The 144,179-nt window shown below is 42.1% G+C and overlaps 2 protein-coding genes across 2 annotated transcripts; one reads left to right on the top strand and one right to left on the bottom strand.

Moving 5' to 3' along the window:
• Positions 1 to 41,323: 41,323 nt before the first annotated feature.
• On the top strand, positions 41,324 to 56,675 carry NEMP2 (nuclear envelope integral membrane protein 2; the record flags this gene model as incomplete). Its single annotated transcript, XM_080932847.1, has 9 exons — positions 41,324 to 41,417; positions 47,702 to 47,817; positions 50,168 to 50,399; positions 50,522 to 50,594; positions 51,651 to 51,744; positions 52,553 to 52,667; positions 54,145 to 54,370; positions 55,898 to 56,074; positions 56,537 to 56,675. 9 exons carry the CDS (start codon positions 41,324 to 41,326, stop codon positions 56,673 to 56,675), a joined length of 1,266 nt encoding a protein of 421 aa, XP_080788973.1.
• Positions 56,676 to 62,142: 5,467 nt separating this feature from the next.
• Positions 62,143 to 122,831, bottom strand: MFSD6 (major facilitator superfamily domain containing 6). The gene is made up of 7 exons (XM_080933425.1): positions 122,572 to 122,831; positions 102,014 to 103,605; positions 80,610 to 80,707; positions 68,450 to 68,611; positions 67,790 to 67,888; positions 66,411 to 66,691; positions 62,143 to 64,046 (listed from the first exon to the last, which is right to left on the bottom strand). The coding sequence occupies exons 2-7, from the start codon at positions 103,552 to 103,554 to the stop codon at positions 63,843 to 63,845; spliced, it is 2,385 nt and encodes a 794-aa protein (XP_080789551.1). The 5' UTR covers positions 103,555 to 103,605; positions 122,572 to 122,831; the 3' UTR covers positions 62,143 to 63,842.
• Between the last annotated feature and the right edge of the window lie 21,348 nt (positions 122,832 to 144,179).

The following is a 144,179-nucleotide window of genomic DNA, read 5'->3' as shown; positions in this document are numbered from 1 at the left end:
TATCTTTTAGGCTAATAGAGGTGTTTTAATCTGACTCTGCTGCCACCCAGCTAGAGAGCACAGCCAGCTCAAAGCCATGCCTGTAGCTACTGAGTCGGGTAACTAAGGTCCACTTCATGAATCTTAGTAAAAACCAAATGGTGCTCACAGGAAGTCTCTCTAAAATGAAAATACAATCTTTGCTTCTTAATTCTGTTGCTTGAGGCAAGAGCATACTGGCCTGTGCTTCCCAAGGATACCTCATACCTGAGCAATGGGCGAAAAACAGAGTCCAGAACCTCTGACAAAGATAAGGCTACTTGTTGCTTAGATTTCTCCAAACGTATTCATAAACCTAATGTTACATAATTCCCATTTAGACTTGGAAAGTCAGGGCCCTGGTACAAATTCAGCTATAGTCATCTTTCTCTTCTCAAGGGATTTGTTTCAAGACACATTTGCTTCCTAAACTCCTCCCTGCCCCATGGACATCAACATCCACAGATTTCCTAGTTTTCTTATATAAAACAGCATAGTATATGAATATAACTTATGTACATCTTTCCATATATTTTAAACCATCTCTAGATTACTATAATACCCAAAAAATGAAAATGCCCTGTGTTGTTTAGTGATCAGTGCTCAGAATAATTGGTTACATTTGGAAGAATTCCAAGGTATACGCTCTCCATTGTTGATTGAATCTGTGTACAAAGAGGTATAACTACACTTCTTTTAAAATTTCATAGTTGGAGCCTAGAGAAATAGTTCAGTTGGTAAAGTAATTGCTGCATAAGTATTCGGACCTGAGTGAGGGTCCCTGTACCCATGTAGAAAACCAGTCATGATGTGTGCTTATAATCCTGGCACTAGTCTGGCAGACACAGGCACATTCCTAGATCTGGCCAGCTCATCGAGCCCCTTCAGTGAGCTCCAGGTTCAGACAGTGTGCTGGTTCTTTTTTGTCAAGTTGACACAAACTATAGGTACTTGGTTAGAAGAACCTCAGCTAAGGAATTGCCCTGTGGACACATCTGTAAGGCATTGCTCGGTTAATGACTGATATGAGAAGGCTCAGCCTACTGTGAGTGGTACTATCCCTAGGAAGATGGTCCTGGGAGATACATGAAAGTAAGCCGAGGGAGGCCGGAGAAATGGCTCAGTGATTAAAGAACACAATAGTCTTTCAGAAGACTTGGGTCCAATTCGAAACACCTACATGTCCTCTCACAAATATCTGTAACTCCAACCCAAGGAGTATAGCATTCTCTTCTGACCTTCGTGGATACTAGGGATGCACGTGGTGGACTACATACATGTAAGAAAAGAAAAAAGAAAAAAGAAAACCAAAAAACCCCATGCACATAAAACAATAAAATAATCTTAATAATAGTAAAAAAAAAATGCAACTAAGAGTTTCTGCATTGTCTCTGCTCCTCTCCCCCTCTAGGCCCCTGCCTGGTCTTCTGCTCTGGCTTCTTTTAATGACAGAATATAACCTACAACATAAAGTGAGCCCTTTCTTCCCCAAACTGGTTTTGCTCAGTGTTTTGTCATAATAAGAGAAAAGTAACCTAAAACAGACATTGGTATCAGGAATGTGGAGCTCTATTGTGATAGCTCTACATTGTCCTAAGGAAGATTATGGAAGCACTGTGACCTTGGGCTGAAAAATGTCAGTGAATGTTGGGGTTTCATGGGCTGTAAGAACGATGGAGATAATACTTACAGCAGTGCAGATAATGGATGACTGGCTTGCGACATCTCAGAAGGAAGTAGAGACTATCAGAGCCATTTGTGTAATAGTTTTATTTTTGAAACTGGGAGTGTGGACTATCAGTGATGGTAATAAGAGACCAGCATCACTGAGACAAAAGCCTCTTGGAAAGTATTTTCTCAGAATCAGCACACAGTAGCTGTGGTTCCATGGGACCAAGGCTATATCAAGCTGGCAGCTGAACTTGGCAATGTGGAAGAGTTTCCTGCATGACATTGGTGTTGAATTCATGACAGGCTGATGGAGAGCAGCTAAGGCTTGGTGTACAGGGAAGAGACTGGGTCCCTGAAGAAGCCAAAAATGTCCATTGATGAGTAAATCTCACTTATAATAAAAATTTCAACATAATGAAGATTTCAGGACAGGGGGGTGACCACCAAGGACAGTAGCAGCATAAAGTCCAGCTTGTTTGATCCTGTAAAACAAGCTGTGTGTTGTGGATAGCAGATCCAGAGAAATGGTGCTATCCACACCTGCTGGTACCCAGAAGATAGTGAGTGAATTCTAGATGTCAGACAGTGAGCTACAGGACTTGAGCTCACTGCTCACTTTGATTTTAAGTACTGCTAGACTTTGATTTTACTCTTTCTACCCCAGTTCTTCCTTTTTAGAGTAAGAAGGTATTTAATTTGTTTTTGCTTTGTTTTTAAAATTTATTGATTTAACAGGAATCTATTGTTAAGAGACTATGGATGTTTTTAAAAGACTTTGAAGTTTTTAAATGTTTTTAAATTTTAAATATAATAGTGCCTTCAAAGCTGACATGGTTTGAATATGCTTGGCCAAAAGGGTGGCACTACTTAGAGGTGTGGCCTTGTTGGAGTAGGTGTGTCACTGTGGGTGTGGGCTTTAAGACCCTCATCCTAACTGCCTGGAAGTCAGTCTTCCACTAGCAACCTTCAGATAAAGATGTTGAACTCTCAGCTCCACCATGCCTTTCTATATGCTGCCACGTTTCTGCCTTGATGATAATGGAATGAACTTCTCAACCTGTAAGCCAGTTCCAATTGTCCTTTATAAGAACTGCCTAGGTCATGGTGTCTGTTCACAGCAGTAAAACCCTAAGGCAGAAATCATAATATTTTATATGTGATAGTAACATGAAATCTTGGGGATAAATAAGAAAGATTGTGGTTTTATGGTGATGTGTTTGTGTGATAGACTGGCAGAAAGGACAGCCATGTTGGTTATTTTTTGTAAAGTTGGCACAAACTAGGGTCAGCTGGGAAGAAGGTACCTCTGTTGATGAGTTGCTTCCTTCATCTTGGCCTGTGAGCAACTCTGTTGGGCATTTTTGTTTTTGTTTTTGTTTTATTTATGATTGATGTGGGAAAGCTCAACCTACTGTGGGCAGTGGATCTGGCTTGTAGAAGAAAACATGCTGAGAAAGCCATGTAAAGAAAGCCAGTAAGTAATATTCCTCCATGGTCTCAGCCTCCAGATTCTGCCATGAGCTCCTGCTCTGGCTGTTTTTTCTGATGAATTTCATATTTCATAAAGTAAATATGAAATAAACTCTTTCTCCCAGATTGGCTGTGGTCACAGTTTTCTCATAGAAACAGAAAACAAACTAGGTGGGACACTTCTGTTCTGAACTTAAGCCCTGAGCAGACCTTGAGAGCTGGTTCCACACCCAATCCCACAACACCCAGAGGAAGACTGTCATCCAGGTGCTCAAACACACCCAAGATCACAGGAACACAGGTGTGCTAACAGGCCCATGGTCACAGGATTACAGACGAAGCTTGACTCCCAGAAGATTGGATACACCTAGGAGCACTGGAACTCTGACACACTCAAGGACATCAGGAGCTTGGTCACACCAGGACTTCAGTATCTCAGAGCCAGCTTGACTCCCAGGAGCTCTGAAATAATCAGGATCCCAGGACCACAGGATCTCAGAATCACAGGATCTCAGAAACACCTGGACTCTGAGAAGATCTGACACAATCAGAAGCTCAAGAAGGACAGGCCCCAGTCAGAGACAAAAGGGGAGGTAGCACAAGAGATAACCAGTTGTCAAGAGGTAAGCACAAGACTTAGCAAAAGAAACCAAAGCTACTTGGCATCATCAGAACCAAGTTCTCCAATTACAGCTAGTCCTGGATATCTCATCATACCTGAAAAACAAGATTCAAATTTAAAATTATATCTCATGATGAGGATAGAGAACTTGAGAAAGGACATGAATAACTCCATTAAAGAAAAACAGAAGAACACTACCAAATGGGAGAAGGAATTGAACAAAACCATCCAGGATCTAAAAATGGAAATACAAACAATAAATAAATGACAAAGTGAGACAGCCCTGAAGATAGAAACGTAGAAAAAAGATCAGGAGTCATAGACATAAGCATCACCAGCAGAATACAAAAGATAGAAGAAAGAATCTTAGGAGCAAAAGATACCATAGAAAACAATGACACAGCAGTCAAAGAAAATGCAAAAAGCTCCTAACCCCAAACATCCAGGAAATCCTGGACACAATGAGAAGACCAAACCTAAGAATAATAGGTATAGAAGAAAGCAAAGATTCCAAACATAAAGGCCCAGTAAATATCTTCAACAAAATTATAGAAGAAAGCTTTCCTAACCTAAAAAAGAGATGACCATGAACATACAAGAAGCCTACAGAACTCCAAATAGACTGGACCAAAAAAGAAATTTCTCTGGTCACATAATAATTAAAGCACCAAATGCACAAAACAAAGAAAGAATATTAAAAGCAGTAAGGGGAAAATGTCAAATAACATAGAAAGGCAGACCTATCAAAATTACACCAGACTTTTCAACAGAGAAAATGAAAGCTAGAAGATCATGGACAGATGCCATTCAGTCCCTAAGAGAACACAAATGCCAGCCCGGGCTACTATACCTAGCAAAACTCTCAATTACCACAGATGAAGACACCCAAGATATTCCATGACAAATATAAAGGGCACTTACATTCAAAAAAGAAACTTTACTAAAGCTCAAAAAACACATTGTACCCAACACAATAATAGTGGGAGACTTCAACCCCATATTCTCATCAATGGACATATCACGGAAGCAGAAACTGAACAGAGACACAGCAAAACTAACAGAAGTTATAGACTAAATATATTTAACAGACATATATAGAACATTTAATACTAAGACCAAAGAATATACTTTCTTCTCAGTACCTCATGGTACATTCTCCAAAATTGACCATATAATTGGTCACAATACAGGCCTTAACAAGAAAATTGAAATAATCACATCATCCTAACAGATCACCATGGACTAATGCTAGTCTTCAATAACAACAGGAAGGCTGCATACACATGGAAGCTGAGCAATGACCTACTCAATGATTACTTGGTCAAGGAAAAAAAACTAAAGAAAAAACTAAAATTTTTAAAGTTTAACGAAAATGAAGACACAATATAGTCAAACTTATTGGACACAATGAAAGCAGGGCTAAGAGGAAAACACATAGCTCTAAGTACCTCCAGGAAGAAATTGGATAGAGCACACACTAGCAGCTTGACAACATACCTGAAAACTAGAAAGAAAAGAATCAAATACATCCAAGAGGAGTAGAAGGCAGGAAATAAAACTCAGCCAAAATCAACCAAGTAGAAACAAAAAGATCAACAAAACCAGGAGCTGGTTCTTTGAAAAAAAAACAAAACAAAAAACAACAGGATAAATAAACCCTTGGCCAGACTAACCAGAGGGCACTGGAACAGAATCCAAATTAACAAAATCATAAATGAAAAGGGAGACATAACCACAGAAACAGGAAATTTAAAAATTATCAGATCTTACTACAAAAGCCTATATGCAACAAACCTGGAAAATATGGAGGAAATGAAGACTATCTAGACAGATACCAAGTACCAAAGTTAAATCAGGATCAGATAAGATATCTGAACAGTCCCATAACCCCTAAAGAAATAGAGGCAGTCATCAAAAGTCTCCCAACACCCCCCCCCCAAAAGCCCAGGACTAGATGGATTTAGTGCAGAATTCTATCAGACCTTCATAAAAGACCTAATACCAATACTCTTTGAACTATTTTACAAAATAAAAGCAGAAGGAACACTACCCAATTCCTTTTATTAAGCCTTAATTATGCTTATACCTAAACTACACAAAGACCTTATAAAGAAAGAGAACGTCAGACCAATATCCTGTATGAACATCAATGCAAAAAAAATTCAACACCTCTTCATGTTAAAAGTCTTGGAAAGATCAGAAATTTAAGGCTCATACCTCAACATAGTAAAAGCAATATACAGCAAACCAGTAGCCAACATCAAACTAAATGGAGAAAAACTTGAAGCAATCCCACTAAACTCAAGAACTAGACAATGCTGCCCACTCTCTTCCTACCTATTCAATACAGTACTCGAAGTCCTAGCCAAAGCAATTAGACAACAAAAAGTGGTCAAAGGAAAACAAATTGGAAAGGAAGAAGTCAAATATCAGATTTATTTGCAGATGATATGATAGTATACTTAAGTGACCCCAAAAATTCCACCAGGGAACAACCAAACTTCATAACTTCAGCAAAGTGGCTGGATATAAAATTAACTCAAACAAATCAGTTGCCTTCCTTTACTCAAAGGATAAACAGGCTGAGAAAAAAATTAGAGAATCGATACCCTTCACAATAGTTACAAATAATATAAAATACCTTGGTGTGACCCTAACCAAGCAACTGAAAGATCTACATGACAAGAACTTCAAGTCTCTGAAGAAAGAAATTGAAGATGATCTCAGAAGATTGAAAGTTCTCCCATGCTCATGCCAGGATTAATATAGAAAAAATGGCCATCTTGCTAAAAGCAATCTACAGATTCAATGCAATCCTCATCAAAATTCCAACTCAATTCTTCACACAGAATTAGAAAGAGCAATTTGCAAATTCATTTGGAATGATAAAAAAAACTAGGAAAACAAAAACTATTCTCAAAAATGAAAGTACTGCTGGAAAAATCACCACCCCCTGCCTCAAGCTGTATTACAGATAACGCAATAAAAACCACATGGTATTGATACAAAGATAGACAAGTAGATCAATGGCATAGAATTGAAGACCCAGAAATGTACCCATATACATTATGCTCACTTGATCTTTGACAAAGGAGCAAACAATCAGTGGAAAAAAGACAGCATTTTCAACAAATGGTGCTGGTTTAACTGGAGGTCAGCATCTAGAAGAATGCAAATCAATCCATTGTTATCACCTTATACAAAGCTCAAGTCCAAGTGGATCAAGGACCTCCACATAAAACCAGATACACTGAAACTAGAAGAGAAAGTGGAGAAGTGCCTAGGCACAAGGGAAAATTTCCCGAACAGAACACCAATGGCTTATGCTCTAAGATCAAGAATTGACAAATGGAACCTCATGAAACTGCAAAGGGACATTGTCAACAGGACAAAACAGCAAACAACAGATTGTAAAAAGATCTTTACCATCCCTACATCTGATAGAGGGCTAATGTCCAATATATACAAAGAATTTAAGAAGTTATTTAGACCCCAGAGAATCAAATAAAATGTCCCATTAAAAATGGGGGACAGAGATAAACAGAGAATTCTCAGTTGAGGAAACTCAAATGGCCAAGAAGCACCCAAAGAAATGTTCAACATTCTTAGTTGTCAGGGAAATTCAAATCAAAACAACACTGAGATTCACACCAGTCGGAATGGCTAAGATTAAAAACTTAGGTGACAGAAAATTCTGTGGATGTGGAGAAAGAGAAAGACTTCTCCATTGTTGGTGGGATTACAAGGTGGTACAACCACTCTGGAAAACAGCCTAGTGGTTCCTCAGAAAATTGGACATAGTACTACCTAAGGACCCAGCTATACCACTCCTGGGCATATACCCAAAAGATGCCCTAACATATAACAGGGGCACATGCTCCACTATGTTTATAGCAGCCTTGTTTGTAATAGCCAGAAGCTGGAAAGAACTCAGATGCCCTTCAGCAGAGGCTTGGATACAGAAAATATGGTACATTTACACAGTTGTATACTACACAGGATTAAAAACAATGACTTTATGAAATTCTTAGGCAAATGGAAATATTATCCTGAGTGAGGTAACCCTATGCCACCCCCCAAAAAAACTCAACCACACATGGTATACACTCACTGATAAGTGGATATTAGCTCAAAATCCAGAATACTCAAGATACAATCTGTAGACCACATGAAGCTCAAGAAGTTGGAAGACCAAAGAATGAATGCTCCAGTCTTTCTTAAATGGGGAAACAAAATACTCACAGAAGGAAATACTGATGCAAGTGTGAAGCAGAGACTGCCCCACCTGAGGATCCATCCCATATATATCCACCAAACCCAGACAATATTGTGGATGCCAAGAAGTGCTTGATGACAGGTGCCTGATGTATCTGTCTTCTTGGAGGCTCTGCCAGAGTCTGACAAATACAAAGGTGGATGCTCTCAACAAGCCATTGCACTGAGAACAGGGTCCCAAATGGGGGAGTTAGATTAAGGACTGAAGGAGTTGAAGGGGTTTTCAACTTCATAAGAAAAACAACAATATCAACCAACCAGACTCTTAGAGACTAAATCACCAACCAAAGAGTACACAGAGAGACCCATGGCTCCAATAGCCTTATCAGGCATCAAGGAGAGGAGAAGTCCTTAGCCCTGTAAAGGCTCAATACACCAGGGTAGGGGAATGCCAGGGTGGGGAGATGGGAGGGAGTAGGAGTAAAAGGAGCACTCTCATAGAGGAAGAGGAAAGGGGGACTGGATAGGGGAATTCCAGAGGGGAAACAGGGAAAGGGGATAACATTTGAAATATAAGTAAAGAAAATATGTTTTTAAAAGAACAAAAAAGAAAAAGATAAAAGAAAACAAACTAATGTGTTGTGATATATTCTGACTTGTATTTTTAGCTTAAAACTTGTTCTTTATTATTTCTCTAGAAGCTTTAAAATTATTTTATTATGTTAGTGGTCTGAAGACTTCTTAATAATGTGTTCTGCTGTAAGCATTTTTGAGTTTTATAATCTAACATTCCTGTTAGGCGCTTTCAATTCTGAGATTGTAGGCTTCCGTTCTGAAAACATCTCTTGATTTCTCCTAGTTTCTTCCTTTTCTGGGATCTTTTTACTTAGAGATTTCTACAGCTCAAACACTGCACCTTCTGGATTGACCTTCCAACTCTATCTACACATTCTTCTGATTTCAGCAGGTTTACATGCCTTTCTGGTCTAAGCCTCTTAATAAATTTAAAGATCACATAAGTAATTTCCAAGAATCTTGTCCTTTTTTGCTGTTTTAAACAGTGTTTATTTTGTGTATGTGTGCTGTGTGTACATGCCATGAAATACACGTGTAAGTCACAGAATTGTCTGAGGGAATGGATTTTGTCCTTTGGCCACTTTTCATGTGGATGGGAACTGGGGACTGAACCTGGATTCTCTAGAAAAGCACTGTGCCATCTCTTCAGACCCAGAAATGTGATCATTTTGAGAACAAACAACATTTTTCTATTTCCTATAGCTTCCCCTGGAAGTTAGTATTATGTTTGACATGTGAACCTTCTCTGTGCTTTACAAACCCGTTAATATTCTTTTGTCTACTCATATCTGTGAATGGGGGTTGATAGTTGATGAAGGCCCAGTGTGGGCGAATGGGTTAATAGAGACCTGGGCATTGCTTTGGGGTACAGAAAACTTTTCTGTCTTCATGGGATTTGTTTAACTTTGCAGGAAAGAAAAAAATTTCCAATTTCTCACCCAAGGAAATGACTCTAGAACATTTTTTACAGTGGAACATATTTGTAAAGATTAGTTCACAAACACATGCATACAGATACACAAATATGCACACACACACACATGCACACACATGAAATAGTATTCACTTTTTCTGTGCATTGTGTATTTGGGTCTTTCTGAGTAGTCTACAGAGCTGAGTTTATTCTCTTATGAGGTTTCTGCTGTACTAGCTGCTCTGCTAAGGGGCCGTATTCAATGTTGATGCCTCCCAGCTTAGCTCAGCACAGCTCTTGCCCACTCTTCCCAGGTTAGCTCAGCACGGTTCTCTTGCTCACCTTTCCCCAGGTTAGCTCTGCACATCTCTCTTGCTTACTCTTCCCCAGCTTAGCTCAGCACAGCTCTTGCCCACTCTTCCCAGGTTAGCTCAGCACAGTTCTCTTGTTCTCTTGCTCACTTTTCCCCAGGTTAGCTCTGCACAGTTCTCTTGCTCACCTTTCCCCAGGTTAGCTCTGCACAGTTCTCTTGCTCATCTTTCCCCAGGTTAGCTCTGCACATCTCTCTTGCTCACCTTTCCCCAGGTTAGCTCTGCACATCTCTCTTGCTCACCTTTCCCCAGGTTAGCTCTGCACAGTTCTCTTGCTCATCTTTCCCCAGGTTAGCTCTGCACAGTTCTCTTGCTCACCTTTCCCCAGGTTAGCTCTGCACATCTCTCTTGCTCACCTTTCCCCAGGTTAGCTCAGCACAGTTCTCTTATTTACTTTTCCCCAGGTTAGCTCAGCACAGTTCTCTTATTTACTTTTCCCCAGGTTAGCTCAGCACAGTTCTCTTATTTACTTTTCCCCAGGTTAGCTCAGCACAGCTCTCTTATTTACTTTTCCCCAGGTTAGCTCAGCACAGCTCTTGCTCACTCTGCAGCTTCACTCCTGAAGGAAGTTTTATTTCTCATAAAAGTGAGAACATTTTTTTATTATTCTGTGGCTGAGTGTAAGATGAAATTGTCCAAGGTTTGGGTTTCTCCATCTCTCCTTGGCTTGCAGTCCCCTGCTTTCCCTCTGCATCCTCCCTATGTGCTTGAGAGTGGTGTGTGTGTCTGTACAAAACAAGGTGAAGGGCCCCATCCTAAGAACTTAATCACCTACTTAAAGATTTGTACTATGTTCTGAGGTACTGGGACTTCAGCATAGGGATTTGGGGGCACAATTTAATCCATACAGAGGATAAATCCTGGCTCTCGGCCTCAACCTGGACAAAATCCAAAGAACTATTACACCTTCGGAGCAGTCACCAGGTTGTGTATCACAATCCGTATCTCCATTAGCCCCATCTTTTTATTTTTCCACAGATGTTGCTCCTCAGAGTACTCCCTTAACAAACAAACGTTCAGTTCCCCACACCATATCAATGTCTGCTTCCTGGGGAACTCAACCTACAAAAAAAAAAAAAAAAAAAAAATGCTGATTATGATCCACTAAACTGATTGCATAATCCATTAATCATGACTGATTTCATAATCCACAGCTAGAAATCACTGGCCTAAGGGTCTGCTGTCTGAGGAACAGAGCTCTGATTGTGCGTCAAGGTAGAAAGCAAAGAGCATGGGGCCATCTTCAGCTCAGCTTCCTGCCTGGGCCCTGCTACATCCCCACACCTTAGCCTTCTGGCAGCAGAGGCCTTGTTTGCTTCATTTTGCCTATGGTTTCTTATGAATAAGCCACTACATCCTGGGCAGGCAGATGCACTGTGGCTACTGGTTTTCTGTGTTTGGGGTATAACATAGTTGTTTGATCCTTACATATGCTTTCAACTTATCTCAGACTGTACTTCACTTCCCTTGGTTTCAAATGAGATAACTAAGTCCTGACCTGTGCTGAGCTAACCTGGGGAAGAGTGTGAAATGTCTTATTCACACCTTGGCTTCAGCTCTTATTTACGATAGAACTGTTAACCCCTCCATTCTCTTCCAACAAACATGTTAGTCCATTTTTTGTTGTTGTTGCTGTAACAAAACACCCAAGTAACACATGAAGAAAAGAGGCTTATTTGCCTATCAAACAAGGCCTTGATGATCTGCTAATCTCAACGGAGAGGCTCTGCTGCTTCCTGTCAGGGCCACACAGACTACAGAGTGTCTACTAACCCTCAGGAGACTCACACCGAGCACAGCATGTCTCATTTGTTCACAGGGCTCCACTGACCTAGCCAGCAGACACTCATGTTCGTGCTGCCTTATTTTGCTGGAAGTTAGCACTTAGGGATTTGGTGGTCTTCATATCAGCACAGTGGCTAAGAGGTGTGACAGGAGATGCTGGCTTTTTGCTTTTGCATCTTTTTAGATGGGGACATTGTGTGTGTGTGTGTGTGTGTGTGTGTGTGTGTGTGTGTGTGTGTGTGTGAAGAGCTTTGCTTCTTATAATGATACAAAGTTAAACATACAGAGTTGTTAAACAGACAGAGAAGTTAAAGTTAAACATACAGAGAAGTGCTTGAAAAGTCCCAAGGAGCCAAGACAACGCAGGAAAGAAGAGCAACCTGGTAAAACAAAGAGCATGAGACAGGCAGGCAGAGGGATTAAAACTGGCCCTGTGGCTGAGGGCTGAGAGGTGTAGAAAACCACTTCTCAGTTTCCCATCCAGCCTATTGTAGGTGAACTGTGCTCAGTTCTCAGAGATAAAAGAGGAAGGGAAATGGCCTCTGCTCCTCGCGGAAGAATTCACACCAATTATGAAAGAGCAAGACAGCAAACACATCAATCCACCATCCCTCCAAATCCCTTTTGTGCTTGTGCCTCTTTTAAAGAGGAAGCAAGTTACAGAGTAAAACTGTTTCTGCTCACATCTGCAGCATGTAGTAGGACCAGCCACTAAAAAAAGTTGCTATGGGGGCTGCGGAGATGGCTCGGAGGACAAAGCTCTGGTCACAAGTGCCAGGACTTAAGTTCGGATCTCCTCACCCACACAGAGCTGATCTTAAAGGGGCTTTTGGGAAGCTGGAGGCAGTCATGGGAACCATTAGAAGGTCCTGCCCTGTCCCACGCAGCTGTGAGCAGGAGACCCTATCTAAAACAAGATGGAAGGGAAGGACACACACCTGAGGTTGTTCTCTGACCTCTGCACATGTACGGTGGCATGACTGTACCCACCACAAGACACACAAAAATCACACATATGCACAACAAATGAAAGAAACCGTTGCCATAAACGTGCCAGGCCCTCCTGCTAGCCTTGAGAACACAAAGGCAGCAGAGACTGGCCTCCCCGCCTTCCCCAGCCCACGCTCAGCAGATCTCCAGGCGTTGGCAGGGCTTGGTGAGTGGGCTGGTCCTCCTTTCTAGTGCTGGCTCTGGACGGAGCTGCTCTAATTCATTGCCATTTAAGTCAGGCAGCCTGCTGATGTCAGCTGTAGCTCAAATACCCTTACAGCGAATACCCACCGCAGTGAGCCTTTGTCTCGTAGCCATTCCATTTGCTGCAAAATGTGAGTAAAAAGTTTTAATTTGGACAAACCCTAGGGCATCTGTTCTTCCTGAAAAAGGGTGCAACACTCGGTGTATTCGTTATTTTATTTTATTTTTTTGGTGGAGTTTTTAAAAATAGAAAAATCCAATTTTGAACATGAGGGAGTTTTGAAAAAACCCAATTTAAGAATAAATAAGTTCAACAGCTGCTCGTTGTGCTGTGTAAAGCTTGTGAATTAAAAGAAACATAATGGTCATTAGGAAAAACACCCCTCCCCCCATTAGTAGTGTGCTTTGTTTGCTGAGCAGTGGGAGTGTGAATATTTGTACCTGTGTGAGGGAGAGGAGCACGTGGGTTTGTGGGAAGTGGGTGCGGGTCACTAAGTCAGCAGGGCGTGGGCGGAGGAGGCTGGGCGCTGAGTCAGAGGGAGGAGGAGGGCAGGTATGTGTGGGCGGCTGGTGCAAGCAGCCGCAGCTTTGCATGGGAACGTCTTAAGGAAACAGTCCAAGCATTTTTAAGAAGCCTTAGAAAACTGGGAGTCAAAACTGAAGCAGAGTCCAGCTGATCAGGCCGATTTACTGATTGTTGATCTAAAGTTTTAAAATCATTACTTAAGTTATTTCTAATCTGTGGATTTTTTTTTTTTTTCAGCATGATAATTGGTGGTAAACACTCCGATGTCTTTGGCAGGGCACTTTTTTTCTGCCTGTCCTCTCTTGTAAAAGTGACCTCAGAGTTGCCTCTGTGCACAAGTAGGACCGGGGTAGAGCCGGGAGTGAGTGGAAGATGAACTTAAAGTTTCCATCCAAAATAATCCTTAATGCCCTGGGGAAATAATGCCACCGTTCTAACCATGTATGGGATTTTAAAACCTGCTGCATTCAAGTCTGAAGCGGCATGGTAACACGAGGCAGACAGGGAGCCATGAGTCATGTAGAGGAGCTCCGACGTGCTGCCTATTGATTTGGATACGGAGAACTTAAAAGGACTTGGCCATGGAGTGGTGTCTATACAGTTAATCAAAAGCAAACGTGGGCAGGACAGGGCGCTACACAGCAGTAATCTCAGCACTGGGGAAGCGGAGGCAGGAGGCTCAGGCTAAAGCCTGGCTTCCTTTATAGGGAGTTTGAGGCTAGCATGGGGTAAGAAAGACCTCATCTTACCACAACCAACAACCAAGCTCAAACTGGGCTAGATGCAAGGGTGTTGGTCTTATCTACAGCACCCTACTGAGGTGTGGGAACCTCGGGGGCAGAAGTTGAGTAACTGAATGGAGACGTGAGGTGCTTGTGTGCCTGGTTACAGAACAGAAAGCCCAGCACTGTTCTTATCTGTGGACAGGTGGGAAGGTTTGGGAGACACTGAGGCCCAGTGGAACAACTGTGAGTTTCCTGGTTGGCAGGGAGCCTCACCAGTGCAGAGTCTGGCTGAGGACACCCTCTACCATTTCTGCTGACCTGACCACAGTCCCTTTGAGCTTGCTGACCTGCCAAGTGTCTGAAGAGAGCAAAGAAACTTTAGATTGTCTCTGTCTTTCTCAGTCTCTCTCTCTGCCTCTTTCCCTCTCTTACCTCCCCCTTTTAATCTCTGTCTCTGTCTCTCTCCCTCTCTCTCTCTGTCCACCCCCCCCCCCGCCGCCTCAGCCCATTCTAAGATTTCTTGTCCTTTTGGTCTTTTTCACCTTTAAAATCCAATTCTTAATGTAAATGTTTTCTATGCATTGAGGACACCACTTAAACAATAAAGCAGAACACTGTAAAGTCAAAATAATAATCTTCTTGAAAACAAAGTGCTGGGGAGATGGCTCAATTGGCAAAGGATCCCCAGTTCAGATTTCTAGGGTCCATGTAAAATACAGGGGCTGTACTGCTTGCCTGTAACAGCATACGAGAGCGGGAGACAAGAGACAAGGAAGCTCCTTCACCATCTTGGTTGAGCAATAAGCGTCAGGCTCAGTGGAAAAAAAAAAAAAACTAAGACAAGATTTAATCCAGTGTTCAGTTTTTTGAGAAGGAAGTATCCGTGATTAGAGAAATGATTTTCTTTAAGTTTGAACCAGTATATTATTAGAGTACATTTTCAAAGAAATAGAATAAATAACAAAACGTGTGGTGGTTTGAATGACCCCCCCCCCACACACACACACAGGTTTGTATGTTGGAATATCCCTGGAGGAGCTGCATCACCGGGGATGGATGGGGTTTGAAATCTCAAAAGTCGAATGCCATGCCCCATGTGCTCCCTGCCTCCTGCCTGAAGCCTGTGAGCGCTTAGCTGCTGCTCCAACTGTCTACAGCCATGCCTCACTCCTCCATCACAGACGATAATAACCCTTTGAAACTAAGCTCAGTTTGATTCCTTCTTTGGTAAGTTCCTCGGTCATGCTTTATTGCCGTAACACCACAATAAAGAATGTGTGAGGGTTGCAGTCAACACAAGAACAGGGGGTGGTAAGATACACTGACCATTCAGAGCACTTCAGGGAGAATGAGAAGCCAGGTGCACAAACGGTTTAGGAAAGGAACAGAGTAACCTGGGGGCGCTGCAGGCTTGCATACAATTGAGCTGGTACGAGGTCTCTGCCTGCTACATCCCAGCCTCCAAGGTTTTCTGACCCAGCAGCAGAAACTACGCTTAAAGACTCTGGTAATCAGCAACCAGGTGAGCTGTTTCTTCATTTCCCCCGGACACGTGTGTATCCGTAAGGTGAAATGACTTGCTGTTTTGTGTCTGAGTCACCACAGCCTAGCGCTGGAAATCAGAGCAAAGCTCTGCAGGTTTCCCGTATGTCAGCCACTCCATGAAAAAGGCTCCTCTTCACCCACAGCCCAGAACACCCTGAAGTTTTATGTCCCTGCTCCCCACAATTGATCTTGAAACCACCCTTCTTGGTAACTAACTTCCAGTGTGTCAGAACTTCCTGCTCTCTGAAGCTTTGTTCTCCAGGCCTTTCTTCAGCATTGGTTGGACATCTTCCCCCTCGGGATGAACCCCTTCTGGCTTCTCTTACACCGCTGCTTTGCTTCTGTGTTTCTGTAGCAGACTTTTCTTTCTCTGCCTTCTCTCACAGGCGGACATGTCCCATGTCCTTTCCTCAGCCTTTGCTTGCTTTCTCTCCACTCCATCCCTTTATCTTGGCTTCAGTTAGCACTTGGACACTAACAGTCCCACATCCTCTCTTGCCCCTTGTTGAGCTCTCCTACCCTGTTACCTGTTCGTTTCTTAATAGTCAGCAAAGTGACTTCCACATGGAGTGTGTTTCTAAACTAAGGTTCTGTCTCTGCCTTCTATCAGAAATTAGAATGGCCACCAACTCAAGTCCAAAACCCAAATCCTTTTCATGAGAAATTTGTAGGCAATATTCAGTGGACTTTAGTTACATCCACTGCCCATTGGCCTGGTCTGAATTCTAGCTGCTATGGCTTATCTGCACATCAACTGTTTTACTGCCTCCTTTCTACTATCTTCCAGCCATATTGCCTCGAAGCACTCGGAAGAATATCCCAGTAAGAGTTGTACGGCAGTTTAATGGACAATTAACTTTTCCAGACAAAATAACTTAGGATGGAAAAGATAAGGAATTCCGGCTAGTTTAATGTCAGCTGGTCAAAAGCTAGAGCTAAAGTCATTGGAGAGAAGGAACCGCTGAGAAAATGCTGCCACTTGATTGGCTGCGGGCAAACATGGAAAGACACCTTCTTGATTGGTGATTGATGAGAGTGAGAGAGAGCACAGCTCATTGTAGATGGTGCACCCTGCCCCCCCCTCCCGCAGGTGATTCTGGATGCTGTAAGTAAACAGGCTGAGTCCAAGGTAAAGAGATTTATACTAATTGCATTGACAAAGGGAACCTCAAAAAAGTCCAGCAAAGACTTTGTTCTCTGGTTATGTCTCATGAAGATTGTTTTTGAACAAGCACAGCAAGCTTAGAAAGCAAAAATATAATTTGAGTATTAAAGGGTCACCAGAAATAAAATGGAGCTGAATCCCATGTTCCATGATATCAAATTGAATTGAAGGAGTGGTGACTCTGGGGCAAGATTCCCACCATCTAAGTTTAAGTGCAGGCTTGGTGGCACATGCCTTTTATCCCAGGAGACAAAGGCAAAAAGATCTCTGAAGTCAAGGCCAGCCTGGTTCAGAGCAAGTTCCAAGTAGAGAAAAGCTTAAATTTAGGCAGGACATAACATGCCTTTAATCCCAGCATTCAGGAAACACAGTTATGCATAGCTCTGAATTCAAGTTCAATCTGCAGAGCAAATTCCAGGACAGCCATACTAGGCAGGGTGAAGGATCTGGGGGAAAAAAGCTGTAATAGAGGAAGGAGCTTGCTCCAGCTCCAGCAGTCAGAAGAACTGGCAGCTTCGGCCATAGAGTCAAGAGGAGAAGGCAACTACTGGGATAATTGATGCTGGTTAGCTGGAGCTAAGAAAATAGCAGTGATTAAGAAGAGACCAGCACGACTGAAGTGAAATCTTCTGGGAAGTATTTTCTGAGAGCACAAAGAAGCTGTGTTTCATTGATAGACAAGGTTGTACCACATGATGCAGCTGTACTTGGTAAATTGTAAGAGTCACCCAGATGGTACTAGTTTTGAAGGCAAGAATGAAGAACAGCTGAGGCTTAGCACTGTGAGAGGACAGGGAAGACCATTGGTAAAAGTGTAGCATCAGTTGTAGTTGACAATCCAGGACTGAAGGGGTCATACAAAGAATTTGAGGCTTGGCACCATGATGGGAGCCTATGAGAGGCTATTGGTGAAGCCTGGATGCAGGTGAAGACCCTGAAATGAAGACTGGAGATGCCAGTACCATGGGGTGATCACCAAGAACAGCAGCAGCAGTGAAGTAGAGTCAACCAGAGCCTAGATTGCTACATAGGACAGAGATGGAGATGTGACTCAAGCCCTTTGGAGGAGGCCAGAAGATCGTGTGTGGACCCAGACATTGGAACAAGAAGCTGTGAAGTTAAAGTTGATTTGGATACCCTAAGATGTTAAAGATGCTAGAGCTCTGGGCTTCATTCCAAGGAAAGCTGCTAACAGGGAGTAGAACCAGCCCAGGAGAAAGAAGTCTGTTGAAGTCAACAAAGATGAAAAAGGAGTTGGAGATCTGAAGATTGCTTTGACATCAGACATGGAGATGCAGAGTTTAGAGTTTGCCCATCTGGCTTTCTGTCTTGCTTTGGGAATTACAGTTAAGTGATTGGATGAATCTCAAAAGAGAATTTTGAACTTTGGTCTTTTAACATTGTTGAGAATGCTATGGGGATTTTGGCAGTTAGACTAAATATATTTTGCATTATGTTATGTTTAGGTATGGCCTCCAATAGACTCATATGTTTGAACAAGCCTATAGGGGCCATGGAGTGGAATGTGGTGTTTTGAGTATGCCTAGCCCTGAGAGTTGTACTATTTGGAGCTGTGGCCTTATTGGAGTAGGTGTGGCCTTTTGGAGGAAGTGTGTCATTGTGGTTGTAGACTTTACATCCCTCACCCTAGTTGCCTGGAAGCCAGTCTTCTCCTAGCAACCTTCAGATGAAGATGTAGAACTCTCATCACTGCTTGCACCATGCCTGCTGGGACTCAGTCATGTTTCCACCTCGATAATAATGGACTGATCCTCTGAACCTGTAAGCCATCCCCAGTTAAATATTGTCTAAGAGTTGCCTTGGTTATGGTGTCTGTTCACAATAGTAACATTCTAACTAAAATGGTGCTAGGAAAACTCTCAACAAGCCGGAGAGATCAAACTTTCTGCTTCTATAGACTTCTTCTATAGGGCTCTAGGAAATGTAATGAGGCTAGATGGACACCTTTCTGCTTCTCCAATGCCTCACTGAGAGGTGGGGAGAGGAAGAGGGCACAAACCTCTCTCTCCTGAATAATCTTAAGACTCTAAGCTCAATTTCTTTTTCTAAAGAGCAGTACCTACCCCCATCCCCAACTAAGAGGATTATTTTAAGAGGTAAACATGCTACTCTGTGTGCAAACGGTATAAGCAAGCCCCTTCTTACACTGCAAGATTTTAAGATTCATCTCATAAACTGTTTCACATCAATATCTATGGAGAACGTTGGCTATATACTGCTTAGCCTTTGTTGTTTTACTGTTTGAACTGATTAAGAAACAAAATTGTCTCTTAATCTACCAGCACTCCAGTTAACCGTGGTGTGTTTGCTTTCTTTCTGCTGACACTGTGGCTTCTAAGTGCTCTGTCACCGACATAAACCCTAGCGCTCTTTTTATCCTGATATCTGCTTTTACTAAGTTTACCAGGCTGGGCTTGAATTCATCTGTATCTCGGGCAGACCCTGAACTAGGCTCCTTTCACTTTATTTCTTAGTGACTGTGGTCATAGCCCTCCTGCTTATCAGGACTGGTTTTGTTACATGTGTTCGGAGGGCTTCCTAACATTGAGAACATATTCTCCAACTCCTGTTGGAGTTTCATCAGCCCATCAGAGTTTAGGTAGTTAACAGCAAATCAAAATTTCCACTTCTTATAATAGAGTCTGTTTGGGAAAGATGATTTTAAATCTATCTAGATGGTCCTACAGTAATGAGGAACAGGACATTTTAAAATTCCAAGTCTTAAAACTAAAACACACATAGTAATTAATTACTGATAAAAAGTAAAGGTACATCTGTATAGCAAAATCTCCAAGGGTGTAAGGTGCAGGATGTTCTAAAGGAAGACTGAAGTAAAAATATGTTTCTGGCTGTGTCATGTGATTCAGACTCATGCGATGTTTTGCTGAAGCAGACCTGAGAGAGGACACATGGCGTTTGAAGACGGTGTAAGTAGGACTCAACACAGAGTGGCAGGCGCTTGCATAGCTAGTGTAACGCTCCCTTGGTCCACAGCAGACTCTCCCCTGGTATTTCTATGGGGTCTGATAGCTTTCACTGACTCATGGATTTAGTAGAGGCCTGGCTATTTCTGCTGGATGCCGAACTGATGTGCCACAGCTGATTTATGTTTTGTGACATATCCTGACAACAGAGTTTGGATGCACCCCAAAGAACTACTTCTAAACAGATCCACATCCCCTCATCCCATTTACCATTTTTTTCTCCCCTACCTTTGGATAGTGAACTAAAAGGAGGGTTAAAGCATTTGGGAACCTTTATGAACCTTTTGAAAAATCTAAGCCTGCAGGAGAATCGCTAAGACTCAGTGAATAGACAACTGAGGAGTGTCAGGAAGTCCCTGAAAGTGACCAGATGCACAAGGCCACTCCCTTATCAAGGGTATAGTAAGCACAGCTGAGAGGACTGAGATCAGGGGACTGCCTGGGAGACTCTCAGATCAGCCGAGCTACCAGGAAGAGACACTCTGAGCATTTGAACTGCCTGTAAATTGTGCATTGAGCACCAGGGTTTCAGCTTTTGTAAGCTGTCACCCATGCTGGGTTGGGGTTTTGATGATGTGGGTGTCTTTGAGATGTCCCTGCTCCTAGACATAATCTTCCACCCATATACTAGCCAGAACCCCCAGCAAATTCATTGGGCCATGGAACAGGACTTCGGTAATATTGTTATTTGATTTGTTGTTGGTTCGTGTCTCCTCAGGAACTTCGTCACATAACAGAATGGCCCATTTATGGTGACTTGGTTACAAGGCATCCACACAGGCTTTAAAGTACATGGCAGTGAATAAAAACCCCTATGCAGCCATAGCACGTGTTATGGCTTGAGCCCCATCAGCCCCTGAGCAGAGAAAGTTGGAACATAAGGAAGCCTGACAGACCTGAATACAAAAGAACCCCCAAACAGCAATGTTTAAACTTTGGTTTTTAAACCAGAACAAGTGGGGTTTGCCCATCCTGCCGTTTGATGGTGCTGGCAGTCCTGTTGTAAAGACCGAAGGGATTTAAGCAATCTGAGCATTGAGACCACCTTAGACACTGTTTTGTTAACGTTCCCTTCTACAATGTTGCAACAATACTGTAGGTGAACCATTCGAAGATAAGAAAGCACCACTAAATGAAGCGCAGGTCAAAATAAGAGAGGCAGCTGGGAATATAGCTCAGGGTAGGACAGAACCAGGGCATCTCAAGAGAGGAAGCAGCCAACAGAAGAGAGAGTTGGTGAAGTTAGAAGAGTTATCCATAGCAGCACATTTCCAATAGAATCTCAAACAAACAAAAAAATTTTCATATAAAAACAAGAAACAAAGTAAGAATTGAGAGCAGATCTTTTACAGAGGTTTGTGCTGCAGGGATGGTGGTGGTCTGTTGTTTTCCAGTGTTGGAGGTGGAAACGGGTCTCTGTAGAAATGCATTAAAGGAGACATGGACAGTGGAACCTCATTCGAAAGCCAGTGACCAGTGACTTCTCCACTTCAGAATCTAGTTTTCTGCCTTCTGAGAATACTCAGAACCATGGTGTGCCATGTTTCTTATTTAGAAGCACAGCATGCCAGGTAGGCTGGCTACCAGATCATACCTGATTTTTTTTCTCTACAGATTAGTAAAAGCTATGTTCACTATATGAACAGAAAGGGGTCATAACAGCATGTGCAAAATCATCACAAACTCACGCCAGACAAAAATCCCAGTGTGAAGAAGTAAAGAGGGCACAATCCCATCGTGAAGGAGTAAAGAGGACACAACGTCCTATCTCTAACCAGAAAGCTATTTATAATCAATACTTGCTGGAAACGGGCTGGATCTGCTCGGAAGTAGATGGCCAGTGTAAATCAGATTCCATGTTTTTTTTTTTTTTGTTGTTGTTGTTGGCTTTTTGTTTTTGTTATGCCTTTTTTCCTGTTTTTGAATTTGTTTTGTTTATTTTTATTTTATGTGCATTGGAATTTTGTCTGCATGCATGTCCATGTGAGGGTGTCACATCCCCATATCCTGGGTGATAGGTGGGTGTGAGCTGCCATGTGGGTGCTGGGAATTGAACCCACATCTTCTGGAAGAACAGCCATTGCTCTTAACCACTGAGCCATCTCTTCAGTCCTTTGTTTTAGCTTAGTAACATGAAGTTGAATAGGTTGTGGGGAAGAGTTGGGGTATAGGAAAGAATATGATAAAATTTGGTATATGAAATTATAAAAAAACAAAATTATTTAACAAAAAAGGAAAATGGTTGTGGTAAGGCTATGTTTTCATACAATGCAGACCTAGTTGCTCAGTAAAAGGCAGGGTCTAAGTGAAGAGCGTATAAGAAACTAAGGATTTTGTACTAGCTGGTTTTGTGTCAACCTGACACAAGCTGGAGTTATCACAGAGAAAGGAGCCTCAGCTGAGGAAATGACTCCATGAGATCCAGCTGTAAGGCATTTTCTTAACTAGTGATCTAGGGGGGAGGGCTCAGCCCATTGTGGGTGGTGCCATCCCTAGGCTGGTAGACCTAGGTTCTATAAGAAAGTAAGCTGAGCAAGCCAGGGGAAGCAAGCCAGTAAGTAACATCCCTCCATCCCTTGCATCTCCTGCCAATGTGGAAGTGTAAGCTGAATAAACCCTTTCCTTTCCAACTTGCTTCTTGAGCATGATGTTTGTGCAGGAATAGAAACCCTGACTAAGACAGTGCCCAATGTTGTTGTGCTAGTGGCCGTAATTTGTGTGTTGTTGTTTTGACCCTTTTGCATGAACAATGTGGCATAAAGTAAATAAATCATTATGGAGTACCCCATCCACTATGATTTGAGGGTTCCTTTCCTCCAAACTTGTATGTGGACACAGAAGCCTATGCAAAGTGTCAACAAACAGTGCTCTTGGGAGGCTGAGAACAGCTCGAGGATAGAGTCATCAAGACCAGTACTACTGCCCTCCACAGGAGCCCACAGGGGCTTGCTCATCCCTTCTACCACATGGAACACAGACTGAGCATCAGTAAAACAACAACAACAACAACAAACCACAAATAGAAGGGCTCTCACCACATTCTGTTGGCACATTCTTCTTGAACTTATCTCTAGAACTTTGAAAGGTGAATTTTAATTGATTATAATCTAATCATTTTATGGCATTTTGTTATCACAATCCAACATGATTAGAATACTAATCTATGACTTCAGGACGCAGAGTGGAGCCTGGCCCAACTGCCAGCCGGAAAGGTGGCTCGTACAGGCTGAGCAACTGCGACCTGGAACAGATCTTAGGAACTTCTGTTCCCACCCGGAGACGACTTCAGGACGCAGAGCGGAGCCTGGCCCAACCGCCAGCCAGAAAGGCGGCTCGTACAGGCTGAGCAACTGTGACCTGGAACAGATCTTAGGAACTTCTGTTCCCACCCGGAGACGACTTCAGGACGCAGAGCGGAGCCTGGCCCAACTGCCAGCCGGAAAGGTGGCTCAGAGAGGCTGAGCATCTGTGACCAGGAACAGATCTTAGGAACGTCTGTTCCCACCCGGAGGCAACTTCAGTACGCAGAGCGGAGCCTGGCCCAGCTGCCACCCGGAACCTGGGCTGCCGGGGAGTAGAGAGATCTCTGCGGAGTGCACACGGAAAGTGTACCAGGGACACAGACCAGATACAAGGGAAAGGCAAGAACATATCACTGACAACAAAATGGCAAGAGGAAAGAGAAAGAGTATATCCCAAGGAAACCAAGACAATCTAGCAACACCAGAACCCAGCTCTCCGATAGTAGCAAACATCGGAATTCCAAACACTCCTGAGAAAGAAGACACAGACCTGAAATCACGCCTCTAGACGCTGATAGAGTTACTTAAACAAGAAAGGGAGGAAAAGCAAAAAGATTCAGAAGCTTTTAAAGAAGAAACAAGAAAAACACTCAAAGAACTCAAAGAACGAGACGAAAACAGAACCAAAGAAATAAAGGAATGGAAGAGGGAAATTAAAACAGAAATTGACACAATAAAGAAAGCGCTAAAAGAGATAACCCTAGAGTCAGAACACCAAAAAAAGAAATCAGGAGTCACAGAAGCAAGCATTTCCAACAGATTACAAGAGATCGAGGAGAGAATCTCGGGGGCAGAAGACAACATTGCAAACATAGACAAAACAGCCAGAGAAGATGCAAAAAACAAAAAGCTCCTAACCCAAAATGTCCAGGAAATACAAGACACAATGAGAAGACCGAACCTAAGGATAATAGGAATAGAAGAGGGAGAAGAGTATCAACAAAGAGGCACAGTAAATATCTTCAACAAAATCATAAAAGAAAACTTCCCTACCCTCAAGAATGAGATGACCACGAGCAAAAAAGAAGCCTTCAGAACTCCAAATAGGTTGGACCAGAAAAGAAATACCTCCCGACACATAATAGTAAAAACATCAAGTGCCCAAAGTAAAGAAAGAATACTAAAAGCAGTAAGGGAAAAAGGTCAGGTAACATATAAAGGCAGACCAATCAGACTCACACCCGATTTCTCAACAGAGACTATGAAAGCTAGAAGAGCCTGGACAGACATCATGCACTCCTTAAGAGAGCACAAGTGCCAGCCCAAGCTGCTATACCCAGCAAAACTATCAATCACCATCGATGGAGAGACAAAGATATTTCAAGACAAATCAAAATTCACACAATATCTGACCACAAACCCAGCACTACAACGAATTATAGGTGGAAAACCCAATACAAGGAGGGAAAATACAGCCTAATAAAAACAAGAAAACTCCTAAACAAGAAAACTAAAAGAAGAAAAAAACACAGACACAACTCAACCCAAAAAAGCAAAAATGGCAGGAAACAGAAACAATTATTCCTTGATATCTATTAACATAAATGGTCTCAACTCCCCAATAAAGAGACATAGACTATCAGACTGGATACATAAACAAAATCCAGCCTTTTGCTGCATACAGGAAACTCATCTCAGAGACAGAGACAGACACTATCTCAGAGTAAAAGGGTGGGAAAAAAACTTCCAAGCAAACAGCTCCAAGAAGCAAGCTGGAGTGGCTATTCTAATATCGAATAAAGTAAACTTCCAACCAAAAGTTATCAAAAAAGATAAAGAAGGACACTTTTTACTCATTACCGGGGAAATCTGTCAGGAGGAACTCTCAATCCTTAACATATATGCTCCAAATAAAAAATCACCCACATTCATAAAAGAAACTCTACTAAAGCTCAAAAAATACATTTCACCCCACACAATAATAGTGGGAGACTTTAACACCCCACTCTCACCAATGGACAGATCAGGGAAACAGAAACTGAACAAGGACACTGCAAAACTAGCAGAGACTTTGAACCAACTAGAATTAATAGATATATACAGAACATACTATCCTAAAGTAAAAGAATACACCTTCTTCTCACCACCCCATGGCACCTTCTCGAAAATTGACCACATAATTGGACACAGAACGAGCCTTCATCGATATAAGAAGATTGAAATACTCCCATGCATCCTCTCAGATCACCATGGTCTACGGCTGGTCTTTAACAACAACAAAGACAACAAAATGCCCACATACACATGGAAACTAAACAATGCTCTGTTAAAGGATAGCAGGGTCAAAGAAGAAATAAAGAAATTAAGGACTTTCTAGAATTCAACGAAAATGATAACACAACATACCCAAACCTATGGGATGCAATGAAAGCAGTATTGAGAGGAAAACTCATTGCCCTAAGTGCTTCCAAGAAGAAACTGGAGAGAGCTCACATCAGCAACCTGACAGCACAGCTAAAAGCCCTAGAACAAAAGAAAGCAGATATACCCAAAAAGAGTAGATGGCAAGAAATAATCAAACTTAGGGCAGAAATAGACCAAATAGAAACAAAAAAAAAAAAAAAAAAAAAAAAAAAACCATTGAAAAAAATCAACAAAACAAAGAGTTGGTTCTTTGAGAAAATCAACAAGATTGATAAACCCCTAGCCAGACTAACTAAAGGGCAAAGAGAGAGTATCCAAATTAACAAAATCAGAAAGGAAAGTGGTTACATAACAACTGAAACTAAGGAAATTCAAGAAATCATCAGATCCTACTACAAAAACTTATACTCCACAAAATTGGAAAATCTGGAGGAAATGGACAAATTCCTAGACAGATACAAGGTCCCAAAGTGTAACCAGGACCAAGTAAACCATCTAAATAACCCTATAACACCTAAAGAAATAGAAGAAGTCATCAAAAGCCTCCCAACCAAAAAAAGCCCAGGTCCAGACGGGTTCAGTGCAGAATTTTATCAGACATTTATTGGGGATATAACACCAATATTCGCCAAACTATTCCAAAAGATAGAATCAGATGGAATATTACCCAACTCATTTTTTGAGGCTACAATAACCCTCGTACCTAAGCCACACAAAGACCCTACAAGGAAAGAGAACTTCAGACCAATCTCACTTATGAACATTGATGCAAAAATACTCAACAAAATCCTTGCAAACCGAATCCAAGAACACATCAAAACCATCATTCATCATGACCAAGTAGGCTTCATCCCTGGGATGCAGGGATGGTTTAACATAAGGAAATCCATCTATGTAATCCACCATATAAACAAACTTAAAGACCAAAATCACATGGTCATCTCACTAGACGCTGAGAAAGCATTCGACAAAATCCAACACCCCTTCATGTTAAAAGTCCTGGAAAGAACAGGAATCCAAGGCCCATATTTAAACATAATAAAAGCAATATACAGCAAACCAACAGCCAACATCAAACTTAATGGCGAGAAAATTGAAGCAATCCCACTAAAATCAGGGACTCGACAAGGCTGCCCACTTTCTCCCTACCTATTCAACATAGTACTGGAAGTCCTGGCTGGAGCAATTAGACAGCAAAAGGAGATCAAGGGGATACAAATCGGAAAGGAAGAGATAAAAACATCACTCTTTGCCGATGACATGATAGTGTACTTGAGTGGCCCCAAAAATTCCACCAGAGAACTCCTACAGCTGATAAACAAGTTCAGCAAAGTGTCCGGATACAAAATTAACTCAAACAAATCAGTAGCCTTCCTATACTCAAAGGACAAACATGTGGAGAAAGAAATTAGGGAAAAGGTACCCTTCACAATAGTTACAAAAACTATGAAATACCTTGGTGTGACTCTAACTAAGGAAGTGAAGGACCTGTATGACAAGAACTTCAAACCTCTAAAGAAAGAAATTGAGGAGGATCTCAGAAAATGGAAAGATCTCCCATGCTCATGGATTGGAAAGATCAACATCTTAAAAATGGCCATCCTACCAAAAGTAATCTACAGATTCAATGCAATCCCCATCAAAATTCCAACCCAGTTCTTCATGGAATTGGAAAGATCAATGTGCAGTTTCATATGGAATAACAAAAGACCTAGAATAGCGAAATCCATCCTCAACAACAAAAAAACATCTGCGGGAATCACTATCCCTGACCTCAAGCTATATTACAAGGCAATTGTGCTGAAAACTGCATGGTACTGGTACAGAAATAGGCAAGTGGATCAATGGAATAGAATAGAAGATCCAGAAATGAGCCCTCATGTATATGGTCACCTGATTTTTGACAAAGGAGCAGTAAACATTCAATGGAAAAAGGACAGCCTATTCAACAAATGGTGCTGGTCCAACTGGCACTCAACATGCAAAAGAATGAAAATAGACCCGTTCTTATCTCCTTGTACAAAGCTCAAGTGTAAGTGGATTAAAGATCTCCACATTAAACCAGATACACTGGAACTATTAGATGAGAAAGTAGGGAAAACCTTAGAACACATAGGCACAGGAGAAAATTTCCTGAACAAAACACCAATGGCTCAAGCTCTAAGGTCAAAGATTAACAAATGGGACTTAATGAGATTGCAAAGTTTCTGTAAGGCTAAGGACATCGTCAAGAAAACAAAACGGCAACCAACAGAATGGGAAAAGATCTTTACCAACACCACATCAGATAGAGGCCTAATATCCAAGGTGTATAAGGAACTCAAAAAGCTAGACACCAGAGAATCAAATAACCCTATTAAAAAATGGGGTACAGAGCTAAACAAATCATTTTCAGTTGAGGAACACCGAATGGCCGAAAAACATCTGAGGAAGTGCTGGACATCCTTACCCATCAGGGAAATGCAAATCAAAACAACCCTAAGATTACACCTCACACCAGTCAGATTGGCCAAGATCCAAAACTCAGATGACAGCAGATGCTGGCGAGGCTGCGGAGAAATAGGAACACTTCTCCACTGTTGGTGGGGTTGCAAGCTAATACAACCACTCTGGAAATCTGTCTGGCGATACCTCAGAAAATTGGATATAGTACTACCTGAAGACCCAGCTATTCCACTTCTGGGCATATACCCCAGAGACACTTTAATACACAACAAAGATATATGCACCACAATGTTCATAGCGGCTCTATTTATAATAGCCAGAAGCTGGAAGAAACCCAGATGTCCTTCAGAAGACGAATGGATACAAAAATTGTGGTACATATACACAATGGAATACTACTCAGCCACCAGAAACAATGACTTGACCAAATTCTTAAGAAAATGGCTGCATCTAGAGAAGATCATCCTGAGTGAGATAACCCAGTCACAAAAGAACAGACATAATATGCAGTCACTGATAGTGGGATGCTAACCCCAGAGGCTTGCACTCCCCCAGAAACAACTCACAGACTGTATGAAGTCCAAGAAATAAAGAAAACAAAAAATATACATATATTCACAAAACAAGAAGACTTTGACTATTTCCATGTTGCGTTTTGTTTTGCATGTACTTTATGCTTATTGCAACTAGTACGTTTTCAATGCATACTGTTAAGCCCTTGAAAAAAATCAAGTACTGACTAAAAAACATATTTACATGGTTTTATGTAAAATTTATTTTAATGTCTGAAAAAACAGTACTGACAAAAATGTATAATTTTAAGCAAAAAATGTTTAAAATCTTTACATTTATCTTTGTTTTGCAAAATAAAGTCGTTTAAAAAAATAAAAAAAAAGAATACTAATCTATGATGTACTGGTTAAGTAAGAGTCTTTTTATGGAGGCAGAGAGATTCTATTTTAAAAAAGCAATAAGACAAAAATAAAAAGCAAAAATTCAAAAAATACACAGTCCTAAATTTTAATGAGAAATATCAGTCTGATCATTTTTACCTGTAAAATTATATCTACACCCACTTAGTGACAGGCAGAGTCCCAGGTACAGTAGCCAACCCAGCAGTTAAGAGTTAGGACCTGGACTGTATACTTAGAGTTGTAGTAATATTTCTCACTACAGAAAGCAGGACTTTTGGGAAAATGACTCATACATCTGAGGCTAGAAGCATACAATAAACTTGGTAACACTTGATGTGAAAAAAAAAAAAAAGCCAGCAAAAGTCCTAAGCTGTGCTTAAAAAACAAGAAACCAACTCAAAGATAGCCCTGAAATGTGACATTTAGAGCTTTATGACAAAGCTGTTATTGAGAGAAACCTTATAAAATATGTTTTAATATGTTTTAAGAAACAAAGGGTTGTTTAACCTCTGTGGAACAATTTTATTACCTAAGAATTAGCATATATAAGGAAAGCAATATTCTGCCTTTGAATTGTATCACTAGGAATTCAAGTGACAGAAGAGGGGATGTGTCTCTTTACAGAATGATTTCAGCTCACAGGCAAAAAGAGACTGGAATTTTAATATCATGATTTTGCAACACCCTATAAGTTAATGTATCACAGCAAGGAGGTTGGCCAAGTGCAATTGTCTTCTGATCAAAGAACACACCTTTGAGGTTTATCCGGATTTTCAACTTGGTCAGATTTAGAAACACCAAGAAAAAAAAAATCTGCGTATGTCTATAAGGGAGGAAATGTCTCCCTTCTAGATCTGGTTAACTGAGATGGGAAGACATGCACCCCAAATCAGGAGGCTCCATTCCCTGGTCTGGGGTTTCAGGCTGAATGAAGTGGAGACTGTGAGCTGAGGGCTAGCATCTCCCTCCTTCTGCTTCCTGGTGTGGATGATCCACGAGCAGCAGACTCCTCCTGCCAGCACAACCTTCCCACCATGTTGGACTGCATCCTGCAAACTGTGAGCCAAAATAAGCTTTTTATTTCCATAAGTTCCCTTTGTTGGGCATTCTGTCAGATCAACCAGACAAGGAACATACATAATAGTTACCCTATAGTTTTTCAAAGCTTGGTGAATCCAAGCTCCAGTGTCCTCGGGACACTTTAACTGCCTAGAAACTACATATATGGTGGCTGCAGATCTTCAAAAGAGAAAAGAAAAGGAAACAGAGAAAGGGTGAATGTATAATGTGAGATGCTTGCAAGCCTACGATGTTTAATGCTTAAAATGTGGTGTTTGAGGATGGACTGGCATCAACCAACTCTAGAAATATATAGAGGTGATGCCTAATTTCATCTGGCACCCGCCATTTGCCTGGTGGAATAAGGAAAGGCTTACCACACAGCTCAAGGCATTCATGGGGTTTCTGCAGGAGCTGGAAAACCCTGTATCTTGATTCCATTATTCACTGCAAGAATGGCTGCCACATAGTAGCTCATTGGAGAATATATATGTTTTCTACAGCTTTCTAAACCTATTTATTTCACAGTAGATATAAAGATAAAAAAGGAATACAAATCCCTTTATCGTAAATTATAGCTGTCACAATAACAGGAGAAAGTTTAACAGGATTCTCATGTGTATTACTCAAGATAGGAAGTAGTGAGGGCTGGGGTGTAGCTCTGTGGCAAAGATCTTGCCTAACATTCTTTACAACGCTCTAAATTCAATCCCCAGTTCTGTAAATTACAAAAAGAAAATATGAAGGACCTATATTATTTCTGGTAATTTGATAGAAAGGGAAAAAACCTTAAAAAGACAAAAAGGGACCATGGGAAGCAATGAAATTGAGGGCAGAAAGTATTGTAAAACAATGCTAGGATGTGCAATGGCTTTTCTTTCATGTGGCCTTAACTTTTACACAAAGGAATACATCTTTACAAGATTCTGTAACTTCCTCAGGACATAAACTTTTCCTTTCTAAGGTTGTGGCTCAGTTGCTGGGAACTTGACTTCCTTCTCTTGGTTTCATACCTGAGCCACTTACAAACACATAAGATCTCACCAACCACCAATCAGACAATCAAATGTGAGTACTCAGAAGTCTCACACAGGAGGGTCTTGAGTTTCTGGTCAGCCTGAGTAACATCTCAAAACAACAAAACAAAACGAAGAAACAGACAATTCTTTGACCTTTTTGTAAACTTTTTGGAACTATTGCTGAGAAAAATTAAGAGTTTTAATATTTAGATAGTTTGGTAGGCAGATTATCTGGGGGGGGGGGTAGCGATGGAGGGGTCTGGGGTGGAGTGCCACCAGAATCCAGTCAAGCTGTGTGAGCATGTTTCCAGGACACACCTGCCTGTGGTTAGGACAGACAGATTCTAACATGCAGAATGTGTGTTTCCTTGTTATTTCTTCTGTCTTTGGTGTCACGAGGGCTTATTGCCAATATTATTTTAATCAGAGAGTGAGTTGGTTAGCTGAATGTGCTCTCATTCAACGAGCCACACCACACACTCTTCCTCTGCCCTGCCTCTCCCTCCTTTCAAATGTTCTTGGCTCTTCTTTCTTTTTTTATCCCCACAAACTCTACCTTTCCCCTTGCTCTCCATTTTATAACATACCCACGATTGGTCTATTTTCCCCATTCTGTTCACTATGAGAATATATAAGATCTGCTACTTACAAAGTGGAATGATTCAGAATAAAGGTGTAATGCTGATATACTAAAGCAGATCAACTGGAAGAAAATAATGGATGTAGAAGCAGCTCCATCTTGATTCAATTTGTAAATTTGAAGATAGAAAATGCATTTGTTAAAGTTTAGTAGCCATGAGTACAATTAAACTGTGAAGTCACCAGAAAATTTCAGATTGCTGTTTTTTTTTTGAACATCTGTGCAAGCTTTTGGGAAACTGTAAACAAACAAACAAACAAAAAAATCAGCATCGGACTTCCTCGTTTCCTGCTGTTCCAGTTTTTTTTTTTTTTTTCTACCAGTTTACTTTCCATTGTGTGCCTAGTAACTATCTCCATAACTGTTTGCAAGGATGAGGGCTGGCAACTTGCCAAAAGGAGTACTAAAGGGAACCTGCTTAAATCAAGATGAAAGTTTCTTAATCAAAAGATAAGCCAGAAGTTATTCTAGTTCTTTAACATCTGGATGATAGATGACTCATTATCACCCCTATAAACACATTTTGCAATTAATGAAGAAAAAAAGTCTTAAGGACACAGTCCAACAGACTCAGTGGTTTGGACAAAGTTGGAAACAGCCTATCCTAAATGGTCCTTTAAAAAGTCGTCTTGCCTTGGGGATGAGCTCAAGTGGCAGAGTAATTCATTGTTTTAGATACTTCGTTGCAAAATATGTTACTGGTAGGTAGAAATATCCCTGATTCAGGTAGATTTGGCTGATAGGTGAGAGCCTGTAATTCACACCAGGAGACTGAAAGCAATTAAAATGTATTAAATGATAACTACTATTCTTCCTTATCTAACTTCATAGTCCTTGCTTAATGCTAACAAAATCTGCTTAGTTTCAGGTAAATAAGCATCACAGGGAAATGCAATTAATAATATCAGAAGCATATTAGGAAATTTATACTTTCTATTTCCCATGAGCTCTTTGAAATATGGTTAATCTAGAAATTATTACTTTGTTATTAGAACAGCTAGAATAGATGAACTCTATATCCAGTTTTCCTTACAGAAGAGTAGAAATATCTGGTCATACATTTTTTTTCCATTAGCTACTATTATTTTCTTTGACATTCCACTCCTATGATCAACAAAGATTTAACTAAAGAAAGGAGAGAGTACATTTGTAACAGCTCCAGGAATTCACTGCATGCAGCATTGCAAGTGGGGGCTGTTGAAGTCAGAAGTTAAGAAAGGAGAAAGGAGAGAAAGAGAAATGTATGGGGTCAAAGCAAAGCAATATGAGATTGACAAAGTGGTTTCTCTCCCTAGACTACACCCACCCCTCTTTAAAAATAGTTAATTTCCAAATATACAATATTTCTGCTAGGAATTTTCTAAAGTGAAGATTCAGTGACAGCTAGGAAGAAAAGTCTCTGTGTTTCAAATAATTTGAAAGGTTTTTGAATCACACAGGCAAATATTTTTAATTGCAATGAGTGTCAAATAAAGGCAGTTAAGAAGGGAAATTAAAGAATGAACTTGCTGTTTCTAGCTGTTCCTGGAGGAAAACACACTTGAAATATGATTCACCTTCTGTATATAAATCATTTGAATGGAAGTTCCCCAGTGGGAATGCACTAGGTTGAAGAAAATCACTAATTTTAAAAATGTTAAATAAGGGGATGTTGGTTGCAAAGAAAACTGTCTGAGTCTCCTTAGGAATTAAGCACCATGAAAGAGGATTGTGTAGTGCCCAGGTGAGATACAATCTAGGATCCCGGATTCAAGGAAAGTATGTTTCATGTAGTGCAATCCTTGGGTTGCTGCATGTACCCACATCTTATCCCGAGAAAGACTGGTGGACAATTTTCTGTTTCCCAGTTCCTTAATGAGACTCACAAAATTGTAACCACTCAATCTTCTCCTGTTTGTTGCAAATTAACAAATTATACTCTTCCCATCGGTACCAGTTTCTGGCCATCAATATCTTTGCCAATTGTTTCTGAAGACTGGTTTCCTCAGAGTCTTAAATGTATGTAGATTGCTAAGCAATGCAGCTGAGCATGATTTAGCACTCCCTCAAATAGAGGAGATGCTTTGAACACCCCATTCTCCTGGGGCTACATGCCCCCACCTCTCCTGAACACACACACACACACACACACACACACACACACATACACACACACACTCACTCACTCACTCACTCACACATGCACTAATAAAGCATTTACTTTGAATGCACAAGTTATAACTCACACTAAAATGCTCACCCTTTTAGCTTTGATACAACTCTGTTCTTAGGAAAACTACTATTCAACTTCCAAATATTTTCTATTTTGTGTATTCAATGAGCCAGTGCCTTTTATTCTGTCTTTTTCTTTAGGGACTTTTCTCCTCTTCCCCCAACCCTTCTATATGGCATGTGACCTCAGCCCTGTCGCAGCCATCTGCAGAGGCCCAAGTCTTTCTTTATGGAACTACACAGTGGGGCTTTTCCTGCATCCCTCTAGTTCTATCTAGCTCTACTAAATGTTTTACAGAAGCCAAGTGCAAGCTTCTAAACAATTTCTAATGTGAGTTGAAATTTTCTTCTGATTCATAGTGACTGATTAAAACCCTGAGACAGTTATAGAAAATTATTAACTTATAAAGAACAAGAACTCTAGAAATAAAAATGCAGAGGTTGAAAATTAAATTATCTGTTATTTAATACCCATGAGAATAGTCTTAGGTCACCAACAATATCTTCTGATCTTTATTAAATGTTCCTCTTGTCCATACTATGTGCCCTATTAAAGCAACATCCATCAGATAACTTGTAATGGTTTACTTGTGGCTACTATTTGTCGAAAATGTTCCTAATGTGGTCTGGAGAGGAAATGTTTCCAGATAAGTCCGGAAGCCTTGACTCCTGGCATACCAGTGCCCACTAGACAAGAGTCTACCTTATCTCCTGTCCTTTCTTGTCAATCAACCTTTTTGGACGCCAGGGCGCCTTCCTCAGCGACACAGTCCCACCGCTGTGATGATGCTCTGTTTCATCTCTGGTGCAAGCAGCAGAGCTACAGACCTTTGAAACCATGACCCAAAACGAACCCAACCTCCTTTACAATTGTCCCTGTCAGGCACATGTCATGGTGACAAAGTGTTTACTGCAGATACCTATTGTCATGCGTGACACTTGCCTGGCTTAAAGATAGTTTGTGATTTCTGCTTTATTCGGGGGACTCAGTCACAGCCACTGTCCATGGGGATCTGCTGGAGCTTATTACCCACACTTACCAGCACCCTTATTCTCAGTAGCAATCTGAGAAGGATGCCTACCTCACCTGTGACATCTTCCCAATTGCCATCTTTCATCCTGGTTCACAGAGGGGCAGAGGATCACAGGCAGGATCTATTTGTACAAGCAGCTGATCTGAGAGGAAAACACTTTGTCCTTTAAGATAAGAAATTCACAGGCTGGTGGTAACCTCTAGTTACAATACATCATGTTCTGGACAAGTCTGATGTTGACCTAATTCCAGATTTCTAGTCTTCTCCAAGGGGCAACCCTTTTATGTTTTCTAGCACAAGCCTAAAAAGTAAGCCTGTTCGACATGCCACAAGACTAACCAGAGGATGCTGCAGGTACCAGGTTTTTATTTCATTTCATTTTAGTTTGTTTATTTTATTTAAACAATATGGGTCAACTCCTAGAAAGAAGTTTTAACTTTGACCAATATACAGCAACAATTAGTTTGTTAATTCCATTTAGTTCTTTTGAGAGGAAAGCAATTACACATGATTGTGTGATTTTAATTTTTCAAGCCTTATTTTAATGACGGTTCTTAACGTTTTAACCTCCCTTGTAGCCCACTACCCACTAGAGGTAGTGGAGAAGAAACCTGTTTAGAAAGTTTTTTTGGAACAACTTCCAACGTTGTTGTCTGGAAATCAGCAGTTCAGTTCACAGGTCACAGGCAGTGGCAGCTCGATCTATTCACAAACACTTCACAGATACACCAGCTGTCCAGTTCAGTAGACTCGGGTTAGCAGAGACAGCCTGGACTTGAGTCAGCAGGAGGGGCTCAGAGAGACACCAGGAGACTGTGCCTCTCTCAGGGAAGTGAAAATCAGACCCTCAAACGTTGTACAGCTAACTGTGCCAGCAAGTCAAGCTCTGCCTCTGTCACTGTTGAGTCCTATTTATGCCCGCTAAACATCACATGACCTCCACGTGCCTTGCCTCAGCATCCAATCAGCCTGAGTCCGCAGAAGTGGCAGGAAACTGCAGCGCGCCTTAGACGTTTTTTGTGGTACCCTTCTCTCTACAGCATTGCAATGAATGCAGCTCAGCCACACAATGTAAGGTGGATCAGTACATGTGTGTTGTTACCAAAGCATCCTTTACCACGTGTCTTTTCACATGTTTGCTTTAGCAGAACATCCTCTCTCCTGTGTCGTTTCTTTACAAGTCTGCCTCAGCACAACACCATCCAACTGACTTTCCAAAGAACCCTTAAGCTTCTACTCCACATGATGGTGCCAGGGAACCTTGGTGTCCCTCTGAATCTAATGACACCCATGATTCAATCTTTCTGTATTTTTGCTCTGTTCGATCCACTGCTGTTATCAGCTCCACAAAAGATTATTATGGAAACAACATGGCATTAGCAATAAACGACTAGCCAAGCCTTGGGTGCCAACACAGGGAGAGCTGATTAAGTTGGGTTTGTATTAGCTACTTACTGTTATAGAACAAATAACTCTAAATCTTGGCATGTATAAATAACGAAGCTTGTTGTCTCTCAGAGGAGCTTGGCTGGTTTCGAGCTTAGGATCTCTCAGAAGCCAAAATCAAGGTTTCAGCCAGGGATGAGCTCACCTCAGACAAACTTTCCCAGAACTATGGACTTAGATAGATTGGGTCTTTGTTCTTGTTTTGGCAGCTATTACTGTCTACATGCTGCTGAATCTTACAGCCTAAATAGCATTTCCATCATGGAGCCAGTCTTGCTAAGGTCTGCGGACTGTTATAAAAGCATTGTGAGGTTGCACAGGTATTAACTACAGGACTTACTCAGTATGAAATTCACTATTGTAAACATGTGGGTAGAATTTATATAAATGATGAATCCACTGAGTCATCTTACTTACATTTAAAAAAAAAAAAAGTTTCCTCAATGCTTACAACATATATCTTTACCTGTCCTTTTAGTTGTAATTTTTAATTAACTTTTCTTGTTAGCATACAAAAATAAGTTTCAGTGTGACATTTTCATACATATATATTTTATATACATAATTATAGTTTGTTTTTATTTCCCCTCAAGTTCCTCTCTTTCTGTTCTATCTACCCTTTAAGTCTTTCTTTCCCTTCTGCTTGATCTTACATATATCCTGCTTCTTGTTCTTGACACACGCCTTTAGACCTCCTTCTCCTTTCTCATAGACCAATTGTCCAGCTCATATATACGTTTATAAAAATTTACATCAAGATTCTGCTCATTACAAGACAAAACTGGGTTGTCTTTATGAGTCTGACCCCTTCACTTAACATGATAATCTCCAGTTTCATCCATTTCTCCAGTGAATGTGGTGATGTCATTCTTCCTTATGGCTGATGAGGATTCCATTGTGCGTATGTAACATTTTTCCTTTATTCATCTACTGATGGAAATTTAGACTGGTTATTGTGAACAATGTGGCAATAAACAGGGGTGTGGCTCTCTGGCTCAGAGTCATTAAGGTATATACACAGGAGTGGAATCGTTGGATCAGACAGTAGTTTTAGTTTAGATTTTCTTTTGAGGAAGCTCCATGACGATATCCACAGTAGCCATCAATTTACACTCCCATAATCAGCGAATGAAGACTCTTCTTTCCCTACGCATTCACCCGCATTGTTAGCATTTAGTTTTTGAAGACAGCCATTCTTGGTAGGATGAGATGGAATGTCAAAGTAGCTTTTGCTTGTAATTTTCTAATGGCTAATGTATTAGTTGGTGTTCTCTAGAGGAACCAGACTGAAAAGTGAATACAGACTGTCTTAATCAGGGTTTCTATTCCTGCACAAACATCATGACCAAGAAGCAAGTTGGGGAGAAAAGGGTTTATTCAGCTCACACTTCCACATTGCTGTTTGTCACCAAAGGAAGTCAGGACTGGAACCCAAGCAGGTCAGGAAGCAGGAGCTGATGCAGAGGCCATGGAGGGATGTCACTTACTGGCTTTTTTCCCCTGGTTTGCTCAGCTTTCTTTTCTTTTCTTTCTTTTGCTTTCTTTCTTTTTCTTTCTTTCTTTCTTTCTTTCTTTTCAATCTTATTGGATATTATCTGTATTTACATTTCAAATGTTATACCCTAACCCCCACACTCCCCTCCTCCCCCTTAACTTGCTTCCATGAAGGTGCTCCCTCTCCCAATCTTTCTTATAGAACCCAGGCCTAGCATCCCAGGGATGGCACCACCCACAATGGCCTGGGTCCTTCCCCCTTGATCACTACTAGTTGAGAAAATGCTTTACAGCTGTATCTCATGGAGTCATTTCCTCAAGGGAGGTTTCTTTCTCTGTGATAATTCCAGCTTTTGTCAAGTTGACACAGAACCAGCCAGTACACACACACACACACACACACCACATGCAACCACACACACATGAAAGGGGGGGGAAGGAAAAAGGTTTGTTAGAATGTCCTACAGACTGTGGTCTAGCTACTCCAACAATGTCTCTCTATCAACAGGATGTCCAAGAATGCAGTAATTGTCCAGTCCATAAAGCTTGATGTCTCAGCTGGTCTTTAATATTCACTAGAGTCCTGAAGAAGTTACAGTTTAATGCTGGGAAAGGGATGGGCTTGCCATGGAGAGCAAGCAGGCAAAGAAAGCAAACCTTCCTTCTTTTGTGTCCTTTCTATTGACTTCTAGCAGAAAGAAGGTGTGACCCACATAAAAGGTGTATTTTCCCATCACAAAAGATCTGGAGTAATGGTTTATATCTTCACTGTAAACAACCTGGATTAGAGTGGGTCTTCTCATTTCAAATCATTAATTAAGAAAAGAATTCTTCCAAGGTGTACCCAGCCACTTCTTTTAGCTTCATTTAACCCTAGATGTAGTCAAGTTGACAACACAAGTCCACCTCTTGTCAACTTGACCCACAGCCATATCCTATGTCATAATTAATATCCAAATAAAAAACATTAATTGCCCCTAACGTGATAACACATACAATTGCAATGTATTATATATTTAACCAGTGCATCCTTATATCTAACATGATGTAACTCTCATACATGTATATCCCTGGTACAAACACACACACACTATAAATTTAGAATAGATGGCTATGTCTTTTGAGGTGCATTCTTTTCGTGTATGCTCATCCTTATACTTACTTTAATTGCTCTAGAAACATTTCTGGTACCAAAATCTACACTAGTCAGGGCTCTCTAGAGGAACACAACTGATAGAATGAATGGTTTACTATGTGCCATTAGTTCAACAATGGCCGCTTATTAATGGGAGGTCCAGGAATCCAGCCATTCTTCAGGTCAGCTCTAATAACAGGAAAGGGATAGACTTAACTGGAGGCATCAGGCAAAAAGAACAAACTTCCTTCTCCTGTGTCCTCCTTATAGGCTGCCAGCCAAAAGGTGTGGCCCAGATTAAAGGCAGATCTTCTCACTTTGAAAGATCTGGAGTAGAAGTACATCTTCCCACTTCAAATTATTTAAGAAAAATTCCTCAGAGGTGTAGACAGCCATTTGGATTTTAATTAATTCCCAATGTAGTAAAGTTGACACCTGAAAACTAGGTTGTCACCATAGCTAGGGATATTAAGTATTTATTAACCATTTATATTTTTAACCTTTGAAAACAACCTTCTAAATCCATCCACCAATTTAGTAATTAGGTGGTTTAGATTTTTAGAGCAGCCCTGTAAATAGTATGTCTGCTTGTTCTTTATCTACTAGAGAGAGCTCTAGAAATGATTATTAATCAGTCAGTGATGTGTTTCTTTCTGTTACTTTCCTTAGCACTATCCCAAATTAACCAAACCAGATTGAACAAAATTGGGGCAAAAAGTTGTTTTGCAAAAAGCATTCCAAAGGAATCTAGGGGGAAAAAAGTGATAAAGGATAGATTCACATAATGATAGTTTATTTTTAAAATCACCCCCAAGTCATTTCCTAAAAAGAAAATTATGAGCTTTTACAGACACATACTATGTATAAACAAACACAGGACATTAGGCTAAAACCTCCTTCAGATAACTCAGAGACATTCTTTCCTATTTACACCTTTAAGAAACATTGAAGCTGGGATTTTTTTTTTTTTTTAATGATTTCTATTACATTGAACTTAGTGTTGTTAGTGGAAGACTGGAGGAATTAGCAAAAAGAACACAACTTCTTACTCTAGCTTTGTGTGTGTGGTGAGGCCGGCATGGGGATCAGAGGAAGGTTAAATAAGGTCTAATGTTACCAGACTGGCCTTGGATTCCTTCTGCCGCTGGGGCTCACCTTGACCCATGATTAACTGTTTTTCAAATGATGGGATTACAACCCAATACCACCACACCTTCTGTTCTGTTTGCAGTGTGGAATAGTAAGTCACATTGAAAGGTTTCCGGAGACAAAGAAGTCTTGCTCTTAACCTAGAACTGTCCTGATTATCAATATTCTGTGAGTCTCTTTCTAGGACAGGCTATTCTTTTGTGGCTGGTGGTGGCTTTCTCTTTTCCTGGGGTGGTTTCCTGTGGGGCATTCCAGTTTCTTGGATTCTTCTGTTTCAATAGGCTGCCTTTGGAGTACCATCTTCTTTGGTTATGTTTAGAACACTCACTATAGCTTTGAATTTTTTAAAAATACAATCTCGTTTTTTAAAGAAGTTTTTTGTCTTGTTTTGTTTGTTTTTTTAAATTTAAGTGTGTAGGTGTCAGCTTGTGGGTATGTCTGTTTACCATACGCCTGAAGAAGTCAGAAGAGGGCAGTGGATCCTCTAAAATAGTAATTGCATATGGTTGAGGCTGCTGCCATGTGGATACTGGGAACTGAAACATCTCTCCAGCCTCCAGATCGCTATTAGAGCGATACTTTTATTAACAACAAACCTGTATAACCCTTGTTTTTTGAAAGGTACTGTGTTCATAAGCTTAGACACGACATATTTAAAGCACCAAACTTCCCACTTTGTTGCCATCTTTTTAGAAAAGGAAGAGAGGAGGGGAAGGGAAAACAAACAAGCCAGGCTTTTATTTAAGTGGAGTTTGCTGGTCTTATTTCTGAGAGGCTGGTTGTGAAGGGACTGCCTTCCTGGGTGGCCTGCACCAGTACTCTGAGAACCCTGCCCGGAGCTTGTTTTTTTATTGGATATTTTATGCATTTACATTTCAAATGTTATTCCCTTTTCCCCTCTTGCATCCCCCCTCCCCCTGCTTCTATGAAGATGCTCCCATACCCTACCCACCCATCCACTCCCCACTTCCCTCTCAACACCCTGGTATTCCCCTACACTGGGGCACCAAGCCTTCACAGGAGCAAGGGCAAACAATGCTATCCTCGGCTACCTAAGCGGCTGGAGCCATGAGTCCCTCCATCCTTGGGAGCTCTGAGGGGAGGTCTGGTTGGTTGATTTTGTTGTTCTGCCTAGGCTGCAAACTCTGGGTACCAGAGCGGGAAGGCAAGTGAGCACCCCCTGGAGGCCACTGGGCGAGCCAGGCGGCAGACCGCGGAAGGGCGGGGCCTCGGCTGACTCCGCCCTCGCTACCCCTACCTCCGCTTTCCCGCCCCCGGTCGGCTGAGCCACTTCCGCTGCATTAGCTGCAATGCCGCCCGGGCTTTGGTGGCTGGTGCTTTGGCTGCCGCCCTTGGCCACGCTGCCAGCGGGCGCGGTGCCTGAGGAAGAGTCGGCGATGTCAGGTAACCCCGGCTCCGGGCGGGGGACCTCCCTTAGGGGCCGCAGGGTCACGCGTGGGCGCGGCCAGGCCCCGCCCCTGTCTGCGGGCATCCGGATGCTTCACGTTTTGATTTGTTCAGGATCACCTCGCTGGACACCCGCACAGCTGGCCGCTTGGCTGCAGTTTATGTTTGAAACCTTATTTTCTCCGTCTCCAGAAATCTCATGAAACTCAAGGCTAGAGAAGGATAAAAGCTTCAGAATGAAACTGAAATTCTGTTTCTGATTGGCTGCTGTGACCTGGGTTGAATGCAAAATACTATTGATGCCCCAGCATTGAACCAGGTGCAGGAAGCCTGTGGGAGCAGCTCAGACTGTTTGAGGGTCCTTAAGATTCTGGCTTAGAAAATTGTAGCCGCAAAATGCAGTCTCCATGAGTTTCACTTTTATTCCTACCATTCATGTCACCCTTTAATGACTACTTGTTTGTAGTTTTCATTACATGGGCCACTCCGACTCTAGGGAGGCTGTCAAGATACAGACTTTTAATTGGATAATCTTCCGCACCAACAACATCAGTAGGGTGCCTTAAGACTGAAAGCAAAGGAACGGATGTCCAGCAAGCAGTTACTAGCTTCTGACACACCTTGTGCCCAGTATCTTGCAGTGACTTACACCTTAGGGAACTGACTGTCTTGTCAGCTTTTCATTGAACACGGATGTGTTGAGTAACCATTTTGTGCTATGCAGGGGCTGAATTGCTCTAACTGCATTATCTTATACTGATTATCTATATATGCCCATTTTACATGCTTACAGAACAAAGACATAGTAGTAAATATGATAGGTACTCGGGAAAACATAAAACCAGGGCTTCTGGGCATGGCAGCGGACTAGTAGAGGAGATGTTGCATTTAGAGCCTGCTGTGCACTTGTTGGATTTAACCTATAGGTGTCATTCTCTAGGGGCAGGCATTTATAGACCAGGGTTTTCTCATCAGTAAAATGAGATCTCAGTATTTCCTCTTCTTTTATTTGCTTCAAAGAACTCAGGTTTTGTCTTTTTGTTTTGTTTTTAAGTTTTGCTACTATTGAAACAGGGGTCACCTAGCTGGTCTGGAGCTTTTTATATAGACCAGGCTGGTCTTGACTGTACAGAAATCCTGCCCCCACCTCCCAGATGAAGGGTTTACAGGGCTGTGCTGTTGCACCTGGCTTAATAGTCCTCAGTTGTGTTAAAGACACACGTGAATGTTCACTAGGACTTTTCTGTCTGAGAAGTGTAAGAGACCCAGGAGATGATAAAATTCCAGTTCACAGCTGAGAAAAATGGCAACTTCTGTCTTGCCAGTCCAGATATTCCTTAAATGCATGTAGGAGGAGATCACTGCAGTGTCCAGTGACACTGTGGGACCCTTGATTGACCTAAGAACCGCCGCTGCTGTAAAAGCTGAGGTTTTATACGGGGCCTGTGCTGACACAGCTGGACAGCATGCTCTTGATCACAGGAAATGTGTTTTTTAAAACAGCCCTGTAAGCTGCCTGGAACCTCAGATTGTACCAAACCTTACATTTCCTGTGTGTGTGTGTGTGTGTGTGTGTGTGTATATACATTGTATATCAGAGCAAGAGATTTATAAGTCAGAACAGGAGCCAGATAATTATTAAATATTCAGTTATAATGAAATATTTTGGAAAAATTATTTGAACATACATATTACTCCTTTGAGAGATTTTTCATTTAATATTTTTAGACCTCAGTTGAACACAACAACTTGAAGCCTTGGCAAGTGAAATTGAGTTTAATGGAAGACTGTTGTCCTTTCTACTATAAAGTAGGAGCTGCCTATAGCATGGTGCAGGAAAAGGGGGTTGGCTTTGATGATGCGTAAGACCCTTTCCAACTCAGAGAATCTGCTCTGGGTGCCTACTCGCTGCCATAGCATGAAGAACACCCACTTCAAGGCCAGCCCTCTGTTGCCCTATTTGTAGAAAAGGCGGACACTTGTCATAGGAGACAAGTAGCTGTCTGAGGAAGAGAAACGTCAGATCAAGTATGACTCGGTTTGAAAGCAGTAGGTCAGATCCATGAAACCTGCTTCCCTTCAGGTGAGGCTCGGGAAGGCCTTCCTATGTTTCTACTCCAAGAGGCCATTTCAGAGTCACACCTTGAAGTTCCTCTGTGCCAAAAGAAAATGTCTACTGAAGGTAGAATCAGACCTGTACACATGTTAGGATGTGCTAATTTCAGTTCCCTTCTCATGACACTGGAGAAATAAAAAAACAAGTTTTATATTCAGGTTAAATGCTGATACAAGAGAGGTGATACGTATGTAGTTTACACCTTTGGGAAAATGTGAATTTAACAGAATACCAAGAAGATACTAGTTCTATCTGGACCCATTCATTATACTTGAACTCCCACAACGAAGGAGCCAGTTTAATGAAGACAGTGGCAGTGTTCGGTTCTGGCTGCATTAGAGGATTTTTTTTTTTCTGGTGTGCAGACTGTAGAAGGCTAGGTTCCCAGGAGGAATGCCAATGAAGTGTTTATTTTTTTAAATATGGGATGTGGTTTAATATCTGCTCGGGCTTGAGAAGTGCTTGCGGTTTTCATTTTTGGAAGACATGTTAAGTAGGTTTCAGCACTACCTGCTCCTCAGGTTTTGACTGAGTATTTTTACCATATGTCTGACTAAACTTTTTAAGGTAAATATACTGAGGCATTAAAGAAGCTAATGACAAGGAGAGAGTTAAAGGAGTTGTTTACTTTTGACTCACTGACAAAGCAGGTAGCATGAGGCTTCTTTTAAAATGTATGCAGCAAATGTGTCCCTTCTGAGACCCCAAGTGCAGACCGCTGAGCCCTGTGTGTGCCCTTTCTCCCTCACTGAAACAGGAGAGTTAACAATCCACAATGACTGATAATGCAACAATACCAACAACATACTCAGCAGTTACTTGAAGCTTATGAATTATTTCTGGAAGTTTCTGTTTAACAATTTGATCATGATTGACCCAAAGTAACTGAGACAGTAGAAAATAAAGCCACAGAGGCAGGGGTGCGGACTCCCTGTGGCCCCCATACCACCTTAGCTGAATTTTATAAGCTGCATGGTATTTAAAGGGAACTAAGGGACCTGTCTCATTGCTTCCCATAAACCTGACTTGAGGCCTTTAGTAATGTAATGATTAATTCCATCTGCATGTTCCTTAATCTGTAGAAGATGGGGGAATCCAGAACAAGGTCTAACCAGGAAGCACCTTATACTCACTGACGTCAAAACTAAGATTCATGCCACTTTTTGGCCTCCTTATCTGGGAGGCACAAGATAGCTTTTAGCCAGAGGCTGTTAAGTGTAGCCAGCCTTACCCTCTAGTTTAGGGTACCCTGGTGACAGAGTGAAGAGGGGTGTAATCTGTGCCCTCCTCACACTTGGCTCTCTTGCTTCACGGCTCTGGAATGGGCATGGGGCAGGTTGAACACAGAGAGTTATGCCTCCTTGTGCTGGTGGCTCTTCAGGGAAGTTGGTTGTATTTTCACTGGCTGGGCAGTGCTTATTCAGGTAATCCTCCAGTCCTCTTGGATTGCAACACACAGGCCAGTGACAGGTGTTTGAATGCTGCAGGATTTAGTAACTCCTTTAGAAAGTAAGATAAGAAGAACATTCGTAAGCTGGACCCTGTGTAGTCAGCAGAAATTAGGGAAGTGTACTTGGGTGTGCATGCTCAGACAGGGCCTTCCAGAGCAGGGCAGACAAACATGCCAGCCGCCGACAGCTGTGAGCCTTCACAGGATCTGGGGCAAGAAAATTGCAGTCCAAGGAGACCTGAGGCAGGAGTAAGCTGGTACTTTGAGGAGGGCCGGTGGGTTGATCTGTCTGGAGCCATTAAGTAACAGGGAGGAAGAAGTCATGAAGGAATTTGGGCCTTTCAAAAGGAGGGTGGGTTTTGTCTCGGTGTTAGCAGACATGATTAGAGGAATGTAATGGGCCCCAAGTGAAGTTTTCAAAGAAATCTGTGCCATTTAGAAGAATGTTTGGAGGGGGGTTTTACAGTGTATTCGTTGACCTCTTCCTTTTCTATAGCTAACTGCTAGTATTAGACATCCTAAGACTGTTCCAGCATGCTGCCCTTGGCCTTGAGCTGTGTGCATCTCAGCTGTACCCAAAAATGCCTCCGACTTGGCTGTCTTATGTGTTCATAACACTGATTATGTTGTCTTCTTTGGGTTCTTGTGTATAGGCATATCATGCAGGAATGCGTTTTTTAAATTTTTATTGGATATTCTCTATTTACATTTCAGATGTTATCCCCTCTCCCCAGCCACATCTCACCCCCTCCCCACTGCCTCCATGAAGGTGCTCCCTCTCCTAACCACCCTCTTCCACCTTAGCACCTTGGCGTTCCCCTACACTGGGAAAACCAAAGGCCTCTCCTCCCATTGACACCAGACAATGCCATCCTCTGCTGCATTTGCACCTGGAGCCATGGGTCTCTTCGTGTGAACTCATTGGTTGGTGTTCTAGTCCCTGAGAGCTGTGGTGGGTTTGGTTTATTGATCATTTTGTTTTTCCCATGGGGCTGCAGACCCTTTTAGTTCCTTCAGTCCTTTCTCTAGCTCCTTCATTGTGGTCCCCGTGTTCAGTCCGATGGTTAGCTGCAAGCATCCTCCTCTGTATCAGCAGGAATGCATTTTTAATGTGTGGTATGCTGTGTTTAACTAAGAGTCTCTAGTGTTCTCTTACTGCTTTGAAATCTGGCTCTTGACCTAGATTCTTATATTTTCAGCTCCGACTGTTGATAAATTTAAAAGTCTGTGTCTCATCACTATGCTGAGAGGAGAAATAAAAGGATTCCTCTGTCACAATAGAACATCCTGGGTCATTACATAACTGAGCTGTCACTTTGTTGCAGCTGTTTGAAGGAGGATTGCACCTGTCCTCACTTCAGCCTATCACAGAGGAGATTTCAGGCCAGGGCAGGTACCTATTGAGTTTCTTCAGCATTATCCTCAAAATGATCAACTATTAGCTACTGGTTACTTTGTCCTTACCCAACTTTGTTATAACAGTTTGCTCTAACTTCAGTTCAGAGCTGTGCACAGATTTCCTTCCCATACTTTGAACAGAGCAAAGGGTTCACTTCTCTGTGTACCTGTGAGTACTCCATGCTCCTGTTTCCTATTCCTCAGTGGTATTTTCTGTTTGACACACTGTCTTGGATTCCAAAGAACTTTGTTCAACATCAGTCTTAGAAGAAAAATGAATCTTACTTTTAACTCTTATTACATTTTAAGTTCGGTAACATCCCATTAATCTGTAATAGACAACCTGCCCCCCAATTGCATCACTAAATATTCCATTAATGTTATTTGTGTACACACTAGTATTTACATATCCATATCCAGCTCCAGTCAAATGTCTCCTTGGCTGCAAACCTGTCCATCATCTTTAGAACCACCAGTGAAAACTGGATGGATGGACGTCTGTCCAGAATTGAATTCATCTCCCATTACTCTCACAAACTGACTTCTACATCTGCACTTGGATCTGGTAAGCGCCTCACCATCCCCACATTCACCAGATGTCTTCCTCTCCTTTTCCTACTGAAGCTCCAGAGTGTCTTCCTGATTCGGCTTCCTGAGCGCTTTGAAACTGTTCCTTCCTCCTAAGTCATCGGGTCCTCTCCTTATTGTGGGGCTGGAGTTGGTAGAAGCCTCGTCCTGTTGTGCCTCTACCTGGCAGTCGTTTGCTCTGCCCACACTTTACTAGGTGATTTAGTTGAGCCCTTTTTGATGTCATCTGTTTCCTACCGAGTCCCTTATACTTACCTGAAGTCCTTTTGTGCTCTGCTCTCATGCTGGAGTATAGATTCCTTATGTGGAAGTGGCTTTGCTTTACCTCTAGCTGCACCTGTCCAGATGTCCCACCGTGACTTTGCTCACCTTGATACTGTGCATGTTTGTCATCTGTTAGTCCGGATAGTTATGCTTACAACTTTTTCATGAGTCTCCCGCTCGAGTTTCTTTTCTAGGATGCTCCCCCTTAACTCTCGCAATCACGTTAGGACCAAAGACATCTGTGCATGTGCTGCTCAGGTGACCTGACAGTGTTGACTCTGGGTGGAATATTTTCAGACAGACACCTGCTAGATAGGGAGTAAAGGACCGAAATCACCAGGTAGAAGAACCTTTGGTCCTAAAGTACTAAAAACTGTGAAAATTTCCCTTCCAGCCCATTTTTGTTAAAAAGGATTTTGGAAAATTAAATACTTAGGTAACCATCTTATTTTTTTTATCTTTCAGTTCCGAGATGTAAATCTCTGCAGGAAACGGACCTGGTCAAGACTTCTGTGCCAGACTGCTATTGCTACAGTCAACGTTCACAAATAGAGTGGATGTATATGTGGTCAACTGTGCAGGTTAGGAACTGTTTTTCTTTATCATGACTTAAAAATGTGGACTTAAAATGTATCACTGGGGAATCTAAATACATTTTATATGGCTCTATGTATCAAGTGAATTTATCAAGGTGAAAGCTAATTTGATGGGCATACAGTGGCTCAAGGAGGAGTTATATGGGAGAGGGACATTAATTCCTTTTTATATCTACTCAGTGCCTCCCCTGAGCATTCCAAATGAATATGCCATCTGAGTCACTGGGTCGCCACCATGGGTTGTAACCCTTTTAGGGACCTAAGAACTTCAGAAAACACAGATCTTTACATTACTATTCATAACAGCAAAATTACAGTTATGAAGTAGCAACAAAAATAACTTTATGGCTGGCAGTTATCACAATATGAGAACTATATTTAGGGGTAGCCTCATTAGGAAGGGTCTTAGAGTTGCTGTTACTGTGTTAAAACACCATGATCAAAAAGCAAGTTAGGGACGAAAGGGTTTGTTTATTCAGTTTATACTGCCATATTGCTGTTCATTATTTTAATAAGTCAGGACAGGAACTCAACCTGGGAAGGAACCTAGAGGCAGGAGCTGATGCAGAGGTCATGGAGGAATGATGTTTACTGGGTTGCTCCTCATGGCTTGCTCAGCCTGCTTTCTTTTAGAACCGCAGAATACCATCCCAGGGATGTCACCACCCACAATGCACTGGACCCTCCCCCATCAATCACTGACTTAAAAAATGCTTTACAGCTGAATCTCATAGAGGCATTTCCTCCGTTGAGGCTCCTCCCTCTCTGATGACTCTAGTGTGTCAAGTTGACACACAAAACCAGGCAGTACTGGAAGGTTGAGAACCTCTGAGCACAGGGGGATCTCAGGGAGTAATTAAAAGTGAAAAGAGCAGCTCTAACTGAGAATGGGACACTTCAGACTTCAGCAATGAGAAATGCCTAAAGGTTGTATGCTGTCAGCCTATACCCTTTCTAGAAAATAAGATGGTTGAGGCGTATGTGGTTTCTTGTGCCGTTCGCCTGGTATCTTGTGCCTTTTTTTTCAGGAGCTCTTGGGACATGAAAGCTGCAGTCCTTCATACATCATGTCCCTCCTATTCATCCCACATTCAACAAATGAGTTACTACCTCAGCATCTGCTTCCCATCTTTACTCTTGCCTGATGCTTCTTCTGCTTCTTTAAAATAGAAGAAATCTACTTTAAAAATGGGAAACACATTCTCTGAGGAACAGGAGGCAGATAGATTGTAAGGCCCACAGGGGATAAAGGGCACCAAGGAGACCAGGGCCTCTAGCCACAGCAGGACTGATGCATTTACAGACTAAGGAGGCACACACAGGCCTGCACAGGTCCAAGCATGGGTCCCAACACTGAGAAGTGGACACAAGCCCCCATCTCCACCCAAGAAGCTGTCTCTAGTTGATAACTTCGTAAAGGACAAGTTAGTTTTCTCCAGTGAAGGGGTACCGGGCATACAAAGCATAACTTAAGGTCAGACCCCATGTCCAGGCGGTCAACACCAAACAAAGTCAGTGATATTTTTTGGAGTTTTAAAATTTTTTTACAGGTCTTTGGCTTCTGTGTCATGGTTTCTGGCTCTGTGTTTTTATGGGATTTTTGTGTGTGAATGTATGTCTCTGCATCTGTATGTGTTTTGTAAACTTTTTCCTGGGGCACTCTCTGTGTCCTGTCCTTTTTTTTTTTTTTTTTTTTTTAGTTTGTTATTATTTGTTTTAGATGTCTGCTTTCTAGCCAGACAATAAATGGTTATGGATTAGGGTGTGGGTGGAGAGGATCTGGGAGAAATTAGGGGAGGAGAAACCATAATTGGAATATATTGGATCAGAAAAAAAAATCTTTTCAATTTAAAGAAATGTAAAAAATAAAGATGGGAGTCATAAAACAAAACAAAACAAAAAAGAAATAATTATGGACTAGCTTTTTTCTTAACAGCCACCTATGTATCAGAACCTGTGGGCACAAGCTCTGCCTACTGTCTGTTAGGACGAAGGGTCTGTGCCCCAGATCGCACACCCTCCAGCTCGGGTCCACCGAGCAGCTGTCCTCTGCACCATGTGATTCTGTCACCCGAAGGTCTTCCCTGCCCTGTAAACACGCCTTCCAGGTGCTCACAGTTAAGGTTGCTCAACCAAGGTCGCTAGCTCTGTGGCCTCAGACTTGTGATCCATTGCCTCAGAGCCCCAAGAGTTGGGATTGACATTCCAGCCACTGGGGACCAGAGCTCAGTCCTGTGCATCTTGGAATTTTCCTCAGCCAGTTCTGGTTTCTTATTCTTCTGCTTGTACCTTAAGGTTTTGAATCTTTCTGGATTGGTCCCTTCCTGTCTTGTAGGTGACAGTTACCAGCCCAGGCCTGTTCAGGATTGTATATATCACTGGAAGTCATAATTGCCAGCACACACAGACCGTCCTATCATTTATCAAATGCGTGGCTCATAACTTTTGGGCACCAGAGGAGGCTAAGGAGATGACCATAGACTTCAGTCCATATGGAGAAACTGTGTGTTTCTCTGTGAAGCCTGTTGAGAGGATACTTACTTATGTAGTAAGCGTGAATCGAAACAGTAAGTCTGTTTTCATTATACTTGGCTAGACATTCAATGAATTGATTTTCCTATTTTTTTCTGCAACTTTATATACTGACACAAAACATTGGTTATGTTTTGTTTTGTTTTCTATTTTCCAGTTGTGGATTTCAAACTCTTCCTTGTGTTTGTGACAGGCATTTCCCTTTTCTTTTTTGCAAAGACCTTGAGCCGGTAAGTGCCCTTCTTATATTTGTAGTGATTTAAATTTAAATTGTGATTTTAAAAGTCTAAAGGTTGTTTGTGACTCTGCTACATATTTGCACACTGCTCAGCATTTGTGATTCTTCTGGGATTCACAAATGATAGGTCTGAAGGTAGCATTTGAATCAACTTTAAAGACAGGTAACTGTAACAGAGAGAAGTACAGGGACAGAGTACGCTTGCTTACATTCTTGTACATATACACATCTGTGAACTTACCCTGTTGCTATTATTTTTTGGTTACAGAACCCATAGCCATAGTTACTGACTTGTTCTCCAGAGTGCTGTGTTTGTGCTCATGTTTTCTGATACCAGGTCCTAGCTGTTGGTTGAATTCATTTGCCTCCTAGATTGGTGGCTCTGGTGTAGGATATCAGCCACGACAAGTACTTGCTTCTTGGATAAGCATGTTACCCTGATATTTTGTTTCTTGTAACTTATCCTATAAAAACCACTCTCTTCTCAATATTTACTGTTTAAATTTGTCCAGGCCACTTGTTACCAGTATTTCTGCATCTTTTTTTTTATCATTGTTCACATTTAAACTTTCCATTATGGTATGGTCAGGAATGTGTGGTGTTATCTGCCAGCTTTTCTGACTGGATGATGGTTGTACATCAGGAAGAGGAAAGCCTCGAATTTAGGCCCTACTTTCTGATGAGCTGGACTCACAGAAAAGTCGTTTAACTTGTTGATATCTCCGTTTTCTCCTCTGAAACCTTTAGCTGTGGGGATCTGGGAGCTCATGTAAAGCCCTCAGGCAAGTGCCTGACCTGTGACAAGTGCATAGTATTACTGGATGACACTCTGACTGTAGAAGACAACTAGACATTCTGCAACAGTCTCATTTACTGAAGCTTTCAAATGCAAACTGCAGTTGTAACATTTGAGATGTGACTAGAGTTTATTTTTCTTAATGTTCCTTACTGGCTACTATTGCCACATTGAGCATTATATTTTTTTTTCTGTTTTCATTGCTGAAGATGCTGGTTGATGTTTATGTGGCTTTTTTCTCTATCTTGACAGAAGCCCTGTTTTCTATTACTCTTCGGGTACCATGTTAGGTATTCTAATGACCCTAGTCTTTGTCCTTCTGATGACTAAGAGACACATACCAAAGGTAGGCCTCTTATGTGCAAATCTTGGTATAAAATGGGACCCAACATTTTATGACTATGAAAAATTACTTAATTCAAATGTGCTCCTCTGCTATATAAATTGACCTTAAAATGTGTCTGTTTCTGAAAGGTCAGTTATTATTTATTAGCAATAAAGAGGATCACATTAGGTTTGGTGACATTTTGGGTACTGTTTTGTAAAATGTATCTTGGCAGAATGGTCCTGAGTCTTTGAGGCTTTATATCCTAGTGATACTACATCTGGGCTTTTTGTTGTCCCTCCTCTACACCTTCAATAAAATAATGTTCCAAAGGATAAGTAAATATTAGTCCATGCTGGTAACTTGGAGGTTACCTGATTAAAACTCTAAATAGCAGTGTTATTTTGAGATGTCTCTGCACTTTTTAATGGCACTCTCCAACTTCAGTGTGCCTGCTAGCCACCAGGGGATTTTGTTTGCATGTAGATTCTACCAGTGGGACCTGAGCCCGCTTGCCTGCCATTAAGCTCTTGTGTGAAAACGGCTCTCCTCCTCCAAGGGCCACTCTTGAGCAGTGAGACTCTATATTAGATAAATACTTGATTTAGACTCGACATAGACCTTTCAAACACAGAGAATTTGTTTGCTTGCTTCTGTTTTTTTTTTTATGAGAATGAATGAATATACATACATATATATGTATATATGTATATATACACGTATATGTGTGCACACATAGATGTATATATATGTGTGTGTGTGTATATGTATATATACATATATACTTATATATATACATGTTGTGTCGTTTATTTTCTCCCACACACAGTATAGCACATTTGGGGCGCTAATGATTGGTTGTTGGTTTGCTTCAGTGTATGTTTTGTGCCAGTTGATGGAAGATCTGAAGCAGCTATGGCATGGAAAAAGAATGTATGTATTAGGTAGGTAAATATGCAAGAACTTCCTGTCTGTCAGCTGGGCTGAGAAGGGCAAGCAGGGACTCCTGACCAAACACATTTTCATTTGATTTAAGGAAAGGTGCTGTTAACACTTTATTTCATTACCGTAGTTGGTGTTTGAATTTATTTAGCTCTCATCTCACACGACTTTTCTTTATAACAGTTCTTAGTTTTCTGTATAAATCATCAAAAGAGTAAAAGTCACTTGAGAATTGTGGCTGAATCTTAACTGCATCTCAGCTGCAGCATGAATGCGTCTTTAAAAGCTGGCTATCCTCATCAGTTTTCTGTGTATTCTGTATAAAAAGTGGAAAATTGTTAGTAATGAAGCCCACCTTTTCAGAAACAGAGAGGGTAAATGTACCATTTTTTTTTTTAATTTTATGTTACAAATTTCTTAGGAAGTAACGAGAATTTCAGACTCATTAATATCAGATTCCACACGCAGGGGTAATGTGGTTAAAGCAAAAGCAATTCCTTCTTGAACACTTTACTTTTAGCCTTATTTTCTTATACAAAATATTTATAATTTACTCATAGCATGGAATATTCCTATAAGTTCTTTACTAATTCGAGGTCTCTAAAAAAAGCATTTTTCTATATGACTGAAAAACTATTAATTTTTGTTGTTAATTCTGGGGGTTGGACCCAGGGCCTCATGGATACTCAAGCATCTGTTGAACCACTGAGTTATATCCTTAACCTCACTCTTAGATGTTAAAGATTAATGATTGCACAGGTCATAGTTAGATTTCAGGTTACCTGTGCTGGCTCACTATATTACGGGGATGCTGTGCTGATCCTTCAGCCAGGCCAGGCAACCCTCCCAGTTCATCATCATCCCTGTTTTTCCTCAGTACAGTCGAGTTTTATTACATACAACTTTTAAAAAATTAATTATTTTATTTATTTACATTTCAAATGTTGCCCCTCCATCCTTGTTCCCCCTCAGAGTACTCACCCCATCTCCCCTCCCCCTTGCCTCTGAGAGCCCCACCTCTACTCCCCATCCCCCTCCCCCCACCCCCAGGCAGGCATCCCCTTTCCCTAGGGCATCACATTTCTACAGGATTCAGTGCATCCTCTCTTACTGAAGCCAGACGAGAGAAATAGCTCCATCGTAGCTTCTTTCATCACAGAGGTGTGCTGGAGAAGCCAATAAGACATCCCTGTGGAAGTTCCACTTTATAGATTGATGTGGGGTCCATTTTAAATTTAATATATCCCTCCTCATTATCTACTGTAAATAAAACATTGGATCTCAGCTTTGCTTAGAAACAAATTAAGCACTTATGGTGATAATCATTACACCTTTCATCCCAGGTGTAGTATTTGTTTTGTTTTGTTTTTTTCTTCATTTTTGAAATCAAAGTTAACTGGTAGATGTTAGTTATTGTTCAGCCAGGGCTCTGTCAGGTTTTAAACAATTTAAACGATTGCCTTTCTTCTGTGTCTTTAGGCTATGTCTTGGTTGCTGGACTTGGTAGCTTTTCAGCCTGTTACAGTCACGGGCCTCTTGCTGATGAAGGGAGCAGAGACCTTCTGATGTGGACACTGAGGTTCCTCTCTCTCGTTCTGGTCTACACTGGTGTGGCTGTGCCTCAGTTGGCCTATGCTGTTATGGCCCTCCTCCTGTCCTCCTGGAGTCTGCGCTATCTACAAAGAGCATTCAGCTGTCTGAGGCGGTGGGTAACTTTTCTGTGGCTGGCAAATCTGACTTTTGGAGTTCTGGTTTAATTTATTATTTTAAGAGATACTCTTGGTTACATCTTTATAAATAACTGGGATTTTGGGGGTTGGGCACTGGGGAAGGTTGCCCTTGTTTTTTGTTTGTTTGGTTTTGGATTTTTTGTTTTTCAAGACATGATTTCTCTATGTAGCCTTGGCTGTTCTGGAACTCATTTTGTAGACCAGGCTAGCCTCAAACTTAGAGATTTACCTGCCTCTGCCCCCCCCATTCCCGAGTGTTGGGATCAAAGGTGTGTGATACTACTGCCCAGTGAAGTAATTATGTGTAATCTGGAGGTTTCACTTTGCAAGAACAGGAGGAAAATGAGCTCTACGCCTTTGCTCCATCTCCTTTGAGTTATAACACCTATTACTCTGAGGTTAGAGCTCGCTAAAATTAGTGATAAAGTTGCTTGGGCTCATTTCTACCTTTATCATACATCTCATCAGAACCAATATCAATATAGTGATAGTAATATCACTATAGTGATATTAATTCTGCTCACAAGGTAAGAATTGGGGGAAAACGGATCCTGGATGGTTGGAAGGAGTCACTCAGTTCATTTTATCAAGGGCTCACTTTGTTTTTGGTTTTTAGTTAAGGCTTTCACCTTGTGAAAATACAGAAAGGAAGGTAAGGTAACCTCTCCTGACATGATATTGTTATGTGCTCCTTCAGTCTGTGCATCCGTGTCAGGCACACAGATGGAGATGACCCTGCTCTTGATGATGCTTATTGTAGAGATGTGGGCATGCAATTATATATCAGCTGCCTTTAAAAAGTGTGTGTGTGTGTGTGTGTGTGTGTGTGTGTGTGTGTGTGTATAAACTTGGAAATCTCTTCAGTTACATTTGAAGTCACCTTCAAACATTTTTTAAGACTCACTGATGAATGTAGCACAGATGTCACTTGAAACTTTATGGCAAATATGTCTTTATTAACTTCTTGAGATCCTAAAGTACAGATTGCTTCTTTGATGGGTCTTGTTTCTGTGTCTGGTTTATCAGAGACACCACCACTAGGTGGGAGTGATATCCCACAATTCCAGCTTCTTAGTAGTAAGTGGTGTATGTCCCTATTGTTCTTCATAAAAGGACACATTGAAAGCTTCCGGAAGAAAATCAGCAGGCAAAGCAGGAAGCCAGTCTTTTTTGTCTAATTGTTTGATTAGAAATCACATATATATATATATATATATGTGTATATATATATATATATATATATATATATATATATATATATAATCAACTTCTCAATTAGAAATTGATTCTCAAAGGCCTTAGGCCAATGCTCTGGTGGTCAGAGAAGCACAGTAGGCTCACCCAGCCCATTTCTTACTCCTCAGTCATGGAAGGACTGTGGAAATACCGTGGAAAGTCCAGGCTGCGGTACAAGGAGTTCCCGGGTATTACTGTTGGTATCTAAGACATGTATTTTTGTATATTATATGAATTGATTGGCAACCACATGTCATGTGTTTTAGGAAAGTGAGGCTGTGGTTCACGACGGAACCACTGGTGGCGAGGTATCTCACTGATGATGAGTACAGGGAGCAAGCTGAAGCCGAAACAGCCACTGCTCTCGAGGAACTGCGCCAAGCCTGCTGCAGGCCCGACTTCCCTTCCTGGCTGGCTGTCTCCAGACTCCAGGCTCCTAAAAAGTAAGTCCTGCCCTGGCCACAGCTCATGTTTGAAGTGATAAAAAACAAAACAAAACAAAACAAAACACAGTGTCTGTATCATACTGCTCAGAAGCATCCATTCTTCTTGGTCATACTTTACCCCAGAATTGTGGGAGCTCTACTTCCTGGGTGCTCTGGCTTGGCAGGAGAGCTACTGAGGTCTTAGGTGCCATGTGGATCTGAGCAAGGCAGTGAAGTTCACTATACTCAGAAGGAACGGGGAAGAGATTCGTGGATGACTTGGTACACCCACCTGTCTGACGCATAAACCTTCCCACATTTCCATCTTCCTGTGGCTCTCTACAGAAAAATCACATGAGCTAGTCACCGAACCATCCTCAGCTGACACAAACTCAAATTTAATTAAAGTGGATAAGTAGAAAGGCACACATCATCTTTCAGATAACCCTCTGTGACAAAATTAAAACAAAATTTTCTTAGGTTTGCAGAGTTCGTTCTTGGAGCCAGCCACCTGTCACAAGAGGAAGTCAGCACACATGAAAAGCAGTACGGCCTTGGGGGTGCCTTCTTGGAAGAGCAGCTCTTTAGCCAGCAGACTGACAGTCTACCTGCAAGTTGACTTCATTCGGAACAGGAAAGCAAGTAAGAGGCAAAGATCCTGTTCCAGCTGGCCGGGGCCCATGCACCTCAAAGAATAAGCCGTTCAAGTAAGGAAAAACTCATTTGCACAAGAGAGCTTTACTGTGGTGGTGTGAAGACCGAAAGCTTCATTACCACATTCCCTGAATGAAGAAGACCTTTGTGGGGACAGTGGAAACCTGTTCTTTAGGACCAGTGAACAGGACCTGATGCCTTCCCTTCGCTGGGCACTGACTTCTTTCTGGATGCCCAGGAGCTGGCTCAAACGGCTGCATTATTGTCCCCACGCACCCACAACCCCCACACCCTCCTAATTCCCCATGCCCCCCACACCCCATTTCATCATTATCAGTGCTTTCTACAGTGCGGTTCACATGCTAGTAGGAAGTGCTGTTGAAGGGATTCTGATGCTGCCTGTGGTTAACTCGGAGTCACACATGCTGCGCCCTCCTCAGTCTTTAGTTCTACAAAGGCAGTGTCTCCTAAAAGGCAGACATGATGCACAGGGCTTCTAACTTGCTAACCACAAACTATTTTTCATGAGACTAATAATCATTAAAACACACGTTTGGGAATGCCCCTGATGGTGGAATCGAGGTTTGAGGGCAAGAACAGGAGTGTCAGCAACTTTGGCATCACTGCGTGCAGCCCTGCTGCATCTGGGACTCAGGTATAAGACACATCTTCACATGCAGGCTCAGGGCTGTCTCCCTACAGCTCATGGTGTTGGTGTCTCAAGTTTTGTTCTTTGTTAAGCAATGCTGAATTAGCTATTGAATAACTGTGACTAAAGAGAAACATTTCTTAGGATTATATTTAATGTTTTGATAAGATTTTTTTATATAAACAGGTTAAAACTTATAATTTTTGTACTTTTTATATATTGAAATTGAAAGCACGGAAGCATTTGTGACATTTTAAGATTTATTTTTTTAAAATGGTTATATATGTTTGCAATAAATTCTCCCGAAATAGATTTGTGATACTTCTTTTTTTTTTTCTAGAGAGAGCAAATGTTTGTTTCTTGATCCTTGAAGTGAGCTTTGACCGCTTTGAGCCCAAGGAAGGGAGCAGAAACAAAAGCCATGAGATTTGACTCTGACAGACATTCTGTGAACAGGTTGCTACTTGATCCTCTGAGAATCAAAGTCAGGTTGTTTTATCTTTTGTAGTGTAGCTATAAAACAACCGCAAAAACAAAAAGCAGGAGACATCCTCCTTTAAAAAGAAAGGAGACGGGGACAAATCACAGACTTTGTCACCATCATCCCCTAAGAGTGATGCTGACTTCGGAACTTTCTAGATCTACTCTTAAATAATGATCTGTCTTTTGAAGCTCCGTGTTGGTGTTTCTGCCTCTGCTTTTTGACAGACATAGGTAATGTCAGGGGTCTTTTTCCTCTTCTTAGAAACTTCACTCAGTTCAACCTGTGCCTTTACATGTTGACTTTAAAATGTCCAAGAAGAGCTGGTGTCTGGAGAGGTGGCTCAGTGGTTAGGAAAAGCCTTGCAGAGGATCCGAGTTCAGGCCTCAGGATCCAAGCGGCTTGGCAGCTTGCAGCCATTCATAACTCCAGTTCCAGGGGCTCTGACACCTTCCTCTGGCTTTACATGCACCAGTGATGCGTGGTTGCACATACATACACACAGGCAAAAACCACCTGTGGGTAACTAATGTGCTTCTGTTCATGTTGACAGCTATTATAGACAGGAGTTGCAACATTTCGTCATAGCTTAATCTGGTTTTCTTTTTTCAGAAACTATTTATTGGTGGTATATGTAACAGGTCAGTTGTTCCAGCGCTTCTGCATAGCTGTGTTCACCTCTCACTAAGCAGTTTGTTTTGTACAGAATGTGTTTGTGTGTGACTGACACATTAGTACCAGCTGAACCACCAGGACAGCCCCAGCCTTCCTGAGCCGGTAGTGACCGCACCGTGAAGCTGCAGCTCCCAGCAGCATCAAGCTGGTATGCCCACAATACAGTGGCAGTCTTTCGGGATGCTATTTTTTATGCTAATTTTTGGAAGGAATCCTGGGTCTGTCAGATTGTTATGTGACAGCTATGAGAAGCTGAACAATTAAAACATTTCTGGTTGTGCTTGTATCCTTGGGCTCTGAGTTAGTGTGTATGCCAAATGCCAATCACAGTTCTAATGGCCCTCGAGTAGTGTGCAGTCCTTCCCTTCTGACCTTCCTCCTCTTTCTGGAATTCTTTAAACTTAATGACCATTCAGCCAATGACTGCCCTTCAGTGGCCACTTTGTTTCACATCTTCACAGGTGTGTACATACACACACACCCAGAACCTGTGTTGTGTCCTTGCTTACAGTCGATGCCTTACAAAGACATTCTGTTAAAAGCAGGATGGACTTCAGATGTGTGGGTGAGAAACGGCGCAAGTGGCCTCAATGGTTTAAAAGTCATCATTTGAATGTCATTTTTTAAAGAGCGTTTTAAAACACAGTTTACAAGCATAAAGACAGTTTGTGAATTAGTTATATGGTTTGCCAAACAATACTCGAGGCTGAATTATAGAGGAGTGAACATGTGACAGGAAAATATTTGGATTTATGTCTTTTTAAAATATCTCGAAATCTAGGAGATTACAGCTTTTGGAGTATCTGATGGATTGCTTCAATATATCTGGACGTGTACACAGTTGCAGATCCAGAGCGATGTTGATGAGTAACAGCCCAAATAGGATCTCACTTTATCCTCTGTGTAGACACGGCTTTTCTGTCTAACTGGAAGTGGAATCTGATTCATAGATAACGTGGGATGTTTGTTGAAGCTTCGAGACAGGAGTCTTCAGATGACCCTGTGAGCAAGCTGCTGTCACACTCCCTGCTGGGCGGCAATGCATGGATGCATGAGGTACCAGTTCAGCCCCTGACTCATCCCACTCTCTAGAATGATCTCCCATTAGCCATTCTGCAGTCTTCTCAGTGTTTCCTGGCTGACAGAAGATAAAGACACTGAGACTCACATGACCATCAGATTCTACCTCAAAAGACACATAAGCCTGGGTCTGTACTACCAAGACTCACTGAAACCTCAGTTTTACACAGGAGGCCCCAGGCCCATATAAACTGTGACTAGACAGACTTCTAGCCTCAGGCCTACATTCTTGACCCTAGCACTATGAGGTCTTCAAGCTGCCATGTTAAATCTGGGGCTACTCTCAAACCACAGTGGGGCAAGTGTGTTAGTGGCCCAGAGCAGATGGGAATCAGGTGAGAGGTTCACCTGGGCTGGCTCCTATTTTCCCAGACAGCAGCAAGTTGTTGCCTTTTGTAAGCCACAGCCGGCCCTACATTAGCTATGTGATTTCTGACTTGAAGAAACTTTTCTCTTTCACCCCCAAATCCTGTCCTCATACAAGCATCAGTTTCCTAGATGTGTTGGGATTCTGTAAACCCCACCCCTCAGTTACCTGGCAACAGTCAAGTATGCTCCGCCCCAGTTACCTGGCACTATAAAAGGGGTTGCTTGACCCCTCCTCTCTCTCTTGCTCTCTTGGTCTCTTGCTCTTCCTCCCTTGCCCCTCCTCTCCCCATTCCCTCCCCCCCCCCACATGCTCATGGCCAGCCTTTATTACTTCTCTGCTCCTCTCTCTCTCTCTGCCTCTACTACCCTCTTAACTTCCCCCATGACCTAATGAAACTCTATTCTATTCTATACTGTCATGTGGCTGATCCCTCAGGGGGAAAGGATTCACAACATGGGACCCTCAGAGGCATCCTCCTTTTCCCCAGACCTTGCTGTACCTCCATGGGCCATATCCCCCACACCCCCATCTCTCCATCTTTTTCCTAACATTGGTGCCGAAACCCGAGACATCACCTTTTCTTTTAATACACACATTGGTGCCCCTCTGAGGTATATACTCTCTTCATTGTTTTCCTAACAAGATATCCATTGGCTTAGAAGTTCTATATCAAGGAGTTTTTAAAGCTTTGTGTAAACAGTTGAGTGGTTGAGAGTTTCAGGGGTAGCCTACATCTTGTCTCAATACCCTGAGGGGTGTCTGGATCAGAAATGGCTCTTTCCCTTTCACATAATCATCTCTCATAACCCTCAGCTCAGACTCACATAACTTGGGTCCAGGTGCTCTTGCAGAACTCAGGGAAGTAGAGGCCGACTTCCCATAGGTGATGTCTAGTGTGGCAGTCTGCACCACAGGAAGTGGTTTAAAGTTAGAAACCCAATTCCTCAGAGACACAGTAGGTACATACCAATTGTAAGACACAGGCAGTTTATAAAAACATTCATACTGGGACAGCAAAGGTAGAGAACCTACAATCTTTTCAGGAAGCTTTGTGGGTAAGGCTATTGCTTGGGATGCTGATTTAAGGTTTTAGGGAATATTTAGAAATCAACAAAAACAGACACACATGGGTTTCAGGTGCATACAACTCAAGGCTGCCCTATCTATGTCTTGAACCACAATGAAGCCTTCCCTTCCTCTAGAATGGGAAGGTAGTAGGCAGGGCTCTGGTGTTAGCAAGATTTGAGTCTGTGTCCTGTGACTATGATCCTATCTCTTCGGCCCTACTGGCTTCAGAATCGTCATATTTTAAATGAGGAAGGTTATGTATATCAGGTAGGGCTTTTTAAAGACAAATGATCTAACCATGGATGAGCTTTTTGCAGCTGTTCTATTGGAGTGATATGCTGAGAGACATACTGCTTAGGGGTCCCATGAGCAAGTGGCATATGCCCAGGAGTGCTAGCCGCCTGCCTATCTCCTGCCACAGATCACTGGGATGATTAACACTGTCCTGTGACTCTGGCTCTTTAGGTGTGCTGGCCTTTGGAATGTACTATCACTCTGCTTAAGACTTTAAGAATAGTCTAGTTGGGCTGGAGGGATGGCTCAGCAGTTAAGGACACTGACTGTACTTACAGGGGTCCTGAGTTTAATTCCCAGCAACCACATGGTGGCTCACAACTATCTATAGTGAAATCTGATGCCCTCTTCTGGTGTGTCTGAAGACAGCTACAGTGTGCTCACATACATAAAATAAATAAATCTTTTTTATTTAGAGAGAATAGTCATTAACAGCGAGCCACCTGGGTCCTCACAGAACTCTAGGGTAGCATACTGTTCCTGCAGACAGAGGAGACAGGACAAATCATTCTGGTAGTGATTACCAGCCTCAGCTTTGACAGCCCTGAGGATTTCCAGGGATCTCAAGAGAGGTTATAAAATTCTCAAATCAAGTTTAATTGGAATTCACTTTAATATTTTTTAAGTGACATATGGCACTGTAAGGACAGGAAAAAAAAAGTCACAAAGTCCACAAACTCGTGAAGGTGTCAGCTCAAAAGGTTAGAAATTACTGCATTGTTGGATCGACGCTCACAGTAAACATTTTGTAACAAAGGCATGTTGAATTTAGTGTCATTCATTACAGAGCAGAGGGTTTTCTCTTGTTTGGTCACGTGTCTTTCATTTAAGAAATATTTAAAAATGGTTATTTACTTTTTATTTCAACACATTCACTGTGCATCTCCAAAAACAGCAGCTTTTTTTTTTTTCAAAGAAGCCCACCAGAATTGTAAACACAAGTCCCAGGGCTCTAACTCCCGACAGTCAGTTTCACATACTGTACATTCATAGGTGGGGCTCAGCCTGCCTCCCCCACTTCATTTCTGTAATTACACAATATAATAAATACATCTGATTTCAAAGGTCACTTAAAATGAGCCATGGGGACTGACAGTACCGTTCAAGTGCAAAAGAAACCATTTGCTCAACTGTTCCCATCATCCTAAGCTGTGTTTTGTAGTGAAGCTGGACATCCAGGTGTAGAATATTTCCTCCAGATGTAGGGGCTAGGGTAAGCTTCCATTCCAACCATTCTCCTGTTCATCCTCGATGCTACTGACCCTAGTTCCCGCAGCAGCATCCCCAGGCTTCTTAGAGCCTCTGCTTGCTCTCTAGGAGCAAGTTCTACATGCAGTCACCCAGACCTCCTCTATCTGTGGTGGTAACTGGAGTAGCTGAAGCCCAAACCCAGAGGTTTTCAGTGTATGACTATGGTTTTGGGGAGAAGAATATGCTAATATTTGTCTCTTAACTCTTTAGAAGGTCATTCTTATTCCCAGAATTCCCATTCCTGGCTTCCTATTTAGTCCTTTACAATCAAAACAGACCTACTATGTGATTTTTTAAAGATCATGTCCCTCCCCCCCAGGCACTTAAGTCTTACCCTGCTCTTTGTAAATAGTACGCTTTAGCTTAATGCTTAGGAATCCAATGAGTTGGTCTTTCTTTCTTTTATCCCATTAGCTAACTAGAATCCATGTCACTGTAAAACATAACCACAGAGGCCGCTATAGAAGGATCTGCTTAGTAAAGCCATGTCTGTCAAGTCTTAGGATACTGGGTTGGTTGGATTCTTTGAAGTAGTCTCACTTCTGTTCTTTCGCATAGCCCCATTGCAACAAAGACAGTTTAAAGCTCAAAACTCAGTCCGCAGTAGTCAGTAACAGCTTTGCTTCCCAAAGAACTATGCTCACTATACTATGTGCATATAAAAATATATTTGCAGGAGATGTGCAAAGTTCATGAAACTTCGAACATTTCTAAACAACAGAAAAAACATATGTTCTACTACCTTTCATCTGGTTCCCTTTTCAATATGTCTTATCATTTTTAAAATGCTCTTCTTCAAGACAAATAAAACTATAGACTTTTTTCTTCTCGCTTTTCACTAAGAACCCAATATTTTAGAATAAATAATCAGAAGAGGAAGATGAAGTCCCTGTTCACGTTGAGGCCCTTTAATTCACCCAACTTGATATGAGTTCATCTTGGAGAGAAGTTAGGTCAGACCTAACTAACCAAGAGCAGGGGCTCCTCAACATTGTTCTGTGTCTCTACAGGACTGTGGAGGTCTGTTTTCCTGCCAACATGTACTGTGACTCATGTGTGTGCACATGAGTGTGTATGCGTGTGCACGTGTGTGTGTGTATGTGTGTGCATGTGTGTGCGTTGTTCCACAGTAATGAGTTTAGATATTTAGAAGCGTATGCATTGCAGTGTTCCCCTTACAGAGGCATGGTCAGGGTTGGGGCCTCGCCCTCTGTCCTGGCTCAGGTGCCTAGTGCCATGCAGGGTATGAGATGAGCAGGAGCCCTCAGTGTTTTCCCACAGTAGCCTGAGCCTGCTGCTCTCCACTCTCCTGTCCATGTGGGGTAGCACTGGGATGAGCAGGGCTGGACTGCGTTTGAGATGCTGCCGTGTCAGGGGATGGCTGGTTTCTAGGTGAGTCAGAGTGATTTTCACACGGGGCACGCCGGGCTCCACCAGATGGAGAGACTTGCCGATTCTCACTGGTCCCCTAGAAGGAAAAACAGATGTTGCATGGTGTTCAAGAAAAATAAATAAATCCAACCATTATACAAAATTTTCACACAGCAAATGTGTGGTGATCTCTCAAAGAGGCCACTTCAGGGACCAAGGCATAAAGGGACAGGATAGACATCTTACCTTTCATCTCCTTTCCTATGTGCAACTGCCAGAGCCGCATGAAAAACACAGACACTATAAGCACACGCACCTATGGCTAAGGGAACATTTTATCTGTGTTCTTGACACTGCAAGGCAAACAACTTTACATTTACATAGACATCGAAAATATTTACTGCACACCCCAGCACCGTGGCAGGTCACTGGGCAATAGCCAAGGGACACTTGAATGCCAGCCTTTGGGACGACCATGATATTCAAGAGCCAGGAGACACTGTACAGTAATCGGGAAACAAGGCCTCTCAGCCTCTAGATAGCTAGGCAGAGAATGCCTGTGATGGAGTCCTAAGGCACACATGTACACACACAAGGGATTTCAGAATGGGTACTGATAGCTAAGCAAGATAGAGCAGGGAATGCACACAGGTTTGTGAGGCCAATTGGGAGTGAACTGGGAACACACCAGTACAGTTAGTAAAATGCCACATTGATTGTACAAGTCAGGGAACATGGTTTTAGGATTGTTTTTCTTCTGAATTCATGCTCACTTCTATTTCCTATAGTTGAATTATATATTTTTTCTTTCATCCCTGTGATTCTGAAATGCAATTCCTTCACAACAATACTATACCATACCTGCTAGCTATTACTAATTTTAACTCACACAAGAGGGGACGAAAAGCAAACTTTGTTCCTGCACAGGTTATTGGGCGTCTAAAAATGAGGATGAGTTCACAAAGTGCTGGAAGCATTGTCTTTCCTGGGTAGCAGGACATCCTTTCCCATATCCCCTTCCTGTTTTAAGCTACAGCCGCCCCTCAGTGTTCCTCTGTCCCATGGGCAGTCCTGGCTTGGTGAATGGGTGAGCTGGACTGTGCACAGAATGGCATGCATATATATGGTTATCGGTGAAGTGTTAACTAAGGTAGTTTGACAAACTGGCTTTTTTCTTTTATGAAGCTTTGTTTTTATTTTGAGTTAGGTGTGTGCGTGCGTGTTGGTAGGTGGGTACCTGCGTGTTGGTAGGTGGGGGTACCTGCGTGTTGGTAGGTGGGTACCTGCGTGTTGGTAGGTGGGGGTACCTGCGTGTTGGTAGGTGGGTACCTGCGTGTTGGTAGGTGGGTACCTGCGTGTTGGTAGGTGGGTACCTGCGTGTTGGTAGGTGGGTACCTGTGTGTTGGTAGGTGGGTACCTGCATGTGAGTGCCATGAAATCCTCTGGAAGTGGAGGTCCCTACAGCTGTGAGCCACCTCCCATCCCGGATGCCGGGAACCAAACTCAGGTTTTTTGCAACAGTAGTTTGTCAGATTTTTAAAAAAGAAATTACTCTTTATTTTCCCTCTTATTTTTCCTTTGGAGTCCCTTTTTTTTAAAGTAGCATTTATTTGTTTGTTTGTTCGTTTTATTGTGTGTGTAAGTGTGCCACATGGAAGTATGTGGGCAACTTCTGAGAGCTGGTTTTGTTTTTTACTATTTGGGAACAAACTCCGGTCCTCGAGCTTGGTGACAGGTGTGTTTACCAATGGAGCTGTCTCAACTGCCCTCCTCTGGGTTCAAGCTATTGTAAAGATAGAGCTGACATTGCTTATCAAGAAAATGGAAAGCTTAATCTAACAAGGGAGTCGATTTATGGCTTGGACCAAACTGTTCACAGAAGGCACATTCCTTTTCCAAAATCAGGGTACAACTTTATTTGTATAATTGCTGATTTTATCAGTACCATTTGACTTTTTTCCAGAAACGCCTTCAGTAACAAAAAAGAACACGCCTTTTCTTCCCAAGTGAGGCTTCTCAGAACCACACTTTATTTCACAAGGTATGAGACAGCGTCATATGAGGCATAGATTGGCGGTTTTAATTTAGCAGCTTCTTGCTGCATTCCAGGCATGTGGAATGGTCTCCCTGGAATTCTAAATTTTAGAGATTAGTAAACACAGATTCTGAAAGCAAGAGCTGTATATTCTGGCTGCAAATAGTATTTTTCTACCACTGAGAGAAGTATGCAAAGCTGGGATAGATCTACTATTTTTGTTTTTAAATAGAACTACAAAGGCCTTAGTGAAGCCTCCCTGAGCTCCATAAGGCATGCTCTCTTCCCATGCTTCCTGGGAAACACCTCGGTGAGCCCAGACCACATATCTTTGCTCACATGCCGGTGCTTTCTCTTTCCCATGTGCTTTGATGAACAAGAAGGGTGTAACAGTGCAGGCACCATGCTCGCCCAGCCGAGGGTTACCTGTAAAGGTTGTATCTCAGAAGCACGGCTGTCTCTTGTGAGTCTCATCAGCTCTTTAACTTGGTAGAGCGCGTAGACAAAGGTCACCCAGGGAGAAGAGCTGACCCCCCAGGCTGGTTTGTTCACATCTTCCTGCTCTTCCTGGTGCTTGGTTTTCTTGGGCGGAAGTCTGGCCTCAATGCGTGGCATGACATCTTCTGCCTGTTGCTGTACCAGGTCTATGGTTGCTATGGGAACAGGACTAGAGGGAACAGGAATCCTTTCGGCCAACATTGTCTTATCTAGAGCGGAAAATGTTAGGAAAATGTTAAAATGGCTTTTGAATTCTCTACGTTCAGAACAAAGGTGAAGGAGAAGATAATCCTGACATGGCAGTGCATGCCTAGATCCCCAATCTCCTAGCCAGAGGCTGAGAAGAACCACCACTGGCGTGTCCTGTGCCCCTTGGTGAGACTGACGCATCCTGCTTCTCGGGGCCCGAGACCAGGGAGGCTAGAGGACTGAGTGCCAGAAGACCAGCTCTGTGCTGGCACACAGTGACCACGACCATGTACCTTCTATTGGCTTACGCTTTTCACCAAAAGTTTTACAGCACCTGACCCGTGTCATCTACAGATTCCATTTGATATCCTCTATTTTTTTTTTTAATCGAGGCTGGAGAGATGTATCAAAGTTAAAGGCTAGGCTCACAACTAAGATATCAAAAAGAATTGTATTATTTATTATTTATTTAGTGTGTGTCTGGTGTCTGTGGCAGTGACATGTGAAGCCCACAGAAGACAATTTGAAGGCATTGCTTCTCTCTCTGTGTGGGTTGTCAGGCCTGGCAGCAGGTAGCTCTACCTGCTGAGCCATTTCACGGGCCTGCCTTCCCCTTTGCATGACAGTTTTAACAAAGACCATGCCTGTTGGGAGAAGCATCTATAGACATATCTTAATGAAGGCAAAGGCATACAGTTTAATAAGAGCACCTCCTATCCCTGGTTACCACACAGCCAAATTACCAAATTACCACACAGCCTTATATGTATTTGCCTTCAATGTGCAACCTCTTAAGGATTCCGGGGAGGTTTGAGACCACCACTTCTGTAGCGCCTTGCACTATTACATAAAACAAAACCAAGAAACAGCAATCAGCTCAGCAGCCAGTCTTCTCACTACAGGAGGTGTGCCATCACTATCATGAGTTCACCAAGACACCACCGAGAAGATGTCACCTGCAGGCCTGTTGTTCACAGGACAGCAGGGTTCTTGGAGAATCACAAGAAAGAGGCAGGATTGCAAACTAAAAGCTAGTCCAGGTTACACATTAGAAGCCTGGCCTCAAACCCTTAACCTCCTACACTTGCTTCAAAGAGGAACGGAAAGGAAATGTTTACCTTCTTCCTCATCTGGCACTGCCAACCACTGTATCAGGGCAAAGAGCAGGAGGATCACCAGGCAAGCCATGCCGATCCCTCGGAAGGTCGCAGCAGCCCCTTGGAAATGAGCAGAGCAGGCAAGTGGTTATCCCAGGAAATACAGAAACCTTCCACCTCAGTCTGACGCTGGGGCAAATGAAGCATGTGTGTGAGCAGAGCCGGTGCCCCTTTCTCAACTGCCTGGTCCTGCTCGGTGAAGGACTGTCCCTCAGTCACGTTCATCCCACCATGACACTCGGTGATGCACAGACACAGTGACAGGAACAGTGAGTTTCAAGACCTTTCTGAGTAAAGACGATAGATTCCTTCTTATCATTACAGCAGGTGTGGGGTACCGGACTCAATTAAAAGCATGTGAGTATGTTTTTACGTTTGGCTCGTTTCCTCTGAGGTTTATGTAGCGTTTAACCAAGCCATTTTCCAGAAGACTGGACTATGACCATCTTCACACTTTAATTTTCTGGAATTACCTAAATGGCTTTAAACATCTTTACAACCTGAGCGTGTGCTTTACAATTATGATGACCATGTAATGCAAAAAGAGACAGAAATACTGGTATTGTTGGGGGGAAAACCCTATTTTCCCCAAATTAGGACCAAAAGAAAAATTATTCTCACCAAAATAATTGACTAACACGCCTCCGACCATGGCACCGCATCCTCTCCCCAGACCCAGATGGAGGCCTTGCAGGATCCCCTGTGCGGAAGTCCTCAGCTCAGGGGGAACAGCGGCACTGAGGTAAGAGATGCACGCTGCCCAGATGGCTGCGTGTGTGACGCCTACGGAAGAAGAGCGGGCGTGAGTGTCTGCTCAGCACTCCGTGGATCACATTTATTTTGAGACATGAATTATTTATGAAACCAGGGAGCTATTCTAATATATAGATATATACTATGCATATGTGTAAATACATGTACATATTTTATAATAAAACATACATAACAAATGTTTCATTTAAGCTACTGCAATATGTTTTTTGCTTTGAAGATTTCATACAGTCATACCATGTACTTTTCTGACGGTCATTGTAGCTATTTTTTAACATATAGTTCAGTAGCATTAGGGACAGTGACAGTGTTGTAGCATTAGACACAGTCAGTGTTATAGACCTGGTTTAAAAAAAAACCCACAAACACGGTTGGGAACATCCTAGATCTTAGTTGGGAACTGAACACTATTGTTTAACTAAACTGGTACAGTGTCAGCATGGCTCTAAATATTTATATTTATGGCATAGAAAAATGCTACTATCATTTTTGATCAAAGAAATCTCTTACCAGCGAAGGACAGTGATTGGAGATTATGGCTGTGTGCAGTGCTGAGAATAAGTGATGGGTGAGCCCTGAATAAGACACTGATACTTCCCCACGTGCCCAGGCTTGGGGAACACTACAGAGGAGGGGAAGGAATGAACATGGAGGTGGGTGATAGGGAGCAGGGCCACAGGATGCTCTGGACAAGCCACAGCTATGGTGATCGTGAACTCACAGCTGCAGTGAAGGCAATGCTTTGCACAGGAATGAAACCTCTGGGCAGGCAGTCAGGAATGGAGGGAGAGGCCTCAGAGGGCCCACCCCTTACTCCTGAAGGCTTCCTGCTGGCAAGAGTCTGGCAGAGGCCCCTTGACCAAGCTCCCAGCCACTAATGAACCTTCCAGCCTCAAACACAGTTTCAATCCAATGGCCACACAGATAGCTCTAAGTAATGTCAACAGGTCACAAAACTCAAACCAAAAACTTGGGAAAGGGGATAGCAGAGATGAGGTTTGGTAGGAGGGAGTTGAAAGCCATGGGGTAGACAGTGTAATCAGAATACATTGCATACATGCATGAAATTGTAAAAAGAAAAATTACTAATATAAAAACAATTTTCTGTCCTTTTAAAGGCTGAATAATAGCCCATTGCACATATATACCACATTTTGTTCCTCTATTGATTGCATCTGAGTCATTTAGACCTTTTGATTATTGTTTAAATATTAATATTTAAGTATCTTCAAGTAAATACTTACATGCTGGTGTTTATACAGCTAGAAGTGGACTTTCTAGTCTGGTGGCATTCATTGTATTTAATGTTTTGAAGAACAACAATTTACAGCAGCTAGATCCCACCCCCCCACACACACACACCAGAAATCTATAAGTTCTCCTAACCAGAACTTTTAAAAACTCTTTTCTTCTAAGTAGCAACCAAATTGCTGTGTAAAACAGCATCGTCTGTGGTTTTTAGCTTACAACCCTGACCAAAGTGCTGAGCACCATCAGGTGCTATTGGCTATCTGTGTATTTTTGGAGAAATGTTGAGTCCTCTGCTCAGCCCTACTGAAAAACATACCATCTCTGGGACTAGAGGAAAGCACAGTAGAGGGGTTTGTGGGGTCTTATGTAATATTTATCCCTCAACTGAGCCTGACGTGGCCTCACATAAGCAACCTTAAAAGTAAGACCCAGAAGGACCACACTTTCCAAGTGATACAGGAATACAAATGTATCCTGCACTGGAAAGGTGAACCTTAGTTCAAAGTCATCTGGACTGACAGTGGTTAACAAGGCCCATGAAAGAATAAGCCCTATCTTGGCTGTGCACATCAGATTATATGCCTTATCATTAACTTAGAAATATTAGATCCACTTTCCCGATTCTCATGTATGTTTCATTCATCATTTCAAGCCAGTAGGACTTACAGGGTTTGTTTGCTTAGCTTTGTCCTTGGCAGTGCTGAGGTTAAATCCAGCCTTCTTACACTCAGGGCAAGTATTACCACGGAGCTAAACCCCTGAACCAATCTAAGTTACTTTTTAACTAGAAATATGGACTGAATAGTTATTAGTAGCATGCACACTTAATTAATTTCCACAGATGTCAAATGAACTGTTTGCTTTGTCTGGTTAAACAACCACAGCATTATAGATGTTATCTGTCTTTGCAGAATCAAACAATCAAAAAAGACAGAGTCCAAGTTAGGAATGTTGACATGGTATGCAATGAGAATATTTTCATTTATGTTATTAAAGATGATATCGACTTCTTTTTTCAGACACCTGTTTTATTTTTTGTGAGTAACACTAGGATAAAATTCAAAAGTATGCTGAGAAATAAGATTAATAGACTCAATAGTACAATTCAAATTGATTCATCTTTAGGAAATAATTTCCAATGACTGAAAACCGTATCAGATGGTCACAGGCTAACTTTACTGATGACTCTTTCTTAGCCATCAGTTGCTGGATTTATAAAAATCAGTAGACAGGCGTGGCTATGTATGTGACCACACATTACATTATATTTGAGGTTGTGATTTTAGATCACATATAAGTCCTGAGTTTTCCGGTGTATAAGGGTTTGGCTACATACAAAAGTATTTGAATAGTAATGTATACACATCTCTCCCACTGCCTCTTGCTCCTCATCTTTCCCTCTTTTCTTCCCTCTTTCTACATCCCCCCTCCGTTGGGATTCTGTAAACCCTACCCCTCAATTATCTGGCAGTAGCCAGGTATGCTCCACCCCAGTGACCTGACACTATAAAAGGGGCTGCTTGTCCCCTCCTCTCTCTCTTGCCTCTTCGCCTCTTGCAGCCTTGCTCTCCCACCCCTACCCCTCCTCTTCCCCTTCCCTTCCCCCCTCTCCCTCATGGCCAGCCTCTACTCCTTTCTCTCTCTCTCTCTCTCTCTCTCTCTCTCTCTCTCTCTCTCTCTCTCTCTCCTCTCTCTCCCTCTACCACCCTCTTAACTCTCCCATGACCTGAATAAACTCTATTCCTGTGGCTGGCCCCTCAGGGGGAAGGGATTCCCAACATGGGCCCCCCAGAGGCATCTCCCTTGCCCCCAGGCCTTGCCACACCTCCATGGGCCATATGCCTCCCACTCTCTTCATCCTTCCCCTAACATTGGTGCTGAAACCCAGGACTTTTTACAATACTGGTACCCCATGACTTTTCCTTTCAGTGACTTTTCCTTTCACCCTCCTCTTTCAGAACTGTGTTTGCTAAAATTTTATTTTACAAGGAAATCAAGGCGTTTCCCAGCAGTATAACTTCAACTACATACTTACATTATGTTTAGAATTTGTTGGCTGGTATTGGGGGGGCAGCTGTAAAAGAATCTGTGCAGTTAGATTTCTGTTTGAGGGCGTGTCATTACTAGATATTTGCAAACTATGTGTTTTTAAATCAACTGGAGGCATTAACCGAAAGGGAAAATCAGTAATGCACACAGTAAAGTCCCTACCTCTAATTCCCCACACAGACTCTTCTAAAGCAAATGCACCCTTCTTTGGCTACTTGTCATAAATGTACTGAGGTTCCTTGGTAGTAATTACCACCAAATCACATATTAGCTGTTTGATAAATGTGCTGAGTGACAAAGAATGACCCCCAGAGATCAGACGGGTATGAAATCTAGTGTCTCAGTGACCCCCAGAGATCAGATGGGTATGAAATCTAGTGTCTCAGTGACCCCCCCCCCAGAGATCAGCCATGTATGAAATCTAGTGTCTCAGTGACCCCCGGAGATCAGACGAATATGAAATCTAGTGTCTCAGTGACCCCTGGAGAACAGACAGATATAAAGTCTAGTATCTCAGTCCTCCCTAGCTTTACTGGGCTCAGTCAGGATTAACTTTGAGGATTCATGGAATGAAACATTTCTATACTGTTCAGACTTTATCTACCTGGAGACACAATTAATCAGTAATATCCTTACAGCAGCTTTCTCTACAGGGAACATATCCTTCCATTTATTCATCTAAACTATAGGATCTATTTTCTCTACATTTTCCAAAACAAAACTCAGGAACTGAGAGATTAGCCTTGTTCAAGGTCAGAGGGACAATGGAAGGACAGAAGGGATCTGAATCTCAGGTGTCTGTGTTCAGAACTGAAGTGTGTAAGTGCATGGTATGACTTCACAATAACCCCTTGAGGATTGGCATGAGCTGAACTACTTTGTGAAGTTTCCCGATAGCATCACACATGACAGAAGATCTATCTTCTTAGGAAATGAATGTTACTACCTTGTTCCCTCCCTAAGGAACTACATGTTCCAAAGTCTTCATGTGCCCAAGGAACTCTTTACCTTGTAATATTGCAAAACATGTATTTCAAAACTGTTCTCTCTTGGCCCACTGTAGTATTCTACTGCAATAAACAAAATATGCAAGCCAGGGGGAGGATCCCTTCTTCAGGGGCATTTGTACAGGGGGAGGATCCCGTCTTCAGGGGCATTTGTACAGGGGGAGGATCCCCTCTTCAGGGGCATTTGTACAGGGGGAGGATCCCTTCTTCAGGGGCATTTGTACAATGCTGCTTGACTTGGGGAAATCAAACCACAATGATTGGGAGGAGAACTGACAAGCACTGGGAGGTGGGGTTGCTCTGTTCCTCTTGCTTCTGTCTGTGCATACACATTGAGCAAGATACAAGCTCCTCCTCAGTAGCCTTCGGAGCAGCAGCTGTGGCAGACCTTTGCTACCCGAAAAGATAAAATCACCTGCTCAATCCATAGTGCCTTTCAAATGTGGGGGCTGGAAGAGCTTCTTAAAGATCAATCTGATGAGCCTCAGTAAGAGAGCTCTTTCTCTCTTCCTAAGAAAGGCCTCCACCAGGCAGACAATAGAAGGTAATCATAATAGTGAAGGTAATGAAACTGTCCTAACAAATGGGCCTCAGACGCCTGGCTTTGCATAGTAATATCTGTGCTTACACGAAGTCCAAAGGGCAGGAGACCAGAGGATCAGCATCTCTGCTCCACACAGACTGCCCCCTTCAGTGCCTTGTTATCCCAACTTTCAGCATCCAGCAAGCTAAGAAGGAGGGGTGACTTCACACATTAAACCTTGTGGACTGGGTTGAGAGGTAGTATTTCACTTTGTACAGGCCAGACATAACTAACTATAAGGGCTATGAAAAGCTGTGCATCTACAAGGAAGAGCAAAAAAAAAAAAAAAAAAAAAAAGAGAGAGAGAGAGAAGAGCAAACCTGCCAGAGTTAGAGCCAGCAACAACAAAGGACTTTCTGAAGAAGGAGGAAGAGAAAGGTGAGGAGGAGAAGAAAGGAGGAGGAGAGGGGAAGAGGAAGAAAGGGGGAAGAAAATTATAAGGTGCACTTATTGCTAAGGGTCTATGTCTCTACATTTACTAATATACAGCACTGTGAGAATATCTTTGGCATATCCATTCATCATTATCCTGCTATATGACAGATACCATGTTATACCTGACAAAAGACAAAAATGGCTCTAACCATCACAACATGTGGTGTACCACACAGCAATGAAGGGGGACAGGATCTGACTGAAAGAAGAGCCCACTGATGCCTTTAAGAACATAGCACCCCTAAAGGACAGGGTTTCATACTTAGTAAAAGGTCAGTGTTCTGAAGCTAGGCAGGTAGTGTGGGTCTCATGATGGAAGGTGAAGAAGGAAGTGTTTGTGGGTAAAACACTTTGAATAATGCAGGAGAAAATGTCATATATAAACAAAAGAGGATAGGGACAAATACAACAGAGGTATCTCATATATATACATAAAGGAAAGCAGTGAGCGTGATAAAACCTCATCCAACATTTGAGAATGTCATGAATCTTACATTATGCCTTCTGCGTCTCTTAAAGCGGCTTTAGTAGTGTAAATGAAAACTGTTTAATGTCAGGACTTGGCAATACTAAAGTCTACTGTGTTTTCCCATGCAACCATGAAAATGGCTTTTCCCGGTGTCAGTAAAGATACGGCCTCACTGGAGGACACGTGAGGACCAGTGTGCACTGACCAATTATGATTCCCAAATGCCAGTTTATTGGCAGCTGTAACTGCAGTCGGTTCTCTTGGAAGAGTCTTTCTTAAAAACGTATTTTTATTATTTTTAATATTATATGTGCATGTGGGTTTCTATGTGAGTGTGCCAGGCCAGGCCAGCTGAAGCCAGACACATCAGATGCCCTGAAGCTAGAGATACAGGTGGTTGTGAACCACCAGACATGGGGACAGAGAATCAAATTTGGATCCCCTGGAAAAGTAATACTTACTCTTAACCATGAAGCCATTTCTACAGCCCCCTAGCAAGGGAATCTTTAAAAGTATCTTCTCCTTGACATTGGTTTTGTCTATTAATAACTTTATCTTTGTATGACTATGTTACCTAACACCAACTGGACAGTAATTATGGTCAAACTCTGCATTAGTACTTTGCCCGGACTGGTTGATTCTTGTTTACACTGTTGGTCTCTTCTTTTAGCTCAGGATTGGGAGGCTCTTGCACAAGGATGCAGAGCTTATTGGCAGGGGAAGGGGCAAAGCAAAGGATATTCTATGACTTCCAGATTATTGTAGATTTTGAAAACTTCCCTCAACTAACATAAAGATGAGAGTTTAAGTGTCACACATCGGTGTCTTGACAGGCACTGTCCGGGGGAGAGAAGCAACACTGTCCAGGGCTTCAGAATTTATTTGATACTTACACATTTAAGAGAATTATTTCAGCCACTAATGCAGTTGAATTAGAAAATAGCACCTACAGCACAGGACAGAGGGTGACAAAACCAGCTTATCGTATGTGCACGTGTCTTTGGAGAATGCAAACGGTACAGGCCTGGATTTCTTTTTTCAAGCAAGGGGATTACACTATGGAAACAAAACTAGTATTTGGAAACTAATTAGGAAACAAGTCCTATATAACGGTATAACTGAAATTGCAGAGATTTATGTAACTGAAAATATTTTGGAAAAAAGCTAAACGTGGGACACAACTGCCAGAGGAATATCCCCAGACCAGAGAGTACTCCAGGTGGACATAAATGGACAAGGGAATTTCTGGTAACCTGGTCACAAAAGAACACTCATGGTATGTATTCATTTATAAGTGGATACTAGCCCAAAAAGCTCGGAATACCCAAAAAATCATCCACAGAACTTATGAAGCGCAAAGAGAAGACAAGAAAGTGGATGCCTCAGTCCTGCTTAGAAAGAAGAACAAAATGTTCATGGGAAGAAATAAAGGGACAAATAGAGGAGCAGGGATTGGAGAGAAGATCATCCAGAGACTGCCTCACCTAGGGATATACCCCATATGCAGCCACTAAACCCAAGCACTGTTGCTGATGCCAAGTAGTGCTTAATGGCAAGAATCTGATATGGATACCACCACAGAGGCTCTCCTAGAGCCATTCTGGTCCAGAGGAGGATGCTTGCAGGTGACCATCAGACTGAACACGAGAACCCCAATGAAGGAGCTAGAGAAAGGACTGAAGAAACTGAAAAGGTTTGTAACCCCATGGGAAGAACAAAATTATCAACTAATCAGACCCACCACAGCTCTCAAGGACTAAAACACCAACCAATGAGTTCGCATGGAAAGACCCATGGCCCCAGGTGCATATGCAGCATTGTCTGGCATCAATGGGAGGAGAGGACTTTGGTCCAGTGAAGGCTCCTTTTCCCAGTTTAGGGGAACACCAAGGTGCTGAGGTGGAGAGGGTGGTTGGGAGAGGGAGCAGCTTCTTGAGGCAATAGGAGGGCGAGAGGGGTAGGATTTTGGGAAAGGGATAACACCTGGAATGTAAATGCAAAGAATATTCAATTAAAAATGGGTAAAAAATTAGTAACTGTAAAATACTTGACTTTTGTAAGCCAGCTACTGACTGGATTTGTCTATCATAGTTAATCACAAAGCAAACTACACATGCTTCAATGATTAAGTCAGGCAGAAAAATTTCCAATATGGGTGTTAACAGTTAGAATCATGTCTAGAATAGAATTTCTTCTATAAGATAAAGCCTGGATGCTAATTGTCTTCAGAAGCTTTTCTGGGAGCTTCCAGAACATAACAAGAAGGAAACAGAGTTCTTACCTCCTTGACTAGCATGAGATAGTCTGAGACCATAAAGGTCAGCCCTGTGCTACTGACAGAAAAGCCACCTCTCATGGAGTCTCAGCTCTGCCCCCACTTCTTAGAGCCCACAGAGGAGCTGGCCAGTTCTCACTTGTTAGTCCTGGAAACATTAACTCAGGCACTCATAAGGAGCTCCTTAGGGGCTGGGGAGCTGGCTCCGCACTTATGAACATGGGCTGTTTTTACAGAGCACATGTGATTGGCTCCCAACACCCACTGGGTGGCTGACAACCGCCTGAAGATCAGTTGCAGGGGATCTGATGCTCTCTTTTAGCCATTGTGGGCACATGCATACACATGGTGCACATAAACTCACATGTACACATTCACATAAATAAAAATAAATTTTCAAATGGAGCTCTTCCACCACAGCAGCCCTGTCTGGATTCATTCTTTTTAAATACATTTTTGTGTGTTTGTTTATGTATGTAGCCTCCATGAAACCAAACAAAACATGTATTTGTTGGACAGGGTGCATTCATGTGACTGTGGAAATCAGCTGACAGTTTGCGAGAGTTTTTGCCTTCCACCAAGTGGATCCCTGAATTGAACTCAGGCCATCAATACACACTAACAGCGAGAATCATTGTGATCACATCCACTGCTGAGTCTGTGATTTACCACAGCTAACATCTACACAGGAAAGGAACACAGCACATCTGATCTTGACCTTTATCAAATGTCACAATCCCAAGTGTCTAAATGCTCCCTGTAAAAGTAAAGATGAAAGGTAAAAAAAAAAAAAAAAACCTTGGCCGGTATTTCAGTATTCCCACAGTCCAGCAGTGCTGCCGGCACTCAGACCCACTCTGAAACCACTGCAGACTCACCATAGCAGAAAGCCTGATTCTTTCAGGAGCTGGCCTTCTCAAAGGAAAGGCTCCAAGAGAGCACTGACCGTCACATGGGGAAAGCACTGGTGGAGAGTCACATGAACCCGAGGAGAGGTGACTAGCCATGTGGCAGGTCTTAGAGTAGAATAAACAGGGTTAATTAAGTTACAAGCTAGTGGGTATGAGCCAAAGCTCTAGGTGTAGGCATTTATTCATAAATAATTCAGCCTCAGAGTCGTTATTTCTGGAACTTGGGCATGGGTAGAAAAGCCGGAGGCTATAGACAGACTTGCTTTGTATTTTTTTAAAGAGGGTGCTCTTGGGCCAGTGGGTGGATCAGCAGGCCACAGAAGCTTGGGGACCTGAGTCTGATTCCTGCAACCCACAATAGAAAGAAAGACTCAACTCCTGAAAGTTATACTGTAACTTCTCAATGTGTTCTGCTAGTGCATGCACATGTGTATACATACATGTACACACACATCGGGGAAGACATCTTTCTTTTCCTTGAAGTTCTGAGACTTGATATGTGTTAAGCAAACACTGTCCTTAACAGGCATTCATGATGACGAGTGGGCTTGTCCCACAATCAAGATTTCCTTACAATTATTTCTTGCCTTGACGATTGCCTAATACTGTAAGGTCAGAGACTCTAAGGTCATTTGGACAAGCCTATACAGGCACCAGAACCAAGGATGCCCAAACAAACCTGCTTAGTAATGTGTGGATTAGTTTCATCTACATGAGCCTTCTGGGGATACCACATATTAAAGGAAAGGGATCTGTGTAGCCAGAATACCTGCCTAGGATTGAAGCCATGTCTTCCAGCATAGAAACGGGGCTTTGGGGACACAGGCTGCAGAACCCTCTGCTGTCCCAGGAATCATGCATTTGTAGACCTTTCTTACTTGTGGCAGATCAGGTCTGATTTCCATGGCACAATAAAGAATAAAACAAAGTAGAGAAGTTTAAGCCATAGTTGGCCTCAGAATTCCTGTTAGATTCAGAACATGCCCAGCTCTTGAATGTCACACCCTGAAGGGAATTCCACAGGAAAGTATGTCCCAGGTCAGCACAGTGTTTGTGTTCCTGAGTGTGGGTGGCTTTTGCCATCTACTCTTTGGTCCACAGTGCTGCTACGTAGCAGGTGTCTGCTCCCAATGGACCGCATGTGGCCCTTCAGATGCCAGCTCAGACCAGACCTTAAAGAATTTCTCAATAAAATGTTCAGGCCTCTACTCCGTGCTTCACAAACCTAGTTACTCCCTCCACTGAGCTTCTCACTCCCAGTGCACACTGTCTGTCCAAAGACCTTAGCAGTTAGGTGCTATGTGTCTGGCTTCCAGACCACATGCACAGCAATACCTTAGCTCCTGAGTCCATTTTAAAACAGTGTCTCAGCTTGTCTTGTACATCTTTGCTAAATAACAGGAAAGGATTTCTAAATTGACAACAAAGAACATTTGTTTTTTTCTCTGCTTAAGGTCTTGTTCTGTCCCTTTAGTCATGCCATGAATGTCTTTTGTTGTGTGTTTGTGTTGGTTTTTATAGACAGGAGCTCACACTGTATTCAAGCTAGCTTCAAACTCAAAACAATCATCTTACCTCAACCTCTCAAGTGCTGGGATTACAGGCATGACCCAGCATGCCCAATTTCACCAATGCTATTTTTTTCTTGAGTCTTTTATGCAAACTGTCATTTTCTATCTAACATATCTAATTTAAAGAAAACATGGTATATTAGTGAATATGCAATACACATTTTATATTTTTATAGCAACATACATTTTAGTAGGCACACAGATCTCTTTACAGAGTCTTAATTCCCATATATATCAACAGATATTGCAATTGAGCAGGATGAGAGAACAGACCCTTGACATGAGAAGTACCCCACATTCAGCTTTCCCTATGTGACTGCCCTTGCCCCTCATGCTTACTGCTTTATGGTTCTTAAGTGACCCAATGCTGAGATGCATGCTTCACTGTAAAACCCTTCCAGACTTCCAATAGTTACAGACAACAGCTTTCCTTTTGACAAACAAAAACTTGCTATTATATAACCCCACTTTGTATATATACTTGCAAACACATTTTCTCCTACCGATGACACATTATATCAGACCTGAGAAAAGCATCTTTAATGTGTGCATACTTTTGAATTACATAGTTACATGACTACAAATGATACATTTTCTATAGTTTAGCCTGTTCATTTTTTCACTGTGAGTAGGGACTATGGTAAATGAGCAGTCTACTTAGATGAGTAACTCTGAATCTGAGTCAGGACAGGACATTTTCCTGACTGAAGTACACTCACATCCTTCAAGTAAGGAAATGATACAGCAACAGCTAATAAAGCTAATGAAATTAAGCAATCACGAGTGTTTTGAACAGTGGTTTAGGAGCCCAGATTGTCACAGGGCTTCTACTCCAGTATCCTCATGTAAAGAGCATAACCTCAATCACTGTATAGGCTAGCAGAGCTTTTAAAATCCAGAAAGGTCCATGTATACATGGCAAGAAGCTTTGTACACAGATCAATGCCTGTTGTACTCTTAATCCACATGCTAAGAGCCTTTCAGATTTATATCTCAATGGGAAACAGTGCACTGAAGCAACAGGAGGAAGTCAGGAGAGCATGTCTGAGTACAGACTTAGGTGGTTCATGGAAAAACAGTAACAAGACTCTCACCGTTTTGTTATAAACCACCAGATGCAATAATTATAACCAAAGAGATAAAATGTTAGAGCCATATTTCCTCATATGTACAGTTAATATAAAAAGGAGTCAGAAGAACCCAAGCCTTTGAAAGATGCATCCTTTTATATTTTAAAACCATCTTCCAAGGACAGTGCAACAGAATTTCTATCCTCTTTCTTTTAAACAAGGGTGTGGAAAACACCCAGCTGTGTCTGTCTCAACATCATTCAAAGCAGCTGAAGAGCCACATCAAAGCAATGGACCCTCCCTTCTGGAGCAGAACCCAATACAGAAGACCAGGGCCCAGGGCCACTGTGGTCAGTGCAGGACTGTTCTCTTGTTAGCTGTCACCTCACCTTGAAGAACTTCCATAGGGAGGACAGTCCAGGCATTTTCCAGGTAGGAGATGTAAATATATCGAGCTGTGTTACAGGCCAGGCCAATGTACAAAACCCTGGGAAAGAAAAGAAAATGAGGGACAGTTGAGGACCAAGTGTGAAGCAAATTTTGACTATTATTTATTTTGCTTTCCAAACCATTCATGATGAGACAGGTATGTTCCAAGCTTAGGAACAGAATAGCTCATGGAGAAACTTAAACACCAGTGGAGGAAGAAGACTGTTCCTACCTTATCTGCCTGCTGCCTTATACTTAATGTCCCCAAATGTCAAAGCCAGCGTCACCCTTCCTGAAACTTCATTAGTGGCAAACTGATGCTTTTTCAGATAGTCTGGGATCACGGCCAGCTACATAATGACATTGCTGGCCTCCCTCCAGGTGGCTGGAGCCTAAACTTGGCTGGGACGATAGCCACTTCACAATGATGGGCAGAGAGGTTAAAGTGGATGGGGGAAGTGTAAAAATGGGAACCTAAGCCCTGATTATATATGCAGGTCACTGAAGAGCTTCATGAAATCCACATCTTGAAAGCCAACCAAGTATGATGAACAGTAAACTGGAAATAAAATGTGTTTTCTCAGCAGTACAACTGATTCACATTTGTCATTTTAAAAAATTACCTGTGATATCACATTCTTACAAAACAGATAAATGGACAGCAATCTCTTATGTTACTACCACCAAAGATATAAGTAAACAAAAATGAGCCTAGAATGAGGCTGTGCAGCAAGGCTGTATACAACGGTGGTGGCTTCTCAGCACATGGTGACACAAACATCTCCCCCTCCCCATTTTCTATCTTCTGGTCACTTTCTTAACCTCAGAGCTTTTATTTTCTTTCCTTGAGAGACTGGACAGAGACAGACAGACAGACAGACAGACAGAACGTGTGTACATGCATCTAGGTACACATAGCAATGAGAAAAGAATACCCTATCCCCTGGACGTGGTGAGTAAAAGCATATATTTTGATCTTATTTGATAAAAAAAAATACTTTTACTTGCTAGTAATCTATCAGCCTCTTTCTGTTACAAAAAAAAATGACACAGAAAATTAAGACATAAACCCCTATAACAGAAACAGGCCTTTCGGCTTCATTTTCAAGTTAGAAAGCAGCCCTGTTCATGGCTTCCCCTTAGCCTAACTTAGGGATCAGTATCGGGGCCATGACGTAGACAGTTTAAACTTTCTAGCTACAGTCTATTGCAATGTGAGAGCAGCCACACACGCTGCACAAATGAATCACGTGTGGCCATACCAACAGTTAGAAGCACTAGAATTTAAATTTAATATGATTTTCATGAATAACAAAATGTTACTCTCCTTATGCCTTTTCTCAAACACTTTCAAAATGTAGAGATTTTCTTTCATTCTTGAGCTATTAAAACAAAACAACAACAAAAAACCAGAATGTAGTCCAGATTTGGCCCTTAAGCCACAACCTTGACCACAGGCTTAGCTCATCAGCGTAGCTTTAACTATGTATCACATTTACGATGATAATTTCCAAACACCTGTGTCAAGACCCATCTCAATAAAGGGCACAGTGCCCAGGTGCGGTATGTTCCAAACCTCCCAGGCTGTTCTGATACTGAGTCAGGATGGAGGGCCACAGGCAGGCTTCTCTCAAGCTGTCTCCAGTGATATCCCATAAGCCTGTCCTAAGCAAAACTGTTAACCACCCCCTAACATTCATACTGCCTATTTTTAACCATGCTTTCGAGCTGTGAAACTTTATTTGATCCAGGACACAGTTCAAAACTCCCAGCTTAAAGTAACGCAACGTCTAACAGCCAGATTAATGGGTGAGTTGGTTCTCCACATGTGAAGCTCAGTCACTAGAGTTACTGGTATGAGCCTTCTGGGACTCTTAGGTCCTCCCTACAGCCAACAAGCTTAGTGGCTATGAATTTAATTTAACCATTATTTCATCCCCTTGGTTCCAAAGCCACAGCAGAAGAGCGTGTTAAATCAAAAAGCCCCATAAAAAGAAAACCGAGAATAGTCAGAACAACTTTCTCTGTCTCTCTAAAACAGGATTTGCACACATCAGATACTTGATAATAGCACCATATCCCACAAGTTTGCAGTTTGCAGTGACCTCACAACCAACGCAAGCACTTGGTAAGTGGTGGCATTGCCATTATATCTTAAATTTTAATTTTAAAATGTTTTAAAATATTATTTTATTTAGTAAAAAAGAAAATTTTTATTCTCTCACAAAATCTTTATTCCTGGATTCCAGAGAGGACCTCTTAGGTTTTGGATTTCAAATGTTCACCACAGTCTACATGTGGCAGCTCTGATCCACAGATGGGTGTGCTATTGGAATGCAGTGGAAACTTCAAGACATCAGTGTAGGTCACAACTGGGAGCACTGTTCTGGAAGCTTGTGAGCTTGGCTGCTGGAGGTGAGTTACTGGTAGGTCTTTGAAGATTATAGCTGGCCCTGCTTCCAGACCCACTCTCTGATTCCCAAGTCCCCAAGCTGTAAATGAACCAGCCACAGGACAAGCCACCATCCCCCCACCCCCACACCCCACCCTCTCACTCCCCATCCCCCCACACCATCCCCCCACCCCCACACCTCACCCTCTCACTCCCCCACACCATCCCCACCCCCATCACCCCCACCATGGCAGATTGTACTGCTAAAAACTGTTGAGAGTAAAAATGAGCCCTCCTCCCCTTTAGTTGCCATATGAGGTTTTTGTTCGGAGCAGTGGGAAAAACAGTTCCTACAGGGGCCATGGACTTGAAAGGGATATTGGGACTCACCCCTTTCCTTGTTCTCTGCCTCTGGGCCACCATGAGGTGAGAGGCTTTCTTTCACCATGCATTCCACACCACAGAGTCCTCCCTAATCACAATCCCAGAGAAACAAGGCCTAGTAAACATGGAATGAAATCCTAGCCCAATCATATCTTCCTTCTTTTAAATGTTGTCTCTAGTAATTTGTTGTGGCCATGGAAAGCTGACAAATTCTGAAGCTGAGCATTTCATTTCTCACCCACCTTTGGAGAATAGTTGCTTTAAGCGATTGGCAAAGGTTGAGTTATGAGCTTTAAAAAAAAAAAAAAAAAAAAAAAAAAAAAAAAAAAAGTGGTTCTTGGGTCTTTGAAAAGGCAAAGACATAAACATACTAACTGACTGAAAAGCATTTCAGCAACCCAAGAATCCCTTGAGTGTTTGAACAAACAGGATATTTAAACTATAGAATATTCCCCCTTTATAGACTAAATGTGAATGTATTTGGTGACATCAAGTAAGGTCACATGGGTGGGTCCTAATCCAATGTGACAGGTCTGGTGTCTTCAGAAGAGGAGAGGAGAGAATGAAGGGACAGACAGTTGAAGAAGGCAAACAGTGGCCCTCAGAAAAGCTAACCCTGATGGCACGTTTATGTTAGACTTTTAGCTTCAAGAGCTTTGAAGAAACAAAGGGTTCTAAGCTGTCCTGTCGCCAGGATTTTGTTAGGGCAGCTCTGAAGCTCTGCTGCATTTACTCTGAGTTTGTTACTAAAAGGAAGTTACTGGATACTTCTTAGGCATTCTTCTGGACAGACCAAGTCTTTACACTGAACATAAAGTTACATTCAGGGGCTTACACTATTCCTTGGTACCAGTGACCTAAAACACTTCTTGGGGAGCCAGCGTGGCGGAGAACCTATGAACCATTGCTGTGAAGGAAGTAACGACTTCCATCACTTTCCTATTTTGTAGCATGAGTCAATAGGAAAAGCAGACAAGAAAGAGGCAGGTTTGGAGCAGGTGTTTGGTGTAACTGACATTACCCACTAAGATGTGTAAACATAGTAAAATGCCAAATAACTTGTCAGATTAGCCTAAATTGGAACAAAACATGAAAGTCTGAGAAAAGAGCTTATGGGGCTCTAACTTTTTATATAACTACAGTTTATGGTAGCAGCAGTTTTGGGGTTACTGGCAGTCACAATAAAGCTGGTACTATTTTCAACAGGTGGTATTGAAGAAAGACACAGAATTATGAAGTCATTTGGGATTCCTGATACAGCATCAGTGAGCAAGGTAACAACTGTAATATGGCAGAGTGCTCATCCCCAAGAGCCAGACAAAACCACAGTGAATGTGTGTTTTAATAGTGCATATTTACCAAGACATCACATGCACTCTGTACACTGCTGGGTTCAAGGAGAATAAAAACAAATAGAAAATGTTCCTTGTCTTTAAAAAACAAAACAAAACAAACAAACAAACAAAAAAACCCTGACAATCCACCGGGAAGGAAACAACGTAAGGAAGTTAAAACAGGGACATATGCACAAAGACGTATGGGACACTTGCTACCCATATTGGGTCGGACACACACCTGGGTTAAAAACTGACAAGTTTCACACAGCAGGAGCAGAGGGAACAGAAATTAAGGTGTTGAAAAGATACAAAAAAAGGGTAAAAAGTATAAGGGCGGAACAGAATAAGGAAGCCTCTTCATCCAGACTTTCTCTAGAGATTATTCCAGAGAGCGCCCTGGTGTAAACAGGGAGTCTATGTAGGTTCATCTGTGATGCTCAGCCAATTCTCTACACATCCCATCTATATCTCCAGGTCCTATGTTTTGTGAGCTAGGTTTCTGTTTCAGCTTAAACTAGCAGGGACTAGAGAGACAGCTCAGTGGGTAAGAGCACCAACTGCTTGCTTTCCCAGATGACTCAAGTTCAAGTCCTAGCACCTTTGTCAGATGATACAACTGCTTGAAACTCCAGCACTGGTCAAGCCTACACACTCTTCTGGCTGCCACAAATACCAGCACACCTGTGGTATATGCATGCATGCACACACACACACACACACACACACACACACACACACCTAACAAAAATAAAATAAAATAAATAACAGGGTCCTAGCTGAGATACTACTGAATATTGTTCCTCTATCTTTAATCTGTTTCCAGTCTGAGTGTAACTAACCCATATAGTTGCCTAAAGAGTTGAAAAAGTCACATGAAATAGTACTTCCACAATCATTTTCTTTCTGGACCAAAAAGGAGGAGGAGGAAGAAGAGAGAGGAAGAAGAAGAAGAGGAGGAAGAGAAGAAGGTAATCTATAGAAACAGACTTTCTTCAGAGTTACATATCAGAAAGCATATGGAATGTTGTGGGGACATTCAAACCAAACCAATATTCTTTTAAAAACCATTTCTCACACAGCCTACTGAGCCCAGATCCTCTAGCCCACATGCATGCCGAAGGAACAACATCACCCCATCCCTATGTCCCCACCCCTACAGTGCTCCTTCAGAGCTTACTCAGCTGTTTCACATATGAGGGTCATTCCCTTTTGCAAATGATCACTTAACCATGTGACTCTCTGCACAGCATTTAGCTTAGTAGTAACCATACATTATAAGATAATCATGTTGTCACTGGAAGGTGAGGTCTCCCAATATTTATGACCACTCTGGTTTATACTTACTGCCTAATATAATGAATACTCAATACATATTTATGAATTGGTTGGAATTGTGAATACTCAAAACCAAACACTGATTAATAAATATTTAATGAACACATTTCCACTATATACAGTGGAAAATAAGATATAAATTTTTACTATGCGTGTACTATGTTTGTACATGTATACTTTTAGATGGCTGGTAAGAGTACAGGAATAAGTGAAGAGTTTATGAAAAAATCAATTTCTGTCCATATTTGGCAACATTTTTTTTACAATGTTCATGGCTAACCTTGAAGATAAAATGATTTCTGTAAAGATGTAAAGAGTTCAAAGCACAAGAAATGGCTTTGGGGGACATCCTGAAGCACTTCGCAATGGAACCCAGCTCATGTGCAGAAGCAGACAACAAGGCTCTGCTCACCATAGGCCTGTCTCGCTAACAGACAGAAGTGTTAACATGCAAGCCACAAAGCTCCAAGAACCAGTAGTGTTCCCACAGCACAGCTGAAGAGACAACCAGGCAGGTCTCCTGGGCTTCTGACCCATCCTTGGAGGACATGGCCTAAGAACCACTCTGCATCAGAAAAGAAGATAGGAGAGAGGTGATGGTCATCTTAGCTGCGTGTGTCATGTGCAGATACAATAAAGGTCTGAGGTTGCTGCTGGACCAAGTCATCCTGCGCTATTGTCAGATCTTTCTGCTCTTGGATGGCTAAGAAGCTCATAGGATGATGTCGGCCACCATTGAAAAGGTCTCTGGTCATATTTACATTCCTTTATTGTTTTATATCTGTCTATATATGTCCAGGAAGAAAAATTAGAATGTTCAAAACTGAATAGGACTGTCATTAATGGGATCCATCTGCTTCTGCTCAACCATTAGGTTTTCTAAATAGGTAAAAGCCAAGTGAACACCCACACACACTCACACACACACACACACACACACACTCACTCACACATTCACACACACACACACACTCTTACACATACACTCACACACACACACACACATACACACACACACACACATTATTTAGATTTTCCTGGTAGGACTGAGGTAACCACATGGTATGAATGCTATAATTTCCAGAGCACAATCAGTGGCATTTGATATGTTGGTTGTTTTGGGAAAGGCAGACAACATTTAGTTGACTCTAGGTGACATTTGAGAAAACTCAAAAAGCTAATTAAAATTCAAGTTAAAGGAGAATTGTGACCAAGTCCAAAGATGCTCCTCTTGCTTTTGTGCTCACAAAGGTACATTTGAAGGTGTGACTTACAATCAGACAGACAGACAGACAGACAGACAGACAGACAGACACACACACACACACACACACACACACACACACAAAGAGCCTGAAAATGAAGAGGACAGAGAACCCCAGATAAGATGACATGCAAGAATAACCAAGGGAACTGGAAAAGCAGGCTACAAGGATACTCACAGGTGGGTACCCCTTCTTTGGAGAAGGAAGTGCAAGGCTGACATGGGCACAATCTGTACAGCAGAGTGTTGTCTGAGGCCTTCCTCAGTTTTCAGCTGGATTTGCCCGGGATCCCCACATCTGTCTGCATCCGATTGTCCCCAAAGAATTGGTAGAAGGAAGAGCCCAGGTACTGAAGACATCATTTGAGACCTACTTAAAACTACACCTAAGGCCATTGGCTGGGCTTTTCAGTTATACAACACATTCCCCTCTTCACTGATGTCTCTCTGAGTAAGGTTTGCTGCCACTTCAACTGCAAGTCCCATGTGACACAAATGTCAGCTGCCTTATGAGCTAGCAAGTTCTACATCACCACAGATGGCCAAGCCGAGGCCAGGTAGTGATCTGTCAAGGACTAGAGGCCGCAGCAAGATGGAGCCAGTCCTGCAGGTCTATCCCAGTATACACTGCAGAATACTTGAATGGTTTAAGCAATAGACAGTTACTGTCTTAGGATTCAGGAAGAGGTTGCTAGTAGTGTCCGTTTCTTCAAATGCCTTCCACCTGGTTTATCGGCTGCTATCCTGTTCTGTGTCATTGTCAAGTACGTCTTCCCTCGGTACTTGCTTGTGTCCCAATCACTTCACAGACAGCAGTCAGGTTGGATGAGAGCCCACACAAATGCTAATTTAATGACCTCTACAAACGCCCACTCCATACTGAGGTCCTGGAGGTTAGCACCTCTAGGAATTTTCAGAGGACACAACACAGCCCAGAAAAAATGCCTTCTCCCATGCCAGACATTTGCAACTCGAACATACAGGATGTTGGTTGTCCTCAAGAGTGTGTCACTGAAGCCTCCCCATAAACAATGGGTCACCAGTGCTGGTGTCCCAGGGACTCTGCAGTTGGGTGGAAGGAAGAGATGGAAGGAAGCCGGGTCTATGGTAAGGGCCATGGGCATTTTGTACAGCCTCATTCAGACATATTTGCTCATTTACTTTATCTGGGGGCTTGGCATTTACTTTTCCACTGGTTGATATAAAATGAAAGGCTTGTACAAACATAGTTAATTAGTGCACTTTGCCAGTGCAGAGCACAATGGGGCATGTGGATTATATTGCCCGATCTTCTCAAATAAGGCAGTCATACTTGGAGTGGCCTTTTCTATAAGGTCACTTTTGAACAGATCAAATAAGCCGGTAAAAAATAAGTGTAGGGCAAAGAAAATGGCTGTCAGTAAAGGTGCCTGCCACCAAGCCTGCCAACCTGTGTTCAACCTCCCAGAACCTACATGGTGGAAAGAGAGAAGTGAGTTGTTCTCTGACCACCACACATGCACTGTGGCACTCCATGCATCCTTCCATCCCAACACACATGGAATAGAAAATAAAGTGTGTAAGCCAACACAAAGTAAAATGCAAAGCAAGAACACCAATGCCCTGACAAAATTCTGCCCAAACCCCTAAGACCCTGGGCTCCAAATTCCACTGAAGCCACACAGCTCAGGGGAACATCAACAGGGTACAATGGCACCACTCTAAGTCACACACCTGCATCCCCTTCACTGACTGGATGGACAGAGAAGACTGTGTGAATGTCTCCTGCAGAGTTCTACTACTCACAGTCTGAGCGTCATGGAGCATAAAGAATAAGGGCATCCAGGAGGGGACGTCTGCTGTGTGACTTCTTCCAAAACCACAACATAAAGTAGACCTAGAGTTTTAACTAAGAGAAGCACAGTGGCCACTCCAGCAGCCCATTTCACAGATGAGCAAAGTGGGTGGGGGCAGGGATCCAATGTAAAGTAACTGTTGGACTTCACAGCCATGTGTTTTCCTATTGCAGGGTGGGTTCCTGGACATCAGCTTGGCATATTAATATTTTTACAGGACATGGCTGAGCATTTAGATTAAGGAAGCCTGGTGTGTATTTATGTTGGATTTAGAAAAAAAAAATTTGACATTTTAAACTTTCACGAATCAATGAGAAGAGCAGGCAGAAGAAAAGTAGAAAAGCAAATACCACTCAGCAGCAGTCCAAGATTCTGGATCACAAAAACAGCTTTCCCAGAAGCAAATGGTGTTCTGGGAAGAAAGGAGCCCAGAGGCCATCTCATCTCCACTGAGGAAGCTGGAGGCACCTCAGGTATTCATCCAACAAAGGCAGGATAGAGGGTGAGGAAGGGTTCCTTGCTTCCTGAAGGCCAAAAGGAGGCTGCCTTCAGCCAGCTGGCTTTGAGCAATGGAAGTCTCCTGTTAGCTATGTTAGTAACAGAAACCAAGGACAGGTTTACATGGTGAGAGAGGGAAGTAGGAACAAGCCACAGAGAGCACAGAACACTCAGCACAGATCACTCGACACAAAGCACTCAGTGAAGAGCACTCAGCACAGATCACTCGACACAAAGCACTCAGTGAAGAGCACTCAGCACAAAGCACTCAGTGAAGAGCACTCAGCACAAAGCACTCAGTGAAGAGCACTCAACACAGAACACTCAGCACAGAGCACTCAACACAGAACACTCAGTGAAGAGCACTCAACAAAAGGACTTAGCACAAAGCACTCAGTTCAGAGCACTCAACACAGAACACTCAACACAGGGCACTCAGTGAAGAGCACTCAACACAAAGCACTCAGTACAGAGCACTCAACACAGAACACTTAACACAGAGCACTCAACACAGGACACTCAACTCAAAGCACTCAGCAAAGAGGACTCAACACAAAGAACACTCAGTACAATGTACTTGACCTGCTCTTTAAATCTAATTCCATCCCTTTCTCCCATCATTAACCTTTTAGGGAAATTTCTCAATTCCTCTTCCTCTCTCTCTCTCTCTCTCTCTCTCTCTCTCTCTCTCTCTCTCTCACACACACACACACACACACACCTCTCCCTCTGTCTTAAAATCTCATTTTACAAGTATGAATTATCATGTTCTGCCTACATTTAAAATTGATTTCTTAAAAAAATCTCACACAACTCCAGAACAGTACAATTATTGGTAACTTAGTAAGAAAAAAGCCATAGTTGTTATCAATAATCTGATTAATTGCAATGAAATCATGATATTATCCATAATGGTTACACTTACAATAATGTCTGTAAATGTCTGCCATCTGTAAATGACCAGATAGCCTTGAAGTCTCTCTCACTCTTCTCCCAAACAAGGAAAGATTATGGACAAATCTGGTTTGATGTTTATTTGTTTATTATTTGTTTTAGGCTTGCAAACAGGTTTGCCAAATCAATGTACTTGTCATAAAGGATGCACACACATGCAGAAGAAAGGTTTGCCACTGCTGGACTCATTCCTTGGCTATTTTGCCATGCTGAGTCATGAGTGTCTTTTCAGCATCCCCTGGCTGTGAGAGTATTTGGAAATCTCTTTACATATAGTTCAGGCTTTCCTTCCTGCCTGTAGAGGCGGAGAGGCTAGCTCAGGCTGCCAAAAGAAGGTGCCTGGGTTGTAAAAGACATTTAGTTCTGGGGCCTAGAGACCCATGGTTGTGCCTAGTGACAACTCTCTTACTATCTGGTAGAAGGCTGCCTCCCTATTTATAGCCTCCTTACATTCCTGGAAATGAAACAGAGAAAAAGGATGGAAGGAGGAAGAAACAGGGAGGAAAAGGGAAGGGAAGAAATGGACAGAAAAATGTAGGAGGATGAGGGAAGGGAGGGAGAGAGGAGGGAGGAAGGGAATCAACAAACATGAAAAGAAACGAGCACAGAAGCACATGTCTAATAAGCGCTAATCCCATGGGGTCGCGACCTCATCAAAGCCTAACCACCTGCAAAGGCTTCATCTCCAGGCAGCATCCCAATGACAGATCAAGTGTCAACAGGTCAGTTCATGGGAGGACATAGCCCAGCCCTCCGCTGCACAACTCCGTGTCTCAAGGTGCCTGAGATTTGAAAGTTGTAACAGACATTGTTCAGTCCAAAAAGTAAAGAAGACTAAAGGGTAAGAATGGGTTCCATAAAGGGACAAAATCCTTGCCATGCTAACTTATAAACTGAGAGCTGAGAGCGGGGCTTTGACATCTGATGGTTTTTCATTTGCCTAAACAACAATCCACCGGGAACCCAGGACCACCAGAATGCCCCCAACATGAAGTCATAAAACCACAGACTTATTGAGATTTCCTTTCAACTTTCTTTTTGTAATTTAATGGTGAAGTTCCTGGAACTAGTTGAAAAGGCGATGTCACAATGTCAGAGGCTGGACACACACATATTGTCAACTTATTAATGAGCATGGGCATTTAAACAATTACAACTCTAATCTTAAAATGGACATAGCAACACCTAACACCTGTTGGTAAAACATGTAGCTCATTTCTGCAAAGCACCTTATATGTAATAAGCATGTGCTTTATGTGTAATAAACATGTACTTTATATGTAATAAGCATGCACTTTATATGTAATAAGCATGAACTTTATATGTAATAAGCATGCAGATGTTAGTATAGCACCACTATTTGTCATGTACTTATCCCATAATTATATTTTATAGCAATGAGAGATTGTTACTATATTTTGATATTTTACTTAATACTCTAAATTATAGGAAAATTCAGAAATCTTGATGCTGTTAAATAGAATAAAATTATTACAACTGAATTAAGAGCATACAAAGTATTGACTTATAGGTTAATAAAAAAACAATTCATATTTTCTCTGAAATCCAAAGAATGTAGTAAAATGGACCTTTCTAGGTGTATATCAACATACTTAATCAAATAATCTTTATTAAAAAAACAAAACAAAAAAAGAGTTTGGAGAGAAGGCTCAGCAGGTAAAGTGCCTGCCACAAAGCATGAGTTTGGATTCCCCAGCCCCCTGTAAAGTCCAAGAATGGTCCTGTGAATTGTAACCCCAGCTCGCAGGGCTAAGTAGAGACCAGAGAATCCTTAATGCTCACTGGCCAACCAGTCAGCCAATCAGTGAGTGGCCCTAGTACCAGATGTCAATCTCTGGTCCCCAAATGCATCCGCACATACATGCACAGACACATGGAAACACACACACACACACACACACACCAACATGTACGCAGATATACGCTTTCCATAAGCGTTTTTTTCAAAGAAAAAAAGGACTGTTTACATCATCTCCTGCTCAAATCCCATCCCCCTTAGAAGAACACTGCCACCATTCCTGAGATCCTTGAGTCATGCAGGACTCCCGCCCACTTTGCCCACTTACTGTTCTTTACCACTTAGGCCATTCACACTCCTGTGTTTTCTTTGTCCCCCAAATCTTAGTGTGCAGGACTCTGAATGGCTGACACTTTGTCAGAGAAAGCACCCCACACACGCACCCAGCCTTCCCACACTAAACCCACTCCCTTGCTTTAGCTGATTTAGGATGTTTCATGAAATTAAAATCATGTTTACTTTTTATTGCCCACCTCAATAGAACATTAGTCCACGAAGCCCGCTCATCTGCCAAGCACTCCTTATTCTCTCGTGCCTACAAAAGTGCCTGCCGAGACTGTATAGCTAATAAACATTTGCTCAAGGAGTGAGCTTCTAACAGTAATGATATCGCTTCCGGTTCCTAGCTGAGCACTGAGTCAATGCTGTGCGTTATCTTACCGGCTTTTACAAGTGCAGTAAACTCCATACAGTTGTTGCTCTGGTTTCACCAACAAGGAACTTGAAACTCACAAAACCAAGACAAGTGAGAGCAAACATGACGGCTACCATACTACCCAGCCATCTAGGGCGTGGACTAGCAGTTGGAGTGAAGCCTAGGCTGAGCTACCTATTTCTTAGTTTCCTAAATGGAATGGAATGCCTGGCCATGGAGGTGACTCAGGACTGGACCTTCAGTCTATCCCTTGTACGCCCAACCTCTACAGGCAACCACAAAACACAGTGGCATGGTCCAAAGACACGAAACCCTCCATGGTTAATGCCAGACCCACATTCTGTGTGTTCTTTCCAAGGAAGGCAAAGATTTAATGACTGGTGCCAGTTGTAGAGTCTTTCAGGCATGTTTTCAGTAAAAAGTCACCAAAGAATAGCTCTTAATAGTTCAGAAATAATGAATTGCGAGGTTTTTTTCTTCCTTGGGTTAAAAAATGCTTTGGAGAGAGCTATTACAAAAAGAAGCCTCTAGGGATTTCTTCTCTTCTAAATAATATAATTGCAACTCTCTAAATATTTCCATGGATGTATAGAAATAGAATTAGTTAAACGACTTAGGCTTTTGGTTTGTCTAATAAGTAGACTGACATTGAATGAATCAGGAAATCACACAGCTGTTCAGATTGAACATTACTTGGCTTTTTCATATCCTCATTTGAGCGTTACTGTCCCGGCATCAGTAACTGCCGCAGATGGCCTCTCTTGGGCACTGTGGAATTCCTGGTCCGGTCTGAGATTCACAGGATTTTTTACAGGTAGAATGCATGCCTAGTACCCTCCAAACTTTGGAAATATCACTGAGATTGCCAAAGTTGATTTCAAAGTCAGTTCTTGCCTAGTCAGATTCCATGAAGGATATTGTTTTTACTGGTTAGAACTACCTTTCTGTTAGCTTTTCAGGAATTAGAGGGAACTGTGACAATTGGAGCTGCAAGGTTCTGCACAGTAAGGTACCTCTGGCTGTATCTCTGTTGGATGCAATGCTCTGCCAGGGAGTTAGGAGATACCTGCATCGAGGGAGGTTGCCTCAACCTGGCTCTGTGAAGGGCATCACCAAGAAAACAAAAATAAAAAGTCAGATAAAGCATTCAACCCTATCACAGACCAGGAGAATTTTAAACATTGTTTGGGGATAGAGTCTCTTTTAGAGAATGCTAGTGTGTGTGTGTGTGTGCGTGCGTAAAGTTAGCTGAATTTACAAAGATTTTTTTAAATATTCAAATTTTTGCCCTTTGAGCAAGGGTGGAGATAGCATATCTTTTTTTATTTTTTCTGACAATAGTGTCTTAAACACATGCTCTAAACCACCAGTGAAAAATTATCTCCCTTCTAAAAGAGAAGACTGTCTTGAAATCAGTTCTGTAATCTGGGGCTTAAATGAAAACTGGTAAAACCACCTCCCCATGATCCACACAGTCAGTCAGTGGCGGAAGTTATAAACTCCTTCCCTGATGAGCAGCCCTAGAGTAATGATCATGAGGACAGATCACTTTTCTCAACATACTCTGCAAAAGGTTCTCTCAAGTGCAGATCTGGGGATAGAAATAGGATTTTATGCAGTAAGTCGCCACAGGAAATAAATTACTTTCTCTTTTATGCAACTAGGATCATGCCAGTCATGACACCAACCTTGGGAGAACTAAGAACAATTACTTGCTCTTGTGTTCCATGGTGATAATGGAACATCCTCCCCAAGTCCCTGCCTGCCCCCTCCGTGTATGAGAGATTATGTGTGAGATTATGTGTGTGTGTGTGTGATTGTACATGCATTTCCATATGAAGTATTGTCCTGTGTATGCGATTATATGTGCATTTCCGTTTTAATGAATATTGATGTGTGTGTTTTTGATTGTACATGAATTTCCACATGAATGTGTGTGCGTGCGCAACTGCACATGCACACGTGCATGCATGCATTGGCACGTATGTGGAAATCAGAGGCCAGTCTTGGTGCCTGTCTTACCTTTCACCTTGAGACAGGATCTCCTGTCTCCACTACACACCCAGGCTGGGTGGCTCGGAAGCTTCCAAGGACTCCAACTTTATCTTTCATCCGTTGTAAAAATGCCAGGAATACAGATATGTGCTATCATTCCAGCTTTGTGTGGTTTCCGGGGATTTGAACTCAAGTCCTCATACTTTTAAAGGAAGCACTTTAACCAACTAGATGTGTCCCCATGGTTCTAAGGAGCACCAGCTAACGAAGTCTGCCAGAGCCACCCCTCCCCAAACGCTGCCCTGTCTTTAAACAGGGCATAATGTATCTGTGAAAGACAAGTCCTTAGAAAAAGGCTTCTAGGGTCAGCAAGATGCTCATGCCACCCAACCTGATGAGCATGAGTTTCATGTCAAGGACTCACATGGTGAAGAGAAGAACTGACTCCCACAACTGACTCCACTCACCCTCTACACATGTGCTGTGGTAGTCATGCACAGCCCCACAATAAGTAAGTAGGGACCTAGAACTAACCGTATCTTAGTCTAGTTTCTAGTATGCAAACTGTGATTCATGTATTTTCTCTACCACTCTGATAAATTAAAAATAACTTGGGGTAACAGAAGGCCCAGTGGGCACTTGTGCAAGTTGAATGGCCTGAGTTCAATTCCTGGGACCCAAGTAAAAGTAAAAAGAGACAACTGACTGCACGCGCACACACACAATTTTTTTTTTTAATTTTAGAAATAACTCACACTCAAGCATTACAGCTAGTAACAGCAGGCCCTTCTATTTCCCCAACATTCTCCACCCAACCCACACTAAGTGCTGGACAAAATGTGCATGAAATTCCCTCTAATTCCTATAATTACTGCCATCCAGACTTACAGCTAAAGAAAACTGCAGCTTAGCACACACAGATCACACAGCACACACACACAGCACACACAGCACACACAGCACACACAGCACACACAGCACACACAGCACAGCACACAACACTGTCTAGTTAGGAACAAAGCTGACACAGGATGGAAGCCACTGCAGGCTTGAAGGCCAAAGCTTCAGGGCAAAGTCTTTAAATGAGGGACCTGAACAATTTTACCTCTAATCTAGTTCATCTTAGCATGTGAGAATTAATATATCTAAATACAGTGTAAAATGGGGAAAATAATGTCATGAAGAATTTAATAATTGAAGAGACAATTTAAAACCGCACAAAATCACGGTCTTTATGAAAGTGCTTCTGAAAAAACTGGGTGCTTGCCACACCCAAATACTTCAAACGTCTAATGATAAAAGCACAAAGTGAGTAGACATTTAATAGGAGTGTTTAGCTGACCAATCAGTCCAGGAGTTAGGTGGTGACCGCACAGTGCCTCACCACACTTACTTTCAATCCACCTGCCTCAGATGTTGGGGGTAAACACCTAATTCCCACAACAGACCAGTCATTATTCCACATTCTCCACACTGACACTGTAGCAAGACTGCAGCTCTGACTACAATGTATCCTTGCCTTCTGTCTGGCGATGAAGAACATGAACCACTCAGACTGCTCAGGCAGAGGAAACGGAGCTTTCCCATTGCCAGGTTAGTATACTTTATCTGATTAACCAGCTAGACTCCATCACTCACCGAAGACAAAGGTATTTGATTGTTTGGAATTAAGTGATTTTAATTAGACTAGACTGATTTCTAAGTCCATCTCATGATTTATAAGAATTTAAAATTCTGGGCTGGGAAGATAATTTAATTGTCAATGTCCCTGCTGAGTTTGATCCCCAAACCCATGTAAGGTGTAGGGGCACGTTCTTGTAATCCCGGGTGCTGGTCTAGCCTACTGGCAAAGTCAAGGGCAGAGAGAGAACCTGTCTTCCTCACACGGTGAATGGCATCTGAGGAAGGAAACCTGAAGTAGTTGTCTTCTGTCCTTCATATGCATCTTTATGCATACCAGCAAGTGCACTTTCTCCCTCCCTCCCTCCTCTCATATAAAGGCTTTGTCAGTTACTGTTCTACTAGTTCCTTATAATGCCATTTTACCTGGCAATCTACAATCACCATAAATTGGTAGAAAAAAAAATCTTGACTTGACCAAGATGTTTAAGGAAGATGTCAGCTGTTTGAAAGACCCTATGCACCTTGACCTGGCAACATGCAGATCCACGCACTATTGATATGATATTGTTACCTGCACTTTTACAAGAAAGATAACAACTAAACACCCCTTCAATGTACCAGTCAGTGCAGTGAGAAACTTCCACAGTGCATCTAGCCTTTGTAAACCGTTCTTAATAGACAGATGCTAACTCCGTGCCCACTGACTGAGGACATGAGAGACACAAAATACTTTCAAGTGGTAGCTCTGGGTTGAGCTGGACCACCTGGCTCAGCTTGTCCTGCATCTGCTGTGAATCGGCCTTTCATAAAGCAGGGCATTGGCTCTCACAATGATACTGGAAGATGCTTGAAAGTCAACTCCTGAAGTTAGATGTGGAAAATAAGTTACATAAAAGTCCAGAGCACATCCCTAAAACACTGCATGCTCTCAGCGTTCATGTACTTTCTAAAACCCAGAAGTCATGGACCAATATTTCAACACTATCAGGGACTTACAGTGCTGTCTTGGAGAGAACTGTAAATTGATTTTCCACAGCCCACTACCTTTTATAGCCTACAAGATTTCCTTAGCAAACTTATCTTTGCTTGTGGTTTAAACTGTCCCAAATATTCACGCCCAAGTTTAGAGTAGTTAACTGTGTGCCAGACAGCTCCCTGTAGAATAGTCCAACTTCAAATTAAACCCAACACTAAAGCAAGGTCAACATGTTTCCCCTTTTCCTTCAACTCTCCTTTCTGGATTTCCTACTACAGAGCCACCACACCCTACCCGGACACATCAGGGTTTGTAACCTCCTGCTCACTGATCCAGTCTATCAGTTTCACCTTTTCAAAGTGGGTCAGGGCTGGAGAGATGGCTCAGTGGTTAGATCACTGAATGCTCTTCCAGAGGTCCTGAGTTCAATTCCCAGCAACCACATGATGGCTCACAACCATCTGTAATGGGCATAGGATGCCATCTTCTAGTGTGTCTGAAGATATCAACAGTGTACTCACATATATAGAATAAATAAAATTTTTAAAAAAGCAACAAAAAAGTGTGTTTGTCTATTTCTGCTGCTCCTTCTGAAGTTCAAACAGTCACAGCATCCTACAGGGACTCTTTGAGAATATTCCCTGTAACCTCCAGGCTGTAAGCCACACAAGTCAGTGGCTATGTCATGTGAAAAATGAGACCTTGCTTGCATTGAACCTTGCTATGATTCAAGTAAACTGCACAGTTACCCTAATTATTTTAAATACTACAAGCAATACTAGATTATTTAGAGCACATAAGACATGATTGCAAACTTATGTTATTTTATGTTTCCTATTTATTAGCTTTGTGGGGAGGTGGCATGCATAGGCTACTATGTGTGTGGAGGGCAAAGGACAGTTCAAAGAAATTAGTTTCTCCTAAAGTGTGTTCTGGTGATTAAAGTCAGGTCAGCATGCTTGGTGGCAGACACTTGCTGAGCCTTTTTCTCAGCCCAGGAGAAAATGCCTTTTTAAAAAGAACTGCTCCTCCTTTAAGTTAGAAGGGAAGCAAAAGTTGTTTAAGGTCCACCATTGTCTTGCTTTTTAATCATGAAGTGAGTTATCCAGGTGTGGTAGCACACACCTTTAGTCCCAGCATTCAGAAGGCAGAGGCAGCAGATGAGTCTGAAGCCAGCCTGGTCTACACGGAGAGTTCTAGGACAGCTAGGGTGACACAGTGAGTGGGGAAAAAAAAGGACATTGTTGACTTCATTCTATCTCATCACAGTGGCCGCCACTGTCACCAGAATTCTTCCAAGGCTGTAGGGTGCTGTATGAGTCAGCATCTAATCAGAGAAAACAGGCACTGATCTGTCTTATTCTGAATACTTTAAGGGAAAAAATGGAGACGCCTGAAACTGTGGTTATTACAAGCAGCCTCTGCATGGCTAAGTGAAGCAAAGGAAGGGAATGACCCACAGGTTAGACAGGCACGCTCCAGAGAGTGCTGGATAAAGCACAGAGACATCTTGAGTTGACAAGACCCCTAGTGCCCCGAGTTCAGCATCGGAATGATCAGTTTCTCTGAGTACCAGTTACCACAGGTACCTGCTGGAGTAATTGGCAAATTCCAGACTAGAGACAGATCCTGTTTTAAGAAAAACAAGGACAGGCAGGCATAGAGGCTGGCTCCTTTAATCCATTCACTCAGAAGTGGGGAAAATGGGTGATTTATGTGAGTTTGAGGCTAGCCTGGTCTACATAAAGGCTTCCAATCCAGCCAGAGCTACACAGTGAGATCTTACCCCAAGCCTCAACCCCCACCCCAAAAGAGAAAAATGAAGGAAAAGAAAACAAGGTGAATGGCACTTAATATGGTCTCTGCATGTATGCATACACACACACACACACACATACCACACACACGTGCATAATTTTTTATGAAAACATAGTTGCTATGTTAGAATATTTTCAAAATTTTATAGAAGTGTTAAATCCAAAAACTCTCAATAGGAACCAAACAACAAAATGCTCAGAAATACACCAGGAGCTTAGATTTAATCTGTATAAAGTCTAAAATTCTTAGAAAGATAATTCCATAGGCTCTTTTATGTACTGATATTTTTTTTAACTAAAAGTTGAGTGGTCATCTTTACACATTTCAACTCCCGTGGCTCCAAAACCTGACTTGACTCTCAAAGTTGATACCAAGAAAAACAGCCCTCTGTGAGATTAATCTTATTCTAACTATTAGAATTCTTAAATCAGTAATGTGTGTTGTGTATCTGTGTGTAACTGTATGTGAATGGTCATGTGTGCACCTGCAGATACTGCACATATGCTAGTCATGTGTGTGAAGTCATAGGACTACCTTAGGTGGCCATTCTTGCCATCTACCTTGCTTTAGACAGGTCTCTATGTTGTTTCCAGACTAGCTGGCCTGTGCGCTCACCCCTCCTCCCACCTCCACCAGAGTGCTAAAATTTCAGACACACTACCACATCCAGATTACCTGTGGAATCTAGGAATTCAGACTCAGGTTGTGTGTGCTTGTGTGGAAAACATTTTAACCAACTCAGCTATCCCTCAAGAGTCTAATTAATATTTTAATGGACAGAATTTAAAAGCAAAATGGGAGAATAACCCCATATTGATAGACTCCCCAAACCTCTCTTGAGAGCAACTAAGAAACCACCGGAGCCACCTTCTTGATTATATCACTAAGCAGAAAAGGGAGATGTTTTTGGTTCATAAAATCAGAGAATTATGTTTATCTGAACTGTAGATTTCTAAGTAGTTACTGATGCTGCTTAGAAAGGAAGAGTATGAGTGTAAGCTTACTGAATGCCAAACACAGCAGTGAGCTGACTATAAAGAGGGTATGAATCTAAAGCCTGGGGAGATGGCTCAGTGGCTGAGTGCTTACCTAGCATGCATGGGACCCTGGGCTCAATCCCCAGTACTAAAACATAAACAACAACCAAAAGGTAAAAAGAAAATACATGTTTCATAGAGCCAGAAGGTAAGTGTCTTTTTCTAGCTGTTAAAAGGGCCTATTTGAAAATGTACATATATTTTATACTGTTTTCAGCTATGTTGTTGGCTGATTAAAATATTCTGTTTGGGAATTTCACTCACTGTTGACACCTAACTGGACATGTCCTTTGAAATGAAATACTGATTCAAAAGACACTTTGAGCAGTGAGGCCTACACCCACATCCAGGGTGCAGAGAACAAACTCATCAAAGGCAATGCACTAGGCATGGCCTACACAAGAAGGAGAGGCGCTCTCAAAAATCCCAAATATTTCTGAGTGGTTCAGTTACTTGTGCCACAGGGGTTCAAAAATGTGTGAACCATCCATACACTAGCTGGCTTTTAGTGACAGCCCACAGTCAAAGATGTAAGAAAAGGAACAAAAAGAAAAGGGACCTCACAAAAACAAAACAAAACAAAACAAAAAACAAAACCAAACCAACCAATCAACCAACCAATCAAACAAACAAACAAACAAAAAACAAACAAACAAACAAAAACAGGAAAAACTCTTCACAATGACTTGGATAAAGTGTGAGTCTCACTGAAACTTTAGTCAGTCCAAGTGAGGCTCACTCCTCATTATGGAGTGGGAAAGACTACAGAGCCAGGAACTTTTCAATATGCTTCACACAGATGCTAATGGTAGAAGACAGAAAAGGTGGGCACTTGTCCATTTTATTTGAACTGAAAGGATAACATAAGAAACTTCAAGTTAAAAAAAAAAAAAAAAAGGAAACTTCAAGTAAAAGGTCATCAAGGCACATAAAACTTCAAAAACTAAGCTAATTCCAGGGGAATGTTATATGAAAATCTCTTTCTTATAAAATGAATTAGAAGATTATGTTACATCACAATTTTATTGAATATAACAGTTAAAATTTTGTACCTTTCTTTTATTTTCCTGGCAGTTCTGGGAATCAAAACTCACATTCATAAGGTCTCTGTCACTTAGCTACATATCCAGCCTCTGGCATCCTTTATATGTCATAGTCCCTGGCTCTATATCATTAGTAGGTATATGAGACTAAATAAAGCCTGGAGAAAGACAATCATTATCCACTAAAACCATCCTTCATAAGTGCCACAGACAAGTAAGCCTTCGAGCTTCAGGGAATAATAGAATTCGCTGTGTTGATACTTGGAAATATTAGTTGTCAAAGTCCCTTAACACACAAGCTCCACCCCAACATAGCCCCACCCAAAGCAAAACACTGGAAAGCTATACAACGGAAGAGTTCAATCACTGAGGATCAGCCAATAGAAAGCATTCTCTTACCTGATATGGCCGATCAACTCAATAAGCTTGTGGCTGAAGAAGTAAGCAGTCAACTCAGACACATGACTCAGGACTGAACAGACCCCAAAAAGGGTTGTAGTTCCATTTAGATCTTCCAGATGCCAGTAGAGAAAGGTGAACACAAAGCCGTATCCAAAACCCATGAACCAGGCTACAAACAGCACCGAGCCATACTGCACACTACACAGCAGCTTGATCAAGTCCCAGAAGCTGAAGGCCTGCGAGTGAGTCGTAGCAGTTGGAGTCTCTTCAGAGGACTCTGTGGAGTTGTCCCTTTCCACCTGTGGGATCTCCACCTCTTTCCCTTTACCGTCACTACTGTTGAAGTGGTTGTAGCGGAACCGGAACTGAGTGGCAACAATCAGAGCCACGGTCATTAGAACTCCAAAGACGATGAAGACAATCTGGTAGTTCCGGTACTCAGGGGGCTTACACCCCTTTCCATCAATGAGCACATCTATATGAGTGTAGTCAATCCCAATGCCCACAGACAGCATGGCCAGGCCCCAGCCCAGGGAGCCCCACATGCGCTGTAGCCCATAGCGATCCCGATGTTTTCCCAGGTACTGGAGGGTTACTGTGTCTACAATGGTGACAGAAGAGGCACTAAAAAATTCTCCTATAATGACAACCACCAAGATAACCAAGAATATCGCCTCAACTTCCTGTTGATCATACACAAGGGTGACTTGATCAGATGATAAAGATTTGGTGGTGGTGACCACAGCAATGGTTGTCTCCCTGGTGACATTTCCTGTGGGGGGCAGGGTCACTGTGCTTGTGTTCAAAATCAAGTCTGTAACATGGTGGGTAATTCCCTCTGTCTGGGGCCGTAGTGTGGGTTCACTGGTCAAGGTCAACCCTGTTGACAAGGGATCTATGTCTGAGATATTGGGCCCTGTTTCAGACAACAACAGGTTCCTTTTCTCGCGTGATTTTGGTGGTGTGGTAAAGAAAGCAACAGTGGAGGAGTTCATTGGCAGGATGGTTACTGGGTGAGTTACATTGGTGGGGTGAGCAGTTGGAGGAATCTTTGGTATACATCTCAAGGTAGCAGGTTTGACAAATCCAATGCCCAGGTTGAACAAAACCCAACACAAAAGTGAAAAGAGGAGGACAATTTTGCCCTTTTTGAAACGATCTGCAACTACGCCCCAGAAGGGAGCGCTGCAGAATTCAATGAAGTACCGTATGCCCACCAACAGTCCACTCTGGCTGGGTGACATTCCCAGCTGTTTATAATACACAGGTAGGAGAGGGTAAAGAGAGCCATAGGCGGAGTAAAAGAAAAAATAAAACACCTTAGAGATGAGAAGATCATTGTTGATTTTCACACAGTGCTTCTCTATCCAGTCTATTTCCTCCTCAGGGATGGCGGAAGTCTCTGTGGAGGAGGGGGTTTCGTTAGACGGTGGTTCTGGTTCTCTGCGGATGCCATTGAAGGGATCAGCAAGCACGTATTTTCTCTTCTGCTCCTCTTCATCATCAGTTAGGATAGCAACTTTATCATCAGCAGCCATGGCTTACGACCACCATCAGGGTCAGTGACTCTCAAAATCCTGAGTGGTGATCTGTAAAATGAAATGTGAAAGGCATTTTAGCAACAGCAGTCAGAACCTCAGTCTGCAGAGACATGAGGCGTTTCAAGCTGCAGATAAAATCACATCTGGGGAGAGGGTTCTTATCACAGCCACATGGTCCTGACCAAGGAAAATGGCCTTAAAACATGAAACACAAGAATGGAGAAATAGCTCAGTGGTTAAAATCACTTTCTGTTCTTATACAACTCAAGCTCAGTTCTTAGCGTCCACATCCTGTGGCTCTCGACCTTTCCAATTTTAAATCCAAGTCCAGCACTCTGATGATCTCTTCTGGGCTAAACAGATAAAGGCACGTACACATGTTTACATATACACACATGCATACACACACTGGAGGGACACATATGTATACACAAATAAAAATAAAATAAAATCTCTTTTGAAAAGTACGTACTCTTCTGACCACTGATTGGAGCCAGGGTCAAGATCCACAGGTTGAGAGACATTGCACTAAATAGTCACTTAGGAATTCAGTTTAAAAGATTAGAACCAAAAGCAGGTACCTTCTGAGGACTGCCATATAGCTCCTTGGTAGAGCATTTGACTACCGTCTATGAGACCTTGGGTTTGGTCTCTACCAAGACACACATGTAGAAATAGATGTAGATTCGGTCTCCTGGTTCAGAGTATACAAAAGTAAAATAAAACACTTATTGAGTTCTTACTATACCGAACAATACTTAAAGACTTTTACATGTATTAATTCACATTAATCACAACATACCTACTATTCTGTCCACATTACAGATAAGAAAAATGAGGCCTAGCAAGCTTAACTAATAGGTGGCAAGGCCTGGATTTGAACCTTCCTTCAGTACACATAAGCTGATGCATCCTTAGTTTATACAGCCTGCAGCTTATGGGCTACATGTATTCGTGGATAGTGGTAAATGTAAAAAACAAAGTCATGTTGCAGTATCAAAAGATTAAATATTTCTACCACCAAAGTGTCAAATGCTATATATTATACAATAAACTGAAAGGAAGGGTGTTTTCTATATGGAAGATTAGCAATCAATCAATAGGATAAATTTATAGGAACCATGTCACATTCTATAACTTTCTCTTATTTTATTACAGAAATGATTAAAGAGTCAAACGGTTGTGCTTGCACCAAACTGTGTCCTCTCCAGTTGCAGTAAAGACACCCTGATGCTAAGAGACTTGGTCATTACATCCACTTCAAATCCTTCAACTTCTTCTAGCAAAGAGAAGGGCCAACTCTTTATCACTCCAGATCATGATCTTAACTCCTTTTTCCCCATATGAACTGACCCACAGAAAATGCAGACTCATGCATGCCCATTTCTATGAGGCCCGTAGACGAACAATAGAAACTTTTTTTGGAGCCAGCATCTCACTATGTAGAACTTGCTCTGTAGACCAGGCTGACCTCTGGATTAACACATTTAGCATCGTGTACATCTGAAAACACAATTTAATGGGACCTGTGTAGTAAGCTGATTTATCTTCTATCTTCAGGATATTTAGGCTAAAATGGTTTATAAATTGAGGTAAAATTCATGAGTTATTTTTTAAAGAAACAAGCCACTGGCACTTTACTTTGCTTTATTTTCATTTTTTAAAATATGAAAATGTATTACCACAGCATTTCCTTCATAAAATGTCTGATCATAATCTTTCCTTCTTACCTCTCTTCAGAGCCAATGAGAACAGGCTGCTTAATGACTTTAAACCAGACCCCAGGAATATTGACAACTATCTGACCTATTGACCAAAACAAGCAGCCATAACATCATTGCCTTCTCAGTGACATGTAAGCAGCCATCACTGAGCACCAAAGCTCTGATTTTCTTGCTGTTCCTGATCAGCTGGACCCTACCACACTTCCTGATAGCTGCATTTAACTCTGAACCCTGTCTTTTCCAGCACCGTTCCCCTTTGCTTTAAGAAACACTTCCAAAATAGTTGACCTTCAGAGCTATGTCAATCTAGGCATCTGGGATTGTTTATTAAGCCATACCTGGTTCCATCAGTGACCAAGAAGCTTCCTAGCATTAAAATGATGCGTACATTTGCCCATCCTTCCGGCTTCACAAGCTTGAACAAAAGAATTCATTTCTCAGTCTCATTTTCCCGTTTTGTTTTTTTTCGTTTGTTTGTTTGTTTGTTTTTTCCTTTTTTGTGAAGCTGGGGTAGAATCTGAGCCCTTGAGCATGCTCAGTAAGCACTCTACCACGAGGTTACACTCCTGGCCCCAAACCTTGTTTATCTTAGTAGCGAGAGAAAATACATTGGTTTTTCACAGACAAGAGGTTCTTACTGCTTGGTTGTGACAGACTTTCTATAATGTGCTGTTGTTATTTTTCTGTGGTTATTAAAATCTTCCTCTGTTCAACTCAGCAGTTCAGCTGGCAACTCTTGTTGGCCAAAGGACGTTAGGACATTAGTCAAACACCTATACATCTCACCAGGTCCTAAGAGGAAATGTTGTAGACAGCTGAGGAGGAGCCTGGAATGAACTGGTGTGAAGTACAGAGAAAACAGGCTGCAGAGGGCAGGGAAGGCAATCATAATTCACTGTGTGTCCCCACGGTGACCAGTCACACTGACAAAGACTGCAGAGAAATAACTCTGCTAGGGAGCAAGAGGCATGGATAGCAACGCAGCTCCACACCTGCAGCCAGAAACCTGCTCAAATGTCCATAAGCCAGAGTCTCCAAAGAGTCACCTAACATACAGAAAGAAAGGGGAAAATGAGTAAGGAAACCAACGCTCAAGCAGGTTGTTGTTGTTGTTGTTGTCTGCTTCAAAACATAAAACAAGCCCTCTTGTAAGTGCTCACTTTTAAAACTGTATGTACTCGGCTTTTATTTAAAAGATTAAAAACCCAGGGATCTTCCATCCAGAAAAATCCAAAGACAGTATATCAAATGTTTTTACTATGATGGAATGATAAATATTTGAAAAGATAAAAATCATTACAAAATATCTAAGACATAGAGAAGTGTTTCAGAGTATCTGCACAGGTTGGCTTATAGCTATAAATTTCTAAAGTAGAGGAAACAAGAAGAGATGGGGGCTCTTCACCCTGTCAGTCAACAGAATCTAACAGGCTGTGCTGCTTTTAAGGAAAATGGTCCCATAGGTTCATATAATTGAATTTGTGGTCCCTAGTTGGTGGAACTGTTTGGGAAGGATGGGGAGATGTCACGTTGTGGTGATGTGTCACTGGAGACAGGCTTGAGGTTTTTGTGTCATTCCCATTGTGTTCTTGGCCTCTTGCTTATGGCTCCAGATGTGAGCTCTCAGCTGTTCCTGCCTCCACACCTTCACTCCACTCTCCTTAAATGCTTTCTCTTATATTTAAGAAAACCCTAACATATATATATCTGCCAAAATGTAATCCAACACATAGACACAATGCTTATATTATTATGGATCAGTTGAAAATAACATTAATTTTTAAAGTGGAATCGTGTGATTTTAGACTTTTCAAGCGATAAGTAAACCACCTCTGTCACTGACCAAAAATGGTGCTTTACACTTGTATAAAATATTTGACTGTTTGACTTCTAACAGATGTCAGATGCCTTTAGTTAACTGTCCTCCACAAAGACTGCTGAGACTTTACAAATAAGTCAAAAGAGGGTGCTGAGTCCTCTTTAGAGAGACACAGAGGATCTGATGCCCGAGGTGCAGCTCTTAAGTCAGGATGCAGACTTCAGCCCTGAGGAATGACTCCCACGCCAGTCTTTCCTCTTGATTCCAATGACTTATAGTTCTCTAAGGCTCCCACAAGTTCCCAAGTATTAACAAATGGACAAGGTATCAACGAATGCAAGCAACTGAGGAAATGTTCTGTAACTATAGAACATTCTCTTGTCTATATGAAAGACACTCTCAGAAATGTCAATCTAAAAATATAAGCAATAAACTCCTTTAGCTTAAATTCAGGACATTAGCTTTTTGTTTGTTTGGTTTGGTTTTTGAGACATGGTCTCACAGTATAACTGCTGGGAGTCATAGAACTCACTATGTAGACCAGGCTAGCCTTAAACTCATAGATCTGCCTGACTCTGTTTTCAAAGTACTGGGGTTGAAGACATACAGCATGAGGCTGGCCCAGGACATTCGTTTTTAGACATTTTCATGTCCTGTTTGGATGCTGAGGAAATGGAACCCAACTGCTGTAACAATGAGGAAGCAAGGTAGAAATGAAGTCCCTTCTATCACCTCAGGACCAAGGAAAAGAAACAAGCCAGAAGTGACACCTGCATTTTAATCAAATTAAGATTATTTGAGCCAGTGTGTCTTTGTTGAATTGGATTATATGTGACTGTTACAAATGTAGAGTGTGAGCAATGCCTGAGGGTTAGTGTGCTCAGAGTGAGGGGCAGCTCTGTTATTCAGAGACTGAGACTTGCAGCCATTTGCAAATCTCCCTGCCATAGGCACCACTGTGATGTCTCTGGACAAAGGTCCCGAGAGAAGGACCTTTGAGATAGGATTATATCCCTAGCAAACCACAAAACAGGTTTCTTTCCCCAAATGCACCTGCCAAGAAAAAAGCTCTGTAAGAGTACAGTGAGAGGCAGCTGACTTAAAGGCAGGAAGCACTGTGGCCTGTGAGTTCTCAGTCTCCAGAACCATGAGAAATTAACCTCTGTGCCAACACACACATGAAGCTTTGTTACAGCAGCTTGTGAGTACTGGGACAGTAGTCAGCCAATGTAGACCCATCGAGCACATCTGAGTCAAAGTTTCTGTTCTTACTGCTGCCTTAGACCTTGGTACACAGAAATGTCTGAGCTTCTCTAGCACAGGTCTACAGCTAGTTCTAACTGGGTAAGAATGGCCTTTGGTTTGGTTTGTAGAAAGCCAAAAATTTCATCACCCAGTAGATTCTAATATCAGTAATCAACAACAAGGCCTATACCGAGTCATTCCTATAGCAGGGGTTCTGAATTACAGATGTGAGACCGTGAAATCATCCTTGCTAAAATAGATAGCTTTTTCATGTGGTATTTGTCTTAGTCAGGGTTTCTATTCCTGCACAAAGCATCATGACCAAGAAGCAAGTTGGGGAGGAAAGGGTTTATTCAGCTTACACTTCCACATTGCTGTTCATCACCAGAGGAAGTCAGGACTGGAACTCAAGCAGGTCAGGAAGCAGGAGCTGATGCAGAGGCCATGGAGGGATGTTACTTACTGACTTGCTTCCCCTGGCTTACTCAGCTAGCTTGCTTTCTTATAGAACCCAGGACCAGCAGCCCAGGGATGGCACCACCCACAATGGGCTGGGCCAGGGATGGCACCACCCACAATGGGCTGGGCCATCTCCCCTTGATCACTAATTGATAAATGCCTTACAGCTGGATCTCATGGAAGCATTTCCTCAACTAAGGCTCCTTTCTCTGTGATAACTCCAGCTTGTGTCAAGTTGATACACAAAACCAGCCAGTACAGTACTCATATTAACATGGCTTAAATGTGTATGGTCCACAAATATACACTAAGAGGATGGACAGTAGTGGGAAAACTCTGAGAGGAAATCAGCTTCAGATCTGAGACAGGATTTGGCCTAACTTCAGGGTCAGACTCATGAACATGATGACTAAGTGTGTCTCAGTGTACCAGCGGCACAGCTATTCAAGAGAAGAGCAAACAATCTCTGATTGGCACAGGAGCCAAGTGTTCCCTGTGCCGCTGCTACCAGGACCCAGTGTTGCCCAGAAACCTGGCTGCAGCTGTGAAACAGAGACATCTAATTCCTGAACTGTGGAGCTGGCTCTGTGCTGTTGAACGGTCGCTGATTATTCAGACTATCCTAAAGCAGAACTGCAATTTATGGCCAGCGAGCCAAGGGGAAACCAGTACAAGCGAGACAAGGGGAAAACTACAGATATGGCGTGCACACACTACGATCTCCGGCGGTGAGTTCAACCCTAGCATTTTCCAGAAGAGCTGTGTTCAGAAGCATACATGCAGATTCAATCCAGCAGATCCTTTAAGGTCAGAACTGCTTTAGTATCTGCTACCCACTCGGCCAATGTCATGAAAACACACACACACACTTGGCTGTACAGCAGCCCATGGGGCAAAAGCACTGAAGCCTGCCATGGGGAATGACTGGCTTTGGAATCTTCCTCTTCCTTCTGAGGCTCTGGGACATGGAGGGCTGAGACAAGCTGAGAGACAACGCCCATCCTCACCCTGTTAAGCCAGTTTCTAGCTGGGCTCTCCAGGTCCTCAGCACTATGCCCAGGCCCACAGAGCTGCCCCACAGCCCTGCAAAGCAACTGAAGCCTCCTCTCAGAACTTGCTACCTTCCCAGACCCTTGGCAAAACTTGTCTGTGAGATGACAAAAAGATCCATAATTTGTGGTTACATATTTATGTTAATTAACTTGTGGTGATGTTAATTAGAAGCAGTGCTTTGTCAACAATTATTATTACTAACTTGTCACTGCTTTATAAGGATTAACCCAATCTTCACAATAGTTCCCAGAATACACATGACCACTTTCCTGCTGTACATATGGGGAAACTGAGGCACAGCAGAACGCTAGCCCCAGCTCATACCCAGAATAAACTGAAGAAATGGGATTAACTTTCAGATAGTCTGTGCTCTTAGCAGGCACTTTTTTTTATATGTACTGTATAGCTATTAAATAAGATGCCAAATGCATGCTCTTTTGCCTCAAAGTCATGCTTTATAGTAGGTAAAATAACCCTTTAACTCAAAGAAACATTAAATAATGTGAAAGTATTAAGTGGCAACAGAGAACAGTAATGAAACATCACACTGCATAATAAATTAACAATAACAAATTATAGGCAATAGGAGTTCTGAGTCAAGAGTTCACAAGCTTGTGAGAAGATGGAGGACTTGCAAGGCACCTTTGCTTGCAGACTTACGATCCTCTACATCAGCAACCCTAAAGACATCATCAGAAAACTCGTAGGTCTGACAAACAGCAGCAGGAGACAAACTCAGCAGATTTCCTACATACCAATAAATAACACACATGCAGAGAAAGATAGCAGGGTGTGGCAAGATGGTTCAGTGAGTAAGATTACTTGCTCTACAAACCTGGTGACTTAAGTCTAATCCCTGAGACCCATGTAAAGAAAGAAGAGAGGTTACACCCAAGAGTCCTCCGGGCTCAATTTGTATGCAGTGGTATACTTGCCCCATATCAGGCATATGTTTACACAAAAGCACACAGATTTTTTTTTAATTTTTAAAGATTTCATTTATTTGTACATTATGAGTGTTTGCCTGAATATGCATGCAGTGCTCATGAAGGTCAGAAAAAAAAAATCAGATCTCCCAAAGGGGATGGAGTTCAGATGGTTGTGGGCAGCTATGTTGGTGATATGACTTGAAACCAGGTCCCCTGAAAGTGCTCGTAACTGCTATCACTAAGCCATCACTCTAGTCCCACAAACAAATGTTTTAGGAATTAAAATAAAGAACCCAGAATAACAATCCATTTTATAGTTGTTTTTTGTTTAAATCTAAGAATAAACCTAACTAGAGAAATCAAAGACTTCTTCAATAAAAATTTTAAAACACTGGGAAAAAAAACCAAAAAACTAAAGACATAGAGGACAGAAAGACCTCTCATGATTATGGGTTGGAGGAATTAACATTGTAGAGGTGATTATGCTACCCAAAGCAGTGTAGACATCCACAATAAAATTCCCACAAAAATCCCAGGCCATTCTTCAGAGAAACAAGAAAAATTCTTAAAACCAATTTGGAAGCACAGAAGAGCACAGATTAATTCACTGTACCTAATTTTGAGTTATGTTGCAGAGCTTTAAGTAAAAAAGTGTGGTGTTGGGCTAGCACATGTAAAAACAGATGTATACAGACACACACAGACACACAGAAACATGCATCACCACCACCACCACCAACAACAAAACCCAGACACACAGATCAATGGAATATAGTGCAGGATTCAGATATTACCCAAACAACTACAGCCACCCTCGTTTTGATAAACACACCAACATAGTGCTGAGAAAACTAAATATCCACACCCAGACGAACCAGATCTTGAACTCACCCTAAACAAGAACCAACTAAGAGTAGAACATATTATGTAGGACTTGAACTCTGAACTCCTGGAGGAAAAAATGGGAAGAATACCTAAAGATACAAGTACTGGAAAAGAACTTCCGGAATTGTAGCAGGGATACTTCATAATTCTACCAATATGAATTCTGGTGAAATTAAAAAGAACAACAAATAATGGGGTGTGAAAACAGCCTCTAGAGTGGGGGAGCCCTCTCTAGCCACAATCTGACAGGCTGCTATTTGGACATACAAACAATTCAAAATCCTAAACAAGACATCAAACAACCCAGTCAATAAGTGGGCTGATGAAAAGGACAGACAATTAAAACATAAAGTACAAATAATCAATAAATGCTGAAATATATTTAGTGATCAGAACATGTAAATTAAAACCACACTGATAATCCATTTTACCATACCCAGTATGGCAGTCATTAAGAAAACAAGAACTGGAGAGATGGCTCAGTGGTTAAGAGCACAGACTACTCTTCCAGAGGTCTCAAGTTCAAATCCCAGCAACCACATGGTGGCTCACAACCATCTGTAATGGAATCAGATGCCTTCTTCTGGTGTATCTGAAGACACCAACAGTGCACTTACTTATATAAAATAAATAAATTTTTAAAAAATGCAAATAATGTTTAAAAAACAACAAGAGTTGAGGCATGGTGGCATTCAAACACTTAATCCCAGCAACAGAAGGCAGATGCTGGTGGACTTCCATGAGTTCAAGGCCAGCCTGCTCTGCATAGTAAGTTCAGGACACCCATGACTTAATAGAGAGACCTGTCTCAAACAAACAAACAAAAACCAACCAACTAAACAAACAGCAAATTCAGGGACGGATATGGGCAAAAGGAAACCCTTATATACTGCTGGTGGGGAAATAAACTAATGCAGCTACAATAGAAATAAGTGTGGAGTTCATCATAAAACTGTAGGTAGATTTACTATATAAGCTACTGCTTCTCCCTCTCCCCTCCCCCTCTTCCTCTCCAAAGGACTCAAGGCAACCATTACAGAGACACTTACTGTGAGATTCCATCAAAGAGGAATGAATGAAGAATGTGGGATAAATACACAAGGAAAAAGTTCCCCGCAATAAGGAAGGATGAAGTCATGCCATTGTCAGTCAAATGGGCTCAGCAGGGATAAATTAAATAAATTAATTAAGTCAGACTGAGAGAGAAATACCATGTTTACTCTTTACTTATTTGGGAGTGGGAAGAAGTGAAAAGGGAAGGTATGGAGGTTAAGAGGAGGTATGGGCAAAGTACAATGTACATAATAGTCACACAAAATGTCCTATGTGATCCAGTCCCCTGAACAATTCCTACACACACACACACACACAGACACACACACACAGACACACACACATAACAAAGGAGCAGATCAGATGAAGAAAAAGAAAGAAAATGAGGGACTTAAATTGAACCTTGAAAGTCAGGGTTTATTTCAGGCCAAGATGAGACTTAGATTGAACCTTGAGTGACAGGGTTTATCTCAGCAAAGGTGAGAGAGAAAAGTCTTCCAGGACGGAAAATGAAAGGAGAACCACGTTCCTTAAAGAATTTCCAGACTATGGAGCAAGTGAAGTTGTCAGAACAGATCACAAGATACTCTGACGTCCAGGCTGTAGGACGAAACAATACAAAACACGACACTAAAGGCTGACAACAACACGGATGTCCATTTTCTTTTTAATCTAACAGGTATAACCTGACCATCACCCATTAGATGGCAGGCACTTTGTGGTCAATGGTTCACACAGCAGAGGCTCTCCAAGGGTCTCAATACAGCGCTTTCAAATGCTAAAACAGGAGACTGGGCACGGGAGAGGAAGTCCACAGGAGGGAGCTTCTTGAGGGAGCTGACACAGAGGCACCTTTCAGGAGAGAGGAGGGATTCTGATCTGGGGGCCTGAGACTGGCAGGAACTGGAACCACCGCTGTCAAAACTCTGGGAATGTCTTAACTTCTCAGTCTTAGTCTCCAGGCTATCAAAGAGCAAGGGGCTTTGCATCTTGGTAGGTGTGAAGTGAAAAGGTGCTTAGCGCCCCCCCCCCTTCCGGCAGAGCACTGGGTGCCTGCAGGAACCTGTGGACATTACTTATGCTGAAAGCAATGGTGAGCCTTCGTGGGGATGAAGCAGGAGGTAGAATGCCCACGTTTGGATTTTACAAACATCCTACCATCTGACCTTCTATTTTAAGGTAGGAGCTTTTCGAAGAGTGTGATATAAAAGATGTGAAAGTATGCTTTAGAACAAAGGGCACTTTGTAAACTATCTGAAACAGCCACCATTCACACCAGGACCTTGGTTCACTGTAACACTGTACGTCCCCCCTCCCACTAACTACCATCTCACACTGTCCTCACACCTGACTTGTAGGACTTATTGCAGGACGTACAGGTGATCCTAATTTCATTCACTCCTCCACAAGATCACACACTTCTCCTATGGTTCTTTACTCCATCACTTGGCAATTCACACTAGCAATATGTGACCTAAATTTATAGGACAAGTTTATAAAACTTAATATGATCAGAGATTAATTTTAAAAGAGAGCACAGTGAAGTCCTAAAATGCGTCTTTTATCCCTCCTTGTCCTCTCAGTAAAAGGAGGGAAAAAATACCAACCCCAAGGGGGCTAGGCAGTGGTGGCACAGGCCTTTAATCCCAGCACTCGGGAGGCAGAGGAAGGTGGATCTCTGTGAGTTCAAGGCCAACCTGATCTACAAAAATCTACAATTTGACCATGGCTAAGCAGAGAAACCCTGTCTTGGAAAACAAAACAAAACAACAAACAAGCAAAAAAACCCCAAAAACCAAACCAAACAAACCAAAACAACCCCAGCCACTACTCCCAGAAGCTTCAGTGACACAAAGCATGAAAAGACCAATTATGTTCATCCAAATGCTATACATGAGCATTTAGTGGTAGTAGCATGGTGGCAGCCATTTTATTCCATAATACTCTACTTTTTTTTTTTTTTTTTTTTTTGTCTTTTGCAGTTATTTTAAAAGTATTGTTCTCTAGTAAGTGTTCTAGAACTGCCTGTCATCCCCCACTGGACTAGGCTGCCATTTTCCCCAGGATGCTCACAGATTATGCTGTGTCAGAAGAGGGTAGACATGTGCTTATGACTCTCAGAAAACGCTCTTGAATTACAGACTGGAGCAGTAAGGGTTACCTCCAGGCCCCAAACAGCCATGTTAGAGCACCTGGCATATTGGAAAGTAACATCTCAAACCTGAAAGAGATTAAAATCTTTAGCATTGTCTCTCCAATCTGTTAAGAAGGTAACAGGAACAAGTTAATTTCATTTCTTTAAAATAGAGAAATGGCTCTAGCCTTTACAACACCAGGTATTTTTGCTTTGTGCAGAGAAACGAATGTCAATTAAAAAGAAAATACAGTTCAGGCCTTTTAGATTGATTGTATTGATCATCAGCAGATTCCTGACTATGTGCTTTAGATGGCTGACATGGTCTGTGGGTAGCTTTAAGAATAGTTTCGAATATAAATTTGAAGCTGGTTCCGGAATCTCACCATCTTTTCTCAAATAAACACCCCATCTTCAAATAGGCACAGTGGGAAACCTGAAGAGGCTTTTAAAGAAATATACTTATATCTTTTCCATTTCTCCAATTTAAAAAGATCATAGATGCTCAAGAGGATCAAATGTGCCACTGAGCCTGTATTTCTTTCTTAAGAAGAAATGCAATGTAGGGGCTTTAGCGGGTTCCAGAAGATTCTGTGAAATGGAATCAAATGTCACTGATCTCAACCACAATCCCTAGCCAGCTGGCAATGACATCATCTGTGTAGGAATAGGCAGGGGTGGCAATATCCATGGTACGTCCATTGCTGAAGCTGAGAAACCACTTCCTCGAGGAAACAGCATTACAAATAGGAGTGCCCAGGTTAAAGACCGAAGATTTTAAAGGGAAAGCCCTTCCAACACATCTCTCTGGAAGCCACACAGATTCTGGGTTCTACTTATCCCTCAGCAGGAACCTGCACCTCCACCACAGGCCTCCGGCAGGCAACAGAGGTCTATGAAAGCCTTAAACAAATGTGTTCCACACTGGTGGTCATGGAGTCAATGGGGTCCCCTTTCTTCATGTCAACAGTAAAAGGGAAGGGAAAGACAGGGAAAATGGAGTCTAACCACCATGGTCAGTGACTAAGTGGCCATTTGATAGCTATCTCCAGTAGAATCACACCTCTGCCCCAGTGACCATAAAATTGGCTGTCAGTAAAATGGTAACAACATGATTTTTTAAATCTTCTACAGAAATAAAAGAAAAGTTGACAATGAAAGCAATGATTTGTTTAAGGTTTTATAGAAGACTTTTCTTCAATAAAAAAAATTGTTATACCACTGAGGTAATTTATATAAAGTGAAAATCGGTTTTTAAAAAGACAAAAGTACTGTCCAATTTGAGTGAATTAGAAATTGCTTTTAAAACTAGCAAAATGAATTCTTTCAGCCATACTTACACTGAGTTCCCATCCCAATATTGTCAGGACACACCCATACCCACAGGAAAGCACACACAGAACACTGAAAAATAAAAGCATAACTTCAGGTATAGTAGTACAACCAACCATTCATAGCACTACAGTAGATGTAGATTAATGGAATATTTAGAATGAATCGTTAATAAATGATTATTCAATAAAAGACTGACTCTTATCATATGTCTATGCTGATAACTGACACAAAGAATGGAGGGGGTGAAAGAAAGCACATCTCTCCCAGAAAGCACAGGCACTTTCTTTAACCCTGCTTGTTATGTTTATAATTTAGCCAGAATATAGATATCAATATTTAAACTACATTTTTCTATAGCCATAAACTTATTGCCAATATTTTAGCTGATTCCAATAAATACATTATAATCACTATTTTAAAAAAGGACAGTTTGTGTACTTTTAGCACATTCTACATGTCATTAATAACTGCTTAGCTGCTTCTTGTGCTGTTAAGGTTCTGATGGTTGAGAATTATCACATGCTATCAACTATAATGGTATAATTACCTTCAGTAAAAGTTCATTACTAAATGTGTTTAAAAAAGAAATTTGAATGTACAATCCTAGCAGTACCTTGTAAAATGTTGGTGGAGGTGACAAGCACTCTCATTCACTGAAAACAAACAGAACTACAGGCTTTCTGGAAATCAAAGATGTAAGTGTAGAACAATGCATTCATTTTCATAGTTAGCAATGGAAAGCAGGAATGATATGGGCGGTTAAGTAAATTATGGTATATTCCTGTAAAAAATTAGCATCATATACCCATATAGTGGGAAAACATAAAATACAGCATAAACAAACAGGACAAACAGATTAAAACATCTTTATACGTCAGTTTTTAATCTATAAATTTGTGATCTTCACATGAAATATATTTTAGAATAGGATTTGAAGAAATAATACCAAATCGTTACAAGGATGTATCTGTGGGTAACAAAATTAGGACCTAAAAGGTAATTTCCCCCTTATAGATGGCCAGATTTTTCTTTAACAAACATTTCTCTCTCTTCTAATAGTAAAACTTTGCTTTAAATCCAAGTCATCTAAGTGATGTTTGCCGCACTCCTAATTCTTGAGCTCATGGACAGGGACTGACCATGATCTCATGCTGATCATGCAGAAGTGGTTCTACTCACTCATGGAAAACAGCCATGACGCACCTGTCCCAGCACCCGCTCTGCACTCGGACAAGATTTTACACCTTGAATAAGGGGGCTTCGTTATAAGGAAAATAGTAAAATGCACACCTTTTCCCCCCTTTTTTCCAAGTATGAAAATAAAGTCTTGTGATTAAATTTCCTTAACAGCAGTGGCTTTCAGACACATCTGTCAGTTAATAGTTTGACATTATTGTGAAAAGAACCAAGAAGGACCTTTACAGGATCAAACGTGTTCATCAAGAACAGTGGACTTTTTAAGAGTCATAGAGTGTTGTGGTAAATAAAACGTGGTGACCTTTTATCCTGCGCTAATGCTACCACCAGTTAGGGCCACATGGCACTATGGGGTATCTTATCTCATCAGCTCCATACCGCCAAGACCTTGGCTTCCTTTGACCCAGGTGGTCTGCTATGCCTGCCCTGGCTGCTTCTGACCTGGTTGCTTCTCTTCCAGCCCAAAACTTAGCTCACCTTCCCCACAGCCCAGTAAAAACATGACTCAACAATCAATAACTTATCAAACAGATTTATATGTTAAATTCTCAATCCATAATCCCTCCACACAATAAGTTTACAACCAGTTGACAAAGATATAATCCACCCACCTAGATAAGATAAACTGCCCTATAGAAATCCATCCCTTAGAAAGTACTCATAACTACCCACTGCAACTCTGAGCCGTGCAGACGGAGATGGGTCATCTTCGTCTTCCATCTTCAATCTCCCTTTCTCCTCTCCCTCGCCTCACAAAAACTTTGTTCCTGCCCCATTCTCTACTGTCCAATCATGTATCACCTTGACATCAACCTACAATAGAGAGTGGAGTTGACACTGTATCCACTCTGGCCTTCTGTGCTTATTATAGGAAATTTGTGTTTGGCTGTGTGTGATGGGCCCTGTCAAGGGTACTCAGCTGAACACATGGAGAGTAGACAGTGCCCAGATGAGGAGGAAAAGCTTCCCACAGTGGAGGGAACGACCAACCAGTCCAGACTTGTCACTCACTTTTCCTTGGCATAGATAACCCACAAATCAGGCTTGTCCAGGCAGCAACAGTTCCTCTTTCTAGTTCTCGTTTGTCTCCCCGTCAAAGCCACAGTAGGCCTCCCTCTAGCCACAGTTGACTCACAGGATTCCCAGCCTCCCTCTCAGTCTCCAGTTTGCTCTGCATGTCAGGTCAGAATACTTTCACCCGTTTCTTCTGTCATTCAAAGTTAGAGTCTCCTGTTTTCTAATTACAGATATTCCCTGGATCAGTCTCTCTTCTCAAACACACTGAGAACAAATGGCAAGAATGATGTCCATGCCACCTACGTCTCTCAAATATGACTTTTCTAACAGAAAGACTTTCTTCCATCTCTGCTCTGTTGTTTCGTTCTATCCCACCTCATCCTAAAATGCAGCAAAGCCACCTGCAAAGGCGACATTTCTATCTCATTTATGCTGCCAAAGTTGGACAAACTCTACCATCAGTTTACCTGTGGCTCAGCCACCCCTGCACTTTACTGAACCAGAGCATACAGCTATGTTGACAGCTTACCACAGGCTTTGCAGACTTAGTTCCTGTTAGACTAAGGCAGAGATGCACACACACACACACACACACACACACACACACACCAGTACGCACTGTTTAGAGATGCAAAGTAGCAACTAGGAGTGTAACATCTATAGTAAAAACAACCTCAAGGCTTGGGTCCCATGTTTTAAATACTTATTTTGGGTTTTCTCCTGTTTGCCTTTGTACCAACAAATCAAGCATCATTTGATCATTTGTCATGTCAAAGGACATGGGGAGTTTCCAAAACTTGCCTAATTAGTTGAGACTATGCTGTTTTTGTAAAATAATAAACATCTTTCAAATAGAGACCAAAACAGCTACAAAGAAAGGGTAGTGAACCATTTAGTCTAAATACTGGGTATCATGCTATTCAGGAGTCAAGAAATCCGGCAAGATTAACAAAAGTTGTATTCCCACACCTGAAGGCCACAACAGTGATACAGCTAACTCTGGGAGGCAGAACATGAAGGATTGCAAAACAAAAAACAGAGGCAATGTCCCAGGTAAAGGCACTAAGCTGTGTTTACTGCCCCAAATTCACATTGAAACTGAAAACTACTGTGCCCTAGGGAATGCTGTGGAAGTTCCACCTAAAGGAAGAAACTTCTACCCAAACTGGCCTTAACTGGGGTAGTTCTTTACAGTTGACTATTCCCCCAAATCAGGCCGATTTCTATCTACCTGAAATATAATGAAAACCTTAAATGAAATGTTACACGACACCTAAAACTGTCGGAAAACCTCCCCTACAAACGGACTTTACAAGGACCTCTTCTGCTAGATTGTATTATAATAACATTGCATTCTAACGGACCCAAACAATTCAGATATTCTTCACCCATGAAGTGGTGTGTTTTCTTGCATCTGAAGTCTGAATGTGTTTTGCTTTGGATTTCTAATTCTGAGCAGAAAAAGAAATGTATTGACTTTTTAAAAACTCTACACATTAATTTTGGTTACGTTTACCAGAAGTAGAGAGGCTTTTGGAACTGTGTTTAATGCCACTAAATACATAATGTATCAGACTAAACTTGCTAATGTGCTACTCCTGAAATGATACAACATAAACCTGAAGTCATCTATAATGCCATATTTCCCTGATGACACAGTAAGTAAACTGACTCCTCCTATCAGAAAACTCTACCAAGAAATAAAAATGTCTCCCTGCTTGCAGTCACTAGCAAGACCGGACAGAAAGAAAGGAATTCTGGCACCCCAGCCTAGACTCAGTGGATAGCCTGTGCACCAAAGTATTCTTGTAGGAAACCCAGCAAGCTGTAGATTATGCACAGCTACGGCTGGAAAAGGAAACAGTCGGTCATCTGAGACTCCTGACTCTGTCTTACCCCTGACCCCCTCTTACTTTCCAAATAAAAAACAAAAACAACAACAAAAAAAAAACAAAACAAGACAAGTACGTTGTATGTTGTGGCTAGGTGCATTCAGTTTTCTCTTCAGCGAATTTTTTCCTTTCTTTTTCCCCTTTTTAGTTTACATAAGAACATATACTTTCCCAATTTTTTAACCTAAATCTAACTTTCTAAAGAAAAGAAAAATTACCACTGTATCTCTACCTCTCCCACTTTCTTAGGGTAACTAAAGTCAACAGAAGGCAAGGAACTACATATGTATCCAAACTTGTTTTTAAGCAAATGTATCTAAGTCTGACCTGCAGCCAGTTTTCTCTCCTAATGGACGTGGTTTTCTTAGGCCAACACATCAGACACAGGTGTTACACTTCACTGTTTCTCTGCAGTGAGAACTCTAAAGTTTACTCAAGATCAGAATACTCAATGCATATTTGACACTTAGCTTTACATTTCCTGTAAATTCGAAATGGTAAGAATATTACACATTCACTAATTTATATACATTATTAATATGTAGATCTTTCTACATGGGTAAATGTTACCATGTGTAATACACACATGTTGATTTTCAAAGGCAAGAAGTAAAGGAAAAGCTTCAGTGTAGGTGGGGAAGACAGAATAGGTCTGTCTGGGAGGAACACCATCTGGAGGTTTCCTGTGTTTTGTCTGGGGCCGGAGGTTAGGTCACTTCTAACTCTTATAGAGTATGTGGCTGATCCAAGTTGCATAACTTCTCTGAGCTACTTTTTCATGGTGCATAAAGTTGGACATTAGTACAGAGATTTGGAAACTAACTCCAGAATGGTGCCTTTAAAAACATAAGAGTTCCAAAAGTGCCATATTAGTCTGGCTTCTTGTTTTATATTTACCTTGATAAAGGGACAGCCTGGGAAGCAAGTTACTGTATTTAAAAGTTTTGATTCATTCTTGAAATTAGACCCTTTTTTTCGCTTCCAGGTGTGTCTTGCACTCAGCTCACTAACAATGCTTCAACCTTTTCCTAAGCAATTTTTAAAAAATTTTGTGAATTTTTAATCACACCTGTGAAAAGGCCCATTCACCCTTACTCATCACCAATTAAATGAAAAAAATCTTCGACATGTGCTAATGACGAGTACTGGGTGCCAGGGTCAAGCTTTCCGATGCAAAAGACTCTATCCTCCTCTTCTTCATAAGCCCATCAATAATGCACACACTGGCTAGTGCCTGGTCTCAAGGAAGCAATGCTCTGCGCAGAACACGGACCTACCAAAAGTTCTTCTCTTTCACTGTGCTGCTGGTAACAAACTGTATGCTGCCTACCTTTACACCTCATATCATGCAACACCGTGAACTTCCAGAAAGGTTAAAGGAGATTTGACTGGTATACTATCTGTCCATCTTTTTTTTTCTATGTGTGAGAAAACTGCAGCCTGGGATGATGTAACAACCCAAGGACACAAAACTATTCAGACACGGGTTGGGAGTTGAAACTTCAACTCCACAAGGTTATTTCTTTTCTATGATGGATTGGCAGGTATTATACATCCCAGAGCGTGTAGGGGTGCTTATTAAATGCTTTTTTGATGAAAGGAAATGTTTGTGGTTTCGCAGGCGTGTGGGAAAAGCAGAACGCGCAGCGTGCCAGACTTAAGGGTGATATTCCACGAGCGAGACGACGTGGGGAGGGGTACCGGGAGGAGGAGGGTATACGTCTGAATTCTTCATGTACCTGGTAGTTTCCATGAAGCTAGGGACCCAACCCTGAGTTGAAACTCAGCGCTCGCACGCTCCCGCTAGGCATTTCTACTTAGGGAGGTAGCAGCCGGGGAAAGAGATGCACCACTCCCCGTATTTGTTTTCGTGGGAGGCAGACAATGTCAGTTTCGTCCTGCTACACAGGGACCACATCCCTGTCATGGGCCATGGGGACACCCTCGCCTCCCCTCTCTCCCGGGGATGTTTACCTCCAAGGCGACGGTGGGACCTACTCTGTCGGGCCTGGGCCCGCGGGGCCCACCCGCGTCCCCCACCTTCTGCAGCAGCTGCGGGCGGCGGCCGAGGGCTCCGGGGCAGCGCCTTTGTTTTCCCGACTCCAATTACGTTTGCGGAAGTGCTGCGGGCGCGGGGGACGCCGCCGCCCGGCACCCCGAGATGACAGGCGGCGCCCGGGAGGGCATAATAGGCGGCGGAGGCTCTGGGCCCGGGCGGCGTCCACCCCGCGGCAGGTGCACAGCGGAGGATCGGGGACCCCGGCCCACTCACCTGGTGGCGCTCAGCTGCACGGGGAGCGGGGAGCCCTGTCCCTGGGGTGCCGGGCGGCCGCTCGGGGCGCCGGGGCGGCGGCGGGCGAGCCAGAACGCGGCATGTCGGTTGGGTGGCTCGCTCCTCTCCTGGGGGTGCGGCGGACGCGGCGGCGGCTGGATGCAGGCCGGGCTGGGCGAGCGACGGCGGTGCGACCTTCTGTCCGCGACTCTAGTCCCAGGCCTGGCCTCGCGGCCGCCGATTTCACTCGCGACCGGCTGGACCCGTTTCAGGGCTGAGCTGTAGGACCGGGCGCCAGGTGCAGCGCTCCGCCTCCTGCAGCGGCGGATGCGTCCGCCGCCTCCTCTCGGCCTCCCGCCCTCTGGGGCCGCCCCTGGGGACCCGGGATCCAGCCGGGCTGGGGTGGCCCATCCTGAAGAGTGGGAAAAGTGGGCGATGTCCCATCCCCGTTCCACCACACCCCATTGCGCTCCGGCTGAGCATTGCTTTACTCCCTAATCACTGCAGGCCTGAGAAAGACTTGGGGTGTCGGAGGGAACTGGGGCCCAAAGTAAATGACAACCTGGTCTAGAGGCGGTGACAGCCATCAGTTCTCCAGCACTTGATAGGTGCCATCCTCAAAGCTAACACTGCTGGTGCCTGGTTCTAGGTACAACCTTGGTAAACTGTCCTAGAATGACCTCGGCAGACAAGAGCTGGGAGACAGACAATGCTCGCCCCAGGAGCTTCTGAAATCCAGGCAGCATCCTTGTCGAAGGGGTGACCTGAGCACAGGTGTTACCTAAGAATTAAACTATTATTTGTTAAGTACGGAAAGTGAGTGAATTGTATACAGGTTCGGTTTGGCAAGGGTATGTGCGTGCCTGTGACAGGGAGCAAAGAATCCAGAACCTGTTCTCCCAAAGCCAGTAATAATGACAGCTAATACTTAGGAACGTTTGCTTCTTAAATGGGAAGCATTTTTCACATACCATCAAATCCTATAGATGTAAGCAACATTAATCTGTTGTTACAGCTACAAAAGACTGAAATTTAACTAAATTCAAAATTACAAGTAGAAGAAAATCCAGACTCCACGTCATGCGTCATTTCTAGAGAGGATTTTATAGGCCCTGACACTTCAAAATGTGAAACCCTTCTTTACAAAAAAGTATAAACCCGCAGTTGCTGGATGCTCAGCCCTTGCGTCCAGGGACAGTTCCTACAGTCAATACACCAGCCTTATGATAAGCCACTTGAAATGTTGAGACATAAAAGTTAAACAGATGGTGTCTGCTAGAGTTTCAGAGGAAAATTGTAAAGGTGATTTGTACCAAGGATCTGTGCTGGTGTGACCTGGAGACAGCAGGGTTTCTCTGCATTGTGTGGAAATGGACATCTTCAAGTACCCAGCCGGGCAGCTATGAGAGTTAGCCTTCTCCTGATCAGCCATTGAGGAAGCAGAAAAAGAAAGAAAGCATTCTCTTGATCTGTCCAGCCTTTAAGGAAATGAAGTGGGTGGGGAGGGGGAGGGAGAAGGAGAAGAGGGAGAGGAGGGAGGCAGGAGAGGGAGCAGGAGAAGAGGGAGAGGAAAGCAAACAAAGTGGTTGCAGATCTGACTGTATCAGGTGTGAGAGGAGGGGGTGTGGTGTCTGACCTATAAAAGTAGCTCCACGTTAAGCCAAGCCATCCTGGAATGAAAGCTGGCATTTGTGTCAAATGGGAAGAGACAACAAAGGAGAAAGTGCTAGTTTACCAGTCTTGTAAGAGGAGGGATTCCTTCCCCAACCCTCCAAACCATAATGATTTAATTTTCTTATAATATAAAAATATAAAAATCTTTTAAAAAACATAAAAATATGAATATGCATGAATCATACACGATCTGTCATTCAACACTTTTTTTTTTAGGGTAACCTCTGTGAGATGTGGGAAATTAGCCTCCAAAAATACGTGACCAGTTAGGCTGTCCCAGAGACCACTCCCAGAAAGAATGGAAAAGGTAGCCATTGAAGTCACCTGGCAAGAAGCCAGAGGAAGGGGCCAGGCTAACTCTTGAAGGACAGTTGAAGTAGGTGGAGTGTTTCAGGAAACACCATTCTCAGCTGTGCCATTCTTCCCAACTGCCACAAACCAGAGGTGAGGTTGCAGGCGGCAGGTGGGAACCAGATAGAGCATGTGCTTGCTCTACTGAGCACAGAGGGGAAGTCCCCTGGTTATTGTTGAAGCTCACAGGACGGTGTGATGGGTAGCTATGGATCTTACCCACATTCCTCAGACAGAAAATGCAGCCTCTATACATTTTACCAATGCATGTTGCTGCCTTGTGAATGTTTAGTCATCGAAATATTTCGTGCCCACTTGGTCTTTCAATCTTCTCCTTTACATCCAGCCTGTGTGTGTTGCATTTTACGTTACCTCACAAACTAATTTATTCTATTTTAATGTCACTCGTCCTCCTCCTCACCCTTGTTTCTGTTATTTCTTTTGGAAGAACTGTTTGTTCTTAAGTAGTAAGATAAATGCATTGTAACAGGTAGCAATACTTTTGAAACATCCCTCTCACCACAGTTTACTGTGGGCCTGGCTCAATGTATGTCCAATTTTATTTATCCACATCAGTGCCATAGCAGTCACATGCAGAGAGGGCTACAGTCATTTCACTTTACAAACCAGGAGACTTGTATACCGCTAGCAAATGACAGGCTCCGCACTGAACCTACACAGACTGACTTCTAGTCATGCCGTCTTGCTCATTTAAATACTCATAAACATGCATGCTTATACACGGAGGGATGAGGATTTTATTCTTGTGAAAGTAGTCACTGCAACTGTGCTCCTCCTCCAATGCCTGTGACTTCGTTTTCCTCTTCCTCTCTGGCCGTATACCTTTGCATACCTTATTTGTGTTTTAATTTTACTTGGATTTTGTATGCCTGCCCACCCTTGGTATGTTCTCTTGTAAGTTACCATTCTATTTTGCAACTGAAAAAAAATAATATTTTTTAAAACATTTGCTCTTTGGGGTTGCAGTCCCTAGAGGTTGCATAACACCAACAGGGCACCCTTACATGGCATGTGCTCCCATGAGATTTTGATCCTCTTTAAACCCATCAGTGACCTTCTCTGCCGTAACAAATGGCTGTAAAAGTCTATTAGTCAAATGGGTTTGCATAGTTTTCTCCTACAGTGTAGTTGCTCCCACTCCCATCTCCTAATCCCCATGACAAACAGGAAGTTTCCATCTCTGGCCCAAGATGACAGCTTTGGCATCACATTGTAATCAGATTGTAGTCCCTGTGCCTTTGGGAAACCTTCCAATGTGCTCCATCCTGTTCATTCATTTTCCACTGGCTAGGGCTCAGACACATCTTGGCACTAAAGAGGGAAACAGGCTGGGTCCCTAGGTAAATTTTATTTAGACTGAAGAGAGGGAGAATGAATTTTGAGAACCAACCAGAAGTCTCCAATAGAGGAAAAGCAAACAAACTGGAGACACACAGGGGAAAATGAAGGGATGTAATTTAGATTAGAGACAAGTAAGCCTTCACGAGGAAGTGACATTCAGCAGAGCACTGAGAAAAAGCTGGGGTCATGTACCTAACAGACCATACAGATGGGATTGAAGAGATACTGCAAAAAGTGGGTTGGGCAGACATTAGTGCCTCCCAATGAACATCAGAAATGTTTGAATTCAATGCAACCCAACTATTTGGGCTATTAAGGAGATCAAAATGGCTGCTGCTTAAAGAATAGCAGAGGGCTTGGCTGACAGGGAGGCAACTTACAAAGTATCCAGTGGTAAGGGAGGGGTTGGTGGATTTGTGGTTCACAGAGGTAGCAGAGGGACAGGAGAAGAGGTTGGCTCAGACCTAGTGTCTTAGCAGCCCATGAACAGACTTGGTGATAAATTTGCGTGTGGGAGGCAAGGGAAAGGAGATGCTTCACTCGACTCAGTTTCTGACTGAGACAACTGAGTAAGTAGATTATAACCTTTACTGTGGGAGGAGCGGGTTGGAGAGAAGAAAAAAACTCATGACAGGACACAGGCAATTTGAAATGCAGATGAAACTGGGAAATAGGCAATTCACTATGAGTCCAAAGCTCAAAAGAGAAAGCTGGACTTGGCAATCATCCGTGTTGAGGTGCATTTAGAGAGAGTGTGAGGAAGAGCAGCTTTCACCAGTTGGCGCAGGAGGAGAGACCAGAAATAATCAGCCATGAAGTAGGAGGACACCAGGAGCATATTGTCACGGGAGCCTAAGGATAGCCCTAAGAGCTGGTGCTCTGCCTGCCTCTGGTTTGTCTGCCTTCAGATAAAAACCCTCTACTTCATTCTGATGAATTACTTCTTCGTTGTCTGGAGTCTCTAGAAAAGATGGTTGTATCAAAGTACAAGTAATAACTCACTGGGCCTTCTCAGTGCTTGCATGTATTTTAGGAAGTCCTATTAAATGGAGAAAGAGTGTAGTAAACATTCGTGACGGTCAACATTTGACATGTTCATTATCAGCACCGCTCTAGTCTTTATCACTGACTCTAAGATTGCCAGGCTTTCCTTTGACATCGATCATTCTCATTAGACTAAAAAAGTTTTATGTGTGGGTTTAATAAGAGAAATTTCAATGAATACAGGTTGTTAGTATAAATACTTTTCTCATTTCCTTCCAATCCAGGTCCATATCATATGGTATTTATTATCTTCTAGCCACAGTCTTAAATCATCAATCTGCTGTAATGGAGGAGAAGGCTATAACTATGGAGACAGAAGGAAACGGAAAGTCGCGTTTCTTCTGTTGACGGGCTTGCTGTTTTTTACTGGGACATGAGCATCACTAAGTCAGTTCTAATGAATATGACATGAGGGAGTGTACATTGTGAGCAATCCACACATTCAGTTCTCAAAACAGCCCTTCCACTGTGTTCCTCCCCTCCATCCTAAGAAAAGCTATCATGGCCTATCCTTGTGGCCTAAAGCATAAAGTATAACATCTTTAACCAGGTTTAGGTTTGCTCTTGCTTATTCATACACACCAAAACACACATCCATCTGACTCCACACCCAGTGTGACTTCTTTCATAATGGCTGCCCTGTTCCCACCCTTACATTCATTCAAAGCAAATAAAGACACATAAAGTAGATTTTTTTTTAAAGGAAGAGGGGTGAATAGATGCTTTAGCCAGTGGGTTGCCAGTCACTAGGATGCAAATCTGAACTGAGCCCATGTAAAATGCTGGGGATGATGTCATACAACTGTAACCCAGTGCAAGAGGAGACAGTGACAGGGAAGCACTGAAGTTCATTAACCAGCCAGCCCAGGTAAGTCAGCTAAGTCAGTGAGAGATGCTATAAAAATTATGGTGCAGTGATTGAAGAGAGATCATTGAAATTGGCATTGGGTTTCTAAGTGCAAGTGTGTACTCTCACCCAGATGCACACATATACTCTCACTTATATACACACATGTACTCTCACTCAGATGCACACATGTACTCTCACTAGATGCACACATATACTCTCATTTATATACACACATGTACTCTCACTCAGATACACACATGTACTCTCACTCAGATACACACATGTACTCTCACCCAGATGCACACATGTTCTCTCACTTATATACACGCATATACTGCCACTAGATGCACATATGCACTCTTACTCAGATGCACACATGTACTCTCATTTATATACACACATGTACTTTCACTAGATGCACACATGTACTCTCACTAGATGCACACATGTACTCTCACTAGATGCACACATGTACTCTCACTAGATGCACACATGTACTCTCATTTATATACACACATGTACTCTCACTAGATGCACACATGTACTCTCATTTATATACACACATGTACTCTCACTAGATGCACACATGTACTCTCACTCAGATACACACATGTACTCTCACTCAGATACACACATGTACTCTCACTAGATGCACACATGTACTCTCATTTATATACACATATGTACTCTCACTCAGATGCCCACATGACTCTCATTTATATACACACATGTACTCTCACTCAGATACAACTGTGTACACACAACAACAGAACTAAAGACCACCAGAAATATTTCAGGTATATGTTTTTTATATATTACACATTTAGTTTCTCTATTATATATATAGTCATATATTCATGTCTTACCTAATAATATGTATTGTGTGTTTATTTTTTAATTTAATTAGAAACTAGCAAGCATTCAAAAAAGTGTATTTATGATACCTAATAATATGTATTGTATGTTTGTTTTTTAAAAGTTCATTAGAATCTAGCAAACATTCAGAAAAGTACATTTGAGAGTTCAATAATAATAAAATAATAATAATATATTATATTATGATTTCTAACTCAGAGATGTGACTTGACTGTTCGAAGCACTATATAAATGGAATCAAACAATAGGCAATCTTTTGGGGCTTTGAGTCATTTATTCAAAAATACATTGTTCATTCATTCTGTCTGTCTGTCTCTGTCTCTCTCTCTCTCTCTCTCTCTCTCTCTCTGTGTGTGTGTGTGTGTGTGTGTGTGTATGTGTGTGTGTGTTCATTTAGTTCCCAATACACAAGATTGCACACTGTCAGTTTCTGGTGATAGATGCTTGGATTATTTTCATTCTTTGCCAATCACAAATAATATTGCTGTGAGCCCTGATTGAATCTTTTGTACCCACATGTAAATTCATATCAATTTTACCTGTGAGGATAATTACTAAATTACCAGACAGGCATGTTTCATCATTATTCGTAAACTCCAAGTCCTCTCCAATGTATCTTAATTAGCACAACCGTAAGACAGACGCTGTGAATGGCACAGGTCTCTCCATCACTCTGTTTTCACATAGCACTTCCAAGTCTTTAGTCCCTAGCTCCTATTTTTTATAAACTTGATGTCTATAAAGCACACTGAACAGGCAGCTTGTAGTATGATCCTTAATTCAAGACAAATGCTATTTTCTCATTGGTAAATTGAGGCCATATACTTGGTAGGGAGATCACAAATTAGGTGTGCTGTTATCAGGGACTCTTCATGTTTCCTGATGTTTTCAATGTTAATCTTGATTTCCAGATTAAGCTTGTATGACCTACATTTGTCCACTGTACTCACAACTGTGATTTGCATGTTTGGGTCCCTTCCCAAATTTCATGTTGAAACAATCCTCAAATGCAACAACATTAAAAGGAGGAACTTCTGGGCAGAGACTAAAGCAAGCCTGGAACTCCTCTCTTGAGACCGCATCCCACATGGGTTCCACCCACCCATCGCTTTTATGTCTAAGCTGTGAGTCAGCAACATCAGAGCCCTTCAGAGTACAACAGAAGTCTTCTCTTAGAGGAAAGCATTCCTACCATTCCCCATCCCTGGCAATCCGCTGCAGCGTTTAGTTCTGGTAGTTCACCATTTCCAGAGAGACAGGTAAATGCAATCATGCAATATGGGCGTGGATCACTTGGCAATATCAGCTTATGATTTTTGGCATGGCTACATAGTTTACCATGTGACAACATTATACGCATCAACACTTCATTCCTTTTGATTGGCCGTAGTCTTCTTTTGTATAAATGGAGTCCAGATTTTTATCCATTTGTTTGAAAAGGGGCATCAGAAGTGATTTTTGTTATCAATTAAACATCTGGAAACATTTGTAGTTGAAAAAAAAAGTTTTCAGTTCACTTGAGTAAATGCCTAAGATGAGGATTGGTAAAGCAAGAGGTAGGTATTAATCTATGCTTAACGTTGGAGGAGAGAACTGAAATGTTTTCAAAATGTCTGTGGTAACTTTACCCTTCTAGGAATCTATGGCAGTTACAATTCCCACCTTCGACAGCCCTTGCTGTGCACTGTGATCAGGCTCTGGCTTTCAAAATGGACAGAGTGCCTTGTCCTTGTCCTAAAGTTTTTCCCTAAGGACCCAAAGTACTGAGGATCTGTATGTTTCTTATTCTTTGGTAAAGAATGTGGTAAGATCTTTTGTTCATTTTCATGGGGTGTAGCTGCTTGCATTCGAATGTTAATTGTGTCCCCCAAAACTATTTGCAGGAGGGGGTCTGCCCATAGCTTTTGGGAACCTGCCACCAATTAATTCTGATTGGTAAATAAAGATGCCAACAGCCAACAGCTGGGGAGAAGAGAAGTGGGCAGGGTTTTAGATTTCCCAGGCTTGGGACCACAAGAAGAAGCAAGAGGAGAGAGAGCTCCTGCCTGAGGACTGTGCAGGACAGAGAGGCAAAGCTGCCAAATAAAGGGTCTCAGAAAGAGAGGCCCTGGGGATGCTCAATTGGGTCAGGAGCAGTCAAGTTGGAATAGGTATTAATGAGGAGTAACTCGGATTATTGGTGAGAGGTAGATTTAACAACACGGAGGCTAGGCAGCTGCCCAGTTATTGTGCTATATAAGGCATATTAAAATATAAAGGCGGTGTGCGTGCGTGTGTGTGTGTGTGTGTGTGTGTGTGTGTGTTCATACCCGTGCACGTGTCTTTCATTTGGGAACATAAACCCCAGGATTTATTTAAAAATTAATACTGGGGTTGTTTGTGTTTTGATTGTTGAGCTGTGAGAGGTCTTTGTGCATTCCAAATATGATTCCTCTACTAGGCTTGTAATTTTCCACTACCACTCCAGGTTCATGGCTTGCCCCTATCCTTCCAACACTGCCTATGCTGTTCAGGCTGGCCTCAAATTCACAATTCTTCTGCCTCTGCCATTCAAGGATCTGGGAGTACAGACCCACAGTGCACCCAGCATTTTTGCTCTCTTAAAAGAGGCCCTTTTACAGAGAAATGTTGTTTACTTTAAAATTTTATGAATATAGGTGCTTTGCCTACATGTATACTGGTAAACTATACACAAGCCTGGCAGCCACAGAGACAAAAGAGGAAGTCAGATCCTGTGGGACTCGAGCTATAGACAATTATGAGGTACCATGTGGGTGTTCAGAATTGAATACGGGTCCTCTGGAAGAGCAGCCAGTGCTCTTAACAATGGAGACATCTCTCCAGCCCAAGTTGTTTAATTCTTATAAAGTTCATCTAAACCTTTAAAAAATATATGGATTATGCTTTTGATATCACATAATCTTTGCCAAGTCAATAGAGTTAGAGGCTGTATCTTGAAAAAAATGATAGCTCTGGCAAACTTCTAATCAGATCAGAAAGGATATAGGAAGCACACAAAATCAATGCAAGGGGGGCAGAACCTGTGAGGACCCTCTCAAAAGAAATTAAGATATCTATGAATCAGTTTTGGAACTAAATCTATCAAACTAGATGAAAAGGTACCTACATGCTTCCATTTGCAAGGTTTACTAGATATTCAACTACAAAATCTCACTTCCTGAAACTTGAAACGAAGGAACACATCCCAACTTAGATCTTGCTTCTAGGATCATTATCCCAAATCCATGGAGCTATCCTAAGATAGTATTCACAACACAGATATAAGTTATAGCATTTGTAAAATAATATAATTCAATGATGCATTTAAAAAAGCATACTTCATGACCTGTGTTTGTGCAATAAATACAAATTTAATATTTAAAATTAGCTGGACATAGTGATATGTGATATATATATGCATATATATGTATGCATATACGTATATATATATCATACTTGTAATGGATGGGGTATGACAGCACATGCCTTTGACCCCAGCACTCAGGAGACAGAAGCAGATGTTATGTTGTATGTAAACAATATAGTAAATCTCAACCATACAAAGCTATTTGGTGAGAAAAGAGAAAAGACACAGAGATAAAGTCAATATAATTAGCCATATTAGCAGAATTAAAAGGAAGTACATAATATTCTCAATAAATACAGAATAAGAATTTGACAAAAAAATAAATCACAAGTCTGTGTAGATCTCAGGCAATGCTATTATGAAGTAGCAAACAAAAAGATTCCTTTAAATACAAATATATATATAAAATCAAATCAAAGGAAGGTGGTTCAGTCAGTAAAACTGATTGCCATTCAAGCATTAGGACCCAAGTTTAATTCCCCCAGCACACCAAGGTTTGGGGCTGGAGAGACGGCTTGGCAGTTAAGAATACTTGTCTTGCAGATGACCGGGTTTGATTTTCAATCTACACATGGTAGTTCACAACTGCTCATAACTCCAGTTCCAGGGGATCTAGAGATCTCTTCCGACTCTGTGGGCACAGGGCACACTCACAGTGCTCAAACACACATGAAGGTAAAACATTCACACACATTAAAAATAAAATAAATATATTTTTAAAAGTCCAGTGTACTGGCATACCTGTTATCTTAGGGCCAGGGAGGTCTAGGCAGGGATTCCTGCAGCAGGATCACAATCACCCTATCATTAACAATAGATCCCAGGCCAGGTAAAAGACCTCTCTCACAAAAATATAAGGTATATGATACCCGAATAAATTATATCCAAAGTTGGCCACTAGCCTGTACATGTGTGTCACATACACATGAACACACACACACACACACAAACACACACACACACACACACACACTCGGGGGTGGGGGGAGTCCCATGTCAATGTTGGGAGGGACCTTTAAAAGGGTACTGTGTAGAAAGGAAAATACGCAGTGTTAACATTGTAAATGGGCGGAACCTATGGGCGGCGGATGAGGATGTGTCCAGTGCCTGCTGGTCCTGAGTTGCTGAGGCTGGCTGGAGGAGAGCCTGCTTTACAACAGTTGAATTTAATGAAAACCAAATAAATAAGAGTGACCTATTATGTCAGTACACTAAAGTCTAAGGTGCTTAATGTCATTTCTTTCCTTAGACTAAACATAAGACCAACCAGAGTCTAAGCAAATTGTTTCCGTAGGAATTGAGAAACTGATTTTAAAATTTATGAAGTAATTGAGAGTTTAGGATATCCAAGGCAACTTACTGGTGCTGGAGGACTTACACTACTTGATTTCAATATGTACCATAACCTTTGAGTTAATGCACCGTGGTATAGCTAGAGACCCAGCCATGGAGCTCAATAAACAACAGGGGTTTAAAAGTACCTTCACATACCCGCATAATCATCCATTTTCTGTTGCTAAATCTAAAAGTTTGTGGCTGGGTACTTTACATAAACGAAATTTACAAACTCACCATTTTATGGGTAGAAGTGTAAAAAGTATGGTGTTGGTTCTGACAAAGCCATTCACCGTGACTGGGTGGGTGTGGACAGATTACATGGAAAGACAGGAAGTTAGACAAAGGGCACTGACTGATCTCAGTGATTACAGTCCACACTAATGGGAACTAACTAATTTTCCATGAGAATATCATTCAATGCCCTTCGTGTCTTAGTTAGACTACAGTTAATCAGGGCTGGCTTACAGGTTCCGAGGTTAGGCCCATTTTCATCAAGGAGGGAGCAAGGCAGCATCCAGGCAGACATGGAGCTGGAAGAGCTGAGAGTTCAACTTGTTCTGAAGACAGCTGGCTCCCACAGCTAGGACAAGGGTCTTAAAGCCCACACCCACAGTGACACACCAACTCTAACAAGGCCACACCTCCAAATAATGCCTGGGCCAAGCATTTTCAAACACCACTTGGTGATTATTGCGTTGTATTAAAGGTCCCCCAACATTTACACCCTGGTGATCAGTCACCTAATATGCAAATCCATCTAGAATACACTCAAACCACACCAAGCCAATTCCATAGAGAAAGAAAAATAATTCCAATGTAGGGGCTAGAATGGTGGACAGTTCTATTTAAAGATGAATTAGATCCTGAAAAAAAAAGCCAACTGAGAAAATATGATTCACCATATGAGACAGCTGGAGCTGGAGAAAGGTCATCTGGTTCCCCTTTCTCTATGGCTGCTATGTTGATGTAGTTAGAAGGCAATTCTTTCCATAGCTGACTATCTCAAATCCCTTTGCAGCTTCTTGGATTGAGTTCAGACATGCTTCTCCATAATTTTTGCAAGTGATACTACCATATAGGCATTTAAAGTTTTATCTGTTCTGCACAACAAGATAGTACAATCGAAGGTATACATAGGTCTCCCGCCTTACAAAACAGGATATCAGTGGTGTGTGATTCATCCCTAAGAACAATCAAATGTAACCCTGAGCTGGCCTTTCTTTGCCATACATGTGTGATGATCAAGTGTTGGTGTGGTCCTGTGTACTGCCTCTCTGCAGAGTATCTGGATATTGCCAATAGACCAGCAGGGCAACATCAGAGTCAGGGAGTCAGCAGCCTGCCCCCCTTCCCTCTGGAGTGACAGCTGTGAAGTGGAACCTGGGATAGATAGGTTACATAGGATTCTAGTCAAGCAGGGAATGCCATGAGAGTTACAGCTCTTAAGAGAGGAATGAAGAGGTTTGGGAAGCCTGTGTAAGGCATGTAGCCAGGATCCCAGGTTCCACAACAGATGCAAGTTCAGCTGCCGCTTCCCAGATGTGAGCCTCTGTGGACAAGGAGAGCCCCGCCATCCGGGTGGGCCCAGGATTCAAGAAGAGTACTTCAGGAGAAAGAGGTCTTCCCTGAGTGGAGTGTTACAGCTCAGTAAAGACGGCAATTCTCAGACGATTTCTCAGATGATTCTCAGTAAAATAGCTTGGGTGCTTTATTACTCCATGTAGCCAGGGACTATATAAACCTTGGGGAGTGGGATGGGATGGGGAGGGGAGTAAATGTTTTCTGTTGACTATGGTTAAGATGTTGGTGATGCTCTATTTGCATGGGGAAGGACTCCAGGTGTTGCATTTTGTGACTGACTGCAATTGGTCCTCACAGTTGGGTGCCATGACTACAGGTTCACACAGAGACAGGAGGGAGTAGCTCCACTCCTGTTGCTCTCAGATCTCAGAGATTCCCAGGGTCTGAGTCCCTCAGCCTCACCTGTTCTTATTCCAGTTGGGTGTCACAGCTCACTTGCCCTACACAGGGAAAGAGGGCTTTTAGCTCCTGACTTCTCTGGGGGTGTCACTTAGGACACCTGTGCTATCAATACCCCAAACATCCACTTCTAAAGCGTAATAAAAAAGTTATAGAGAAGCATCTCTATATTCACACATACATTCCTCGTGCACGTTGATTAGTATATGCCTTTTTCTTAAAAGGCTTTTCTTTGCAGCCAGCCTTTTTCTTGCAGGGCTGAAGGTTGGATCTGTGCCAGGCAATCACTGGACCTCTACGCTATATCCTCAGTCCCTCTCCACCCCTTTAATGTTTTATTTTGAGACAAAAATCTCATCAAGTTGCCCAGGCTGGCTTTGATCTTGCAATTTTTTTGCCTCCTGCTTCCCAAAAAGCTGACATGATAGGTCCATGTCACCAGGCTTGGCTTTGTTATGACATTTAAAATTGAGGTAAGACCTATTTAGGTAAAATCCATGAAATTTGAATACATGCACCTGGTTTTACATTTGTCACTGGGGTAGAGGGAGAAAGCTGCTGGTGCCCAGAAACCTCCTTGATGTTAATTAATTCTACTCTGACTTTGCAGCCTGGACTCTTAGGGATGCCAGTGCTTGTGAGGAGAGGGGAGGGGAGGCAGTGGAGGGGAGGGGAGGGGAGGAGAGGGGAGGAGAGGAGGGTATGTAATTCCACATCTTAAACTGGTTTTATAGGAAACTCTGAGAATCTCAAATGGAGTAAGAGTGGTAGTTCTGAGCCCCAGGCTACTAGCACAGGCTTAGGCCTGCTCGCTTTCTTTAGCTAAGAATATCTGTATTCCTGGAGCCAGAGAGATGGCTCCAAAGTTAAGGGCACTGGCTGCTCTTCCAGAGAACCGGTGCTCATTTCCTAGCACCCACAGGACAGGTCACAACCCTCTAACTGCAGCCCAAGGTTTTGTACTGTGTGTACTTGAGTGTGTGGCTTTCATTTAACGTTATGAAATTATCAGTTACCCATGTTGTTTCATTCCATTCATAATGCATCTACTCACACTGCTGCAGATGTTGGCTGGTGTGAATAGGAACACTGGGTATTCTGCTATACATCATTTGGTGTACATTTACATACTATATATTAAGAAAGAGATTATAGAATATGCATATAGTCAACTTTATAAAATACTGGTAAGCATTTCCTTAAAGCAATTGCACAAACCTATACTCCCACCATCAGTGTAAATAAACTTACTTAGTCTGTAAGACAAACTCCACTTAAAACTATGTAGCCAGGCTGGCTTGGTGCTCACTCTATGACTGGCCTGGAACTCACAGGAACTCTTTTGCCTTTGCCTCTTCTATGCTAGGGCCAGAGGTGTAGGCTACCATGTCTGACGTGTAAGAGGATTGTACTTGATAATGCTGAATTTTAGCCACTCTAGTAAATGGTATGATTTCTGTGTGGGTTTGGCACATTTTCCCGATAACTAGTGACATTGGTTGTCTTTCGTGTACTTATTGGTCATTTAAATATTTTTCTTTTACAGGGATCTAGAGGCCCTTTTCACTTGGCCTTCTATGTTGTTCTTGTTGACTTTATTGTGAAAGGTCTTTATTGCCTGTGCATCCTGCAAATGCCCCCTCTACTCTGTGGCTTAAATTCTTGTTCCTTTGTGCATTGGAGAAAGAACCCCACAAATTAGCTCCATGTTATGCAGTAGACAAATCTGGACGTTGGAGTTTCTTTTTTCTCTTCTCCATAGTTTCCAGATCTTAAAGGAGTTCTAATAAACATTTTAAAACACAGTAAAATATCTGAGTTAAAGAAATTGTTTCTTTAAAACACAGTGAGAGTTGTTTAAGGAAGGTGATCCATTTAAAACTTAGTGACAGAGAAAAGAACCAATTGGAAGAGGTTAGCAGAGACAGGAACTTCACAATGGGTCTTTAAGCTGCCTTTGCCTGCACAAAAATGTTGGTGCCCCCTGGTGGGCAGTGTGAGCTTTACAGTAAATGCTGAAGCACCATTATGAACTTTCAGTTTAAGTAAACCTAAGCTCCCCTGAGGCTTGGGTTTGGGCCTGGTTATCAACTAGAAAATAATTACACCTAGTAAGATCATGGGTGGAAAATAAATACCTCTGTGGGCAGACAGGGAGAAATGGGTTGGAGGTGAGGGTCACTTCAAAAGCAGGGACAGGTGCCATTAACGTACAAATGTAAAATCATTCCCTTTTCTTATAGAGTGTATTTAACCTCATTCTGGGTACATAATAAATAATTATTAGCCACTTGTCTTTATATTGAATTAACACCAGTTTCCAACGCAGATGTGAGTGTTTAACGCATATACGAAACTGTCAAAATCCCTCATTTTTTATTCTTATTTTTATTTTTGGAGATAAGGTCTTTCTATGTAAACCAGTCTGGCCTGGAACTCACAGAGGTGTGCCTGCCTCTGTACCCCAAGTTCTGGAGTTAAAGATGTGTGTACCATGCCTGGTTCTTCTTAATTCAAATTTCATAGCTCATGTGTTTCATTGCTGCTAGAACACCATAAACAGTGCAGGCTACTAATCCAATAGGTTTATTTCACTGCCTAATAACCACACATTCTATCACTTTTCTCTGTGCTTGGCTCACTAGTGAGCCAGCACCACTGCGAGGAGGAGCTGAGTGGCCCTGTCTTCCTCTCTTTCTATGTCACCCTTTCCAGCGTCCATGATTCAACACAGGAAAATAACACAAATTAGACTGGCTGTGGTATAAGCCTTTTTCTTTGTCCATCTTTCCTAGAGTGCCATTGCCTTCCTTCTTCATGCATACCGTGAATCCTCTAGTTCTTGAGAGCTGGCCATGATACTTAGTCATAAATACATACTTGTCAAGTGCTGAATCTCAGTAACCCTGACATCTTAGTTCCCCTTGAAATATTGTATCATGGATGCTGTGGTAGTATGAATGGAACAACTAGGAGAGGACACATACACAAGCACACACACAAAAGCATACTCACACAAAAGAACACACACATATAAGCACACACACACAAGACACACACAAACAAGCACACACACAAGCGTACACTCAAGCACACACAGAAGCACACAAACAGCAACACATATACAAACACATACACACAAAGCACACACAAAAAAGCACACACACACAAGAGCACACACAAACAAGCACACATATACACACACAAGTAAACACATGTAAGCACGCACAAGCACACACACAAGCTCACACACAAGCACACCTACAAGCACACACACATAAACACACACACAGGCATACACACATACAAGCATACACACATACAAGCACACACACACATGCACATGCATGCACACACACATACTGTATAGCTCTTCTACTTCATATGGTTACAAAAAGATAATCAAAGTATAATTTTATAAGTCAAAGAAATGTTTCTTTTTTCAGTGTTCAAAGGTCAGGAAAACCATGAGTAAAAGTCCCCCTTGAGATGAGCAGGACATGAGCCACACAGTGGCCTCTTATTCTGTCTGGTATCCAGTGACCAAAGTCTGCTTGCTCCATCACAACACAAGCAACCTCTGCAGGTGTGGGGCAAAGGTCGGATGGTAGGGAATAATAGCGTCCACTGGCTTCAGAGAGAGGTTTGCAGGCCCTGAGGGCAACCGCACACAACTCTAGCTCTATCAGTGGCTCTGGATGTGTCTGGGGTTTGAATGTGTTTTGAAACCCAGTGGTCAAGGCCACTAATTCCCATCTGTGTTATGCTGAGGCGCAATGTCACATTGTCACAGGACACTGACTATACCCTGTGTTTCGGTCACAGCTAAGTTTGTCACTGTGCAGTGTTAGGAATCATTCCATAATGACTTAACCCTCCGTCGTGCATGTGGCCTTGCCATAAACTTTCAGAAAATTTCAACATGTCAACCACAAATCAGTGAAGAAAGCTTGGTGACCTAGGTGGGACCTTGTAAAACCTGCACGGGTCTCAGAGCCAGTCCAGGGGTGGTTGGCTTGATTAAACAAAAGAGAGGAAAGGGATAAAGTTCTTAATGATGTCGACTTATCTAACTTGTAGCTTATTTCAGATCAGGGCATTGTTTACAATCTACAGCCTGACAGTGGTGGTGCACACCTTTAGTGCCAGCACTAGAGGGGACAGAAGAAGGCAGAGTTCTGAGTTCAAGACCAGTCTGGTCTACAGAGTGAGCTCCAGGATAGATAGGGTGACACAGAGAGACCCTGTCAAAAAACCAAAACAGAACAAAACGAAACCAACAACAATAAACAAAACAAAAACACAAAAGTAAATATAATCTAGAGAAAAAGGAAAACATCATTTAGAACTACAGAGTTTTTAGCAGAACCAGAATTCTGGCTTTGAGTATGAGCAAAAAAAAAAAAAAAAAAAAAAATTCAGAGCTCGGGTGGCACAGAGCCCCAACAACAGGATATTATCAAGAAGAAAAAAATGCAGGTGTGTGTGTGTGTGTGTGTGTGTGTGTGTGTGTGTGTGTGTTTATGAGTTGTGGCAAAGCTATGAGCACCCTGGCTCAGCCTTCTTAGGACCAAGCTACCACTTGATTTTTAATTATTTGTTTATAGTTACTAACTCAAATGAAGCTATGAGATCTAGGATGCCTGAGCCCAAAGGTTCTTAGGCTCTCTGTGGGAAGAGACCATATCACCATTTTATCATCATTCATGGGGTTTTCTGCCTTGGACAATCCTGTACAGAAGAGCCAGCCCTGCTCACCTAACTCTGGAGCTGGGGCTGAGTCCAGGAAGGGACATAAAAGCCTGCACTGTCCTTGTTTTACTCTCTCTTGTGCAAAGCCAGGGGCAGTGTCACAAATTAAAATAAAGGGCATGGTGTTTTTAAAAAGGGGAAAGAAAAGAATAAACAAAAGGAAAGGAAGGGAGGGAGGGAGGCAGAAGGAAGGAAGGAAGGAAGGAAGGAAGAAAGGAAGGAAGGAAGGAAGGAAGGAAGAAAGAAGAGAAAGCTACTTTACCAGACTGTTTTCTAAGCTGTTTGCTGCATGCTTTGAGCCTACCTAAGAAAGCATCTATTGTGACTTAGGCTTGCTTTGGACTTGATTTTTACCCTATCAACACAGACTTAAGAGCCACTATTAATTATGAATAGCAAAGGTTACACTTACCCCCTCTCCTTCCCTTCCTCCTCCTCTCTTTCTCTTTCCTTCCTCCCTTTTCCCCTTCTTTGCTCTTTCTCTTTTTCTTTCCATTTATCTATATCTATCTACCTATCTACCTATCTACCTATCTATCTATCATCTATCTATCTATCTATCTATCTATCTATCTATCTATCTATCTCCCTACCTATCTATCTATCATCTATCATCTCTCTCTCTCTCTCTATCTATCTATCTATCTACTTATCTATTTTTCTTTTTTTTCTTTCCTTTCTTTTTGTCCTCTTCTCTTTCTTCCCTAAGAACATATCTAGACAAAAATTGAGAATAAGAAACAATGGAGGGTGTGTTTGTGGAAGTAACAGCAATGTATGTGTGGAGTTTATATCATGCCTGCCATTTAGGTGATGCTTTGAGGGGGTGGGGCTCTGTGTAAGGCTATTTGGCCTCTGCTCTGGCCCCCTGGGGAGAGAATGCAGAGCTCAGACCAACTGCAGTGAATGGAGCCAAGCAGCCAGGATCCTTAAATAGCATGACTCAGCAGAGTTCCTTAAATAGCGTGAGTCAGCAGAGTCCCATAATCAAAGAGGGAGTTTGTAGGCCTTCTGAGCAAAGAACACGCCTCAGAAGTGTAGCTTAATAGGAGGAGACAGGAGGCCTCCAAGAGAATCACCAAGATCCTCCGAGATGTCTTAGCATCCCAGAGGAGTGGTCCCTGAGCTTGCGATTGTCTGTCTCCTTTAGTTCTTGCTGAAGGAAGTTCCATTTGTCTTGATGGGTGCATGTGTTAACTCTTTCAGAGACAAAGTGAACCCATGTCCTGTATGTTCGTGACTGTGGCCGGGGATTGGCCTCTGGCTGTGACGCCTCCAGACCTCCATGGTAAGTGCACAGCAATGAGGCCAAAGCTTGGACACTAAGGTTCCCTGAGCAACGGAGTAGCAGCCACCCACGTATACCTGCTTTCAGTCTTACAGATGGCCAGATTCTTGGTGTGGGCTGCCCAGAAACCCGACTTTCCTTATAGTTGGCTGTGGTCATGTAACTGATTACAGCCAATGAAAGGTTGTTGAGGTCTGCCCTCCAGCATAGCTGTAGCCATTTTGTTATTTCATATTGTTGCTATAATGTGCCTGCCAGTCACTGACACAGAAAAAGAACTTGATTCAGAGCAGGACCATAGGACCATATCGACCACATCCCCTGTCATGTTCAGTATGTTTTATTTAGGTTTGCTAATCTTAAGAAATTCCAGAGTTTTAATTCCATCAAATTAAAGGTCAATATGAACTGTTCTGTCTAAAATATCTCGTCAGAACCAACCACTGGGCAGGACTTCCTGCCCTACATATGAACTCATTGTAGTTTTTTTTTTTTTTTTTTTCTTTATAGGCCTGTTCTTCAAAGTGTTTGATGCCATAGCCCCAGACCCAATTCTGAGCTATGGCCCTGATTGGTCAATATTAGGGTGTATGTTCAAGAAACCATCCCTGTCTGACTGAGATCAGTGTTCCTGTGGTTTGTGGAACAACTCCTAGACCACAAGTCACCCCGCTTTGCCTTTTCCTTTATCTAGCTGTGGGAAATGCAGAACCAGTGTTACTACATTGTCTATGAACAAAAAGGCCTTAGTGAGGGATTTGGATAGGAAGATGCATGAGTCCCTGAAGACATCAGAGCAGAGCTTCTGCTTTGGACCAAACCACTCTCCTCTTATGTAATCATTCCGACATTTCTGTCCCTAACACATACTGAGAGGAAGAGACTTCCAGCTGAGCTTCCTGTGGATAGAAGGCCTACTGTGGAGTCTGCCCATAGATGCAGTGATATGGTCACACTCACCGTCCTAACACCATTAGAACAGTGCTAAAAGCACTTGGTGAAACTCTTTTCCATTAGCACCTACAGATCTCTCATGGAAGGGATGTGGTCCATGTGCAAGCACGAGTTGTAACTAAGGGGGCCAATGTCAACTGAAAGACTGGTACTATGCAAAGAGTATTAGAACTCTGGACGTGGGGGCTGAGGAAATGGCTCAGGTGGTAAAGTGAAGACCCGAGTTCAGACCCCCATCTGAGAAGGCTGGCTGGCATAGCTGCCTGAAGAGACTGGCACAGAGAGAGACCAAGTGAAGGGAGTGGGTAAAAGGCGTGTTAAAAAGTGAATATTGATCTCTGATCAACTTACAGAACAAGAACTTGCATTTAGACCTCTTCCCCTTGTGGTTATCCCTTGGCTTCGTGTATATCAGCTGCCAAAATGAAGTTCAATCCCTTTGTGACTTCTGATCGAAGGAAGAATTTCAACCAACATTTCAATGTGCCTTCTCATGTTCAGAGGAAAATCACATCTTCCCCTTACCAAGGAGCTGAGACAGAAGCATGTTTACACTATGCCTATTCAAAAGGATGCTGAAGTCCAGTTGTCTGAGAACATTCCAAAGAGCAGCAGATTGTCAAAGTGGTCCAAGTATACAGAAAGAAATATGTCCTTGACAGTGAATGAATAAAGCAAGAAAAGGCTAGTGGGTACATCCATGTGGAGCATCTATCCCAGCATGTGGGTATTACCAGGCTAAAGATAGACAAAAAGGTCCTGGGAAGGAAAGCCAAGTAAGTTGGGAGAAGTAGGAAAGGAGAAGGGTAAATACAAGGGAAAAACAATTTAGAAGATGCAGAAGTAGAAGTGTCTCATACACAACTTTCATTAAGGATGCATATGTTTTAAAAAGGTGAATATTGAAAAGTTAATAAACTTAATTTGTTACACACAAGTGAAACTCTAGCTGGGCTTTTGAAACAAAATTAGCAATATACCATAATGGCCAGTGTGAGGCAATTTTGCCTGTGACTTTAAATAATATATGTTGATGTCTAACTCTTTTGGAATATAGCTGTGCAATGTGATAGCTGGTAAACAGGTGTTGTGCCTCACACCTGTAATTCTGGTGAAGGTGAGTGTTGTGACTCACACCTGTAATTATGGTGTTTGGAAGAAGAAGGATCAGGGTTCAATGCTGCCTGCTTCCTATGAAGCCACATCTAAATAATAGCTATCTGTTATTATTATATGATACAATAAAATAACTGTGCCTTTTAATATCATGTCTAGAATTATTGCCCAAATATGCCTCATTTCCTGTAAAATTTTAAGCTGAATCCCATAAACATAAACTGAAAAGTACAAATATGCCTTTATGTTTAAAAATGTTTATGTGTGTGGTATTTTGTCTAAATAAGTTTCTGTGTATCACACCAGAGGGCACAGATCCCCTGGAACTAAAGTTACCAACAATTGGGAGCCAGTATGTGGGTGTTAGGAATTAAACCTGGGACCTCTGGAAGAACACCCAGTGCTCTTAACCACTCAGCTGATCCAGCATTCAAGATCTTCAACTCCTATGACTGTGTGTGTGTGTGAATATGTGTGTGTGAATATGTGTGTGAATATGTGTGTGTGTGTGAATATGTGTGTGTGTGAATATGTGTGTGTGAATATGTGTGTGTGAATATGTGTGTGTGAATATGTATGTGTGTAAATATGTGTGTGAATATGTGTGTGTGAATATGTGTGTGTGAATATGTGTGTGTGAATATGTGTGTGTGTGT

Source organism: Micromys minutus (assembly GCF_963924665.1).
Source record: "Micromys minutus genome assembly, chromosome: 19".
NCBI classification, from domain to species: domain Eukaryota; kingdom Metazoa; phylum Chordata; class Mammalia; order Rodentia; family Muridae; genus Micromys; species Micromys minutus.
The sequence above is the reverse complement of the archived record's forward strand: the minus strand, read 5'-3'. Positions and strand labels throughout refer to the sequence as shown.

Excerpts from the sequence above, each read along its gene's own strand:
- MFSD6 (XM_080933425.1), bottom strand. The coding sequence starts at position 103,554 with ATGGCTGCTGATGATAAAGTTGCTATCCTAACTGATGATGAAGAGGAG. Across the intron at positions 68,612-80,609 it reads CCCTATGGAAGTTCTTCAAG|GCGTCACACACGCAGCCATC; the intron begins GTGAGGTGACAG and ends CTTCTTCCGTAG. Across the intron at positions 64,047-66,410 it reads CTGAGATACAACCTTTACAG|GGGACCAGTGAGAATCGGCA; the intron begins GTAACCCTCGGC and ends TTTTCCTTCTAG.